Genomic DNA, 144,179 nt, shown 5'->3' with positions numbered 1-144,179 from the left:
TTTTATGTGATTGGATGAAATAGGTCATGTGTATTTGTTGGCGAGGGAAACAAACAGGATTTGTATGTGAATGAGAATGATGTCATTTTCACCTTTTAATTAGAAGGACAATGGGTTGTGAATTACACTGTCAGTTCAACCACAGAAATAACAAGGTCTCTCATTCTTATTGTCCTTAGCAGGTCTCTGTGTCTTGGCTAGCTTTTATGTATTCATTATGTACTGTTTCACTAAAAATACCCATGGAGATGTATCAGCATTTCTTACATATTCATACATTCACATATTCTTGCATAATACATACAAAACATCAGTTGCACTTTTTGTATGGCGAATCAACCTGACTACAGTTTTTAATATTACATTAGATGATGAACAGCTAAGGGGTGGCCTTCTGCAGGTATTTTGTGCTTGTGGACTGTATATAATATAATCAGTCTGCCCAGCTGGCCTGGAAGGCATGGATGATGTCAGTGTTACTTCCCACACCTTGCACTTCACAGGCTCTTACATCCCAGAGGGCCTGATGACCTCATGCACATGGGACTATGTCACATCGACCTCGGCCAACAAGAGCTACACCCTGATGCTCTGCTGCTTTGTGTTCTTCATCCCTCTGGGCATCATCTCTTACTGCTACCTCTTCATGTTCCTGGCAATCCGCAGCACCAGCCGGTAACAGGCACTCCTCCAGATCTATAGGGCCAGCTAGGGAGGGAATGGACAAGTTTTACACATCTGTTTGTTTGTTCATTTGTCCATTTGCAGATTATCAAAGTAACTGTTAGTGTTACTCAAAGATGCAAACCAAAGCCTGCAGTTCTTAATAAATCCAAGGCCTTTGGAGGCAGACACAGGGATGCTGGCTGCCTGGTCATGTGTGAAGCATGATGAAAGGGGAGGATGTTTATCAGCTTCTTACTGTCCTTCTTTTCTTTCTTGTTTTATCCTCACCCTTCATCCTTCCTTTTGTGCGCATAGGGACCTGGAGAAGCTGGGGACACACGTCAGAAAGTCCACCCTGATCCAGCAGCAGTCCATCAGGAATGAGTGGAAGCTGGCAAAGATTGCCTTTGTGGTCATCATTGTGTATGTGCTGTCCTGGGCACCCTATGCTTGTGTCACCCTCATTGCCTTGGCTGGGTAATTATGCACTTTCTGGTGAATGCTGTGTTTTGGATAACAGTGGAAATTTGAGGTAACCTCAAGGTTTCTTGGTAAATGTTGTTTATGACAGGCGATGCTTGGGTTTTTGAATCTGGAGATGATAAGTATTGCTGAGGTCTCTATGAGAGTGTTTTGAAATTGCCTGTTTTTCAGTCCACAACATTCATGAACATTCACAAAAAATAAAAACGTTTATGTGGTCATTCAGTCAGTTCATATTTTAACCAACTATAATACTTATGTTTGTCCATTCAATCACAAACAAGGGACACATAAGGAGATGCAAGGCGTTGATATAGTGTTATATTTTTCTCCTGGGTCTTATTTTTTTTAATCATTCCCATGAACTGACTGTAACTGACATGTAAGACGTTGGGGGCCCGTTTCTATGGAGATGCTGAGAAGAGTGTTACTCACACCCTCTTTCCATTGAGTGACTTGGCATGTAGTCACTCTCACTCTGTTTCCTTGTAAATGCTTGAGGAGGTGTCACTCAGCTTTAATGGAGATTCCTGGTATGACTTTGTTCTCACAGTTTCCATAGAGACATCAGTCAGATTTTACCTCTCAGTCCATGTTTATCACATGGACAGATTCATCATCAGTCTGGCACCAGGCACAAGCTTGCCACCACCTTAACACTCTTGTTTAGGGTACGCATGTCTGCTGTGAGCATTGTGTTGGTATAAGAAATGATTTCAGTTGAACTGAGGAAGTGAGTTATAAGTTACCATTGCTTCATAGTTAATCAGCATATTCATTTTTTCCAGCGGTGTGGAACTAAGCCCAAATCCAGTGAGATGTTTTGATTTTCATGTTTTACTTTAATTACAAGGTTATATAATTATGGTTTGAAGGATTTTATGGCTCATTATTGATGGAAAAAAGTCGGCTTGGTTTAAAATAGACGCTCGGTCCATGTAACACGTGCCTCTTCAATTTTTTGGAAACTTAGCCATTTCTGTATGTATGGCAGTCATCTCCCCAGTGCCTGTCTAGCACTTCTTCTGTAGCGTCCGTCTGCCAGGTCCAGGTCCACCAGCTGCCTTGGCTGTGGCAATGGATGCATTGATGCCTTCCTTTCCTTAACTAGTATGATCTCACTTGTAAATGTTTCTCTTTGCATGAAATTTGCAGATGTTAGAAAGATTTGCAACATCTGATGTTGGATGTTGGAAAGAGTTGTTCCTTGACCTTGAAACAACTACAGTTAAAATGTTTCAACCAGTAAGAAATATTTGATTCATGGGATCCCATAGGAATGATGCCCAGGGCCCAGGAAAGCTTTGTAAATACATAGCTATTGATACAGGGTTGTGAAAATGTCCCAGGTAGACAGCGCTAATTCAACATCAGGATACACCCCCCCAAGACAAAGAATTAACCTGGAAAAGAATCACTGCACAACTTCAACAGTTGCTGTATATTTAATTTGGATAAGGACATCTGAAGGAGAGTAGTTATACTGTATTTGCTGATGATCTTGCTGGGTAGAAGCAAAGCAGGCTGAAATAATACAAACCCATTTTAATCATACTCAGGAACGTGAAGATGAAGATAAATGTAATGTTCTTCCCAGTAAATTTTTATTTGGTGGAGGAGGGTAAATGTTAGAGGTTTCAAAATTCAATAAGACAACTGCTGTTTTAGATTTAACAGTCAAGAATTAGACATTGTGCTGAAGTAGTGAAAAAAGTCAACAGGATGCTGAGGTATATAACAAACAGAATATCAGTTAGAGGAGCTTATACTAAAATTATTCAAACTCCTGGACCACATTTGAATACTGTGTTCAGTTTTGGTTACCATGTCAAAAAAGACATAGAGGCACAAGAAAAGGTACAGTGGAACACAAAAAGTCTAGTTTTGAGTCTTCAAGAAATGATTTACTTCTATGGAGGGAGACATAAAATTCTTGATCATTTCAGTACCATGAAAAGGAGGCTGAGAGGGAATTTAATTATTTGAAATATCTAGAAGTGGCCATGGAGGCTAGTTTTGTCAACAAAGCCAGAGGGCAAAAGTAGAAATGAGTTAAAAGTACATTTTATTCTGATAATAATAATAGATGCATGGACTAACTTGCCATGATTCATATTACAATCAGAAACTCTTGGTGTAATGAAAACAGACTGGTCCAAGTGCAGTCAATAATAGGCAGAAAGGCAGAGAGCAGTCTTGGTAGTGTTGAAGGAAACAGTACCTCACAATGAGGCAGCACAAACTGAGTCCTTAAGTAGCCAGGTATTGATGGAAGAACGAGTCACAGGTGCGCTTGATGAGTGGGTGAGGTTGAGCCAGGCTGAATTGGACGTGGCTGAGCTTGCTGACTGGGAGTGGGTGTGACACTTGGATCCTTTGAGACCAAACTCAATATTCACTCTGTGTCTACACTTTCCACTCTATGAGAAACTAAACCTGATTGAATGTTTTTGTCCCTTAGTTTTTTTATAATGTATTGTTGTCATGTTCTCATACAGTACAAAATTAGATATCCATCATTTTCATCTGATGTTGAATCTGGTGAAATGGGGAATTTGAAACAGAGCAAACATTTACCTTGTAAAAGATGAATGTTACCTTCAAAGTGGAAATTGTGGGGTGAGTAAAAGGACAGTATTTGAGAATTAGTCTGCATTTGCTTAGCAGATTCTCTTTTCAAGATAGACTCACATGGCAAACATATTACATTTATGCAGCTGGATATTTACTGAAGCTTAGGTTTGACTACCACGCTCTGGGGTACAACAAGCCATGGTGCATCAGAGAAGCAAACCAATAACCTTTTGGCTCACGAGGCCTGCCTCTTACCTACTTAGTGTTTTCAGAGGAAACTGTAAATTAAGAAAATAATTTGGACAAGTGGGGTAAATATGTACTATCAGCCTAAGAGCTAAAAGCTGAAACTACATATGTTTGTCCTAGTCATGCAAACTGAGGCTCTGAATTATCCATACCATCATTCCCACGTTTTTCACAGTCAAGTGTCAGGACTCAGGCACGGACTCAGACGCGGACCACAAGAGCTCCAATTACAGGCGTTTATAAGCAGAATCGTCAAACAAGCCGGCAGTCCAAAAACAGGCAGGGTCAAAAATACCAGGTAGACAGTCCAAGGGGAAAAACAAGGATCAAAACCAGAAACAGGCAGGGTCAAACCTTGAAGGCAGGCAGATCAGGCAATCAGGACAGGAGGGCAGGCAAAAACGTAGTCAAGGAACAGGCAAGGCAAAAACCAGCAAAATCCAAACAGGAAAACAGGCGGGAAACGAGACAGGCAGAAAACACTGAAACGATCTGGCAAACAACACAGAGACAAGCAGGGTAGATATAGGGCTGGGCTGATTAGGTGATGGGAAGCAGGTGTGCAGGCAGGCGGGTGGAGACAATCAGGTGGGCGGAGACAGGGCGGAGAGCGGGGCAGGGCTAGAACACAAGGAAAACAAAGGCACATGGACAGGGAAAAACAAAAACACAACAGCTAGGGGGCGGGAGCCCTGACAGTACCCCCCCCCCTACGGACGCCACCGGGCGTCACAGCAGGCAAGCCTGGGTTCCGGCGGTGGAAGTCCTGGATCAAGGCGGGGTCCAGGATGTCCCTGGCTGGGACCCAGCATCTCTCCTCGGGTCCGTAGCCCTCCCAGTCCACCAGGTACTGGAGACCGCGCCCTCGACGCCGAACCCCCAGCAGACGGCGTACAGTGTAGGCTGGGGCTCCATCGATCAGGCGGGGAGGCGGAGGAGTCCGGGGAGCTGGGCAGAGAGGGCTGCGGACGACGGGCTTGATCCTGGAGACGTGGAAGGTCGGGTGGATGCGGCGAAGAGAGAGCGGGAGTTTCAGCCGGACTGCTGCAGGGCTGATCACCTTAGCGATGGGAAAGGGACCAATGAAGCGGGGAGCCAGCTTGCGGGAGTCCACCTTAAGGGGCAGGTCGCGGGTGGAGAGCCACACTCGCTGACCCTGGCGATAGCGAGGGGCCTTGGAGCGGTGGCGGTCGGCAAACCGTTTAGCCTGAGCCACGGAGCGGAGCAGTGTGTGCCGAGCGCGTCTCCAGGTGCGGCGGCAGCGTCGGATAAACGCCGCCGCTGAGGGTACGCCGACTTCCTCCTCCTGGGCCGGGAACAGGGGAGCTTGGTAACCCACACAACACTGGAATGGGCGGTGCGGAGGTAGCGACGTGGCGCGGGACTTGCTGAATACAGGTTTCAGGTCCAGGTACTCAGGAGGCACCGCCGACAGGTCCGGGAAGTCCTCGGGGGCAGGAGAGACCGGCGATAAAGGAACCAAGGCATCCCGAAGGCAGTGGGAGTGGCAGTACGGGCTCCAGTCCAGGATTGTATTGCCCACCCAATCAATGTGGGGGTTGTGCTGGGCTAGCCAGGGGTGGCCCAGGACCACGGAGGCTTGTGGGGTGTTAATAATGTGCAACACGATCTCCTCGCGATGGTTACCAGAGACGAGGAAACTCACCGGAGGAGTGGCGTGGGTGATCCGAACCAGCGGGGCCCCAGTGATGGCGTGGGCTTCCAGTGGCGAGTGCAATGGGACACGGGGCAGTTTCAGCCGAGCTGCCAGGTTGGCATCGATGAAGCTCCCGTCGGCTCCCGAGTCAATCAGGACGGAGACTGCGTGAGACTGACCCCCGACGAGCAGCATGGCCGAGAACAGAGGACGGACCTCACAGGACTGGTGTAAGGGGGTGACGCTCACCTGTAACCCCCTGGCTGTGGGTGAGTGCTGGCCTTTTGCCGGGCAGGTTGCGATGAAGTGACCAGGCTGTCCGCAGTACAGGCAAGATCGGGTGCTGATCCTCCTCTGACGCTCGGCGGAGGACAGACAAGTGCGGACAACCCGCATCGGCTCTGGGGAGGCAGGTGGCGGACGTGCAGGGTTCCGTGCGGCCGGCGCGGGCGGATGTTCCCGGGTGAGACTGAGCGGTCCACTGGCCTCTCTCTCTCGGCGTCGCTGCGATAGGCGCTGATCAACTCGGATGGCCAGGTCCACCAAGGCATCAAGGCTAGCTGGCAATTCCCGGGTGGCCAGCTCATCCTTGATGGGCTCCGAAAGACTGTGGAGGAAAGCGTCATACTGCGCCTCCATATTCCACCCACTAGTGGCGGCCAGGGTGCGGAAATCAATGGCAAGGTCGGAGACCGACTGGTGCCCCTGGCGGATCAGCAGCATCTCCCTGGCGGCCTCGTGACCGTGCCTGGAGCGGTCAAACACCCTCTTCATCTCCTCGGCGAAGGCTCCGAATGAGTGACAGAAAGGAGCGCCAGCATCCCAGACCGCGGTGCCCCACTCCCTGGCACGGCCTGTTAGCAGGGTGATGACATATGCGATCTTCGCCCGGTCTGTGGGAAACATGGAGGACTGGAGCTCAAACACAAGGGAGCACTGGGAGAGGAACGATCTGCAGGTTCCTGGATCCCCTGCATACGATTCAGGGGGTGGCAATTGGGGTTCCCAGCTCAATGGAACCGGTGGGAGAGACGTGGAGGCTGCTGCGGGAGGTGTGGGGCAGTTCTCCTGGCTCAGCTGCAGCTGCTGTAGCTGAGCAGTGACAGTGACCATGTTGGTAGCGAAGCTCTCCAGGGAACTGCTGATGGCTTCCAGTTGGCTCTGATGGCTCCCCAGCAACGCACCTTGCAGCTCCAATGCCACCTTCATCTGGGGAAGGTCCGCTGAGTCCATACTGGCCAGATCGTACTGTCAGGACTCAGGCACGGACTCAGACGCGGACCACAAGAGCTCCAATTACAGGCGTTTATAAGCAGAATCGTCAAACAAGCCGGCAGTCCAAAAACAGGCAGGGTCAAAAATACCAGGTAGACAGTCCAAGGGGAAAAACAAGGATCAAAACCAGAAACAGGCAGGGTCAAACCTTGAAGGCAGGCAGATCAGGCAATCAGGACAGGAGGGCAGGCAAAAACGTAGTCAAGGAACAGGCAAGGCAAAAACCAGCAAAATCCAAACAGGAAAACAGGCGGGAAACGAGACAGGCAGAAAACACTGAAACGATCTGGCAAACAACACAGAGACAAGCAGGGTAGATATAGGGCTGGGCTGATTAGGTGATGGGAAGCAGGTGTGCAGGCAGGCGGGTGGAGACAATCAGGTGGGCGGAGACAGGGCGGAGAGCGGGGCAGGGCTAGAACACAAGGAAAACAAAGACACATGGACAGGGAAAAACAAAAACACAACAGCTAGGGGGCGGGAGCCCTGACAGTCAAGATATTTCTGAATACAGTTTCAGACAGGTATGACAATATTGTGTCATGTTTTTAAATTAATACAATGTCCACAATGATGTATAGCTATTTAAAATATCATGGGTAGTAAGGGGCTGTATTGATACATGTACCCTTGACATTCTTACTTTTTAAAGATAGCATCCATTGCAATCAGACGTTTGAACACTGGACTCAGTATATGGTGATGGGAGTGCAGAGGGCCTCAGTGCTTGGTGTGAATGTTGCGAAAACAGTAGCACTGGGATTAACATTCCTCCTCTAAGACAGGTCCAAGGGTCCACATAGCCAGCCTGCAGTTACATTGAGTTCTTACCTCAGACACTGCACCTCCTCCACCAGAATGATCCCAGCATGTCAGACAAGTGCAGAATGTCTTGTATTGTTATGGAGTTTCTCAGAGACAAACTGCACATATTCTGCTATGATCTGATGTTCAGCATTCCTTCTGACCTCCAGCCTAGAGGTCCCAGTCAGTAACAGGAAGTTCCTGAACTATATGTATTACTGTGTCTATTATGGATGCATTGTTTTAGGCCACATTCCTTCAAGAATGCTCATAAAGACCCAGCAAATCTGAATACTTTTAACCTCAACGGTGGCAAAGACATAATTGTACTCTGATTAATTGTCTGGTGCATATTATGTCAGATAATCTGTGGATGAATCCCGAGCTGAGGTCTGAGCCTTTGAAATTTGCCATGGCACAATGCTCAAACCACATTAACATTATCTAATGCTGTGGAACAGCAGCCACAGCTACAATGATATATTACAACATGCTATGAAGTATAAAAATAAAGGCTGTTTGCTCTCACTCCAAAGTGATATGTTTTAAATGATAAAAGACAGAATCAAAGGAATGTGTTTTAATATGCTGTACATTATGTTATTTAATGCTGCACATTAAAAAGTTACTATCAGGATATTACGTAATATTATATGTATTTTAAGCATTTGTTTTAGAATGTCATGTAAACTCATATATATGGACCATATATGGGTGCAAAATTGTTTATCTAATAGAAAGCAGACTGTAACTGTGGGAGGTATTGTATCAGAGCAGGGTCCTGTATGAAGTGGAGTCCCGCAGGGATCAGTGTTGGGGCCTTTGCTATTCCTTACATACATAAATGATGTGGATGCAGGGGTTAGTAGTAAAATAGTAAAATCTGCAGCTGCTACAAAAGTAGGGGGTCTAGCCAACAGTATAGAATCAACTAAGGTAATACAGAAAGACCTAAACAGCATTCAAAAGTGGACAGATACCTGGCAGATGACATTCAATTTAGCTAAATGTAAAGTCTTGCATGTGGGAAATAAGAACCTCAGACAAGACTACTTCATGGGGGGAAAAAACTAGAATGTGCTCAATTTGAAAAAGACTTGGGAGTAATAGTTGACCCAAGCTTAACAGGATCTAGGCAGTGTGCTGTAGCAGTAAAAAAGGTCAACAGGATGTTGGTATATATAGCCAGAAGTATTGAGTATAAATCTAAAGCAGTTATATTGAAATTATACAATGCCTTAGTCAGACCTCACTTGGAATACTGTGTGCAGTTCTGGGCACCACACTGTAAGAAAGATATTGAGGCTCTTGAAAAAGTTCAAAGAAGGGCAACTAAATTAGTTCATGGCATGAAATATAAAAGCTACAAGGAAAGATTAAAGTTACTTAACCTATTTAGACTTAGCAAGAGGAGACTTAGGGGTGATCTAATAGAGGTTTTTAAATTTATATAAGGACTCAATAAGGTTACCTTTAATAGATTTTTAGGATGAGTTCAGTCTGGAGAGCAAGGGGACATAAATGGAAACTAGTGAAGAGTAAGTTCCACACTGATGTAAGGCAATACTATTTTACACAAAGAGTTCTCAATACATGGAATAGGTTGCCAGGTCATGTAGTTGAAGCAGATACCCTTGCTGTGTTCAAGTCCAGACTTGATGCAGTTTTGGATTCTCTTTAATTTTAATGGCGAGCTTAGTTGGGTGGAATGGCCTGTTCTCGTCATGATATGCTCTTATGTTCTTGTGTTCAAAGTTGTTTAAGTCCTAGAGGGAATAAAAGAGAAACTTCAGGTCATGGGGCACCAGGGATTCCAGTTGCCCTCATTTTTGGCCCTAGCTATTTTGGTAAATGTGTTGGCTTGCGGAGTGCTGCCCCACCTCTCTGAGAAAGGCAATGGGAGGTGATGCAGCAGCGGGGAGAGGGATAATCAGATAATCATGTGATTCGCCCTCCTGGAACGCTGCACCTTTGGGTCACCGGTGCTGCCACAGAAACTGGCACGCGACAGCAACAACGCTGGTGCAAAACAGTAGCGGAAACCAAAGCTGACCTTAAGATAAACTGAAAGTCACAGCTCTATTTTGGAAATTACCATTCAGTTACCTCAATGTCAAACTGCTGTTTGTGTGAAGATCAGAGTACAGCAGTTTTCTGTGCATCAAATTGCATTCAGCAAAGGTGTCCATTGACTTGTTGATGTGCGCAGTGCCGCACCAGGAACAGAATCCGACTTGGTTTGTAATTGGATAACAGTGTTTCGGGAGTTTCTTCACACAAACACCTGTCCCTCTTGTGAAGACGCCCCTCTTTTTTCATTTCAGGCATGCCAACATCCTCTCCCCATATTGCAAATCGGTCCCAGCCGTCATTGCAAAAGCGTCAGCCATCTACAACCCTTTCATCTATGCCATCATACACACCAAATACAGGTGATTCCACATTTATTTATGTCCTTCCGAGACATGACTGAGATGGTGGGTGTGTTTTATGGGGTTTATGTTCCTTCTCACCTGTTTCTTACACCTCTATGTACAGGACCACGCTGGTGGAGAAGGTGCCCTGTCTAAGCTGTCTGTCCCGTTCGTCACGAAAGGACTGCCTGTCTGGGTCCAACAGCGAGTCCTCCTTCCGAGAGTCCATCCTCAGCAGGCAGTCATCTGTGTCCAAGGCCAAGTTCCGCCCTGTGTCCTCGATGTCCACTAGTGACATGGTGTGTGTACATTGGGTGTGTGCATGCATGGGATTAGCTCTTACATGCAGAGCAGAGAACCAGAGAATGAGATTGTATTTGTGTGTATCTCATTTGTGAGGGGTTGCCTGAATTGAATGCTTTGCTCTCTGGAAATAATAGAATTTAAATGCATTTAGTAATCACATACTCAAAATAATCAAATCTGTGATTTACAGAACAAATTACATTTAATGTAAGCTTTGATGAAGCATGTAATGTAAGCTTAGCAGATGCTCTTATCCAGAGCAACTTGCGTAATTTTTACATGCTATTCAGTTAGGATGCTGGATATTTACTGATGCAACGAAGACTAGGTGTCTTTTCCAAGCGAACAGTGACAGCAGCAGCCAATTTAGGAAGCGAACCGTAAACCCTTGGGTTAAAAGCTGCTCCTTACCACTATGTCACATTACAGCGAAGCACCTGTCCCAAGCACCTGTGTTAATTTGTTATTTGTTTTAGGGGTGGATGGTATAAACGGTATAGAAAGTACACCGGCATGAGTTTGCCCTACGGTATGGATTTTGACTACACTGTGCTGACCGGTAGAGCCCTCACAGATGTAGGTGTAACGTCATCGAAAAGACGCGATACACATCTTGATACATTGCCAACGATCTGATACAATAAAGATACATATGAAGCAACTACTAATACAATACGATATGATTCACCCCTATTGCGATGCAGTACAATTCGACACGATTTGATTCAACACAATGCGATTCAACGCGATACAATGCGATGCAAAAGAATATGGTGCTATACCAATTCAATATGGTACAGATAGTTTGATTTTATTTCTTTGGTTGGCCGTGCTGCCTGTGTACTTTATAGTGGCATGGCATATTTTGCAAATTGCATGCGTCTTGTCAAAATTGTCCGTCTCTCTTGAAAAATCTGAAGTGTCGCCAACATTTGATTTGTAGCAATTCGGTGGAACGTGTCGCTCTTCCTCCTCCATGATAATCTGACTGTGACTTGCCCAGACACGCCTCCAACCCGCACGAGACTTGGCCGAGAGATTTGACGAGAATCTACTGATAATTATATATATAAATAAATCGGAAAATTTTACCGATGCAAAGAAAGCAGCAGCCTAACCTCACAAAATGTAGCCTACATACAATGATGTGACAAAACCCTTCAATGTCCCTATGTCCCACTATAATGGCCACCCATTAAAAGTCTATCTGCATGTTATTTTTTTAATAATAATGTGTTATTCTCTTTCAATTACTCTTGAATTATGCTATGCATTGTCTGTGTGCTATCAGTTGATTATATTATATGAAGATGGATATAGTCCTCACAGGCCAAGTGCTAGGGATGAGAGGAAATTAGTGTGCGCATGCAGGTGAACATGGCATTTGGGTCATGCCCATAACCAGCTATGAGGTCATGAGCTATGAGCTAAAAATAAAAATTGAAGCTAAATGCAATTGAATAAAAAAATCAGTGGCTGAGAACTTCTCCTCCGAGACAAGTGCATGCTTAATTCAGTTGTTTTTTTTTCAATGTAAACAATTTTCAGAATTGTTTAGAATTGTTTAGTGTCTGCTGTGTGTGAGAGTTGTGAGAGAGGGCGCGAGCGCAGCCCCTTGCATCATCAGCACTTCCACTGACAGCAGCAATTGGAATTTACGCACGTTGGCAGCAGCAGGTGGCTTGTGTGTGAACTGGCAGCATATCATTCAGTAAGACACAGCAGTGATCGTTATGCCATTATCTGTAAGAAACGTTCAAAACAGTAACCTGGTACAGCGTCTGGAGTCAAGGCAATTGTGTGAAACCTGTTAAATATGCCTACTCTGGTCATGATGAAGGCTAGCCTATTTCTTAGATATTAATAAGCTAGCTAATGTTTCACACAATGCCATTGATTAAAAAACAGCTGATGTAAGCGATGGTATCAATAATAGTAGGCGTAGGAAACATTTCAAAGCCAAATTTGGAAATGAATATAAGTTAGCTTGTAATGGTGTTCCTCTCAAGCATTTTTCTTTTATTTTTATAGCTAGCTAAGGTTACAAATAATCTTATCTTAATTATCATGCTTCATACCTTCATACCTATGTATTTTGATGCTAAGATAGATAGTGTTCTTACTAATGGAATGTTTATTATGTATAATTTTGACAAAACCTAATCCCCCCCACAATTTTTCAAACCCCGGTTACGACCATGGTTCGTGCTCATCTAATTGCAAACTGTCACGATTCTTGGCTGCTGGAATAAACTTTCCTTGTGGATTATTCTCGGTCAGAAGATGTGGGTGGTTGCAAAATATAATACGTATGGCTACCTAGCTACCTATCACCTGGTAGCACGATTCCTAAATCCTGTAACACCCCCCTCCCCTCGCTTTTTTTCCCCTTCGGATCTACATTGATCTCATACATGGCCTCTCTGGAATCCAATTGACGGAAGTCCGTCATAGCGACGGAGAACTTTATCCCTGAGTCACTTTTTATTTTCACTTTGTGTAGCTTGATTGTATTGTATTTCATGAAAAAGTGTTTTTCAGAGATGGAAGTTACTTGAGAAGAGGTTTTGTAGCTTTTTTTCCATTTATTGTTGCAGTTTTACACAATAAATGTTCTTAAAATACCTCTGTACTACGTGAAATATGTCCTAGTAATACAGTTAAGAGTACAGTAATAGCTGCCATACCGTTGCCATACCAGTGCTTTACCCCTTCAGAAGCATTTATATTGAAATTATAAGAAAAACGAATATATAGGGATATATACCGTTACGTTATTTGCTCTATCTGAGAGTTCAAGTTATCATTTATATGTGGTGCTAATCCCTGTCAGGTCACCAGATGTTGAGCTGTTGGGGGAAATAAACATAGCTCAGGAAAGTACACTGCTTAACCAGTAACACTCAGGCATAGCCACTCTGCTTGGGGTGTTGGGTGGGTCAAAGGGAAATCATAGGGAACATAATTGCTGCAAGTGAAAAGTATTTTCATATTTTCTCTGACCTCTGTCCTCCCCTATTAGCCCTGTAAGGCTGGGTGCCAGGGGGCAGAGGGAGTTGGGCTTTCCTTGTCCTGGCACGCTCTTCTGAGCGGATCCTCCAGAGCACTTGGCTTTTGAAGATTACAGTTCATTGCTGCATGATTTGTTTAGCAAATGCATTAGCAAGAGTGACATACAGTTCTTACACATTCTTTAACTTTGACTCCTGACTGAACTGGAATGGGACTGAACTTACTTGGTTGCCAGGCAACAGTACAGTATGTGTTATTGCCAGTGGCCAAATCTCAATCTCAAAAGCAATGTATAGTGGTTTATACTGAACTTTTCTATTTATAATTTTTTATTATTTTTATATTATTTCTATTTATAAGTTAGATACACTGATGCATTCTTTGTGCTATTCAATTGTTCCCATAAATAAAATGAAGTACATGAAGAGACATAAAAGTTTCTCTCTCTAAATTTGCACAACATCCCCTACCTGATATGACCATTAACGTGTTTATTCCTAAAGCAAATAATATCACACCGATGGATTAAACCTGTCAATCAGCAGGGATTTAACCCAGAGACCCTCCAGTGTACATTTCAGCTCATTCAGCTGTTTATCTGTGCCACAGGTGTGGAGTGACGTGGAGCTGAACCTGCTGGACCACCGGTCACACTCCTTCCGAAGCACATCATCCTGCAGCCTGTCCCGGGAGAGGGACAGAGGCCGCTTCTGCCACCAGGGCAAGGCCAAGAGCTGCTCCGCTGTCATTGAGGAGAAGGTAAGGTACGTGCTGCAGGTGTGGGCAGACAGGGCGGTGTGGCATTGGAGGGTTTGTTAGCTCAGGGGCTTGACGGCTCCATGAGAGGCTCCAGGAGAGGCACCGCCCACTATGTATAACCTACGCAGGCTTGAAAAACAGCACATAGAATAAACTTTATGTTCATATCTGCTCAGATCCCATAATGTGTTTTGCTCTCCCCTTTTGCCCTCTGCGTGTTAATCCTACATTTCCTCTGGGCCCCTCAGATTCCAGGCCTAGAGAAGGAGGCTCTGAGCAGCTGCGACCATGACCTGGTGTCCTGTTCAGTCTCCATGGCAGCAATCCCCCTATTGGTTACAGTGAGGGACGGCCAGGGCGAGGGGCGGCAGGACAGGGAGCAAAACGAGGACACGGGGCAGGCTGGGAAGGAGTCTGAGAGCCTGAGGAATGGATGGGGCTCGGCCGGCTCAGGGCTGGACAGCAGCGGGGGCTCCGTCCCACAGATCATTATTCGCCCCATGTCAGAGAGCAGCTTGATCGAGGAGACCGTGACCCAGGGGGAGAAGCCAGGGCTGCTGCCCTGTGAGGCGGCCAATCTGCTGCAAGGCCTGAAGAGCTTGAACTGTTCCACTGAACTGCTGGAGTCTGTGGAGAAGTTCCTCTCCTGAGCCCATGCAGACTGATGAGGCTCTGTCCACACACAATGTGAAGACTCTACCCACACACTCTGAGGAGGCTCCTCCCATATAGACTGAGAACTCTCTGTCCATACACACTGAGAAAACTCCACCCACATCGACTGAGAAGGCTCTGCCCACATAAACTGAGAAGGGTCCACCTAAACATATTGACAAGTTTCCACCCCATATTGAGAAGGCCCCATCCATCTCTATCATTTTCATTTTGGGTATTTTATATAATGTAATGAAAAATGTTAATTGTTTATTCATTCATTACACTTCCAGTTAAAGAGCATGACAGAAACCTCTTAAAAAGGACCTTGGGTTAACCTATGGACCTGCATTTGTCTGCTCCATTGGTTGTGTAATGCTTTTTTCTCCTTTGAAGTTTAATTTACCAGCTCATCTACCATACACTATGGTGTCTATATGCAATCCGGATCTCTTCCTCTTGGATGAGTTCAGACTATATTTGAAAGGATTTCAGTGATTTAAGGTGATTTTAAGGAGATGCCTGTCCAATAACCATCAGAATGATGTTACGCAATAAGAACAACTTCTAGGATGTAAAGGAGACTTTTCTGGCAGGTTTTTTGGTGTGTCACTGACAAGGGGAGATATGCCCTGCATTTTCAAAAGGAGGACTGGTGATGGCTGACAGGTGACAGCTTTGGAGGCCAATCCCTGGAGAACACTTTTTCAAAGCTACCACATCAGAGCAGAGCAGGGGGACCACATCAAAATTACTCTCCTGCTGAACAGGAAAGGCAGAAAGTCACCAGCAGATGGCTGAAAACCAAATCAAAAGCATATTTCATACCAAAATCAACAAGTATTTAATATCTCTGCTAGTGTATGAGACATTAAAGGAGAATAAAAATTATCTCAAAAATAGTTAATTTTGTTGTTAATTTAAACTATACTGCGATACAGCTGTGGGTGAATCCAGAGCTGTTGGCTGCAATTACTTGTGTGTGAACCCGGTGGGACTTTAGTTTCCTCGCTAAGGTGTTATAGTCATCATCTCTCTCCGTATTTCCTGTAAGTGTCACAATCTTATGGGGAGAATGAAATTGTCACAGCAAATGTACTGTATGCATTCAGTAAAAACAACCAACAGACACACACAGCATCTACTGAGTCTTCATAAACTGATATAAATGAACCAGTCTGCAAATTGATTTCTTTGATGGATGCATTATAGTGCACACCTCCACCCACTGGTCTGGAGGACAAACAGGCTGAAGCCATGACTGTTGATGAATGTTTTTTGGCCTCTTTACTCTCTTAGTGTATAACTAAATTGGAAATACATGAAGTGTGTATTTAAGTTGTTCAGTTGGAGGAGCTAATTATATAGAATCAGAATGACTATGCTGTTCTGATTTAAACAGGTTCATAGTCAGCCAGATGGTTATGAAGCATTGTCAGATTGGATTGAGGAGTCATAACATTACTGTGCATACTTTACATGTATGTGCTTTTGGAGGTGAACAGTTGTGTTTGTTTCATGGTGGAGACAAACTCTGGGGAAACTTGGCTCAGGTGATATCATGACTGTCTCTCTGTTAACATTCCTCAGTTTTTGCTCTTTGGTTTGTACAGACATGTAAGTGGCCATGTACTTTAAATGTCTGTCCTGAGATCAAATGTTTGTTGATTTTGAGTAGCATAGCTGCAAGGAAAAGAGTTGAAACCCCAAAAGTTGCCAGTTTTATGTCCAGGTAACTGTGGGCAAAGTATTTTACCTTCATTGCTGCGGTAAATATTCAGGTTTGTAAATGTATTACATGTAAAAAAAATGTAATCTGTGTAAGTCGCTCTAGATAGGATTGTCTGCTAAACAAATATAATCTAATGTAATTTTGAACAGACCAAATTCTCTAAACTGCAAAGGGCAAACAGAAAAACCTCCACACCATATGAGCTAACAAGTTTAAAATGGTACCCTATTATACTGTATATTGCTCCCTGCAAGGGAAGAGGAGTTTTGTTTTAAATGTATGGACACAGTTTTTACTGGTTAACACAAATGTGTAAGAATATCCTCTGGTAATTTGTTAGTTCTTTTTTTAAGTGCAGTGGAGGAATGCCATGTGGACAAGTTGATTAGATAAGACATTAGATAAGTCTTCAAAAATTTGCATACTCCTTTTGAAAGGCAGACCTACCATTTAGATTTAGAAAGAATGGTAGACATGAATATGAACATTAATAAATCTTTGGGGTGAATCAATGGGAAAAAGGTATTTATATATGAAGAGACCTTGTATGCAGACAAAGGTAGTCTAACCTTTGTAATTACCAGTTAGAGACAGACTTACATAATGTTTTGTTGACAAAATACAATAGTTGATACCACTCAGTTCATAAAATAAAGAGACAGAAATTAAAGTTCTTATGACCTGATGTTCTTCCAGTCTGGACCAGGCTTGGGCTGGGGATTGTGGCATTATTATCTTGGTGTGGTTTCCTGTCCATTGGTGGAGAGCCTGTCTGTTCTCATTAATCTGTTATCAGGGGCAACATTTGTACCTCTGGTGTCAAGAGCTAAATGAGTGACACCATGCTCCAGGAGTCACAACAAGAGGGCAAGTGCTAACCTGTCACTTGTAAGGAAGTTGAGGGAAGTTGTAAGTAAGATAGCAAGCCTCGACAAACTGTGCCAAATCACGCCATTCTGTCATGTGTTGCAGTCACTGAAGTTATCCTGAGTTAGCTCAGGGGAAACAAAAGGAGCGATTTGGCGAAGGGGATAGCAGTAGTGTACCATTCCAGCACTAATTCACCATTGGAGGTTTACATCTAGCATTGATTGAGACTTATGTTGTCATCTGCAGGTTACCACTGTTGTGGCTTCACAGTATGAACACCACTAAAATTATTTCACCACTGCAAAATGAATGAAATCCTCACAAAGCGATGACTTCAAAATACAGAAATAAGCACAGAGAAAAATATGACTGATACCAATTAATAACACAAGTTTTATTTCATTCTTTGATCAAAGAATCCTTTTAGCTGAACATCTGAAGTTATGGCAAATGGAAACAGCAGTGTTAAATTTAAGTGGTTTTAATTCATTCTGCAGCATTGAAATAATTTTGTGGTGTTCATGCTATGAAACCACAACAATGGTAGTATGCAAAAGAAACCAGGTCCCATTCAATGCTAGCTGTTGTCCTTAAAAAGCGATGACTTCAATACACAGAAATAAGCACAGAGAGAAAAAAGATGACTGATAGCTAAAGGACACAAATTAATAATAATAATAACAAGCTTCATTTTAACAGTACACACAAAATAAAAATGTTTACAACTACACATTGTGACATACAGAAAGGCTGCCACTTCTGTATGTTCAGTCTGAAAGCCTCATGTAGTGGCTCCGTGTATTGACTTTAGCTGCATAAAGAGGTGGGCTCAGATTGGATGATAGCCCTTCTACCCAGACATAACAGGAAAGTAAAATATAAAAGCACATTGTCTTTTTGTATTAACACAATTTTCTACTTTTTATTTCTCTCTGCAGGGCACATCTGTTCTTTAAACTCATAGCATTCTTCCTTGTGATGAGCGATCAGACAAGAAAGACTGTTCAGTATTATTAGCCTCAAAGATGTTAGGCATTTAACCACTCCTACCAACAGTAAATCTAATGAAATGTTTGGCTAGCTGCAGTAGAAATGTATGTGCAGTGTTTAAACATGTGGCTCCTTGTAATCATGTATGTAGATGTTTTAAACATGAGGTTCCTTATAATCTTTGCCTTGACAAATGAAATGGTATTTCATGTTCAGTGGCTCTTCTGGTGGTTGAGTAAAGCCTTTATTGCTCACTGACCTGAAGCTTGCCTGTTTAACCCTCAAGGAGAATAGACCTCTGCCTCCATGCTATGCCTTGCGCTTCAGTGAGTGCTAAAGCCGGCACCAACCGCACACTTCTCACGTTAACCACGATATTTATCTATGCCATTACCCTCTTCAAAGGCCCGCTCAAATTCTTTAAGCCTTTCCCCTCAATTAACTTTGTTTTTAAAACCAGGAGAGAGATTGTGGAAGCAATTTTTGAAGTAACATATCAGGCACTAATTATCAGGAAAAAATGTATGAAAGCTTGACCTGGCCAGTTTTGTGTATTGAGGTAGGTTGAGTAAAATCTATATGCTTAATTTTTAGTACTGCGCTTCCTTATCCATGAGATTATTCTGAATTTTAATCTTTGATCAAATAATCATTTTAGCTGGAGCTATGGAAAATGGAAAGAGTGGTGCTAAATTTATTCAAGTGGTTTTAATTCATTTTGCAGCATTGAAATAATTTTAGTAGTGTTCAGCCATGCATAACAATAAGTGCTGGCTCCACTGCCAGCTCCACTCCAAGCACTGCTCTCTTGGAGTGATATTTTCTCTCGGATACTGGTATCTGCCATGTAGGCCAACTACATGAATATTCAAGTAAGTCTTTATTGTTTCTTGAGGGAACATTCTTTGGACTGTCTTCCGCAGAGCAGAGATGACCTGCTTTTCAGTACTTAAACCAAGTAGCAGTAAATTGGACTTAAAATAGGTTAGCTTTATCATTACATTACTGGCATTTAGCAGACACTCTTATCCAGAGCAACTTACATCAGTTACAGGTTTTTACAACATTATCCATTTATACAGCTGGATATTTATTGAGGCAATTGTGGGTTTAGCATCTTGCCCAAGGGTACAACAGCAGTGCCCAGTGGGGAATCAAACTGGCAACCTTTCAGTTATAAGTCCTGCTCCTTAACCACTACGCTACACTGCAGCCCCAGAAAGCTTATATCAGATATGTTGTGACACCTGACCCATCTTGCAACATGCAGAAATATTTTTTCTTCAGTTCACTGAGGAAGTCCCTTTTGCTCTTGACCAAATACACATAAGCCTACCATCACATCAGGAAACTGAATGTATTTAAACTGCAATTGGTGATTTATCCACTAGAGGGTACTAGCAACCAATTAACACAGACCTTCTGCAGTTGAAAAGGCACTGATGATACTTCACATGTGCAAGAGTAGGTGCAGCACTCATGTAGGGCAATGATCTGTCTACTGCATGTTTGTCTGTCTATCTGTATGTCATTTTACATCCATCTCTTTGTCCCTACACACACTGGAGACAGATTTAATAGTGACTGCTAATAGGTGTTGTTTTAAAGACTCAACACAAAATTTAATATTTGTAGAGGAAAAATATCAAAGAAAAAAAATGTGTATTGCATGGAAAACAGGGTCAGACGTTGTCTGGCTGGAAGCATTCAATAGCCATCCCTTAGAAAGGATGTGGTTTACTGATTGCGCTGGGAAAAGAGCAATGCCTTTCAGATGCAGGTTTCCAGAGTCATTCTCTCCCACCCGAGGCATCACTTGCCTCAGGAAAAGATGACATCACGAGTCACAACCAAGCACACTTGCTTACACCCGGGTATGTGGTCACTAAATAAAAATACCTGGCCACTGAAGTCAGTGAGGTTGAAACTGCCGTCACCCCTGCATATTTTCAAGGTGTGATCAGCAGGGTTTTTTATTCCAGATGTCCTGGAATGCAGTTGCCACTAGTAATTTACTGCTCCCATAAATACCCATGTTGTTCTGGAGGAGACAGCAGAGTGAGTTACTTAACAGGATTTGTTGAACGTGAACTAGTTACCTTGTGTGAAGAGTGAGCTTGTTTCATTACTGTTGCTGTTGTTGGTGCTATTATTCTTGGTATCCTCATTATCAGACACAAATCATGCAGTTGATAATGATTCATTTTTCAGTGTTCTCACATTCATTCAAATTACCCAATGAGGATGCAGCCAAATTCAACTTTGACTGAGATTCAAGTTTAGGATTGCAGTTATCTTTGGAAAACATGCTACAAAGCCTCTGGGTCAAAATCAGAAGATTACAAGTAGTAATGTTATACAAAAAATTACTACAGTAGCAATCAAATTTCCAAAGTAAACACCCACAGTTCTTACTCTATTTTCTCTTTGCAATCATTCGCTTCCCCACTCTTTATCCCACTTTCTCTATTTCTCCCTTTTCCCCTCTCCCTTATCCTTACAGAGAATAGATCATATTGAATACAAAATTTCTCAGACCACACATACCCTCAACTAGGGGTAGTCTGAATCTGCTTGGACTTCTCTGCGCTTGATGACCATAGTACTTCATGCTTTCCATGAATAAATTAGCATGTTATAAGCACCATTTGCCATATGACTGCTTTCATGAAAAAAAATCTCACTGATCTTGGATCAAACTTTTCAACTCAATTACTAGGCCATCCATTATATGAGAAAAGGCAAAACTGATCTGCGGACCTACCCAAGAGAACCTATGTACAGTATACCTAACATTTTAAAATTAAATAGAACAGGAAACAAGCAGACATACAAATGTGCAAGTTGCACCAGTCACAAAGTATGAGGCCTGGTAGAATGAATGAGCACTCACACCTTTCTGTGCATTCAGGTTAATAATTGATATACTGATATGAACATGATATAGACTTAGACAGCAAGCACTCTTCTCGATGCATGTAGGAAATTGAAATTTCACTTTATTTCCTTCAAAAGCTCAAGTACAGATGCACAACCTGTTGTTTGGCATTAGAAGGCATAAGTATTGTAGAGGTCTGTCAAGAGCCAAGCAGTTGTGATAACAGAAATGATGGTATGTGAAGTCACCCGTAGCAAGCAGTCAGTCCATCAATTAATCAAGTGCACCTTGTACAGCAGCTTTGGAGCTTGCGTTCTGGAGAGATATGCTCACCTGTTTCACATGAAAGAAGGGATGATGTCATCCTCTCTGCCGTGTGTAACTGTAATACTGAACTATGCTCTCTTCCAGCCATTTCTCTAAATGATGCAACTTGTCAGTGACAGCAACAGCAGTGACAGGTAGTAGGGAGGAGCTAAGGTGAGGCCTTTCATCTGGAAGGTTATTGCAAAAAGAACATTCCGTCCAAATGTGTCTCACACAAAGCAACACAAGCTATTTCTGTCACACTGAATGCAGCTCAAACACACAGACACATGCTATGTTATGTGTATAGTTTATATTCTTTTGCTCTTCCTCTTATCAACACAGACAGACAGACAGCCAGACAGATACACACACACACACACACACACACACACACACACACACACACAAACACATGCACACAGTTTTAGTTGCTAACACCAGTCATGTCAGATTTCACATCACTCCGTAATTGAAGATGGCTGGATTTCATAGTTAGAATAGAATGGATCTTATGGCTAGAATGATGAGCACCGAGGAGTGGCATTGATGTCAAGTGTTAGCTATCTCCGTTCCTGTAATAGCATTGGCAAGATACCTGTTACATAATGATATACCCAACATCACCCATAAAGCATGGTGTAAACAGACCACCCTGCGTTACCTGCCCCATGTGCGTCACTGAGCGTTTCACTGAACTTTGCCAACAAACATCCATCACTAAAACCTCGGAATAACAAGCTGCGCTTTGTTTCTCAGAGTGAACCAGTGGAAATTGCTGTAACGTTGACTGGCCCCTCATTTATTCGCGAACTTATTTTCATGCTGAAAACAAATTGGATGCGGATGACACCTCGTTCTGCGGTGGCGCAAAGCAGTCTGAAAATGGTTCTGTGTGTTGAATACAATGCGCCATCACTGTGAACAAGCAGTGTGATAAGATTAGTGGTCGAACCACTTATGGGTGAATTGATTTTATTTTTAAAAATCTAGCGATATATATATATATATATATACACTATATTATCTATCTATCTATCTATCTATATATATATATATATATATATATATATATATATATATATATATATATATATATATGTATATATGGTTTATGACAGGTCGAATTACAGAACTTAACACTTAAACTAAGAAGTCTGTCAAAGCCACCTCCTGCCACCATCCTCTTCTCGCAGTGTTTTACATGTTTGAGAGTTTTGAAAATGATTTTCCTTTGATCGAATATACGTGAAACAAAAAACAACCTATGGGTGTTGATCTAGCCTTTGTCTCGTGGCGATCACATTCATCAAATTATACTATTTCTCGTTTGGTTACTTTTTTGTGGTCCGGCCCCTGCTTTGATGACGTAATCTGATAGAGAGAAATTTACCTCCTCCCCACGGGGAAGCGACAAGAGCGGAAGCCAAACTGGTGTGAGAAACTCGGTGTTCGGCAGCACAGTCAGCCTGGTTACACTCGCAGTGCGGCTGGACGGGACGGAGACACATTTGCGCCACCAACAAAGAGGTAAGTGACACGAGCATACTGAGAACTGTGGACGGAATCGTTGTCAGGACCTTGTGGAAGTATTAGCAGCAGCGTTAGGCGAATGGGAAGTTTATTATCTCCATTGTAACAAGTACTGCAGCAAGTGCATCTTAGAATTAAACATGCCTTCTGTAAATGTGTTCATATGTTAGCGTAGCATTGAACAATATCTGGGGGTTATCATGGGAAAATGCGCGTTCGTTAAACTTTGATTTATTTGATACGCAATAATTACTCTTATCTATTAAAGCTGAATATTGCTTTTCAAGGCCTTTCGAATACTCATGTTTGATAGTTAACTAAAGATACGATAAAATGACACCGCTTGTTCCAAGCCGTATAGCTTTTTGAAGTGGTTTAACGCTGTGTGTTTTAAAGTGAGTTTAAAAGTTCTGAAAAGTTTGTGACTGCTGGTTTTATGTCTTTTTGATGTCCACCAGCAATTGTTTCTTTATACGTGGCTTCTTTTATTATTCAAGAAGACACGTGAAACGCACGAAACGGGAAGTTTCAGCTGCTGAGGTTGAGGTTGGTGTCGGTACAGGCAGGGGCGCGTAGCTGTCATCATTCTACTTAGCTATAACACACCAGTCAGGGACCTTTCGCCCCAGCCATGACAGACGGTCATACGCCGATTTCAGTTGAGCTCTTTGGTCGGGTGATCATGGAAGAGGTGCTTCCGTTTTTCAATCAGAACTGCCCATAAGCGACATTTGCTCGGCTACTTGATGTATGTTTCGTGGGCTCCGTTGCGTGTATTCCAAAGGCAGCCTGGTCTGCAGAATTTTAAAACAAAAAGCTCAACCCGCAGTTTGTGTGCAGCGACTGAACCAATACTCTATATGTCTAGGGTCATTTTGTCACGGCTATACAGCCATTGTCTCGCTGATGCCGAAGGACTTTGGACAAAGGTCGACGTGTAATATAAACTACACCGCGTTATATTTGAATAACATATACTTTAAAAAATAGGGACTTGTCAATGAAATATGCCTGAAACATGACCTGACACGCGTCGTGTTAAAGTTTCCTCTAAGCTTACCCCCGTTACATTGCTGTCGTTCCTGGGGCGACACGGCGACATTGCGAAAACGATGTCGTATCTCGCTAGACAATAGCCGAATAAGGAAATCCGTGTCTTTAGAGGGTTCCTGTCTCCTGTCAGAAAGTCGCATTGTAAGCGTCAGAGTTAAGTATCTCGGTTAAGAGTCGTCTTTGAAACGTTTTTAATGTTTGTTTGGTTGCTAATGTGGAAGCTTTAATTAATAGCGTTTACCGAGAAAAATACAATGTTTCTCATGGAGGCATGGGGCACAAAGCGGAATCAGCTTTTCACTCTGTCCGTACAATGAATGTGTAATATTTGGCGAGGAGGAATTTAAGGAAGTATATAAAATGTCCCATACCTATTAATGCTGAAAGTACTCAGAGGAGGATACAATTGCTGCCCAGAATCGATTCAGTCTGCAGGAGAAAAGTCCACTTGCCTTCAAAACATTATTTTCTGCATTCCATACAGAGCAGGCTTTGAGAGAAACATAAATCTGTTGTATTTTTTACTTTGACCTTTATAAAACATTTAAAGCATAGGCTATAAGTTCAGTGTATATATATAAACCCTTTAAAGTCACTTCCTGTTTGATCTCAGGTAGCCTGAATTTAGAGTCATAGACACAGGCATCCTGTAATAGACCCATTTTATGAGATGGTAAACCCTCCTGGCATATTTTTTCTTTTTTACTACTACTAGCTTTTTAGGTACTGCTGTCTCCTTGAAAATATGTTGGTGTAGACCCTTAGTGAGAACAACAGAATAACGCCATACAAATCCTTAAATGAAAATCCTTAGATGATGCTCCACAGTACCAGACAGACTTCAGCTATACCAGCAGTTGTGGGAATGAGCTGTGCTCCATCCAGGTATAGCCTCAAACCAGTGGCCTGTGATTAACTGACAGCACTGAGTGAGCGATGTATGGGCCGCTGATCGTTCAGGTCATCTGGCAGGTGCAGTTGCGGTGGAGACATGGTTCTGGGCTATGAATGATGTGGAAGGATGTGACCCATGTGGCCTGGAATCTTATGTTATGGAAAGCAAGGAGCACACACAAACATAGGCAGACCAGAACACACACTGAACATAGGCTGCAAATTGTCCATGTGTTTGCCTTTTCCAAAGTACCTGTTTGTTGTGTGGATTTAGCTGGATGGTGAATGCTAGTCTTGGTCCTATTGTGTTTTACAGTATGTTGAAGATTACCGGTCCTATGTAGTTCAATGAGTCTAGTCTCAGGCCTGTTGTGTTTACAGTATGTTGAAAGTTACCGGTCCTGTCTGGTCTAGTGAGTCTAGTTTCGGTCCTGTGGTGTTTTACAGTATGTTAAAGGTTACTGTGTATACAGTGTGTGGATCAGACTTGGTCAGAGCTGGGGGAGTGCCTTTCATTTCAGCTGTCTGCTTAAGAGAGAGAGCTTAGCCTTGGTCCTGGTGGGTCTCTCCTCCACTCTCTCTCTCAGCATGGTGTATTGCTAACTGGAACCTCATGATCTCCTGCAGCGTGTTCAGCATGGTCTGTTTTCTGACTGTGTTCGCCAAGTAAACAGTGAGCCCTTGGTTTGGAGATGGGAGCACACATACAAGTGCACATGCACACATTTCGCACACAGACATATACATTCATGAATAATCACAGATGCCCAAACGGACTCATACAGCATGTGCGCGCACGCACGCACACACACACGCACACACACACACACACACACACACACACACACACACACACACACACACACACACACACACACATTCATCTGGAAAAAGGTATTGTTTAATGTGGGCTGTTGGTGATTTGACATGCTCCTCTGTTGCCTACTGTGAGTTCCATCAGGGAACACGCATGGTTCCATGTGTGTGACTTGAATCTGGGGAACATTACACAGGTGGCAGTCCTGGGGTTTGGAGGGTCAGGGCTAGCGAGAGGCAGGCTCCAGTCCTCCACCGGGGTCAGGAAATGGAGAAGCGCAGCTAATCCGAAGACCAGCCTGGCCTGGCCGCAAAGCTGGCCGGCTGGCTGGATGGCACAGGTTTCCAGGGGAGAGACATTCATGGGCCATCTCCCACTGCCATAAACACTGAGCAGCTGCAGCTGGGAGAAGACCAGGAATAAAACAGAGGAAAGAGCCACGATCCAACAGTGTAACAAAAGAGAAATGCCAGTGAGAGAGCAAGAGCACGAAAAAAAGAAGCATTTTTTTAATCTCTTGGGTTTAATCACCATGCATGTGTATTTATCTCAGGTCTAGACATAAGTACGTTTTAGGCCAACAACGGAAGATGGGAGGGGGTGGGTTTGGTGGGACTTGTGGGAGAAAAAGTCCCTTTTAATCGATTGTAATATAGTAAATTTGGTGCGTTTTTTTTTCTGGAGCTATTTGTGGTCTGTCTTGTGTCTGCTTGCCTGCCGGCCTGTCTGTGTGTCTGTCTGTGTCTGTCAGTCTGCGCTGACTCTCCGTTCATTATCGCTGAATGGGCGCACAGCTGCTCTGAGTTTTGGGGCGGGTCACTGGTTCAGACTTGTGCCCCCGAGTCTTACCCAGAATCTGCCCGGGACTGAAAATCCCTTCTCTGACTGTCATGCTGCTCCAAATGTTTTCCATTGCTGTTCAGTCAGCTCCAACTATTTGTGTCACTTGCTTGCAGATATGACAATTGTCGGTGGAAAGAAAAAAAAAAGATAGTGATTGACAGATAAATTGACACATGGATTTGCTCAAGCGGTTTGGTGTTAAATGGGCTTAAACTTGACACAGGCAGATTAGAGTTTGAAAGGCCTGTAAATTCCCACCGCTTTAAACGGGCACTTCTCAATCACCAGCCTATTAGGGTCCTGGGAGCCACAGTGCAGATGACTTTGATCACCTAAACAGTGATTGGCTGAGGTATTTCAAGCTTGAGGTGGAATGAAGGCTTGGAGCCTCAGGGCCTGCAAGGTTTAGACCAGACCCAAGCCACAAATTACACCCTGTTTCAAAAGGCTAGGTTACATTTCTACTTTTCGAATGCTCCTTAAATTGGAATTAGCAACTGACGTTATCCATAAAGTGAAATGGCTCTGTTTACGGGGGTATTTTTTCAACCTTGTTGATGTTCCTGCCTCCTGATACATAACTGTGTGGCTGTAGAGTCTAATGTCATTACAGAGGAATGCTGGGCGGGACCTGAGTGAATCATTTCTGAAGGTTAGCACCCTCGTTGGTGTCACCCAGCAACCAGGTGGACACAACACAGAGCTGTGTAGAGATTAGTCAGTTTTCTGTTGGTTTTGCTGGTTAAGGGCTATTGCATGTGTTCACATTGGTTGTACCAAAATCACACATTATTGCATTCGAGCAAGCCCTACAGTTTGTCACAATGTTAGACTACACCTAAATTTGTGTAATGTTTGCAATCATGGACTATTTGTTGTGCTGTCTACCTCACAACACTACATCCCAGTTGAAAATGTCCCTATTGTGTTTCATATCCTTATCTTTGGAACAGTTTTAAAATTGTTAGAAATGATTTTTCAGATATGTTAGCATATGGAAGTCAACTATTATTGAATTAAAACTTGATTTATTTGTAGAACAGTCACCACATGTGAACTGGAACCCTCCCTTTAGGAATTAAGGGAGTATGTGTCTGTGTGTGCGTGTGCACACCCTTGTTTGCCTGAGGGCATGCGTGTGCTTGTTTGTGGGTGTTTGTGTGTGTGTGTATGTGTGTGTGTGTGTGTGTGTATGTGTGTGTATGTGTGTGTATATGTGTGTTTGTATGCCTGAGCATGTGCATGTGCTTGTGTGTGTGTGAGCATGTGTTTGCATGTGTGTGTGTCTGTGTGTGCGTGTGCATGCCCTTGTTTGCCTGATGGCATGCGTGATTGCATTTGCTTGTTTGTGGGTGTGTATGTGTGTGTGTGTGTGTTTGTATGCGTGTGTGTATGTGCATGTGAATGTAGCTATGCTCAAACCACAGCACTTGGGCAGCAGTCCTTGCGAGCATACTTGGTTTGGTGTTGTAAACTGAAACGATGACGAGAGCAGAGTGAGTAAACAAATGTTATAAATCGCGCCCAGGATGATTTTTTTTCTGTCTCTGTCCTTTGGTGCATTTACAGGGAGAGGATAATGGCTTTAGTGCTGGAGGGGCCCAATGCACATATAGATATTAATGTAGACAGGATAGATGGGGATTAACAGGGTTTAGGCTGGTGGAAGCAGCATGATCAGATGGCTAGACTGACAATGTGTCATTAAAAGTTATTCAGCGCTGCTGGTGCGTCGCGTAGCCCCTGGGCATCACACTGTTTGTCCTGGGACACAGCCAACTTTCCTTGTGGGGAGCTCTTAAAGAAACAATGAAGCAGAGCGAAAATTCATAATGTTTTTGACTCTTTCCCCCTTTGTGCTGACAAATTTTCCCATAACCTGAATAGAAAGGGTTCGTCTGGAAGCTGAGGCTATCAGTGATTTATGACTCTGAAGCCCGGGTTCGATCTAACCGCAATTCTACTGGTACGTGATTCTCAGCATTTATCGCTGCCATTGACCTATGGATCGGAAGCTTTTTATTACAGTTATATTCTTATATTATTTATTTATTTGAGTATTTGGTGTCTTTGAATCTGAGTCTATCACAGGAGAGTTCAAACAGAGCCTTAATTCTTCTGTTAGAGTGCACTCAAACACACTGAGAATCCCCTTGTAGCCTTGTTAGCACCAGCATTTGCCCTTTGGATTGCGTAAACATCTGTACAAAAGGTCTGGGTGTACAATACATTGCAGGGCCTCAGCTAGTGCACCACTTCAGAGAGCGCCAGCACATAGCCACGGTACTGTTCGCTTAACTTCCATTGTTTTGTGGATCAAGCACGAAGCGCCGTTCACGGGGACAGATTTGCGTGCTATTAATAAGGATGGACAAAGGAAATGCCTGGGGAAGGGGAGAGGGATGAGCACACGGGTCACAAATAGACGCTGGACAGACCAGAGGAAAATATGAACTGCTGGTACTCCCTAGAATCAGTGCATCAGTGCCAAACCTAGTGCTGACATCACAAGTATGATGATACAGATGATACACATGTTTAAAGGTATAGGTTTTGAAGATTGTTACAGTTGTGTAGATACATCTGCTGCCAGACTACCCTTTCCATCTCTTTGTTGTACCATTTCTAAATCTAAAGATTTGTGCTCATGAAGTCCCCAATGGTGCAATGAACTGCTTGCTAACATAAAACTGAATATAGAATAGAACTTAAGAACTGTCGCACAACAATACAGTCCCTCATCACATTTCATCATTTTTTAAAGGCAGGTCTCTTTGAACAATTACTAGTTTGTGCCCTTTTCAGATTTTTCCACTGTGTCTCATTGAATGGGTGCTGTTCATTTGAATTTCTCTTAACACCTTTTATTCTTCTATTCTTCTGTTCTTTTATTAATTTCTGTAATGTTTACTGTGCCCCAGGCTCAAGCTTTATCTCCATTGTTATCTAGTTAGAATCCTGACCCTGTGTTGGATTTCAGGAAAGGCTCATGGATCTTTAGCAGTCACTACCTTCCGTGTAATGACTGGGCCAGGTGCGCCACATTTGAAAAGGAAAAGAGATGTTGCCAGACATAGCGCTGATGTGAGGTCTGTCCCTGCTATAGTGGTCTGCAACAACTGCAGCTCGGACAGCAAATTGGATTGAAGAAAGTTGACTGTTCCTGTTGCTACCTCTACATGGGAGGACATTTTTCCTTTTGGGCAATCTCCATTTTGTCTGGACACATCGTGGTGGCTTGAACAATAAATGAAACATGGGTGAAAAACAAACAAAACTGGAACAGGCAGAACCAGTGCGTTCCCAACACTTCGCTTGGCTGACCTCATAGTATTTGGCTGCACCATCACAGTGACTGACAGATGATAAATGAATTGAGACTGCGACAGTGTTCCACTCCTTGATGCACGCCCTGTCCTTGTCATGAGATGCGAGCATGTGTTCACACCCATTGGTACAGGCCCCAGCCTGTACCTCTGCTCCTTCGAACCCTCATCCCAGGTGTGCTCACCTCACTCAGAAATGGCCCATCATGTGTGTCAGCTTTCACACTGTGAGGGTTCACTCTGAGCAATTTATTTATTCATTCATAATTACTACATTAACTGTGGAGGAGCAAAAATGCAATGCATTATGACGTAAGTGGCCCCGAAAATAATCTGTATGACTGAAGAGGTCTTTGTCAGACTCAGCAGAGGGAGTAAAATAAAGTTCTTTTGATGTTTTTTTATGTATTTGGGCCGACGTGATCCACCTTCGTCTGTCTGCCGGTGGCTGCATTAGCAGTGAAATTTCGCTTTGGTTCAGATGTGGTCTCCCATAAATTTTCGAGAACTATGCGATGAATCAGCTTCCTCATTTAGCCCAATTCATGCTGTGAAGTCATTCTGCCAAAGGTCTGATGTCGTTCCCATGCAGCTAAACCTTCTGCCAGCCACTGGAGTCCTCTATTATGGAGCTCTGAAGCCCAGTAAAGGCTTATTTTTGCTTATGTGGCTCCTCGTCTGTGTGGGACTCTCCCTGATTGGAAACTCACCAGTCTGTTGTGCACAGCTTCGTGCATGAGTGTGCCTCTTTCCCCACTTCCTCCATACCCAGACCTCCCCATGATGCCGCTGGTCACGTGACCTCCATGGCTGCTCCCTGGCTGTAGGTCAGGTGACCTGTGACCTCCCCATGACTCTGCTTGGAGGAACCCTCGGGAACACTGAGGGCTGTGTTGAACCTGGCCACACTCCAGAGGAGCGCAGTATCTTGCACACATTGACTGAGACTCTAATGAGTGGCATCCTGGGCTGAGACTTTGCTCCTATAACATGACTTTACTCTACCCAGGCCTGTTTATTTTGTTTCTGGACAGTGACCATAAAAGGGTGGATTTTTAATTCACATGTGGCAAGCGCTCAGATTTATAACTGCTAAATGGCATATCCTTTGAGTAAAATAGAATTACATTGTGTTTCGCTTAAATAATGCAGCTGATTTGTCATCTGTTTATGATGTGGGCCAAAACTGGTCTTGAATTAGAAAACAATGTTAATTTCATTAGAGGAAACGGAGGAAAAAGGCCTAGCTTTAATTGTCGGCTCTTGATTGAATGTGCCATTATAGGCAGGATGAACACACCAGAGAGTTATGAAGTGGCTGTGGGTATGAAGTCGAGTGTAATTATATCTCTCTCCCGTGAAAACAGAAAGCCAATATCTGGCTTGCCGAGTGCCAGCAGCCAGATACGTGCGGGAGAAGGGAGGAAAGCAGCGCAACTCTTGGTTAAAGCAGCAACCCTGATGCCATTGCCATTGTGGAACATTCTTCCCTGAGCCTTTTAATCTGGGCCTTGGAAATGTTTACATATGGGCTATGTGGGCTTTATGTTGAGTTCCACCTTAAACACACTGCCTTACACTGCCCTGAATCCTAAAATATCTGGATCTAAGATTACCCCCCCTCCCACTACCCTCCCCTGCCTGTCTCAGTATAAATGGGGATCGCATTGCCCTGGGGGTCATTATTTACAGACGGGGGGATTTAGGGGGACCTGGACCGCTTGGGCTGTTAACCTCCAAAGGAATAGCTTATTCGTAAAGAGGAAAGGACTCCTCACGCTACCTGAGGTACATTTTAGAATTCATAATGCTCTAAAATTGTATGTCCAGGATATGAATGGAAGCTTGCCATGTTATGTTATGTTATGTGATGTTATGCTATGTTGTGTGATGTTATGTTATGTTATGTAACATGAAGATTCAGTTCAGGGTCAGCGTTGGCAGTATCATAATGGCGTTTTTTGTGTTTTACTTTACCTGCATTAATTAGTGGGCTGTATCCCCCAGTAGATGTCATATTTTCTTCTTTTCCTTCACTTCCTCTGTGTGTTTTATGCTGGTTATTGACTGGTTAGAGACATCTCATGTCTTTGGCTAGTAAGTTTCTTGTGGCTGTGTTGTTTGATCTTTTATTCTCTATGGAAATAGATTATCAGATGGACTGTTGATAGTGTCAGAAGATACTTTACTGAAAGAACGTCTGTACTTGTCTGGGTGTATTTTGCATGGCAGGGTGGCATTTGAGAAATAGATTTGTAAAGGCGTACAGCTTTAAATGAATGAGCTAAATGAGGTGAAAGTTACAGACAGGCTATACGTTAGAACATAAAAAAAAAATTAGGAAGCAGGAATAAGGGAAATGAAAAAGCTTTAAGCATTGTAAGTTGCTCGAGATAAGGGAATTTTGGCTCAGCTGACAGATAATTTGATACGCGATTACCCTATGCAACTGTTGTAACAGTAAGGGCAAACCCCTCTCTTGTCATTTTGCAGGACGTCTCACAGTTGGAATTAAGGAGCACCTGACTGCGCACATCTGCAAGAACCCATCAAGAGCGGAAATCTAATCCATTGAAATCGGTGAACCATGAGCAGCAATTATAGCGTCTCGCTGGCGGGCCCCGCCCCTTGGGGCTTCAGGCTGCAGGGTGGGAAGGACTTCAACATGCCCCTCACTATCTCCAGGGTGAGTCACACGGCCCCTGCCTTCTGTCCTCTCCTTACCTCCCTCTCCCCTCTCTTCTCCTGTTTCACCTTTCCTCTCCTTTCTTCTCACCCCTAACTCCACTGCGTCTCATCTTACACTTCTCATGATCTTCTCTCTCTTGCCAATCTCCCTTCTTCCCTCCCTTCTCTCTTCATTCCTATCCTGTCCCCCTTCTTCCTTTGGCTTCCCCTCAGTCCTCTCTTCCCCTTTGTTTGTCCTTCGTCTCCCCCCTCCTCCCTCTCTTCTGTCCCCTCCTCTCTCTTTCTCTTACATTGGCTCTCCTACTTTCTCCTTCTCTCCTTTCTTTCCTTTTCTGTCCCCTCCCTCCCCTCCCACCCCTGCTCCTCTATGGCTCCTTCCAGCACACCCCTCATCCTCCTAAAGGCACCCCCCAACACTCGTCTTTGCTCCCTAATCTGTGCTCACCCCACCCCCTCTCAGTACTCGTCCCTGATCTCTTCACCAACCCAAAGCTTCCCCCCGCTCCCCGCCCCTCTCCAACGTCACGGCGACACTCTAAGCCCAGGAATGGCTTCCATCCCCTCACTGCCATCTGGCTGTTGAGTGACTAAAACGATGTAGTGATTGATTTTCCTAACCCCCCTACCCCATACACATACATACAGACACACACACACACACACACCCCATTACCCCCTCCCCACTGCTGAAACATATGCTGCCTTACTTTAAAGAGTAAATGGTCTGCGTATTGCCCAGACCCACTTTAGGTCATGCCTTGGTGGAGTATAGTGATACCCTGTTCCAAGAACAATGTTGTATTTACTCCTAGACCACACGTGATATATTTAGTTTATGAGCCCATTTCCAGAGCTTTGGATGTTATTGCTTGTAGTTGTGATCTGTGCACTCTCGAGACTGGCAGGGTGTCTGAATGAGACTGATCAACTTTCCCTCATATTTTTATTGAACTGAGTTTTAGGTTTGGGTCAATTTTGTCTAGAGTTGGCCATGACCCTCTAGTTCCTTTGGAGACATTTCTGTCTTTCCAAACATTTTAGCATTTTCCCCACGCATGATATGAAAGATACAGATATTATTGTCATGTTAAAATTAGTGAAATAGATGTATGTTTTTGTGTGTAGATTTTGAATTCAGTTTGTGCCAACATTCATTTATTGTTACTGCACTGTGTCTACATTTATTGTCAGCTTACATCAGTGTCTTCTCCTAGCATGCAGACATTTCAACTCTTTCTAACAGCTGATTTTTTGCACCTAATCTCCAACCTTTGTACCTCTGTGTTTCGCCACCCCTCACACCTCACTGTTTAATAATTGCCCTTATTTGACTGCCAATATCTCACTGGTTAAAGTGCACCTCTGTCCCATAGACCCAAGTTTCACAGGAAGTGAGTAATCCAGGAAAAATTCATGTCATCTGGGTGCATGGTACTCTGGCTGGACCTTGGTTGGAGGGGTGTAATTTTGTTACTGTTGTGTCTACTTCAGGTTGATGTATTTACCTCAAGAGCTGATTTGGTAAACTTCTTCCCTGTTTATTCAAATGCAAATTCTGAAGCTTTCAGAGCCATCTGTTCCAGATGACCTCTAGATGGGATATGTTATGGCATATGAGGATTGTGGTTACTCTCCTGCAGTTGGCTTTGTATGTAATGCAAATAAAATAAGAGCTGGCTTCTGAACTCCCTATTTGATAAAAAAAAAATGAATGGCAGCACATCGGCACTTTTTGCAATGTTCACACACCAACGTCTTTGTCTAAAATGCTGTGGATTGTGAATGAATAGCCAGCGTGAGCCTTGAGTTCAGACTCCACCTGTTTTGAGTGGTGATCCTCGTTGCCAGGAGCCAGTCGGCTCAGTTGGAGTCAGATCAATCCATCCTCTGAGGCTCCAGAAGAGCTTTCCAGATCATGCCACTTTTCTCAGAAACCTTACAGAAATCTGGAGTTCCTGTAACATGGATCCAAGCTCTCTGTTCCCGTAAATTCAGGCCTGGATTCTCTTCTGGATTCCTGGCGGGCCCAGGTTCCATGAAGACCCACTGGCAGGTCTCCCACACATTGAAGCGAGCGTGGCGTCTGTACCCTGTCCACTCATGGGTACAGGTCCCCATTGCCGGTATCTCTCCCAGAGCAGCGATGTTTGTCACGACTGGAATGCCTGTCCCTGCATTCGTTTTTTTTGTTGTTCCCTCCCTCGTTTTCTCGGCAGTGACAATGCATGTTTTCACTGACTGCGGTGCCTGAAACTGCTGGCTGGAGTTCAGCGGGAAGCACAAGTGTGTCTTTATTCTGCCTGTGTGAAAATCTTTAAAACAGGCAAATATTACCACTGCCTCCCTCGCTGAGCTGAGCACCAGGGCCGAGGACATCCTGAATGTGCTGGGTGCCTGCCTCTCACCTCCCCCCTCTCTCTTCTCAATGACAGCCTCTGTGCGAGGGGGGATGAGGTTTAGGGACTTTGGCTAGCTTTCTTCTGGGCTGGGCATGTGTACTCTGGCGTTTCACTCTCTTACTGAAATCCAGAACACACCCCTGCTTGTCGTCTGTCTCAGTACTGCGTTTAGGCAGCGAACACATTTAGACCATTTCTCTCTGCAACTGTGCTGCGCAGTGGAGTGTTGAGGAAACTTTGGAAACACGCTCCTTCGGTCCCCTGGAGCTGTGGACTTTTCAAAGTGTTGACACCTTAATCGAGGTCTCAGCAATGCACGGTGCCCAAGGCTGCCTGGGATCTGTGCTGGAGGACCTCAGGGACAGGTTCTGGAACAGGCTCGTGGGGCCTGTCTGCTGGGTGCTGCTGGGGTTTGAGTCATACACGCCATAAGCATGGCTGGTGTATTTTCCAGAGAAGGATGACAAAGTGGTTTTGAAGACGACTGTAGGCAGCAGCATGATTCTCCTGGATCCTCACATCCATAACTGATATGTCCCCTTTGGTCCCACCCATGGCTGTGGGCCCTGACTAAGTGTTCCCCGGAAGGGCTTAAATGTGATACAAGAGTTAATCAAGGCTGAAATTGTTTTGATGCCTTGAACAGGGGATATGATTTCGTTTAATATCATATTTTTGGATTGTGGATATTTTGACTGGGGCTTCTGGGACTCTAGAGATTGTGACTCTTTGGCATAGAGAAGAACACTTTCACAACAACACTTGCTCTCACTCATGTGTCATATTTACTGGAAAGCCAGACTCTGGCCATGGGACTTGTTAGAGAGTTTATCTCGGGGAAAGAAGTTGGGAACATAACCCTTTCACCAGGTACTATGGGCTTTTGGGATACCTGTGGTGTTAGAGTGAGAATTAGATCATGGTGATGGTCAGAAAGTGAAATATGAGCCAGCTAAACTGGATAACATGGAAAAATACTGACATATTTCGTGCTTCGTGCGAACGCATGTTTGTGGTGGGCAGGGGGGTAAAACACATTCCGGGTTACTTAGTGGAAAATGTATATAATGGCATTCCCCCAGAGTCTGTCTGATTTTCAAATGAAATTGCATTTTCTGAAGTAAGATGAAGAGTAGACATGAAAATCCTGTTAGACTGGAGACACCGTTGTGTTTTTCCTTTCAAGTACAGGAGTATTTCTACTATCTGTGTCATACTACCCAAAAGAATAGTTCACAAGATGGTATGTAGCTGGTGAAAGTATATGTTTTATGCATTGCCATGTATTCATCTACCATTAAAACAGTTTTTGAAACTTTTTTTTCACCTTTGATAGCTCTGTTTCTTTAGAGTCGGGTATTTTTAAACATGGCCAGTAACATCACACAGCCAGTACGTGAAAAATATATGTTATAGTTGTAGTTTTGCCTGCCGGCACGTGTGTGTGCAGTTGACTTATACATCTATTCCATTCTAAAGGAGCTGTTGCTGCATGGCTGTCTTTCAACACAAATCCTGTTATCTTGCTGACAGCCTTGAAAATTGATCAGGGCCCAATGTGCTCAGTTCACCAGACTCAAGAGTTACATTGGACTGAAACCGCTGGAGGACTCAGACAGCGGAAACTGGTACACAGAGCCTGGCTGGAATTGGCTGTGTCAGATTTTGGCACCTACCTCTGAATGCTGGGGGTTCTGACAGCCCTGCATAGGGGGGGCTGGCCACAGCTGTAATTATGTCAGGAACACTGGCCCTGGGAGAGGCTTGGATTGAAAGTGTCCCTTTTTGAGCATCAGTGAAACTTTGATGTCTGCTATCTCAAAAACCGGCTGGGATGGGACAGGCCTCCCTGCATCCTGGGACCAGCGCTTGACCCATGTAAGTGTACAGCTGGAGAGCAGGAATCCTTCACGCAGTCCCCCACCACCCAAAGTGTGGAGCAGTGGTTATGGAGCTGGGCCTCAGACTACAGGTTTGCAGGTTCAAATCCTGGCTGACACTGGTGTTGCACACTTTAGCAAGTTACAAGTTAGCCTGAGGTTTTTAAGCAGATGTTTGTTATGTGAAAAAGTAAGCTTCATAGCCTCTCCTGAGTAACAGCATCTCATAAAAATGTGAATGATGTAATGTGAAAATTTGTTTATCGCTGTGTTAATGTGCGGAAGTGCCTATAGTCGGTGAATCAAACTCCCAGCCTTATGTGGTGGGTAAACAGGATGTATAGTGGGGCAGAAGAGAATCCTCAGACACAGAGCATTAGGGCTGCCTAATAGTCGACCAAACGTTAGTCGATGAGAAGAGTCTTAGTCGACCAAGTTTTCATTGGTCGGTTAGTCGCAGAAAAAAAAACCCCTCAACCTCCATTTGGGAGCTGCGCCTTTTCATTGAAAAGTTATCAGACTATGTCGGGCAGGAAATCATCCAAAGTGTGGGATCATTTCGAGCATGTGAAGGATGACCCCAAGAAGGTGACATGCAAACTCTGCATGCAAAGATTCGCCTATCATTCGTCAACCTCAAACATGACTTATCATCTGAAATATGTAGGGCCAGTATGAAAGTAACACAGGATGAAAGTAACACGGCGATTTCACGGCCATACAAGTCTGATATGCCTGACTGTGTCAGCATGTACAGCATGCAATACTTACCAGAATCCCAAAAAATCGCGTGGATACATCGTACTTTCGCGATCGAACTCGGGAGTTATACCCGAGAAGCTGTTTTCGATCATGGAAAGTAAATTCACTCAAGCAGTAATTTTTATGAATGACAAGTTGTGTCTATTGTTTCATGTGTCATAGTCATCATTTGACAGATTAATTAGTACTCTACCACATCCTGAAGTTTGCCATGTCAGAGTTTCTCAATTTAGAAGGAAGTCAGGTTTAACTGTGTGGAGTCATTGTTGACACGATTATAACAGTTTTTTCTTTCGTCCCTCTACAATAACAACTGTACTTATTACATTATTATACCGAAGTCGTTCCACATTTGTACAAAATGGCACCTGGTAATGATAGAACACACACGTGAGTTGTTGATCACAATGAAAATTAGCTTCTGTCTGTAATGTTATCTTATAAAATGACGTTTATCTGAAAAGTGTTACTTTCGTCCCAGCTCTCCCCTAAGTAGCCTAACGTTATTATCCCTTTCGCACGTAACTTATTTTTATGTGGTGTAGCGTGCTGTTACAGTTTGTTATGTTTTCATTAGCGTTATTAAGCTTCTCATAGTTTTCATTTAGCATTTGCTATATTTTTAATGTTAAATCACTGTTTCCTCAAAGCTAAAATTAGCTACAATTTATCCAATCTATTGTTCTAATCGCACCGGTTTTAGAATACGCGCTAAATGGCTAATCACACCAGTCTGGTCAGTGTGACCATATGTGTGAAAGGGTTACTCCATTATGCTAAATAATTAATGGCCTAATTAACATTAACAAATTGCAAAGTTAAGGCTATATGCAGCTAAAGAGAAATATATTGTCATATGCGCTATTAGGCTTATCCAAGTGTTTGTGGGGACTGGGGAAGCTAAATTACCTCGCTTACTGCATGTTTAACTTCATGTTCTGTTTTTCATTTATCATTTGTTTTGTAAGTTATTGTGCTAGTGTTACAAGTTCATAAGTCATATTATGTTATACTGTCTTGAAATAAATTAACAAAATGTTCAGTCTCCTTGCTGGTTGTTCTGACACATTTAGAATCATTACCGCTTTTGCCGTTAGCATTGACATTAACAGGCAGCTCGCTTTGTGCGTGTGCTTGTAAAATTTGTATTTGAAAGGCTTATTATTACGATTTTGTATTTCTCTGTAACATAACACAGTGTTAACAATAGTACTTATAACATTCTTCCTCAGCCCTGGAACTCAAACCATTGTGTGATACCCCAAAAAATATATATTTAAATAATTAAATTAATGTCATAAATGTGCGACGACTAGTCGACTAATGGCTGGAACTAACGACTACTAGTCGACTAGGAAAATCTTTGGTCGGGGGCAGCCCTACAGAGCATGCACTCAGAAACCTGAGATGATGAGCCCTGCACATTGCTACACTAACATGGGATCCGGTGGAGGGCAGCAGGGGCACCTGTAGGATTTCATCTTATGGTATTCGCAGAAACCTGACCACGCATGTGCACATACACGCACGCACGCACGCACGCACACACACCGAGAGCTGAGAGAGAGACTGCCACTGACTGATTAATGAATAATTAAATCTGGCCTACCTACATAAAGTTTACTCTCCTTCTCCCGGTCACATCGAATTGTTTGCACAACATGGGGCAAAGGTTTGACGACACCAACCTCCTCTACGGCTGTTTCTATGGTAGCAGTGACAACAGACCAGACATTGATCACACAGCCTAATTGAAGAGTGTTTAGCTGGAGGAGAAATATGAAGTGGACTTGCACATGATCTGTGAATATCAGTAAACACTCAGAGGTGGTCACCATGTCATCCGTGGTACTTAATAAAGACAGTGTATGACAGTTTGTTGTTTGTTTTACAGCTACTTTCCTCAGTGTGCCGAGAGCTAGCTGCAGGTGACTAGCAAGATAACTTTACCTTGCAAGCTAGCTAGATAAGTGATACACCTAGTTAGCAAGCTAATTTCTGCTTCGATAGAAATTGAAAAAAAGCAGAATAAATTCCAAATGTTAATAAATGCTCATGCTATTACGATCATACAATGCAAAAATGGTATATACTTTAATTCTGTCAGACGCAATTGTGTCATCCTTTACATGTAATATTTGATTGGCCGTTTGGTGGAAAGGCAGGACTTCTCTTAATGCAACCGCCACACTGAGCATTATGGCCAATGCCATTCATATTTCAATGAGTGGTCTGTCTCCTCCTTTTTAATGTCTCTGACACACCTCTCTCTCCTCTCTCCCTCTCTCTCAATTTCAGTTTCAAATTTCAATTCCAAAGAGCTGTATTGGCATGACAAATGTACGCAGACACATCTCTCTCTCTCTCATGGAGTGCTCACAAATCGGGAATCTCATGGTACGCCCTGTGCGTACAGCTGTACAGCTGCAAGTGCCTGTGGAGGGCAGGGGGCCTCTGTATCCCAACGAGGTGGTATAGCCCATAATAAGACTCCTGTGGTGGTCCTGGGAAGAAAATTAACAGGGAAAGCTTCTAGTTGGATGTAATGCGTGTCCTTATATGGGCTATTGATGTGATTTACATCACAACTTAACTTAACTTTTCCTGGTTCATTTTTCAAACAGGCGTTGACATTTTCCAGTCGCAAAGAAATGTAAAGCTACAACTAGACATGTGTAATAGTTGTTTGTAAATTCATAGTATTGGGTTTTTCTTTTGGTGTCTGCATGGTAGCAAAGCTTTGATTGTGGGAAAGTGGGTGGGTGATTAGGGTTTTAGGCCTAAACAGAAACTTTTCAACTGAAACCATCAAAGGTTCACTGCTAGACTGAAAACGATCAGATGACAGTTGACAGTTACATTGCACCTTGTTTGAAAATACCCCCAGGCACAGAGCATAGAGGACTAGGAGACTGTTGTGAAATCTTATAGCACTTCCTTTGCAGGACAGAACAATGAAAGCAATTATAATAAAAATGTAGGTACAGAATGTTATTGTGAATTAGTTTGAATTAGGGTGAAACGTTTGTCCCTACTTAGTTTGAATTTTGTGCAAGGTAGCGGAAAAATACTGTTTGGACTTCTAAAACACATTGGCAGCATAAATGATCTTCTCTTGCTGGAGTTCTTCCAGTGGCCGTTTTGTGCTGCTATTACAGCTACTTAGTACTCTGTGTTTTGTAAGGATTTACCTTCCTTTTGTGTTGTGACAGGATCTACCCATTGGATGTATCTGTTCAGGGCCATCATTTGTCTGATAACATATTTGTGCTTAAAGTGAAGGGAAGTTTTTTCACTGGTGGGTGGAGTTTTTTTAAACTTTATTGTTCTTGTTCTTTCATGCGAGTGACCTGCCTGCCCCAGGCGTCTGTCTCTGGGGAGGTCTGGTTGGTCATTAGGGCCTTGACTTTGAATGACTGGGGCCTTATCTAAACAGAACCAAAACTTGACTGTTAACATGGAATTCTCAATGGAAAACATTGCTGTTCAGCTCTGCAGGCGATTTTGGATGTGTTCTCCAGCCCTGTAGTATAATTGTACTAATTCCTTATTGGAAAGGGTTCTGTGTGGACTTTGTCCCAATTCGTATAATTTCGCCCCATACTTATGATGCCACATGAAATAATGGGTGATTGAAGAACTAGAATTTTTTTACCCATAAAGGCATAATTTCATTTTTGTTGTCCAGTTTTATTCAAACTGCCTAGTTACTAAAGTTGAATTGCTCCATCTTTTAATTAATAATTTATTTGGCAGCTTAAAATACTGTGATGTACTGTTTTTGGCCTAATTAGATCTAAAGATGAATTAATCCTGTGCTTACATACACTGCTCCCTTGAGGTCCACTTTGGAATACCTTTCACCTTGTCCATAATGAATATCCATTTCCTAAGAAAACTTTTTGTTTGAAGCAAACATTCTCAGGGCCAGAATATATATAAAGGAAAAGGATTTATCACTCGTGCTTTCACGGATCCATCTTTTTACACATAATCCTTGTTTTGTTTGGCACGGCCTGCTTGGATTCAACCTCGAGCAGTGGGAGGGGAGGAGGTTTCGCCATTGAAACAATCTGCTGCTTGACCCCTTTCGTTTTTGTCGCAGGTTGTCCAAACATTGTCTGTCAGGTTAACAGGCAATAACTGTTAGCTGTGCATCACTGTCAGGGGCAGCCATTTTGAATTTATGACCTGTTTTTAGGGGGGGGGGGGGCAGGATATTATGATGGTAGATGGTCGGTCTCTTTGAATGTGCACTGACCAAGATCACAGACCTCATTAACTGGAAGACTAGGAATAACCTTGCCCCTTCAGAATTCAGATCCTGTCATACACACAGACCCTTGTTTAGCACCAGATGTCTACTGTTAATGTTTAAGGATAGGATTCAGTTGATCCAGGATCAGTTGTTCAAGGTAGATGGTACAGTACCTGTGGCCCATTTGGCTCCACAGAGAAGTAACAGTAATTATTGGGTGCGGTGAAAGATTAAAGATTAATCCTGGCTGAGGTTTACTTAAATCAGCATTGCTTATCGGCATTTCCTTTTGGTCTGTATTGGAAAGTTATGGAATATCCGGACGCACCAGGGGGGAGGTTGTTGGAGCTTGCCCTGCTTTCATTCCCCTTCAGAAACAAAGGTGTGCCTTGCTGCTACAATAACAATGAAACTGAAGTACAAAGCTTCAGACATCACAGTAAATCACGTAACAACTTGTAGAAACCCATGATGTAACCTAGTTGGCTTCTCTGCTCTGGGATTGCTGAAAGATTGGTATATTTAGCATCACAAAAAAGTATGCGTGAGTTTCGTTTTTTTTGGTTTTGTGGGCGCACCATGTCCGTCAGAATGCTCAGATGAGGGCTCCAAGCGCTTTGCACGGGAAGTGGTCAAAGTGGAGTTTGACTAGTTGTGTCTATGAGTCGTGAGAGCCATATTTGTTTTTCTCATTGCCACCTAGTCCCCAGAACCCACTCCCGGTAGTTTACAACACACAGGAGACGCAATTACTTTTTTGTGGCTTTCTGTTCAAATGACCACCGTAACAAAGCTGAATCAAGCCAGGGAGAAAGCATCCAGGAAAGTCCAGTCAGATTTACCAGTTTGGTTTAGTGCCTCTCTCTGTAATTGAGGGTGAATTATGCAGTCACTTTACTTTTCCTGAAATGGACAGTAAAACTTTTAAATGCCATATGCTCATGTGCTTTTTGCTTTCCCTGTTTCTCTCTCTCATTCACAAATGGGGCTTGTAGAAACAGGAAGTGGGTTGTTAGTAGCAGGAAGTGATAATTGTCAGGAGGATATGAGTGGCAGTGGGAAGTTCTCAGCCCTGCTCTTTAAGCAGAGGGCAGGGGTCAATGACTTCTGGCTCCCGCAAGCTCAGTTGGATGACCGTTTGTCTGGACATGTTGGCCAGCTAAGCCACTGCTCCCTGAGGTGTCATTCCTTTCACTAAGTGAGCTTTGTCCTCAGCAGCCAGGCCATGACTCTTAATACAAAAATTGCCATGAATTAAGCCATTCTGCAGTCACTGGGTTATGGTTATTGCTTCCTTTGAAAGAGTGCAGTGAACCAATACAATTTTTTGATCTAGTTGTCTGTCTGTCTCTCTTCTTCTGTAAGGTTTGTAGAATTGGTCTTGTAACTGGCTCACATTTAGCATAGGTCTTGGGGTTGTCTTGGATATATTGTATGGCAGATTTTGTTCAATGAGTTATTCAACCATTCATTTATAAAGTGTGTGTTTTTAATTATTTTGAAAGTTTTAGTAGTAGCATCCCCAAGTAAACTTGCCAATGAGAGCACCCATATGCACCTAAATTCAAATTCTGCAAGCTCATAGTGTGGCCTAAAACTGTTTATCTCATTCATGTCGAATGTAGAATGTGTGCATTTATGATAGAGCATAAAACTGGTAGATCCTGGCCTGGAGTGTAATAAAATGAGAATTGAACAGGCCCCAGTCAGTGGCCAGTGATGAAGTGCCCCGGCTTCGGGAGCTGCTCATTGAGAGAGGGAGGCAGGATGCTGCCGTTTCTCTGGCTGCTTCTTCCAGTTGAAGCTGAAACACTTGAGAGCCAACAGTCTCCAGCGCTCGCATGAAACACTAATGACAGGTTCCAAGACATGAAGGATTACAAGACAGTAAGAACAGGAAGAACAAAAGAGAGAGCTGAGCCGCACAGGAGGGAAGTGATGATATACTGGAGACGATTGTCTCCAAGACATCGGGGGGGGGGGGGGGATCGGTGTTCTGTTCTGCACAATGGTTCATGTGAGCACCATCGACCTCTGTGCTCTGGCAAACCCTCTTGCCAAGAAAGCCAGTTTGAAATTGAGGAAGAACACCCCCTGGAGACCAGAAAGCAGGAAGATGTGGAGTTTTGTCAGTGCTAAGGAGGTCTGGGAGAGCGTGTTCATATGTGAATGTTTTGCCTTGTTTTTCTTCCTCTCCCTGTTTCCACATGCCTGAAGAGTTCTTATGAATTGGGAAAAGGTTTAATTGGGACAGAGCTCCGTGGCATTGCTAAGAGAGAGCACTAGAGACAGAGTGGAATGTGGAGTGAGGAAGGCTGAGGAGGTTTTGCTAGGGAAGTGGGCGGGGTGAGTGATCCAGATGATCACCAGGCCTCTGGGCCACGTTGCTGGGAGGGTCCAGCATCAGCCACATCCAGGGTATAGCCCCTGACCTCTTGTCTGTAGCTGCCCCCCTTCTCTGTCATGCTGCCCTGCGGGTCCTTGTTTGGTAAAATTTCATAGCTATGCCAGCATCAGTGCTTCAGCCACAGTGTGCGATGGCACTTTGTTCTGTTGGTTAATTATAGCCATCGATAAGAAGGGCTGAAGGACTCTCTGTTCATCTGTGTTAGAGCAGCTGGCATGCAGAACTCTGTAAGCTTAGGTTGGTGCTGTCAAATACTCTCAGTCCAGGATAGGCCTGCACGATATAGGCATCCGGATATATTGAATAGCTATTTTTAGTGCAATAACAGCTATCCCCGGTACATGGCGTTTCTTCCCGTATCTTTTTCCCTTTAGTAATACCTGATGCAGCAGCACACCTCCAGTTTTCCGCGGCCATATGAAATGCTTCTGGGGGAAAAAATGCCACTGGTGCTATGTGTTTTTCAAAGCTAGTAGGAAAGTTAACCAACATATAGATGCAAGTGACATATCGGGGATAGCTGTTATTGCGCTAAAAATAGCTATTCGATATATCATGACGGCTATATCGTGCAGCCCTAGTCCAGGAATTACACTATTTTCTGCATTAATATTTCTATGTGATATTAAACGTCTTTCATTAATAATAATAGTAACACTGTTATTGTTATCTACTATTATCTATTTGACTCATACAAGCAAAACCTTTGGTGCTTACAGTTTACTGTACATATATACAGCTGGGTTTTTACCAAAACAATCCGAAATCACATTTAAGCATAGCAGGCACTGTTGCCTGATGGCCTGAATTCTTTGTGGCTTTCTTTGTCTTTATATACCCCTGCCTATGTCAGGCATCATGGAGAGGAATCCTGTGTCACTTTCATGATGTCACTGCTGTGGGGCAACATCCCTTGCTCTGACCGGGGGGTTTTGTCCCCTCCTCTGTGTGGCATGAAGCAGACCAGTGATATACACAGCAGGCCAGGGACATACTCTGTAGGAATATCTACCATGTCTGAGAGGGGTCCCCAGGCACACGGGTCTGAACCACATGCATTGTCACCAGATTCTTGGCTCTGTTGGAGGGCTCCCTCAGCGTAAATTATAAGCTAAGTGATTGATAATGTGCGTTAAACCACCCGGCTCCCTGTTGTCGTGTGGAGTTAAACTTGCTGAGACAAGGGACCACATGTATCAACGGTACATACGCACTAAAATTGTGCTGAGCCCTTTTCTACACATAAAACGGTATTTATGAAAAGATACTTCCCAGGAAAACATGCGTACCTCTGTGCATGGTCTCGAGGTGACGTACGCATAAAATTTGTAATTTGCAGATTGGCGACACCAAACAGTAATGCAAGTAAATGGGTCTTGTGTCAATCACTGATGAGTGTTATCGCGCCAGGATCATGCCCATAACCAGCTATGAGGTCTCCGAGGTCCGGACCTTGGTAATTTTTTAGAGCTAAAAATAAAATTTGAAGCTAAATACAACTGGATAAAAAAATCAGTGGTTGAGAACTTCTCCTCCGAGACGAGTGCATGCTTAATTCAGTTTAGAATTGTTATTTAGTGTCTGCTGTGTGTGAGAGTTGTGAGAGAGGGCTCAAGCGCAGCCCCTTGCATCATCAGCACTTCCACTGACAGCAGCAATTGGAATTTACGCATTTTCGTACCTTTCCACTTCTTCGTCTTCTTCACCTCCTCCACCATACGCACCTCTGGTGAAACTGCATTTATAGCAGTCACCACTTTGAGCCACTCTGCATTTTTCCGTCGATTTGAAATGCCGCTAGTCTGGCCTCCAAAAAGGACATTTTTTTCTCCTCTCCACCTCATCAACCATCACCTCTATCTCCATGTCCGAATAATTTCTTTTCTGACGTCCTACGATCCTCAACATCAATCTCTGCATTTCACTCAGATTTACCTGGGATTTTTATATGCTAATTCGACTAATTAAAGGCGTGTCTTGGTCTATATAAGAACAATTGTGGGAGTGGATGTTAAGCGCATTCATGTGCACATAATCTCAGGCTGATTTGATTTATGCTCAGATTTATGAAGACAATCAGGTGTACATGGTGTTTGATAACTCTGACAAAAAACCTCCATACACAAATTGTGGGATTCTGCGTATGCATGTTCCTACGGCAAGTTGTACACAAAGATTGATACATATGGCCTTTTCAACATTGAAGCCTCCACAAGAAGTAGACCGTCTGAGACTGTACTGTAGACGGCCCTCATTAATGCCGATTATAGTCAGGAAAAGCATCATATGACTGAACGTAAAATCATTTGACTGAACGTAACATATTTTTTGACTGTCTTTGGCTGTAAATGAGATTCTTTGTGGTCAAGCCACAATTCCCATATCTTATGGTTGAACATGAAGTTATTATTTGAACCCATGTGATTCAGCAGAAGCACTTGTCTCTTGAATCTTTCTTGACTGTATGCTCAGACTGCATAACACATTTTGGAGCCATGGTTGGCCCACCAATCTGTGATTGACTCATCTCTGAATCATTTGTAGGTTTGTAGGTTTGGCCCAACAGTCTTATTGTTGATTTGTTCCATCTGACTAAACCAAATCTTCTCATGAACCTGTCATCCATTCAGACATCTGTAACAAAACCCTCAGTTGACGGCAACCATATTTGACTCGACCAGTCTTCACGTCAAAGCAATGTTGCAATGAGTCAGTGTGATTACATTGCTCTTTGAGTGTATCCACAGCTTTCTTATTATGTCATGCAGTTATGTTACATAATCTGTTATGTTATACAGTCCCCATGGCCCAGAAAGAGAGAATGCAATGTTTTAGCAAGAGAGCATCCTACCTGTTGCGTTAAATGTATCAGTTTACCATAAACACCATGCTCATTTACAGAGGTCAGCCCACTGGTTGTGGTTGGCTGGGAAGCGTGACCGGGAGAAACCATAACCCAGATCACTTAGACAAAAATTTATATCTGGTTTGCAGGGCATAAAAGTCTGTAGAGTGTTTTGTGGGTTTGGCAACTGTACCGTAAGACATCTGAGGAAACATGGTTTTTATTATTATTTTTTTTCCAGAATTTTTTTTTTTTTTTTGGAAATAAATACTTCAACGTTAGTTAATAGAGAATCTCATGCATGGCTTTAGAGGAAGAGAACCGCACAAGCTATTTTCAGACGCGCTGCATTCAGCGTTCCCCAGAACAGCTGTGATTAGAGGACCATTTGGTCACTTAGGGAGATCTTTGGCCTGCATGGCTGCTTATAAAACTCAAAGGATATCATATGGATTCTGACTGCCAGATTAGTCATATTTATATATAGATACAGCATGGTTTTAGGCAAAAGATTATCTCCTTTTCTTGGTTTCTACCCTTCAGTCCAGTATTGAGTTACATGGTGCTTGATTTTTCTTCTCATAAGGCTCTCTTAAGATGCCCTGAACAGGGGCATCTGTCAAATAAATTAGCATTTCAGAACAGCGCATAATAGTGGTTGGCTGGTTATGCCTGTGCTGTTATGGTGCAGTTGTATAACAGCAGTCGTACTGAAAGTGCTGCTGTTCCCTGTTTTACATCAGATTTCCATCATTAGTGTACACCGCCCATTTCCTTGGCTTTATTACCTATTCCCTCTTCTGCTCTTCACGATCTGACTCTGTAAGTGCATACTGTAGAAAATGTAGGTTTTTATGTGGGCAAAGTCACATGTGTCAGCTATCAGCTAGGGGTCATGTCCCTCCACATTCCTTACTGTTTAGCAGTAAACAAGGCGGGACACAGATTCATGCTCCTCTGACTCCTTTGTCACCTGTTCGTGATTGCAAGCCCAGAAACTCAAAAAAATACATACGTGATGATGGTTTGTGTCTAATCGGGCAGCAGCAATATAGTTTGCCTGCGCCGCTAAAACGTCTGCCAGCCTGTTGTGTCATGCCTGAATGGATAAAGCATATGTCTGCACAATAGTTTGTCTTATACAGAGGCGGGAGGGAACAGCGGAAGGCGGATAAGACACTGGGGTCACCCAAGGTTCAGCCAGCACTTAGTTTCTGAAATGATAGCATTATGTGGTTAATAAAAGGATCTGTTTTCTTGGTTTGTTTGACAGTGTGCTGCTGATAAGGATGGTATGAAGGGTTCTCATGGTGCTATTGCTGTGTGGATAGTGACGAGTGACATGATTGGTGTGCAGAACCCTACACATGGAGAGAATGTTCAGTTCTGAAGTCTTTCGTAGCCCATGGCCCTGTTCCTGGCCAGGACCCAGCTGACTTGTGTAAACAGTGGAATCGGACTCCAGCAAAAATAAATATGCCTAAGTAAAAAAGAAAGGGAAAACACTTACATTTCAGTTCAGTATAATAGCAGGCAATTGGGTGGCTGGCTGGCTCATGCAAAAGTTGATACAATGTCAAATGCTATATTCCTAATTAGTCTTCTGCTGTCTGTAGTTTCTGAAAATATGTAATTTATAAGTGCTACTGTGTGTGGGGTTTCTGGAGACTCAGGCCTTGAATGCAGAGGCCTTTGACACAGGACAGATTTAGGAGAAGGGCAGTTTGTTTCATTTTACAGAGGTACAATTCTTTAGTGCTAAGTAAATTTAATAAGTCAGAATGTGTTTTTTCAGCACTTTCAAAAGACATTCAGTACATTCAAACACATGTTTCCATTACCATTGCAATTCTTCACTTCGCTTAGAGTCCTCTCATTGGCCTGTTCCTGTGTCTCTTGTGTCTCTTTTTTATTACTGTAGATGTGTTCAATGGACAAAACACCATTTTTCAACAGTTCCTGGTGGATGAGGTGGTGGGAGCTTACGTTTGTGGAGATCTGTTCACGCACACTTAAAGTTGAGAAATGCTGATAAAATACAGCATGTGTTTTTTGAACCAGTGCTTGCTATGTGGGGATTCTGTTATCAAATGGACCATCAATTCTGTCAGGGACAGCTACTGAAGTATGGTACTCCTATTTCAGAGACCATCAGTATATAAACAAATAGCTCAAACCCAGAAGAGTGGGTTATATTGAAGGCTGACTGATGGTACACTATTAAAAAAAGTTTATCTGTTTTGAATCACGTGTACGTGTGCGTGTGTGTGTGTGTGTGTGTGTGTGTGTGTGTGTGTGCATGTGTCCTGACTGATGCACTTTGTCATAGCATCAGTCAAGTATGCTCACTGTAGTTGTACTTACTCCCACATGGTTTTGCAGTTAGTTAGTACCTAGCCTTGAGGGCTAGGGGAGTTTTCAGAGAAACCAAATACCAGCTACATTTTTCCACCCCGTTGAGGCCCATCTGACCCAGGCTGGCTCCTGTGCCAGGACCGCTCCAGCCCAGGTTTGACACTATTGACTCTGGCAGGTACCCTTTTTCAGGTCTGATTTGTTTTTGAGCCAAAGGTGGGCGTGAACATTTCTCCCTCAATTGGACACATGTGTATGTTTGGGTGCAAATTCATAGCATGAAGGCAGTGTTTGTGTGTTTATTTGTTGTTTACATTTGCACATCCGGGTTTATTTGAAAGAAGCAGAGGCATGGGTGTTTAGGGTTACCAGTTTCCAGGAACATAAGCCTTTGTTCTCTGACCCAGAGTCATGAGAAGCTGTCCCCTGTTTCGAGCATGTCCTTTGAAGCAGTTTTCATGAAGACGTGCTGTTATTAGGACAAGCTTGCTTCAATGAGTTCTAATCAAAGCTGAGGGCAGGAGGTCGCCTTTTATCATGGCAGATGTTCAATATTGTGCCTGTGTAAAAATGCAAATTGAGAAGCATGCAGGCAGGGTTGAATGATCTCATATGGCTGCAACTGACCAAAATCATCATTGATCTTTGTTTTCGTCCTCTACCATAACACAGTTATGAGACTGCAAAACTGTATTACTGAATCCCATGTAAGTTTTCTTTTATGCTCTGAGAAGAGTCAAACCTGTCTATCCTTGACCTCAGAGAACGGAGCTGAAAATGCCTTAAAGCCTTTCTTGTTCCCTTTCTACCTTTAAAAGAATTTAGTCTTGTATTCTGACTTCTCTCTCTAGTATCAGCTGCCTGTGGTTAACCATTACCTGCAGAGAACAGTCAAGTGATCACTGACTGGAGTCAAATGTTCCAGTACCTACACAGAGTGCACAGTATGTTAATCTTTTTCAACATGAGATTTTCTTGAGATGTTTTTGGTGATAATAATGACAATATTAATAGTAATAATAATAATAATATTAATAATGCTCATTTTTTATATAAAATGAGTGTACTATCCGGCCTGGAACTTCTGAAGCCAGGCCCTGGATTGTGATCGGAATGTGGGTCAGAGGTCAGACTCCGAGCCCCAGTTAGGTCCCTAGCAGAGCCCCGCAATAACTTGACGTGGAGCCACCCAGCTACGCAGGCAGCAGCGCAGTGCACTGGCACAGGCTCTGTAACTGCAACCAGATGGTGGACAGTTACAGTTGATGCTGCAGACATGTTCCTGACCGAAGCGCTGTGCTGCGGTGATAAAAGCGATGTGAGAATGAGAGAGGCCCTTCCCAGAGATGCGCCAGGCCCAGCAGCAATGGAGATGGGCGGCCCCTGGCCTGGCAGGCTGTTTTACGGCCCTCCTTGCAGCCCTCAGACTGGTTCAGCTCGTAAAAAGTGTGGTTTCTCCAAACTGCGAGCAGATGGCACTGGATGTCCGACTCCACGGGCCGCTGCTCTCTGGCATGGTACTGCGAAACGGAGAGCGCAGGTGTTTCTCATCCCCACCCCCACCCCCTCCCCCAGTACCCCCTTACCCAGTGGCACAGGACCAGAAAGAAAATATGATTTAGTAGATTATTATTTTACTCTGCACTCCTTTCATCTCCGTCTTCTTCGCCCCTTTGTTCACTGAAGCTCAGCGAGCGTTTTGATTGGCAGGCATCAAAAACAAATGTGCTGAGGTGCCATGCCTGCTCTGAATCTCCTCTCTAGGAATCAGGGAATCGGTGCACCTGAAATGTGTCTGTATTGTAAGCCAAAGACAGGGCTGTAGCCTCTCTTTTGTGGTCACAAGATTGTGGTCACTATAACAAGGCTTAGAAATTCTTCTAGTTTCTTAAATGGGAAATGGGATGGAGTATTGTAGGGATTCTTTTTCTGAGGAGGTTTCTGGCTTTTCTGCTGTGCTTTGCAAGTCTTGCCCCTTGGCAACCAGACCATTTGGTTGTGTAAAATCCAGCCGTACATCCTGTTAACTGTGCTCAATTTAATTAAACTGACATGAACTTTTACGCAGCTGGGATGCCCTTTTCTCATGTCCCCCTCCCACTGACTCAGTTGTTTCCGCCTCTGCGGAAATGGATAAGCCTGGTTGCTTCCGTGGTGGTTCACGTCCACTTGCAACACATCACCCTCCCCCCAGATGGAGATGTGTGAGTGAACTAATAGCCACACTGCTCTGGATTACCTGTGCAGACTGGCCTTCTGTGTGTAAGTGTGGTGTGCTTCTCTAAACAACCTCCAGATGAGGACAATAACACGCTTCTCCCTCAGACACAGCTTTTACTGCTGGAATAGATTTTTTGTTCTGAAAACCATCACACCTGTTTATTCTCTCAATCTCTCTCGCTCTGTCTCCATATATCTCACTCACACATACATAAACCTGTGCAGGGCAGCCTTCTGGGAGAGAAACCTGAAATCAAGTGTCTCTTTATGCAGTGACAGTGATGAGTCTATTCCAAGGCTGAGCAATTGCTCAGTATGCATATTCCAAAGCACTGGGGCATGAAGACCAGGCACTCCAGCCTTAGCCAGGTTCTTCCAAACCAGAACACGGAAAGGTAGAATACATTCCTAGTGACTAATAAGGGCTGGGAGTGAATTGTATGTTGGCGGCAGGCCACGCTGAACCATGCCGAAGAGACATGTGATGTTTGAGAGGCACTCCCGGATATTTACTTCTTTTCTCCTCTGTGCGCTGTAGTGAAATGTCAAACATCTGCGCAACATCTGCCCAGTGCCTCATAACGCCAGGCGCTTACAGTATGTAGGTCCCGCTCAAGTCTAGGCATAAATAAAAAGAATAATTTACGTGTGTTTTGTTGTCCTCTTTTGACAAACAAAAGTGAGTTAAGCTGTGCTCAGATGGCTGAAAGATGAAAGCGTATTCCTAGGGGACTTTGTCAAAATGGCGGCCAAGGTGGTGGAAACATGGTGTTTTAAGCCAAATAAAGTATTGGTTTCCTAGAGGCAGCAATGCACAGTTTGCTGCTGTCCCACCAGATGTTGCGAAAAGTTCCCTACCATGTAAACAGATATTGATGTTCTTTGGAACTCAGCCTGTGTTTATTTGTCTGGTAGTGAAGGTGTGTTGGCTGACTCAAATGTGAATCCAGGTGGTTTGTGCTTGGTGTCTACCCCAGACTGAGGCTGGTGTCCGTCATCACTGTCTGTGAGAGGAATTCCTGGGCCCTGTGTGTGTGTGTGCTTGTGTGCGTGTGTGCGTGTGTGCGTGTGTGTGTGTGTGTGTGTGTGTGTGTGTAGGTGAGGTGCGCTTCTCTAAACAACCTCCAGATCATGGCAATAACACGCTTCTCCCTCAGACACAGCTTTTACTGCTGGAATAGATTTTATGTTCTGAAAACCACCACACCTGTTTATTCTCTCAGTCTCTCTCGCTCTGTCTCCATATATCTCACTCACACATACACAAACACACACACTCTGGTCTCTGAATTCAATCTCGGTTTTCAAGTTTGTTTTACTGGCAGCATGCTTTCATGTTATGCCAGTGCAATTAATAAAAGAATGATTTTCTGTCTCCCTGCTTCTTCTGGGGATGATATACAGGTTTGCGAGCATGCTGAGACAGCAGTTCAGCAGTGCTGAAAGATGTTTCAGTGAAAAAAGCAACACCCCACCTGTTTCCCAGGTCTCTCAGCTAGCCATAAAACAGTTAGGTGCCTCAGGCTCCAATGAACATTTATAACTGCCACATAATGACACTGTGAAATAGATATTGTGAGACATCAATGGGTACAGATTAGGTTTATGTAGCCTTATCTGTGCCTGCTTTAGATGCTAGATGTTTGTGCTGTATTGTGAAGAAAAGTACTCAGGGTGTCCTTCATAACACTGGTATTGTAATAATTCAGTAATGGACTTAATCATTGAAGATTGCAGTCACAGATAAACTTTGGCCCCGATTACACTTGGTTTTAAAATGCGTCTTGGGCGATCAGATCACAAGTGGACAGCACTGAATATGAGTGTAAACGGCCACCAAGACGCATTGTGATCCGATCACCCAGACCACTTGCCGAGGTGGTCTGGGACGCATTTGACCACATATCTTTTGTAATGTAAACGCTAATGCGTCCTGAAGCATCCCCGACAGGAAAATACGTCATCAATGCAGGCTGTGGTGGTTGTTTTGGTGACACCTCACCAACGCTTGAAAAAATACATTTCTAACATGCTTCCTTTTTGATCTTGTCCTACACTCTTTTGCAAGTCGCAAATGACTTTGTCCTGCCAGTCTCAACAGTTGGAATAGCCCGTACATGTATATTAGTTCTTGAAACATTTTTGTTTTCTTAGCTCGTCCGTGCTAAACAAATCTGGCGACAGAGACTGACGTAATAACTGTAGGCGGGGTGACATAGGCAGTAATGAACATCTGAACACAAGCGGTCAGCTGGACACCTTGGAGACACATGTTAGACACAGGTGTAAATGGCGATGTATCTAGGCTATCCACTTGTGATCCGATCGCCCAAGACGCATTTTAAAACCAAGTGTAAACAGGGCCAGTAACCGCCATTGTATTAAGTGCAGGTATTACATAAAACATCACTGAAAATGGAAAGATGAGCAGTTACATTTCTGCCAGGACCAATAGTAGAGAGAATGCTTAGCTAATAGGTTTGCAAGTTTGTGGGTTTGGAAGACTTCTTAATGATGCACTGCTTGAGAACAAGCACATGTTATATGTGGCGATTGCCAAATCGGTCTTCTAAAAGTGAGCCCCCTCAAATGTGGATTCTCATTTTCTTTTCATTTGCTTGAGTGGTGCTACACCGACATCACAGGCAGGTGAAACGGATAATGATGAGGACTGAAGCGAGTGCAGATGTTCTGCTCTGAGAGCCCTGTGCTGGGATGGTGTGCAGGGCCCATCTGGAGGAGTGCGTGGCCGCCAGGCTCTGGGACAGCACCAGGAGGCCCACTTCACCGTCATGTCCGTGGACTGGCGCCAGAGGTCCGGCAGAGCCTGCCTGTCAGGGTTTACACCCAGACGAGTGACCTCACAGCAGTTCCCCAGCCCCAGCTGCCGTCTCCCTCTCACAGTCTGTAGGAGTGATGTCAAAGTGTGATGCACAGGGTGTTCCAGCAGGGACTGTTGTATCCTGAACAGGATTCGGGTTAGAAAGTGTCCGACGCACGCCTGTGTCTTCAACTCTTTAGTGCAGACCCTTGACAATGTTGCATGCCAAACCTGTGTTTTTTTGAGCGTACAGACAGGCAGCCTGATGAAATTGTAGAGATATGGGAATGGAATCAGCTGGAACCAGAAGGAATCATGGGAATGGGAATCAGTTTGCCAGTGCTGCTTCACAGAAAACATGTGGAGAATTAGAGAGAGGCAGAGAGAGATAAAGAGAAGTAGAGAGACAATGAGAAAGATAAGCAGCAGTTCGTCAGTGCCTGAGGGTCAGTGGCTAAACACACACTAAAAGCACAAATTAACTGTTGAAAGTAGGGGATGGGGCAAAGGTTGATGTAACAATGGGTAATGAGTCATGAGTAGTTTTGTGCTATGCACATGTGAAGATTTGACTTTGTATAAGCACATTTGAGGATGGGGTAATGAGAAAACGATTTTCTGTTTCAGCACTTTGTTGCGATTGTTCTGTGCTTCGTAAAGACTTTGGCAATCCTTGCTGTGGACTCTCATGCCAGTAAAACTCATTTTGATTCAATTAGGGGGAAAGAGAGCGAGAGAGGTGCGTGAGAAAGGAGCAGCTGCCTGCAAGCCATTTGTTTCTGAGGAAGCTGTCGGAGGTTAATAACTTTCTTCACCTTTTTTTCCACTTTCTTCACTTTCTTGACCCTGTCAGTCGCGACAATACCATAACCATACTTGACGCTGTGCATTAATAGTTTTCAAAAGTAAAAGGATGACAGTGAAGCAACCTCCTCCAGAAAAAAAGGTGATGTGTTTGGTCAGGTTTCACGAGCGATGTCCATCAAGCCCCGTTCCCGTGTTGTGATTGGGTGAGGCGGTGACACAAGGGTTGGAGTCATCTTCCTTCTCCCTCAGCACTATCTGTTATGCCAGTTTGTGTTGCAGGCTCACCCACTCCTCCTTTTCCGCCCTCCTGTCGGCCGCCGGAACACAAACACGACCAGCCTGGCCTGGGAAAGCTCACGGCGCGCTCTCCGAATTTACCCTCTCAGCAGGCCCGGGTGGGGGCGGCTTCCTTTCCCAGAGCTTCAGCCGGCAGAGCTGCTGCCGGGTCTGCTTCATTGCAGGGCTTCCCGTCCCTGCAAGCGTGCCACATTACGTCCTGTCTGATTTATGAATTATTAACGGCCGGCTCCTCATGCAAGGTGGTCTGCTGTTTCAAGTGGCTGAGAGTATCAGAGGGTCTGCTACACCCATAACAGGAGCCAAGCCCAGGGTGCTCACAAGGTCTGGCTGCTGGGCTGTATGCATGCTCTCTTTCTCTGTCTCCCTCTCTCTCACATGCACACACACATACACACACACACACACACACACACACACACACACGGACGCGCGCACACACACACACACACAGTCTATCAGTTGTCCTCCAGAGTTTATTTGGCAGACCACTTTTTAATTATGGGAAACCTTGAAGACCGCATAATAACACTGTACGATTAAACCTATTTTGGACAGTTTCATACTTTCCCACATCCAGCATTGTGTCCCGTCCACACATATTGACACTAGGTTGGACTGAATCATCACTATTGAAGTATCATACTCAGGTACCCTTTTCCATGGAGTGCTCAACAAGAGCTGGCGTGCTTTTAATGGCCCACAGTCTGCAGGAGCAACACTCCTGTGTTTACATTAAGAGACAAAGGAGGACTGTAGTTTACATACCAGCAGCGACTTGTAGTAAGTGGGTAATGCCCTCCTTAATGATCAATTAGCTTATCAGAACCATCTTAATGTAAATAGTTTGTTGACGCCAATTAGATTTGCTAGTAGTGTGCTTTGTTTCTCTCTGATTGCTTGTGGTTATTTAGGCTAATTGTATCGTAAAAGCCACAGGAAAGACACATGGAAGCAATTGGCTATTGGCAGAAACTGGGATAGTGGCGTGTTCTCTCTCTCTTTTCCTTACCTCCCTCCCTCTCTCCCTCCACGTCAGTGTGGTGGGTGTCGAAGGCACGCACTGGCGGGACTTGTGGTAAGGGGGGGAAAACGGCAGAGGTTCTCGCCACACTTCTCTGCTGGACCAAACAGCAGTGCACGGGGAGAGATTTCCCAGGGCGCTTCGTCGGCTCTATTTTTAGGCGGACTTGCCGACGCTCAGCCGGGCCGATTTGTTCCGGGAGCCGCAGTCACACTGTCTCACCAGGAGATCCATTCGCAACACTTTCGGCTTGGTCACATTATCAGACGATGAACATAGCATGCCACGTAGAGGATCCCTGCCTTCCTTCAGGCTAGTTTTGATCCCTGGCGCTTAGCAAATAAAGCGTGACATGACTAAAACAGAGTGCCCTCTGCACTGATTGTTACCGTTCTCAGGGTCTGACTCAGTGTCAGTGTCTGCGTTCTTAAAACATGGCTCAGAAGTGGAGGACGACGCAAGACGAAACATGAGGGGGGGTGCCAGGCAGCGGCTGCAGTGTCCCATGGACAGTAACTACAGGGTTCAGGCCTCCCGTGCTGATAGAATTAGTGGAACCTGGCCGTTCCGTGCAACGTTACGTGTGATGCCAAAACACATCTTTAAGAAGCGGAACCCACAGAGCCGCGGTGCGAGTTGCAGTGTGGGACATCTATTCATTAACGTTTACTGCTGTCCGTAAACAGAATTCCTCAGAGCATGCCGCAGCGACCGGGGCTGATTAAGAGGCTCTCTGACTCTCGCAGAATACAGAGGGAGGCTCGTCCTGGCCCCTTTTAGACAGCCAGACACCACAGCAGAAACCGCTTTCGCTTCATCTTTATCTGCCAAGCGAAGGCAGTTAAAAGGTAGCATTCCTTTTCTATTGCCTCAGGAGATGGGAAGAATTTTGCGGTAGTTTTGTGGATGCGTTGAAATTTCTTATCGCTTTTGAATACAGAAGAAATGGAATTGTTCAAAAAACACGTTTAGTCTGAGTTTTAGCTGGAGCCTTGGGATTGACCAACACAGGTGTGGAGCAGTGCGAATGTGGTTTATCACTCGTAACTTTGTTAAAAATTTAGCATCTTTGGAGTCTGTGTTGGATGACTGTCTAAGAAAGCTGTTTTAGAAGCCTGTGCTTGTTGTGTATTCCTGTGCTCTTACATTATATACATTGTTCTCAGACAGCCATTCCTACTGTACATAGGGCTGCAATGTTGTGAATAAAGGCCTTTGTCCTTATGTCCATGTGCCACTCCTATACGTGTGTTCACTCTCCCACTGCTGGTGAGGGTGAGGCAATCCAGCAGCCCCCAAGAGGACAAGTTCTTATTGTAGTGGAGGTTATGCGTGTGCCTGTGCATATATGTATGTGTGTCTGTTCATCACAGTTTAAACGGTTATCTTTACTGCCCTGTTTGAGCAGTGGAAGCATTCCCTTCCATGGCCCACCTTACACTACCAAAGGCATCACGGCGCATGTCAGTTTTGCCCAAAGACCCAGCTGAACTTCACTTGCATGCTTGCACTGGGACGACCGTTTAAAGGGTGAAAGAAGTGACTGTTGGCGATCCATGTTGAGGTGGTTTGAACACACCCACTGTTTCAGTTTTCAGTTGTCTGCTGGTTGTCAAGGTGTGGTCACCACTGCTTTGAGCGTTTGATTGGAGGTGGTTTAAAAATCAGCGAGGGTGGTTCAGTAGAAAAGTAAACCACGGTATGATTTTCTTTGTTGCTTTTATAAATCTGCTTTGTATGGGTCATTTACTTGGTATGCGCATGGTACGTCCAACTAAACACTCTCCTAGGAGTTCATTTGCAAATTTTTGTTACGTTTTTCCAGGAAACTTTAAACTAATTTCAGGCTCCAGTTAGATATACAAGTTAAATGATGGTTGTATTGTTAACTTCATGAAAATATTTCTGGTAAAAGCTTAATTGTATGTGGCTTTTAATTCTCCTTTTTTACTATAGTGTTGAAACCAAGCTAAGCTGCTCTGGTACAGCATGGCTGCTTTTCCATTGAATTGAATTGACACCAGAATTGAAGCACGTGTCATGCTGAATTCTAACACCTGGGAAGATTCAGTTGGCATTGATTGGACTGCACTAGACTGCAGTTTTGGTCCAAGACTGCAGTTTTCCCTACACAGTATCAAGACCTTGCATCGTGGTTATCAGTGCCCAGCTGTTTGTTGTAAATGACAATGTGCTGTATTTTCCCTCAGTGTTAATATCCTAGGTCTTCATCGCTATTGCCCATGAAAGCACCAGTTACATTGCCCATCAGCTCCTCCCATATCTCTCTTCTAAGCAGGCCAGCACCAGTTGTGCTGGCAGGCTGGGCTGACACAAGAGAGAATAATAGAAAAACATCTGTGCTCAGAAAGCCAGCCTGTTCCCAGCTGTACAGTATGAAAGGGACATAAAGGACTATGACTGTGAGCACAAGCTCGGCCTGAAGCGTTGACATCAGTTGCCTCGCACCTTTTGTGTTCTCAGCACAGGGTCTGTCTGGGGGGGCAGGCACAGCAGATGGTGACCGCAGTGTTCCTAAAGCCAGCAGACAGTAGCTGGCTTTAGGAGTGCTTGCCTGTCTCTCACTCTCTTTCCCTCTCTTGTGGGAGGAAGGCCTTCAAAGCGCTCAAAGGGCAAAGCGTTTAGGAGGACATTAAAGCCAGCCCATCGCCTGCAGCAGCTCGGTGCCACTGGCTTCCCCGGCCTGTCAGAGCAGGGTGTGGGCGCCCAAGGGGGGTGGAAGGTCCACAGAGGGACTGTAGGAAACAGACGCCCTCGCTCTCTGTCCCTCGCCCTCCGCCATAGAGGGGCGAGCTCTTTGATATGCCCCACGCTTCCTGTCTTTGAAATCTCCTCATGCTCTTCCTGATCATTGCAGCGCACTGCAGCTGCCGCTTTTTCTACTGCCTCTCGTTTCACTTTGCAGCCTCCCTCCCGGCTCTGTCAGTGTCGCATTTGAGCTCGCCCACCCTTCCTGTGTTGCAGCGCTGCTCTCTGGTCCCCTTGGCCGGAAGCTTATTGGTGGATCAGCCTGCTGCGGAACGGCCACCATTAAACGGAGCTACTGGGGAAAAAAGAGCAAAGCTGCTCACTCGCTTATTAAATTACTGGGGATGAGCAAATGTATCAAAGGAAAAGAAAGTTAATTTACACACGTATCATTAAACACCCTGTAATGTAATAAGCAATCTTGTCAAATATCAGATGTTTGAGAGGATACCAGGTATCAGCCTGTTTTCACCAGTCATTTTCAAGGTATACAGGTCATTATGGCTACCAGAGGTCAGAGGTCAATTGCTGCTCACCCAGCCCATAATTACATTTATGCATAGGGTTTTGCTGTTAAACTGCTGAAACATGGAAAACGAGAGAGACGGAATGATTTTATTCATTGTATACAGGACAAAGCTGCATACAGCATCTGTGGCTCTCTGTCTGAATGCCGTTTTGTAATGTGCCCAACAGTAAATTGATACAACCCAACAAAGAGACCGTTTTGCTGCATTGTTTATTAATGGGAGGAATGTGTGAACATACACAAAAAATTTTAAGTAAATTTAAAGTAATTTAAAGTGTACCACTATTGGCCAGATCAAATTTCAGATTGAAAAATAGCAGAGACTGATTTTGATGCATGCTCAGGTGTACCTTGAACTAATACAAGGGAAGTACAACATTGGCCTTACTTATACTGTTCAAGTTGAATACATTCAAATGAAATTAAAGCCATGGGCTCCATTAAAATAGCACAAAATGGTAACATGGCAATAATTAAACCCAAGTCCCTTCAGCATCTGTGTTGAACAGCTGTCTTAATTACAGCTAAATAGGGCCCTACATCTCAAACAAAGCCCCAAACGAAAGTATGGTAAACCGTAACTGCAAAAACAAACGTCCAAAGAAAATAAAATTAAAGGAACACACATACTCCATCAAAGGTTTCTCCATTTCAAAGAATTTCTTATGATGCTTTGAGACATTGGGCTAAGGGTATGCTTTCAAGGTTTGCCAGCTCAGCATTAGTCCTTATTTACCCTGTCAAACCAACAGTCAGCTTTAGTTTTCTCGACAGGCTGACAGTGAATCCTAGGATAAATAAGCTCTCGACTACCTCAGTGATTTTAGGTATTTGGCAGTAATTTCGATTTGTTCCCTGGCCTTGTGGTTTCTGTGATTACCCCAGACTGGGGATTACATTTCACCTTCCGCCAGGGGATGTTAACTTGGAAGAGGTAAGGATGACAGGGGTAGAGGTGGAGGGATGTATTTTTCCATAACTAATTATCTTCATCAGCAAGTTACATCGCTTCCAGGATTTCAGAAGATGCCCCTGTCAGTCTCTATCTCTCTATTCTTTTTCATCATCTTTTTTTTCCACTCTCCTTCATATTTGTAGCAAGCGTTTTTTTTTCTGAATGGAATATCATTCAGATTCGTATGCATTTTGCAGGTTTTGAGAAATATGTGCTCAGCTGGAGCATATTGTATTATCAGGCGTTCCAGTTTCCTTTCCCTAAAGGTCGCCTGTGTGCCGATGCAGACTGTGGTGTCAGAGGACACATCAGGCTCATGCCGGAGAGTCCAGCTAGGACCCCCATGTGTCACTGGGTAGCTGTGACTAAAAGGAGTCACGCTCGTGAAATGCGGCTGAGTGGAATCGATTCATTGCGTTGTCTCGCTCTCTCTCTGGGGAAGCCTTCCTGAGCAGCTGGAGAACGGGGGAGAGTGGATTTCTCCCATCGGCCGATGAAAGCTGGAGCACTAAGATTAATATAGCTGCTTTCTTGACACACTGGAGAAGCTAATGGTACCTGAAGGGCTCCCAAATCTCAGCGTTAGTCCATTCCTGCGTTTCTCTCCAAGCGAAGGGCCTTTTTCCCTGAGATTCTGGAAATTTGGATGATGTGTTGTAATGGTGGTGTTGACTGTGTCAGACCTGACGCCTGGAAGACTTAAGTGTTTTGCTCGAAAGAAAAGCTCTTTGGCACTCCCAAAATTCTTCTCACTAGCATCTCTCTCTCTCTCTCTCTCTCTCTCTCTCTCTCTCCCCCCCCCCCAGAGATTTCAGTGGCTGCACAGATTTTTATATTTGTGTGTTGCGTAGCTCTGTACTGAGGTATTGTTCAGTTTTTAGGCAGGGAAGGCGTACACATCATTTGGCAGGTAGAATTTACAGGTGCAGCTTGGCATTGGTTTACCTGCTCTGCTCAGTTACGTGGCCCCAGCTGCGTGGGGCAAAGCTCTTACCTAAACGCTTTTAGACTGACGCTGGCCCTGCTGCGACATTATTGGGTCACTACCTTTTTTATGGTTTGTTTGTGTAGTGCATACCTTCATCCAGGGCGACCCACATAGCTGGCATTTTTTTATACATCATCTATGCTACTGCTGGGTGTTTATTGCGGCAGCTTACGGCAGCTCCTCACCTGTTTGCGTGCCCAGCTCCTTGACTACCACGCCACGCTTCAGCCCTGAATTCTTGCTTACTTATACGCTGTTGTTTAAAGGGCGGCCAGGGATATCGTACAGTCCCTGGGCTACTCTGAAACAGTGTTAAAAAAGGCAGTGCTGTGTTCAGAGTCAGCTGTGCATTAAGGCTAACAGACTACGTGCAACATGTAAATCACTTGCCAGAGTGTCATGAGGGGTATGATGTGATATTGTAGTCCTGTGAAGGGGTAGACACTGAGTGAGAGGTTGTTAGAAACCTTTGAATTTCATGTGGGGCTGGAAACAGGTGGCTGGTGAGAGAGTCACAGCTGCACAAGCTTCAGAATTCTGATTCAGCATTACAAACACCTACATGCAAAAGGGTATACTACATTTTTATTACTGTAGGCCAGAAACTCTCATGCCACAGTGTCTCTCTGATGTTGCAACACAAGCCTGGAACAAACTCTATTATGATCACTATGTGCCTGAATGGGGTAAATTCTTGCTGGATTGTAGGTCGCGCTTCATTATTGTTACATCAGTGAGCCCAGTTTACAGAAATTCTGTCACCTCAGGCAATGACCTTGGACAATTGTCAGCTACTTCAGCATAATTGGGGTGGCTAGGAAGAGGGGGTGGGGAAAGCTGATCCTGAGTCAGTCTTGTTGCGGCAGAAATAAATCTCTTCAGATGGACCCAAGAACCATACAGCTTGGTTATAAGGACGTTTTGATGTGCCATATGTGCATTGCGGGACAATGCAGTGCGTTTAAATAGAAATGCTCACGCTGATATGTTCCAGTTGTTGTTATTTCAAATTAGGGAACTAAATGATGTGCATATGTTTGCAAATAAGTTAATTGCATGCTGCCACAAGCAAATATGGCTGTGTGCATATACCATTACTCTCCCATTGATTCATGAAAGGCAACGCTGATTTTAAGTTCGGAATTAGCTTTGTGCAAAGCCCGGCCAGTGGCCATCCGATAATTACTCCCACATGGAAAATGATTTTATTTGTGTGTTTATTTTCAAATGGGAACCGCAAGTATGGGGCGAAACAAGGGCCTGTTGAACAACACGGAAATATTACAGCGAGACCATTGTGCAGACGGGTGTGAAACTTCAAAACTCCCCGCGTTTTACGTGACCCTTTGTTTTTTCAACTTCACGCAACATTTTTGTGTTGTCATTAAAAAAAACAAAGAAAACCGTTCTCAGTTAACAAGTTTACCCGGGCAACCAAGCGCTGTAATTAAGCTTTCTTTGTACACTGTTTTCACGAAGCAGACCAGAATGTATTTTGAGAAAACATGGGATGAAATGTCTTTGGTTCTTTACAGTCACTGTCAGACAGATTTCCCAGTTTGTAAATGGTCATATATTCATATAAAGAGTGTGGAGAAAAGCCCACCATATTGAGGAAATGTATGTGATGTTTGGTTTGAAACATGTTTCATTGCCGACTTTGAGTTTGGTTGATTCCTGTAACCACAAAGCTGTTGTCAATTCATAATGTAATATGTCAATATATGGTAAGATATGAAATCCAACATGTAAGGAATATATTAATATGCATCCCAACCAACTGTTAAAATTACATTTGAGTCCATGCCTGTGCTCTGACTGAAAGATTCCTGCAATGGGAACACATCAGATTACAAGATAACCTTATCTGGGATTTCAGCCTCCTGTCTGTTGTCCATCTTTTCTGTGGAGTCATGACTTGGCACTGACATGGTTTATTAGTTCTGATAAGACCCCAAATATCTCCTGAGAACAAAAATGCCTGTTTCCTCTCAAAGTTCATAAAACTACCTGTCATGGAAGCTTTGATAATTATTTGTGATTGCAAAACAGCCTGCTGGTAGATTGATAGCATATGTGCTTTTGTGAAATGTATTGTGAAATAAGTTTAAGGTCTTAACAGTCATATGCATTCTTTTGGCCTTTCAGTATTTCTTTATTGGAGTGAGTGCTTCTGGATCAATTTAACATGAGAAATAAAATGAATGAAATGAATTATCCCCATATCGTTGCGCTAACTTGCGACAAACAAAAAGCATGTTCTGCAGTGAGAATTCCAATTTGTGGAATGTGGGGTCTGCAGTGTTCTCAGTGTTTAATTAGATTAAAAATACATACACGCTACCTTGCTGCTGAAGGTTAAGTCATTAAATCTGCAGACATCTTTGACATAGCACCAGTTACGAGGCGCGGAGACATATGGCACATCCCAACCCGTGATACTGTGCCTCTCTGTCTCTTCATTCATCAGCAGGCCTCCAGCTTTATCTCGGGAGCTTTAAATCGGATTTTTACCGTATGCGGCGGTGAGGAAAAAGCATCTGTCTTGCATGAAAGGTCACAGACATCGGAGAAGGGGGCACAATTTCTCTGTTCATAATCAAAATGGATGAATCTGTTCCACATTTTCTTAACGCTCGGTTTCTCTGCTCGGTTTCCTGTCCTGTCAGCTGCATTTCAGAGCAGTGTGGTTTTAGTGCCCTGTACATTAAGATGAGAGAGTAAGCGTGCAAGACAATCCCATAAGCCATGTCGGGGTGAAATGGCGTATGGGATCGCATTGCACCTTTATTGTTTTGCATCTTATCCCAGAAAAGGCGTATTTTAATCATAAAGAATTAATAAATGTCAGTGTGAAATTTTGGGGTGAAACCACCTCCCATCTCTGTAATCCAATTGAAAATGCTTTTCTTCTTTTCTCACTTCAAGATTTATTATTTAAAATTATAATGTGGGCAGTTAATGTTTTTGTATGAGAACTTCTGACTCATAATTTTTCATCATATTTGTGATTAAATATAATTCAAGAAAAGCAATACTTTTGTCCTCAAATGGCAAAACATTTGATAAATGCGTCATAATTAAAAGTAGGCAATTGGCTTATTAGGAATATATACCGGTAGATAAACAGGTTTAGCAGCACCAGGACTCAATTTATACCACAGCATGTTGTTACAGGTCTGAGATCAACTGTAGAGCGTCTTCCTCCCGGGGTTGTGGTGTCTTTGCAGGCCTGAGATCAGCTGTAGAATGTCTTTCTCATTCTGGTGTCTTTGCAGCTGACGGACGGGGGCAAGGCGGCCAAGGCAAACATCTCCGTGGGAGACGTGGTGCTGTCCATCGATGGCATTGCCACTGAAGGCATGAACCACCTAGAGGCCCAGAACAAGATCAAGGCCTGCGCTGGGAACCTTAACCTCACCCTGCAAAAGTAAGAGCCATGCATATTGCAGGGTGCCTTACACCTGGGACACTGATAGCATAGTAACTCCTCCAGCAGCACGTGCTGATTATCTGTCTGTCATTCTTTTCACCCCCAAACTCACATTTTCTAGCATAAATACATCTGTGCTTAAGCAACGTGTACATTAATGATCGGTGAATATTTGTAATTCACTACAATCGTAATGTGAAAAAAATCGCTTGGTTACTTATGTATAGTTCCACTTATTTACTCAGCCTGATGCGAAAATATTGGGTCTGAGATGATAGGGGTTCATTTAGCCCCAGCAACTAAATAGTACTATAGCAGGTAAGAAATGTGTTAAGAGATGCGTTCTATACTGAGGCTTCTTTTAAATGTGTAAAACACAGAGCACAGATAAGAGGAAGCTCAGATAGCAGTTTAGTGTGGTTCTAAAGCTCCTTACCTGAGAATGCTATACTTTGCTTTCACAAGTCTTTTAAAATGCGAAGAACAGCATAAATAACAAAAGAAAAAAAAACACTGCATTTGGAGCTTAGATGTTTATTATTTTCGCAGACATCTTGGTTTGGTTAAATGAACCTCTGTACTCAGTGATGAATATTTAAATGTTTAAAATTTGAACATTACCACAAAAATTTGCTTGGATTCTCTAAAACATGGCAAGTTGCAGAAATGAAACTCTAGAAACTGGCAAGATGCAAATGCTGAAAAACATTTTGAAACATGCAGACTTGTTTTTTGTTCACCCTCACATTGTGTGACAGTTCCTTGTTTTACTGACTCTATTGTGTTCTTGATTCCAAACCCATAAAATGATTTTGTCCACATTTTCCATATACAGAAATGCTACATAATTGTTTGTAACAGAAAAAACTAATTTATATATGCACTTAGAGTTCTTTTGACTATAAATGTGCTTTTTACCAAGGTTATTACAGTAGACAGGAAACTCTTTAACTTTATACGGAAAACAAGACACTGTTCCAATCACTAGCAAGCCAACTTGTATCAATGGGGAAGGGGCAATGAAACTATACTCACTTGATAAGATTGGTTTAATACCATTGAACAACCACCACTTCACAAAAACTTGTGGTAAATAGGTGGATGCTGGCAAGCAGTAGTTTTCTGTCTGTGAAGATAGGGAGCGTGTTGGTGTGTCTTTTTATGGCACTGTTTCAGATGGCAAGATTCTACACAGTCTTCATTATTAACACACTGGGTTAGGAATAAATGAACAAATGGAAATGAAATGTTATAAGGAAAATGTTTTTTTTTAATTTTATTTTTGGTACATATTATTAAGTACCAAGGCTTGGGCAGTTTGTTTCAGCCAAACACTTAATGGTTACTCTGTAAGAGTCACGTACAGTCGGACAGTACCATCTGAACATTTGCTCCACTTTCTAAATGAGCCTACTACAGGAGATTAGGACCACACAAAAGGCTAGATGGAGCTTACATTTACCCAGGGGTGTGCAACCCTAAGGATGTCTCATCTACAAAAAAAAAACATTCAGGCAAGGTAGATTAATGATAAATCCACCATATAACAACCTCCCCCTACCCCCTAGTATAATTAATGGTGCAGTCCAGGGATGTACATTACTGCTGCAGTGCCTTATGACTCCTACAATGTTTGAATGCTGGTGTTTACATGTCCCCAGTGGTGGATGATCTCTGTGTTTTGGAGACTGCACAAATCTTTTGCTCATCTTTTTTGGGTCCCCACAAAGTTTGCACATATTTCTGTTTACTGAGACCACTGATCTTTTAAGCAGGACAGGGTTTGGCTGAGGCAGTTACATATGTCAACAGATGGCTGACAAAGTACAGCAACACTTAAAGAGGTTCAGAGGACGGTCTACTATCAAGATGTTTCATAAGCCCCAAGAAATTATAATCAGGAAACGTAAAGGATGGACTTCTATAAGGGAATGTTTGCAAATAATGAGTGCTTAGATCCTGTTTATATGTACTAACACATACAAACTTGTGGTAAAGTTAGGGTGTTTATTGCTGTTTCATAACCGCCTCAGGTGTTACTCAGTACATACATAATTGATGCCACATCACCTCCAGCTCTGTTGCTGACTGTCCCATTGCTGGTGGCACTGGCGCCACTACTCGGAAACTGCGGCCTGTCAGTCCAGTCGCTACGCAGCAAAACAGCAACACGTGTACCTAGGGGTCAGCCATTCAGTTTCTATAAACAGTACAGTCTAGAGAAAGAGTCTATACATTACATGAGACAGATGTTCTCTGTTATTGAAGAAATTAATCTTCGGCCTAAATGGCCGTGCATGTTCGGTTCGCCCGTCCCAGAGAAGACAAAAAAGAAAAGATGCAAACGTTGCAAAACTGATCTCCCGGAGGACGTGTCTCTCCATGGGAGTGCAGGGATCCTCCGGAGCAGCCTGAATTTATAGCTGTCCTCCGTCCCGTCATGTGCTTCTAATCGTCAGTTTTTATCATTGTTCTGGGAACATGCTTGCTGTAGCTGTGCGTGCTGCTCACTTTGGAGCAGAGACCGACCACGGTGCCGTGTCCTTTCTGACACGGGCAAGCTGACATAATAAGTGGCTATATGCGTAACACCCTTTAGACTTCAGCAGTCTGTTCCAGGAAAGCCCACTGAGATGAAGGTAGAGATAGAAATACAGATATATGTGCATTAGTAATGGGGGAGTGAGATCGAGGCAGACTCCTCAGTGTTGCTGAGATTAAAGAGCATTAATTATTTAACCCACTACTGTTGAACCTGCATGGTTGTTCCAGAGAATGCCAAAATGTTAGCTTTTGAAATATGACACGGCAGCCAAAGTACCATTAGTTACCATTTGTTACCATTGCCAAGTTTCAGCGATATAATATTAGTGATGGCAGCATGGACGACAGTGTTCACCCTAGAAGAGGCAAAGTGCTGCAGTTCTGATCAATGATCCTGCAAAATTTCTGGGGATTCTGAGGATGTCTTTATGATTGGAACATTATTGAAATAAAGAAGGCCATAAAACTATAATGGATTAGTTGTGATTAGTAAGTCATTGTAGTCAGTAATTGATAGTGTTTGCAAGACAGCAAGCAAACTGTATATCTATTTTTGATCAGGAGGATAGCTAGCTAACTAAAAGCTTTTTTTAAAGTTAGGTAACTTATAGTAGTAATAAGCTACTATGAGCTACTTATAATTGCCTCTTTGAAAATCAATAGCATTGGTATAAATTTAAGTAGCCAAACTTGATTATTGCATGTTAAGTATGACAACATTCACAGATGCTCTAGCTCTCCAGTTTGATATGCAGGTAGCTAGATAGACAACTTTGGCTTGCTTGCTAGCAGATATTCTATATTTTATTAAGTAGCAAATACCTAAACTTGATATCATCTTGAAAAATTGTTTCCTGTTGGGTTCTAATGGGCTAAGGTTTTACTGACAGTATGGTGCATCTACATCCCTGCTGGTATTATCCACAAAGGGAATACCTGGGTAAAAAGTAGGTGGGTTGAGTTCTGTCTCATTCAACACCTCCAGGTATTGAGTGATAAAGCCATGAAACTGAAGGTATTGGAGGAGAGTCAGTAACGGGAGGCACTAGATGAGGATCAGTATGGAAGGATTAAATAACCTGGTCAGCACTGCACACTGGACTCACAGGCTCTTCAGAGGATCCTCAGAGAGACAGTGTAGGGTCAAGGTGAACTGGACAGGTTTGTAGCTCACACCCTATCAGCTCAGAATGGAGATTGGACAGAGGAGCGCTCTGCCAAGAGAGGGGATAAGAAAGAGATCACATTTAATAGCAATGTAGCTACTTCATCGCTGTCAAACTTTTGTAGGTGAATCTGCAGAGATCATCAGAGGGCTGCTGTTTGCCGGGATTTATGGGGCTTGGCCGATGAAGATGTCTGAAACGGGAGCTCCCGCTCTGACCTTTAATGCGGACCAAGCCACAGGCGGTGTGCACTGCACAGGGGGGTCAGGAGTCGGGGGGGGGGGGGGGGGGGGGGGCTGTGTAATCATGAGTGGTCAGTGCAGTGTTAGGGCAGCTGATGGACAGCTCACACAGGCTCTCTGTCAAGTGTAACATCACACAGGTGGAGCTGATCAAACATTGTGTGCAGTTATTTCCACACCATTTAAATATACCATGGATCTATCCTGCTTTCTCTCATGATTAGCAGCTTTATTTCAGGAATTAAACATAGAGGCATTTCATCTATTTTTGGTCATTTCATTTTTTCATGACTCAAAATGGGTAGGTTTTCAGTGGGCTTTGCAGACGGCAACACGCTCATTGTGATGATACGTTGTCTATTCATTGGCTGACTGTACAGTACAGTTTAGTCTACAGAAACATGGATTTCTATATGTATATATTTCTAAGATGATAAATTGGATTGAGTATAAAGAAGCCCTTACATTTTGGGGATCCCCCTGAGCCTCTCTGACCCAAGTTACCGTAAGCGCAGTGGTCTACCCAGAACGTGGCTGCCCGAGCCTGCGTAATGGGCCTGACTGGCTCCATAAACCTATTCATCACCCTGCACTTGGATGCGTTTTAGAGGAAGCGCTTTATTGACATTCATGGTACATTGGAATACTTGCGAGGGAGGTGGAGGTAAATCAGGAGGTCTGTTTGTGCTATTTAGATCCAAGTACCTGCTCTGACAAGCCCTGGAAACCATCCTTTAAGACCTCTGTTAATACGGAGGACATGAAGCAGACAGGAAGTTGCAGACAGATTTAAAGAGGAGAGACTGCGCTCAGGTCTGCCCCCTAGCTGCTGGAGCTCAGCACAGCAGGATAATCGGTCGAACTCCTCATCCCCTCTTTTGCAGCGAGGATTGGGCGTGCCCACATCTGCTCCAGTGATAGCGGTATTTTTTCGCTTTCTTTCGGCACAAACTTGTGTCCGCCGAAAGGCATTCCTCTGTTGTTGACACTCAGTGCATCTGGAGAATATCACTCTGGAGTGGAAAGTTTTTTTCCTGTGTGTGGAGGGAGCTGGGGACAGATTCTTAGTGCCCATCTGCGTGGCCTGGCCTCGCCATATCCGCTGTGGAGACCCCGGGTAAACACCGTGCCCACTCAGGCTGCAGAACTTGTTGACAGAGGCTCGGTGAGCTTTGTGCATGGGTCCTCTAATTTTGAACCAGTGGTGAAAGATTAAAGAAACCTTCTGTGGTCTGATGGAAAAAAATCAGGGCCTTTAAAGAATTAATTGCACCGCAGTATGCAGCATAGGGGAAAGGAGTATGTGTCAAATGAAACATGATAAACCGCAGTCACTGATTTGGACAGTGCTAGAAACAACAGTTACAAAAGGGCCAGAGTGAATCATGCACTCGGCTGATTCTGTGAGAATTCCAGATGTGCAGTATACGAAGCACGGACTGTCATTATTTCTTTATGATGTGTTTGTTGACAGAGAACATGAAGAGCTAATGGACAGATAATGACATTTCAGCAAACAGCAAGTAATAGTGTGTTTATAAAATACATTTTTTCTGAGATTCAAAAAGCAGACAGCATTAGCATTGAATGGTCTGGATTCAGAAGTGCATTTTGTGTTATATTTTGATGTTGTTCTCTGGAGCTGTCTGACAGTACACTGACCTGGCCAAACAGGACTAATGTCAGAGGGACTAAGTAGGAGACCTACCTTAGTTCTTGGGCCGTTATAGCTGGACTAAAAACACTGGACATGGGAGTCGTTGCTAGGATTCAACTTTTGTAAATGAAACGGCATGGAAAGGATATACTTATACTGAAGAACCCCTCCTGACCCAACTGCACATTGGAGAACGCCCTGTTCACCATGAGAGAACTCTAAAAATAAATGCCTTTTCATTAAGACATCAAATCTGAAAACCAAAACACCACATGAATGAAAAGGTGCATCCAGAGGTCCCCATTATTATATTTTCAAGACATGAGCTGCAATATGGAGGACTTCTCTTGATGGACAATTAAATGCAGACATGGACTTGAACATCACAGTGGACTCAGAGTCATGTGCTTCTATGTGTAATGAAGCTGTTAGACTGCTGCATCTCCTCTGTGGGGACCTCAGCCCCAGGTCTCTGGACGGACTGGAACTGGAGGGGGAAGATAACACACTGGAAGGCCAGGAACCAGCTCTTTCTGTCACTCCACACTCAGCACCATATGCCGTCAGCACTGCTTGGCCCTGCTTTATGATTTGTGAGAGTGCTGTTTGGCTGGTGCTGTTGCTGTTTTTTTTTTTTTTTTTACAGTGACTACATTGTTGCGCATCCCAGTATTGATATAGTACAGATGAGGCACAACAATGAATGTCTGAATCTATTACTTTCATCCTAGTGAGAGTGGTGTGTCAATATTCATGGCACTGTGGACACACCAGGGATACATTAATTTTGGAAGACTTACATTTGGCACCAATGTATTTTTTGTGACTTCTGAATGTAAGCTTACATAAAACTTGAATGTGAAATATTAGGTTAAACTGAACTAGGATATACCAACATTTTTGAGCTGACCACAGTAATCTGATGAGGTTTTTTCAGGTGCAAGTAGGAAACGGGGTTAGTTAATGCATGTTTACTGCAGACAGGAAAATCTGGTGACAACAGCCCTGTGCATTTGGCCCCGCCGCCCCCCACACCACGGCCAGGCAACTGTGCCTCTCGAGTTTGTCCTGTGTGTTCTCTGTGGTCAGCCTGGTTAAACTCTGTGGTTTTCATGAATTGAGTGAAAGCTTGGTTTTCCTGTGCAGTTTTGACATGTAAATCTTGTAATTTCCTGGCTTCTGGCTCTGCCGTTCTGTGATTGATCACTAGTGGCTGAAATTCTTAGCGTAGGAATGGCGCAGAAACTAAGTGAAAACGTTTAGGGTTTTCTTTAAGGGATTTTCTACATGTAGAGGTTTTCATGGCTTAATTTTTGGAGTATCAAAACCCTTATTATTCCTTTCTTCTTGAGAAAAAAAATCCAAGAGTCTAATAATATTTGATGGGGAAGAGCAACTGGAATCCTGGCAACAAAAGAAAACATAAAAACAACTGCCTGCCAGAATATACTCTCTTAGACACACACACACAAACACGTGCACACACATACATACACATACACACACATACACACACTCTGGGCAGACAAGTTACAGTCCCATTCAGACCGTTTGCAGTTTTTGGACCCTTGATTAGGTTTAAATGCACAGTATTCTGAGCTGTTGGTAGAGGTTATTTTTCTCCTTCTTCTAGGAAAGTGATTGGAGGTCTTCCCAGGTTTGGAGGGGAATTAGCTGATGTCACCCTCAGTATGAAGGGGGTTATGAAACACACATTTGCTAAAGTAATGAAGTTTCTGTGAAGAGATGACAAGTGACTTGGTTAACATCTGGGTCAGAGGTTGTAGTGCTATGTCTAGACCTGTTTCTGCTCTCAGTTGCATGGTTAAACTCTTAATAAAAAGATCTGACGTTAGAGAGACTTTAAGGAAATAATTGTATAATTGATCATTCAGTTGCTTAAAATGTGTCCATAAAACGTGTGCCAACAAAATATTTTAAAAGCTGGAAAAGTATTGAACGTTCCCAGTAATCAAATAATTAAACTTAATAAAGCTCTCTGCCATTTCTTATCTATGATGCTAGCCATTTGTTTTCCATATGTTGGGCATTTCAAACATGTGACAGCAAGACTCTGAAAGTTACTGATGAAAGAGCATAACATTTTTATCAGAAGCACACTAGTAGCCAAGTCCAAGTATAACAGTGCTTTAAACATTTGTCAATTTAGGATGAGTAATTGCATTGAGACAAGGAATATGGTGAATATTTATGTGTTCATTCAGTAAAAATGTGCCTTGGTGACACAAGAAACCTAGGGAAAGTGTCTGCATGTTCACAGAGTGCAAAACTTTGATGAATCAGTTTCACAAGTGACATGTGCATAGTGTAACTCAATTCTTTCCCCAGGGTTGACTTTCTGCAAAACCTCAAATCAATCTTAAGCTCCTGTTAAGTACAAGTGAAAAATTATGATTGTCAGTTTGAGTGCCAGTATGTTTTTAGAGCCCCAGTGTGGGTGCCCCTTTAAGACAGCCTTTCTGGAGCAGGTTTCCATGCTGGTAGTAACACATGGGAGACACATTTCATTAGACATTACTCTTTCATTAGTGTATCTGCTATGCGCAGGCCTCCTCGGGAAAATCGTGATCCAAATCTCCCTCTTATTGGTCCACTCAGCGGGAGATTTACAGTAATTCCGCTCTTCCTAAACCGCACTCACATGAAATTGCCTTATCAGGGGTGTTCAGTGCACTGTGACATTCCCTGGCTAGTAACAGAGGGGTACATCTGGCTTTTAATGGGAGAACATGTGTAATGGAAAGAAAACGTTGTATTGCCATTCCGGTTACTGTTAGTTTTTATACTGCGCCGTTTGAAACGGCTGTTTGCGTCTTTAATTTGAAGCTGTCAGTGTGTCCTCTCGCAGGCAGCCGGAATTACAATGCACGTGCGGAAAAAATGGGTGAGGCATATGAGCTTGTCTGCATTTGACAATTAGATGCTCGCATTCACTCTCCAAACAGAGGCTTTGCTTTAGTGGCTGTGATGGATACCAGAGATGTGTTGCAGATGTGAGCAGCGTTGTATAAAAGAGGCACTGGACAGGGATGAAGAGCAAGATTTCAAACAAGGCATTTTCACGAGCACTGAAGTACGTCTTCAATGCATTTTTAGGGTTTCTTTTTTCATTGTGTTTTGTCTTTGAACAGAGTCAGGATTTCAGGGTACTAAAGTTTAAACAGGAGAGGTTTCCAGTCCAAGATGGGTCTGACCTCTGGCCTCCTTCTGACTGGAATTCCACACCAACAGGCTATTTTCACTTTGTTAGAAATCACATTCCATTATAGTGAACTGTGTTTTCCACACAGCATCTGCTTTTACCACACAGCTTTCTCCCTGCTATTACCCAATGCAGCTGAATTTTGCTCACACCACTCTGTAACTCCTTTTACCTATGGCACCACACCGTAGATCAATACCTCGACATGTTCATCCCTATACTTTTGAGGTGCCTAAACCTGAATATGGAACATTGCAATCTCAATAGTGGGAGGAGTGGATAAACTGGTTCAATTAATTCTTTAATCGGTTTTCTGAATAGAGTGATTAAATGCACAGGAGTTCTACACTGTGCCCTTTGGCCTCATTCTTAATCTGTGCTCCTCTTTAATATCCAGACTCTGCCAGGCAGCTCTGGGTCTGCAAGAAACCTTTTTACAATCTGTTGCTCATCAGAAAGGCAAGAGATCCCACACCCTCACATGGGCTGTTTATTGTTCATAACCTGTTCGACCCACCAAATGACTATTCTATAGTCCTGTTCTACCTGTCCCAGGGTGAAATGCCTTTTCACAGTTTGGCGTGGGAGTTGGAGTAACCTTAGCCTTAAAAGACTAACATTTGCCTTTGTTATGGCCACTGGTGCATGATAAATGTATGTTGTCTTTTTTCCTTCCATCCTTGTTTTGTTTGTGAATGGTGTATATTAAGCTTGGATGTTATGCTTCCTGCTTGTAATGTATATTAATGTCCTATTGTGCTTCCTGCTCAGGGACTGCAGATGCAAATTAGCTACATAGCTAAATCTGGTGTAACTGTTGTGTTGTGTGTAGTCCCTGATAACTAAACTAAACTAAAATAAACTAGCCACTGCTCATTGGGAATGCTGTAGAGTCTCTTAGAATCTCAGGAAAGGCAGCCTGTGATGCCTCAGCAGCAGGACATGGTGTCCGGTGCATGGGTTTATTTTAAGTGGCCCTCTGCAGATAAGGGTGCAGCCTGCAACCCACTGTGATCAGGGGGCACTGCGCAGATCGTGTCTAAGCATGCGGCTCACGGCCATCACACCAGCCTCAGCCGTGGCCGAGTTTTAAAGAGGCGCACGCCATCCGCGCTGTAATTAAACCACTCTGGGGCCCCCTTTTCCACTGAGCAGATATCTCTCCAGCCACATCCCCAAAGCGGGCCGTAAAGGGGATGCAGAGTGACTGGCTGGTGCACGTGAGCCCAGGGAAGGTGTTTGGCTGGACACACCAAGCAAACATTGAACCTCTTTTTAAAGGCCATCTGCTGAGTGTACACCCAACCAAAGCCTCTTCCTAATTTTCAACTGCCTATTGTTTTCAGAGAGAATGAATAACATATACATTGACATGATAAAAGTGCTGAATTACAAGAGAAGGAAAGTATTGTTAGCTGTATGTGCGGAGTAGAGCCAGTGGAGGTCCTGTGTGGCTGTTTTATTTTGAGCGATTCAGAAGGATCAGGCGCACTGAAGTGATTTTGGGGAGTTGACATGTAGGTTTTTTCCTGCTCTGTCTCTGTGTACTTCAAAGCGGGGGCCCCAGACCCACTCCGTGACCATACAAGAGCGCGGCTCATTTGCTGCATTATGTGTGTTTGTGGCTGTTTTCCTTTTGCGTTTTTTATTTTTCTTCATTTGATTTATCACTTTTAAAATTTCATTCCAGTTCCAGCTGGTTTCAGAGGCTGCAGTGGAAAAAATGAGCCTGTATAGAATGTACAGAATGCAGGCCATTCTCTGTTAGCATATTAATCACTCAGGGTGATTTCCTTTTCATTCGTGGGGTATGGGGTATTCATCAGCATTAATATTTTAATATTAAATTATAAATCAACATTAAGCTTAAGGTTAGTTTGCCAATTCCTGTTCTCTGTTAGTCACACCGAATGATTAATATTCTAACAGAGAGTTATAGAAATTGCCAAACCAACCTTAAAATTAGTCTTAATTTATAATTTAATGTTAAAATATGGATAACCCCTACCCCCCTCCCCACAAACCAAACAGTCACCCTGAATGATTAATTTGGTTTGTTGGGAGTGAGGTATTGGGCATTCATCAGAATTACATTGAGATTAGATTTAAGATCAGTTAAGCAATTTTTCTCAGTGTTCCGGATAAACACACAGATAACGAACGTTCAGATAGCCTGACTTGTGGCCATTACCAGTTGTGAGATAATCCTCTTTTATGCAACATTGATAGAAATTACTCTCCCAATTTTGCTGCACTTCTTTGCAGTTAGAATGACATTTTGTGTTTGTACTCCTTCCAGGCTTCAGGCCAGAGCTGATGATAAATGTCAGAGAACTGTGCTTTCTGGGATTACACTTGTTTATATTTCATGTAGCACTTAAAGAAAACCAGTAAACCATTAGTGACAGGTTTTGGAGATGTACTGTCCATGCTTTCACGGTAGGCTGACCACTGTTGTAACTGTCTAAGTGGTGCTAACCATACTAACTATTTTTGCTATGGTAACATGGTGTATCTTCTCGAGCTTGGGCCAACCCCTGCCGCATGGAACACGAGAAGCTCTTGCGTTCAGATTCACAGCATCTGAGAAGTCAGGGAAAAACTATAGAGGCCCCTTTTCCACCATGGCAGTTTGAGGGCTGGTTCGGAGATGGTGCCTAATCTCGAATCAGTTCTTCGTGTTTCAACAGCCAAAGAACTGGCTCTCGGCCAGGAAAACTGGTTCGAGAGTGGCACCAACACTTTGCTAGTCTAAAACCAAGAACCGCTTATGTCGTAACATTGATGTGAGAAATTAGTAGCTATGCTTGCTTAGGTAATGTTAGCTGACCAACAGCTAGCTAGCCAGCTACCGTAACCTTGGTAACAGTAGCTAACGTTAGCATGCTACTTTATAACGTTGCCATTGACTCACCTACCAATGCCACTTCACAAAAGGCTAACATTGTATAAAGTGTAGTGGACAAGTTTGTTTTTTAAAGCACTGTTCTCTTGTTTTGTTTGTTCCCGAGACGTATACAGTGACGTAATGACGTGGTTCTATGGTGGCTCTCCAGCCCGTGGAAAAGCAAACTGGTTCTTAGAAGGTTCGCAAGTTGAACCAACTCCAAACTGGCACCAGCAGCAGCCCAGAACCAGCACCTAGTTCGTGCTGGTGGAAAAAGGGTAACGGAAAACAACAAACAAGCACTTCAGTTGCTCTGTAATGTTGGTGGTTTCTCTTAAGACATATCAAAGCTCTCTGTGCAGTGCTGGGGGGTTAAACATGCTCCAAGCCCTGATGGGTGCTGAGGCGGTCTTGTGCAGTCCAGGCAAGAGAGTGCAGCTTTACCTGAGAAATGCAGTTTTGGAGAGAATCGTCTCTGAACTCAGTGAGAATTTGATTAATGTCTTTCAGATATTGCTCCTCTGCCTCTCTGTTGTAATGCAAAGCAGTCTTTGTGGCCTGACCACAAAAGAAGTCAAAGCTTTTTCATCAGCGGTAAAATAGCAGATTCCATGTGTAAATACATTTTATAGTGAAAAGCAGCTTTCTCTGTGGCTCTTCCCCAGTTTCATTGTCTTCCCTGTTTGTCTCTTTCTCTTTGTCTCCTGCTGTCTCTCATTTTATTTGAGTTGGGCTTAATTCTTTATATTTGGCATGACTAAAGGGGTATGTTCCCAAAGCACAGAAGAGGGATATTAATCCAAATAAGCAGTAGTACTTTTCCTGTGTTTTTCTATCTTATCCTCTCTAAAGGTTTTTGGAACTTTGAGCGAGGTGGATTTGGATATAGCTAAGATTCTGTATCTGTTTCTGGTTGTCCTTGGCTTCTTGGCCTTCTCGCTGCGTAAACACAGATGGTTTCTGAGATAACGCGGCCTCACAATGATGACACCGAATGGCTCTTAAAAGCCCTGCCAAGGCCACCGTTCTTGGACCTTTCCCTTTCGCACCTAGATTCTGTTGGAAAATGAAATCACCAACAGGTTTTATTGGAAAAGGTCAAGCGCAAACAAATCTTTGTTGAATGTGTTTAGTTTGAGGCATTGTGCCCACTCCAACTCAGTTGCTCTCGCAAAGCTGACTTGTGATCACTCAGACTGTCCAACCGAAGGCTGTCCCCGGGTTTCACTTTCTTACAGCCCTGCCCTCAGATAATGGTTTGAGCCTCTGGGTCCCCAGCTGACAGATGGAGACGGAGAAGCGTGCGTGCGGTGTGTGAAGTGGCTTTCCAGAGCAGGCCTGGAGCTGGTGACAGAACTGGCACGGAGATGTGATGGTGACAGCTCATTTACAGGCAGCACAGCAACACCACCGATCTGCATTAATCTCACTTTATGAGCCACATTGGGCCGCTGGCTACCAGCTCTGCCTGGTAAAAATATTTGTTTATTAGCATATTTAATTGCGAGATGTTTTTCTACTCCATTTTAACTGAGGCACCATGGATTTTTGATTTTTGCCATGGTTTGTGGATTTTTATGAAAACTTTTTATTAAAATATGGTTTCTCTCATCTGGGGCTTGAATTATTTATAACTTGATAAGGCTCTGCAATGGGAGCTCATCAGCCTAATGCGGTTTGGCCCTCAGAACTTAACGGGGATGCATATGGACAGCTGCTGCACTCGGCAGTGATCATCCAATGACTATCATATGGACGTTTGTTTAGACTGTGGCATGCCTCTGCTGAGCCTCGGCCTCAAGAGCAGGAGAGAAGACCGCACTGTTTCAGCCAGGGGATGAACAGGCTGTTTAGGGGAAAGAGATTCAAATATCACACTGGAGCGGGAGAGGGGAGAGGTGAGGGAAAGGACAGAGTGGCTAGGCCGAACCTTGGATCCCAGATCATGTGCCAGAGCCTGCCGTTATGTCTGCAGGGCTGTGTTTATGAGGTACCTTAGTGCGGCCCATCTCCTTCACATTGTTTCTGCGTCAGACAGAGCTTTTATTGAACTGAACTCAACCGAACCAAACAGTTCTTTTTTTTTTCTTTTGGAGTTGTGCACATATAAGGACTCACATTTTTCATCTGATTGGAAGTGTTCCTATTCATTGTGCATTGCCTTTGTCTGCTTTTAATTGGGAGTTTTACAAGGGAAAAGTCTCCGTATCTGACCAAAGTGTTCACTTGCCATTGGAATATGTGGTCCTGATGAATCGTGCAGCCACACACATGCAAAAATGACGCCTTTTTGTGGCTGGGCAGAAAACTGCTTCCACAGTCCCCATTACTCTATCAGACTCCAAGATCAGGGCAATTTAAGACCCAATGTGAGCAATTAGCCTCAGATCCAGCCTTGTCTTGACCTTGACCCTGTAATGAAAGGGCCTGGTGCATGCTGGGAATTAAGATGGAATGTCAGCACTAGTGGATGTCCTCCTTCATCTGTGGTCTTGTTCTGAATGCCCATTCTTGTGAGTGTAGAGTGCAGGTAGATCTATCTGTACTGCAAATCTGCCTCCACACACTGATCTGGGGTCAGTATCCACCTTCACACAGAGAGATTGTTTGACAGAATTATGGGTGAGTAACTGTAGAAGAGGGTCATCTAAGGGGCATACAATATACCCATATCATTTAATACACAATGGATATAATTTAAAACATTATGGTTGTATACGGGCGTGTGTGTGTGTATTTATTGTCAAACATTACACCAGTGCAGCCAGCCTCTAATAGCATATCAATGAATTGAAGGTATACATGTGAAAAGAGGGTCCATTTAAGGGTCAGTGCTAACGTCAGCTGCCATGCCATAGCAGATGTGATGGCAGGTCTGTGATCTGAAGTGGGGCTCAGATGACATCAGAACTTGCAGATTGCAAGCATGTTAGTGGGCTAGTGGACAGTTCTGTGATCCTAGGACCTGGGGGAGGCATTGCTTTATGGCACTAGGAGATGCACCGTGAGAAGAATGTGGACACACTTTCTGCTCTGGTTCTGTATGTCTCCCACCCTTGTGTACCCCCTGTTCCCCCCCACCCCTTCCTCTCCTGACCCCTTCCACCTCACACCCACCGATGCCCCTCTTCCCTGAACCACCCAAAGAAGGACAGCATGTTATCATGCTGATGACTTTGTGGCTGAAGAATGAACACCCTCCAGTCCCTATTGTCCCTCTGGTCTCTCCCCTGGGCCTCCTGGCTCTATTGTAGAGGGTGAGCTCACTGTGGACAGCTGGGGAGTGTTTGTTGGACTATTTTAGGCATTCCTCTCCGTGGGCGGGATGGGGGCAGCCACAGGAGGGAGGGTGTAATTCTGTGGGGCCTGTGAGTTCTCAGAACAAAGTGGCTGTGTGGTCCTAGGCACGGTGCTATCACCATGGCAGCAGACCAGGCTCCTGGACAAGGTCTCTACCTTAATCTGTACTGATACCCTCCAGGGCAGTTGTTGTGAATCATCACAAAACGGACTCTTGCAGACCTATACATACACACATGCACAGACCTACCCATGTAAATCATGTGCTTAAAGGTTTTAACCCAATCATAGTGTTTAAACTGCACAAAAAGTATATAGCTGATATACCTTCTAATCAGTTGTTTTCAAAGGCTGAACATTTCATTTGTACTCAGCTGCATGTCAGTTGAATCAGTCATTTCACTTGTTTTAAAAGTCTTGGAGGGAAGTGAGAAACAAACACAGAGGTCGCATTGATTTAATATGAACTAATTTGTGCGTTTCAAATGTCCTGCTTGGCTGCCATTATGAAACACTGCTGAGTTGGACTGTGTGCCAACAGTGGGTATTTTAATGGCAGTCAGTGTGGCCTCAAGTGTTGGCTTTGCTCACTTTGTCATGTGATGTGAAGTTCCCTTGTATCTGTGTACTGGGAACGAGTTTGGTGTAAATGCAGCCTTTGCTGTCATGTGCTAGTGGATTGAGATGGCCGTTTAATAGCTTGTAAGAGACATTGAGTCCTCTCCTTGAGAGGAGCAGGCCTTGAGCCGTTTGCCCCTTGCTTTCTGTACAAATGAGTCCTTACCAGTTATACTGTGTGCCTTGTTATACTGCACTATCTTTACCCTTTTCAATCATCATACCACTACTCTCGGGCCCCAAGACAGGAAGCATCCAGACAGCCTGCCTCTAGACAAGAAGTCCCATTAGTCACCAGTGCCACTGAAAAGGTCATTATTCTTCATCCTGTTTCTGATGCTTGGCCTCCTGGAATAAGCAGTTCTCACTGCCCTTCTGCACACAGCAATGCAGTGACTCTTTGTGCATACATGTATTTTGTATGTGATAAATACATGACACATGCCATGCTCTGACTGAAAATGGTATGACTCGTATGGCATTTCGTATGTAAACAGCTCATTCAACAATATGTTTAGAAGTTGTAGATAATATCCAGTTGGTATGAAACCAAATCAAAATGGTTTCTGCTAGCTCAGGGAGAGAGTGTCACAGATCACCTGGTCACTAGTGAGTGCAATTGTTCATGTTTGTCTTTATGTCTAAGAACAAATACTACCTTTCAGTCTTTCATTTCTTAGCCCACATTACACCACTCTGCATAAACAGATCAAGACAAAGAAATAATCTACATGCTATAAGGAAATAAACTGGTTCCAAGCATCCTGTTATATAAGCACATTTTTAGAATATTAGTGCCAGCAAGCCTGTGAACCATCTACAGCTTCCATTTATAGGATAACTCTTTTTATAGAGGGAAAAAGAATGTTTGATGCCTTACGTAAAAGTACAGGTATGCTCCCAAAGTGTCCAGGCCGAGCCAGGTCGTCTTTATTGTCATATTAATTGCTGTCCTCGGGGTTTATAGTTCCTTGGCTTGTCATCCAGACAAAGCGGAATCACATACTGTGGGATCGGCTAGAAAGGACAGGTGTGTGTGCGTGAAGGAGAGTGATTGGAGGATCCTAATCAGAATGGTGTGTTTCAAGGTTCAAAATCAACAGTCTTTGTGGTGCCCGAGTCTTCCCCATGCTCTTTAAATCTGACCAAGGCCAGTGCTGGCTTTTCTATTATGTGTCCTTCTGCTGTCTGAAAAAAACCCTTCTGTCCCCCACTGTCAGTGGAGACTGACAGCAGCATCGGCCTGAACAAAGATGCAGGCCTGATGTGGGGCTTGTGCAAAAAGCATCAACCTCTCTCCATTTCTCACAGTCTGGGTCTGTTTCTGCCCTCTTTCACTCCCTGGGGGTCATCCCCCATTTTCTGTCTGTCAACCTCTGCTGACAGAGAGAAAGAACACAATACAAAATCCATTCCCTAACACAAGTAACACAAGTGGTCCATTTAATAAATACTTTTTTACATGATGCCGTTGAATTCTAATACTATTAAGCATGGGTGTGGGGATTTCAGTGGTTGATTTTGTCTAGCATTGTGAATTAAAATGGATAAACCATCAGTTATACAAAATGATGTCTTTTTTTTACCAAAGGAGGGTTTGATAACCATATACCACACTCCCTGTACTTCCCCTCCTCTCTCTTTCTGTCTGTCTCTCTGTCCTGCTCTGTTTCCTTAAACAGCTGTTGTTTCTTATGGAATCCATTTAGAAGCCATCCTTTATTCAGTCCACTCATCAGTGATTTTTCACACTGCTTAAATCGGAGACAGATGAAGCAGTGTGCAGACCTTCCGTATCGGCTGGCACTGAGGGCTGAGGGGTGGATTTTCTGCGGCATTGTGAGGCATTGCAGGGTCTTCCCAGGACAGCGGTCGGCCGTAACTGAACCCCGCGCTGTCTGACATCCACATGACCTCACCAGCCACATGTGGATGGGGGGGGACATGGGGTCAGACAGTAGTTCCGGTTGGGGGGAGGAGTGTGACATGCCAGGCTCTGGGAACAGCTCTGGGCATTCACTTTACAAACAAGTCTACACTAAGTGTAGTGGCTTGCAACCCAAAATTTGCTGGGTCAACTCCCAGGTGGGGTGCTGCACCCTCGGGAAAAGCACTTCACCCTAAATTGACTCAGTAGTGTTCAGCTGTGTAAATGGATGATTTGTACACTATGTGGTTTGCTCTGGATAAGAGGGTCTGTTTAGCAGTGTAATGTGCAACTCAACAGTCCACATCTCAGATCAGTTGTTTCTGAATCAGTCCCAGAAAAACATCTCCAATTGTTGTTTTCCTGCCTCGACATGCTTTGTTAGCTATTGCTGTGTGCTTATACGTTGAATGCATCATTGTACCCCTAATTTAAGTCTCCTCTTTATTGTGTCATTAAAACTATGTGTTGTAGCACTTACATAGCAGTGCCTGTTGACTTTTGGTCTGACCTTTCTTCACAATGGAAATCATGAGATGCTAGGTGATAATGTAAACTCATTGGTATTAGGTTTCTTTGTAGAGCAGATGGTTCTGGATTGAGCAAGTGGTATAGTGTCATTGAAGAAAAACTGGAATGATTTGTGCAAGCCTGTAAACGATCCAGACCTACTTCCCAGCGTGCCTTGCAGAATGCTCCCCAGTGTGCATTGTATGTTTAAGAATGTTTAAAATCCAAACCACATACAGTTGCTTAGCATAAGGATTTCTCCTCAGCAGTAATAAATAATAAAAGGAGTGAGGAAAGTCTTATTAGTGCCCTATAGAAGGGCTGTTGACTCCATGTCTGGGGCCCTGGATTTTGCAACCACTAGATCCGTGACTTATGGCATGTGCCAGACAGTTGTTTTTGGCTCAGTCAGAGTAAAAATACGTCCCTTATTTTCCTGAGTCCCAGTAGACTCAGCCCCTCTCCATTCAGGGGTTTCTGGAGCTTTCTAAAATGGAAGCTCACAATGTCATTTTCTTCGCCTTTGTCCTCTGGCCTGCGTGTGGAAAGCTGGAGGTTTCACACCACAGAACTTGGCAGGCCGGGCACGTCTGTCAGATTTGGGGCCTATCGGGTCAACAAAGAGGCGCACTGATTGCCTCAGCATCTGTTAACATGGAAGCTGCAGGCCTCTCTCAACACTGTAGCAGTGTCAGGACACAAATGCGATGTCCAAGCTCAAGCACAGAAAAGCCAGTGCCTTTTTTAGGCTAGTGTGGTGACCTCTTTAAAAAAATGTGTTTACGCAAAGTGATAGTCCAAAGGTTACACACCCATTGAGTCATTCAGCTCGAATCTTATATTAGTTAGCGTTCCCGTTGTCATGAATCAGTGTATTTTTTCTTAAAGTCTTTGGAATAAAGCTTACTTCCTATAAATGCAGTTAAATTAGCACAAACTGTGAAGCCTTAGCTAAACGTAAGTTTAATACAGGTGAAATGTGATAGCTTCCAGCATGGTTTGCCTTCATAGGTTTTGAAACCCAGCCAGTGACAAGCCACTTTGAGGTCATTATGAGATGAAGTGACACCCAAAGAGGTGAATACCACGCCAGGCTTATCCTCATGTGACTCTGCCTACGACACAGCAAGGACTGAACGAGGGCATTTATCCCAGTGTCTCCCCCGTGGGATTTTAAGTAGATACTGAGCATTTCATGTGTCCGTAATTATTCCATCAAAGAAATTTATGACTGAGGATCTAAGCGAGGACAGTGCATGTCTGTAATGCTTAAATATCATAAATCTCAATGTGTAATTCAGATTCTTGATATTTGCTGTGGTGGATCTGTGGGACCATTTGGCAGCCTTCCCAACGCAAGCCTTCTTTGTATACTCTTGGACAGCCTGGGACTCAGTCCCTCTTGTTTTACGGTGCAATCTCCCAATGCCTTACCATAATTTCACTTTTCTTCAGCAGAAGGCCTTGATTCTGCCCCTTTAATACAGTAAATTCAACTACACAAACACTTTTGGAGATGTTTACATCCTTGAAGATTTGGTCTGGTGTGTGGAGAATAAATACCAAACCACTTCTTCCTCTCCTACCCTTCGATCTCTTTTTTTCTTGGTAATAGTGCCCCATGCTGCAAAGCCCAGTCTAAAAAGCATGATCCAGAGCTGTGGTGTCTGGAGAATCTCAGCTCAGTGTCCTGTATTTGACCGACTGCCCAGAGAATGGAGAGTTTGCCCACGACTCCCTGTGCCTGGAAAGTGTATTACTTCTCATCGCCGAGGATGGTTTTGAAGGCCATGCTCACTGGAGTTTGTCCATCTTGCCAGGCCCAATTAGAGTAAAGGGCGAGTGATGGTAGCCTGCAGCCAGCTGTGAAGGGAGCATTGAAAACAAGGGAAAGACAGTGATGGTGACCTTAGAGCTCAGAGAGCTTGTCTGCATTTGCTTCTCCACTAGTGCCGTACTTTCAGCCAGGGCATGTAGGTTTCCACACGCCAATTCTTCCCAGTATTCCTCCCTGTAAAGGAGACTCCCCAGGTTCCACTCTCTGACGTTGGACTATCCATATATAACCCCAGCAGTTGTCACCACCCCTCCCCACCTCCTCTCACCACTCACCAGGTTGCAGGCATAGAGTGCCAGGGAACACTTGGGGTGAGGAGGCTCGCCTTCTTTCCCCTCATACCCAAGGCAATGAAATGGAGGGTGTGTTGTCTGAATCTCATTATTTTTTGGTTTCCAGAAACCCTACCCTTAAATACATATTACAGTTTCATGGAAATCCAATTTTTTTCATGTGCGTTCCAACACTTCCATAATTTGTCTCCTAATATTCTACCCTGGGTGTGTGCTCCTCTGCTGAAAGGCGACCGCTGTGCACCTCCTCTCTGAACCTTCCCTGCCTGGCCCTCCCTCGGGTGAAGCGCACACTAGATAAAAGCCACCGTGTTTCTCTCAATGTGCTATTTCAAGCACATTCAGATAACTCCTGGCTTTGGTCTTAAAAATAGCTAAGAGAGGACTTGTTATTTCTGACTCAGTCCTTCCCGTTACAAAGCGGTGTGTGGGGAGGGGAGGGGGGTGTAAAAAAGGGGGGGGGGCATGCTCTGTCAGTAACATGTGGGAGCAATCACAAAACTTAGGGCCCTGGGTGGCAGGCCGACATCAATAATCAGAGGTTTGTTTTTTAGGTCTGCTTCTGTTTAGTGAACATTGTGTTCCGCGAGTGGCGAATTGTTGCTCCTCTTCCTAATAAGGCAAGGGGATGGCCGTGGAATGTGTCCCATTTTCTGGAACGTCACCCGTTTGTGGAAAGAATGACACCAATTATGCAAGTTTTGCATAATTAACGGGCATCACGAATGAGGAAAAAAACTCAGGATGTTGGAACGGAAGCAGGCGGACAGTGTCAGTGATTAATGGAAGAAAAACGCCACAGTCTAGACGCCATCAAGTAGGTCAAGGACATGAGTGTGCCAGCCCATTCATTTGAGGGAGGGGGAACAAGAACGGCTGTGATTTGTTGCATAGGGGAAAAAAAAAGGTTTTCTTGGAGCGCCGTGGTACATTTTTGATGCGCATCTGGGTGTCGTGGGAAAAATGAGATTTGTTTTCACAGCATTTTTTGGTCATATATGGCAGAAGGCCTGATTGGGAGGGAGATAGTGTGTTGAAGCTCTGATGGAGAGCCATAGGACACAATGTGGATGGGCTGTGACTGGACTAGCATGGTACATCTCATCATGTCCATACCATCCTCACCAATTCACCACAGTCAGGCTTATTATTATTAACAGTTATGAGTCCATAGCTGTGCCATTACTGAGAGACCTATTAAGATGAACTAAACTTTCAGCCTTGGAAAGTGACTATGTCCTACTGGTAACCCCCAAAGCAACTCGAATATTCCCATTTCACAGGGCGTGAACCTCCCTTGATACTTCCCACATGAAGCAGCTTGACATGCAAGTGCACCGACGTCAGAGAAAAGTGTTTGAGGTCTTGGGCACCAAAAACAACAGGCACTATTTTGAAGGTCTCAGATATAGACCACCAGCATCCGGTATCAGGAAGGACACTCTATTCACACAATGGACTCTGAGAGAAAATCGGAGGATTCGCAGTCACACAGAAACAGGGTTGGCTAACTCTGGCATATCCAACGGCGACTAGCATGTTGATTGGGCTCTGCCTTATATGGTAATGCATGGAAGATGCGGTAGTGTACCACACCCTCTGTTTGAGGGTGTTGTACAGCTCCCCACGCCTGCACAACGTCATGAACCCATACACTCGCACAGATCTGTTTGCCGCTCTTTAATTTTCCACCGCTTGGCGGTCTGTGGGCCAAATGGCAGCGTGCTGAATGAAACGCTTCTTTATCCACGTGGGAGCCTGTGCATATAGGCTTATGTTTGTTTGAGCGCGCGTCCATCTGGGTATGTGTTTTTTGTATGTGTGAAATATGCGTTTATGGGCTTGTCAGGGGAGGGTGTAAAACAAGCTCTTTTTATTGGGTACACATAAAAAGACCACTTGTGTGAAAATGTTGTTCCCCATAAAAGCCAGCCAGAGACTGGGTGGAACTCTAGCATTTCCCAAATGTATACAGTGCATCACAAGCCCCTTTCAGACATGCACTGAAAGCCGGAACTTATCTAGCCATTACCCGGAGGAGCAGTATGTGAGAGTGCAAATGTCCGAATCAGTCGGACTGGACATGAGACGGACTTCACTCTGCCAGCTCCCTAGTACAAAGTCCATCTAATGAGTCCATGTGTGAATAGAGCAGGTCACGTTCTGGAGAATCCACAGCGAGTGAGTGGGCGTGTTGATGGCGTTTCTTTCTATCATGCGACTGGCACGAAACCGGAAGAGTACAGACATCTGTTTCGTACTCTTTTCCGCATGCCTGTATATTGCTTTCCACTCTTTCGTTGACATTGCGGATACATCCAAATACATGCTATTTTGAGTCCAATGATTGTTAAAGAGATAGTTAGCTATAGCTATACTGCCAAAACTTTCTCTTACGATGATTAATAACATTTGTTAGTAGTTTATTATCTGGTTAGTAGCTAGCTAAGCTGTAGCTAAGTAATGGTGATAGGTATAGTGAGATAGGTGACCTAACATTACACAGTGAACAACAAAAACTTACCTTCCTGTTATAATAAATGTATAATTAATAATAAATTATGTGTACTGGTTGCACCATTAGGATGGCTATATGTCATATTTATTTATAGGCTTCTCAAAAGTACAATACTACAAACTATGTTCACCTTCTCCTCCTCCATGCCACATTATGTGCCTGTACCACTGAAAGGTAAGACATTGAAAAGAAAAAACCTGAAAATACTTCAACTCACAAATACTTTTCATGAACTCGTCAATACTTTTCACTCATGAGAATGCAAGTGGTGTCTAACTGTAAAATACCACGAGGAAATCTGGACGTTTCTAAACGTTCCAAATGTAATCATTAATGGTCTCATACTGGGTACTACACTGAAAATAGCATGCCCGTATACAGTATATACTTGTGTAGCACGCAGTACACAGTATGCAGTAGGTGGTTTTGAATACAGCCACTGCGATTTCTGCAGCGTACTTTTTGTGTCATGTCCTGCCTCCTGCACGCTCTACCCAGGTGCCACCCCTCGCCTAAACCAAATGGAATATTACCAGTAGGTGAGAACACGTCTGACACGGACAAGCTCCTGTTGTGTGCTACATGTGTGAAAGGGCAACTCTGGACGATGTGCGGACCTGATTCTCTGGACATTATCCGAAGTTCATATGTGAAAATCCCTACAGTGTCAGTGGAGGCTGATCCTCCAAAACACTTGCACAATCAAACGTTGTCCCTGTGGACGACCTGGAGCCCACAAGACAAGGGAAGTTTGACATTGTATACCTTTATCTTCTTGGAGTTGATCATCCTCTTTCGAACAGCAGACTCATTGCCCTGAGAGCTGAGTTTCTCAGCTCTAATAATGGAGTGGTGTAAGCCTGCAGGTTTCGGAGCCTGTTTTTAAACCACTTACAATCTCAGAACGTTGCAAGGCTGCTACGTCAAGGCAGCGATCAGCACAAACGCATGCCTTGGAGGAAGCTGTCGGGAGAGTACCAGGCATTTTATGGTTCTTTGCCCTGCTCTGGGTTTTTAGGGCTCCCTTCATTACTCAGGACCAGACCAAGGGCATATAAGATAAGTCAACAAATACACACACATAGCAGGCAAGAGGGCGAATGACCTACCACCATAAATACCCCTAAATCAGTGACCTCAGGTCACATAACTTCTTAACATAAGCAGCCATTGCTTTAAGAATTGCAAGAAGTTACCTAGAACCCAATCAGATACTTTAAAATCTCAGTATTACATTTGATTTTGTCAGATAAAAGCAGAAGTAGGGCGTGGTACACCCCCTTTGTGTATTGGTAAGCATTAATCTGCCCCTCAGATGTAGAATCCTTGGCTAAACGGTGGGCGCAGTCATGTTTGGTTTAATCAGAAAGAGGTTCAGGTACCAAATACTTCTAATATAATATTAAAGAACGCTGCGTTTTCAGCCAATCTTAAAGCACAATCAGCGTGTGTGCGTGTGTGTGTGTGTGTGTGTTTGTGTTTCTTTGTGTGTCTCTACATGTTCAGATCGCTTACCCTTTTATACCCCCCAGTTAACTGAGGAAAATGTTGGAAAATCCACTGCCATGTGATAACATGTATTTCTCAATATATCAGCAAAACCATCATTTTACCAGTTCCTCTCAGCCAACTCTCTCCTCTCAACCCATGCCTATTAATGTTTGGTGTCATTGCGATGCTCATAAAGAGCTTAACACAAAAATGATAATCTCAAAAATATATCTGGTATTTCAAGATGTCTGGATCTACAGTTCAAAATGATGTCCTGAAGAAATCTCCAGGCACTCCCCCACCATAAAATTAATTATGCATGGGTCAGGGAGGTGGAGAGAGCTTCTTCTTAAGTCAGGCCTAGAACAGGCCTCGCTGCTCAGTTTTTGCTCATGCCCAGTTTTGCCTAAGCTCAGCCTTGGTGTTCAGCCAGCTCAGATAGGCGCTCAGTCATCCGTTCAGTCATCCAGTCTGTGGCTCAGTTTCTCCTGCAACTTTTGGATTTTTCCGTTTGGAGTTTTGCTGCTATCGTGAGTGGTTCCTGTGTTCTTGCACGGGAGAGCTAAGCAATTGGCTTGGGTAATTTTCTCTTCACGCATTCAATCATCCATTCCGTGATCCATCCACGTTCTTGTTTTTTTAATATCTTTATGTAAGTTAGTGTCTGTTAAGGTAGTGGACCAGGTCTGTAGCCCAGAATCTGAATTTTGTCCTTGTCTTAGTGTAACTGCTCAATAAACCTTTTTAATTTATTCCAGCTGTGATTGTATAATTCTGACAAAGGTTGATCCACCAGACTGCTCATTTCCGATCAACAAATTCAGTGATTTAATCGATAATTAATATCTTTAATAAAAAATATTAAATGTAAATAATTAAAAGAATTGATTTAATGTTGGTATGGTGAGGAGTTTTAGTAATTGGTGTCATTTGTGCCGGACGATAAACAAGGGCATCAATTTCTAAGACCGCTGAGTTCAGACCATTTAATTTTTATTAAATTCTCACTTCCCCAACAGAACGTTAGCAGACGCTGCAGCCCTCTGAGAGCAGGACTGAGGACACTTTCACCATGTACGTTTCAGTCAATGACAGCTTAAACCCCGTCTGTAGAGCGGCTTCTGATTCATCAGTCTGCTCTGTCTCCTGGGTTTCCCCCATTGTTTTTCGCTGCTCACAGGATTGTTCTGAGAATGTGCAAGCGGCATTATGATATCGCCAGTAAATTCTCGGTTCCTACAGCAGAGCAGGAGATTTATTGGGAGGTGCCTGGCGAGGTTGGCTCCTCTCTTGGATCCCTCGGCGGGTTGCCAGGATAGCGTCGGCCGCACAGCTTTGGGAGGGTATCGTTTCCTCTTTATTTATGCGCTGTGTAATGTGGGACAGAGTGAGTTATAACCCCTCCGGGCAGCCGCTTGCAGGTATTTCTGTGTGCAGCGTAATTCAAGGCTTTATTGATCTGTGTGCCTGATCACAGGGTATGCATTTTACTACACGCTTTAAATAAGAATATAATGTTCATGTCTAATCCAATCATAATTGTGCTGTTAACCTTTCACAAGACATTCAGAAGCTCACCAATTCAGTCAACCCACCAGACACCTGAAAACAATACAGTCATGGCGTCATGCTGTTTTTCTGTTTTACTCATTCTGATGTTTCAGACAGGTCTTATGCCTCATGATATTTGACCTTATAGTGCTGAGTTTTTCTCCTCATGGAATTGTTATTGTGTTGGATTCCTTCTGGGAAGGGATACTAAGCAGGTGAGGTTTTGTCTATGCTGGAAAGGCACCTCACTGAAGTGCGACATACTCAAGTGTTCCAGAACGTTCAATCTGAGCGGACTCCAAATGCTGACATTCAAATGTCATACTGACTGGGTATCTCTCCAGCCTCTGGGGAACTGGAACTGAGGGTATGAAATAGAGTAGTTTAATAGGCCTCCAGCTACTGGTAACCCATACTACATGTGTTTCTTAGCTTTGTAATTCAAGTGTCATGGATGTGCAATAGGATGCTTTTCCTAATGGCAAATCACAGGATTTTTTCTATATTAGCTCATGATTCAGATCATGAGGGTTTCTTGATTTCCTTTTCAGAAGAGTTTGTCTAAATACTTCTAATGCATGAGGTTCCCCTGTTAAAGTACACATTTTTAGATCTTTGAATGATCTTTGCACTTATACCATTCTGCTACATTCCTGGCAAATTATTCTTTGTCTTCAATCTTATCCAGGTATATCAAAATTTATCTTAATGAGCATTGATACCTGACATTCTTACCAGATACTCCTAGATACTCCAAAACCCAACAAAGTCATGCTACATGTACATCACATGAGTTTACAAAAATCCAAAGCTGTCAGATGGTTGAATGTAACTGTTTCACAGCAGAAAGCAGCTGTAGATATTTGTGATCCTCTCTGTCTCACATGCAGACAGGACCCAGGGAAACAAGGAGACCAGCAGAATCCAGAAAAAAAGGCTGTGGAACACTGAATGTGAAAGTCAGGATCCATCATATTAACACACCAGCAAACAACACCTTCTTAATTATAAGCTCTCTGGTTTATTGAGAAATTTAGCCTTTAGACAAACTTGAAGGTCAGGATTCAGTTCAGGATTCAAAAGGAACTGAAACATGAACTGAAACTTAATGTATTTTTGTTTGTATTACAGAGCCTCCAGTGTGCCAAAACCCGTGGTCCCTAAGGTATGTGTTTTTTCCACGGGTCTCTGTGCTGTACTTAACATAGAAATAAAGATGGGTTTAAACATATGAACATGCTGAGATTTAGTGAATGATGTCAGAAAGATCCTGTAGTGAAAAATAAATATCAAAGACATGTAAGATAATTATAGATACATGATGGTCCTGTTTTTGTAATTGTAAGCTATCTCTGTAGCTGTGCTCTTACAGTCAAGTGAGACAACCTTGACTGTCAAGAGTAGACTGGCAAATGGTTGCTTACCGTTGCCATGGAATGTCTGAGCATGCTACCTGTGCCCCTCTGAAACAATGCCATGCAGTGCCACTGTGGTTGGCTGCTTTAATGCCTGATAGTGTTGCATGCTGGGACTGTGACCATCTCAGCCTCATCTTAATCCACACCGCCATTGTCCAGTGAGCAAATGAATACCTCTTTTGCTACTGATGCATAAACAAAGAACACTGATGCTTCCTATACATTCCCTAATCCCGTAAATTAATATTAATCTGTGCATTGGATTCCATGGCCATATTGTATTTTTCTACTATTTGTGTTAGTCAGGACGCCTTAGTTAAGGTAAAAGTACATTATCATTCTTCAATATCTGAAATGTCTCTGACATATATTCTAGAATTTGATTGCTGTTGTGCTTGAACATTCATAAGTTTTGTAGGTCTCCCTGAATAATGGCAGCTGTTACATGATGATAATGGATATTGATAATAATAATATCAATGACATTAATGTTAATGCTGTAACTGTTACTGTGAGAGCTCTGTAAGGCTCTGACAGTATTGGGTGCCCCCAGGCTGTGTTGATAATACATATTGCAGTTAGGAAGCCTCGGTCCTGCATGTGTGTGCTGTGGTGCTGTATGTGAGTGTCCTGCATGTTTCTCCCCCACCATTCAGGATGAACCCCAGGAGATCATTAAACCCGTGCCCATCACCCACCCAGCTCCTCCCACCGCACCCACCAGCACTGCCCCCAACCCTGCCTACAACAAAACTGCTCGGCCCTTCGGGGCGGGGTCTAGCGGGGGTGTGGGGAATGTCGCTGCCCCAGTGCCCAAAGTGGCCTCCATCCCCTCCGCCTCCTCTGCTTTCACCCCGGCCGCGCCCACTCACGCCCCTCCCCCCCAGCCTCCCTTCCCTCTGGCCAGCTCCTCCTCCCCCTCGCGCATCTCGCCCAACCCTACCGCTAAGCCCAGCCTGGGCCGCGCCCCCTTCCCTGGCTCCTCCTCCTCTTCTTCCACCTCCTCCTCCCCTGGTAGAGTGACAGCGTCCCCTTCCACTCCTACTCCGCCGCAGCCCTCTGTCTATAACACTCCCATCAACCTGTACTCCAATGAGAATGCGTGCGAGGTGGCCATGGGGCAGAGGCGGGGCCTGTTGGAGAGCCAGGGTGGAGCCGTGCAGCACAATGGGTAGGTGTCACTCACTAACACTGGCCCCTCCCCTTTTTTGCACAGCCTGACAAAGTGATCACGCAAAACAGACAGGTAGGTGTAAGGATCTATACCACTGACAAGTGGGGTCAGACTACAGTGTTTAGCTCTCACAGCAGAGATTGACTGAGACTGCTTTAGCTGTTCAAATAATGCAACATGGCATTGTATCACCTACTCTGTCTCCATTTGTTTATTAAAAACTGGTATCCAGGAAAGCCATGAGTTTACACATTGTTTTTCAGATCTGTTTCTTCTGTATCTCCAGCTGGTATTTTTTCCTACTCATTTCTTTTTCCACTTTTCATTTTTCAAATATGTCAATAAATTGAAGCCAGTAAATGTGTCTCATTAGGCTGAAGGAGAGATGAACCTAAAAGGAGTCCGGGTTTCTTATCAAAAAGAACTCTACTGTCCTCTTTAATGTCTGATCCAAAAGTCTTTTTGGATAGGATACGGAGGGGTTTCTGAGGCTGCTTCTCTGCTGTTGGGCTGCCCAGACAGCGCCTTAGCACGGGTTGTGCGGCGGAAAGGACGTGGTCCCATCCTCTGTGAGCAGAGCTGTTTTTCTAGCGAGCCTGAGAAGGGGCGGACTCGCTGTCTCGCTCACAGACGGAGGGATCCAGCCAGTAAGGAAACCGGCAGAACCCGGCAGATGTTTTGGAAATTTGGATTTGAAAAACAAGTATCAAATGTCCAAATCAAGAAATGTGTGCTGTAGTTGTGCAGTTACTCCACATTTATTTCAGTTTCCATTGCGTGGCTGTATATTTCCATTTAGCTGTGAGTCAGTGACTTCTTTATAATTGCTCTAATATAATATTCAGTACACAAGAAGAGAAACAAGCATTGGGTATAGTATAAATTTCTCATATATACATATTTCTTGTATATATACACTGATGAGCTAAAACATTATGACCACTCACAGGTGACCCGAATAACGTTGATCATCTCCAAACAAGGGCACAAGGTCAAGGTCTGGGTAGATTAGATGGTAAGCGAACAACCAGCTCTCATAGTTAACGTGTTGGATGCAGGAGAAATGGGCAGGAGTAAAGACCTGAGCAACTTTGACAAGGGCCAAATTGTTATGGCCAGACAACTGGGTCAGAGCATCTGTGAGACGGCGAGGCTTGTGGGGTGCTTCTGGTCATCAGTGGTGAGCACCTACCGACGGTGGTCCAGGGAGGGACAAACCACGAACCGGCCACAGGGTGTTGGGCGCCCAAGGCTCACTGATACGCGAGGGCAACACTATCCCGTCTGGTTCGAACCAACAGAAGGTCTGCTGTGGCACAAGTCACAGAAATTTGTAATGATGGTTAAGGGAGGAATGTGTCACAACACACAGTGCATCGCACCCTGCTGAGTATGGGGCTGCGTAGCTGCAGACCGTTCACAGTGCCCACGATGACCCCTTTCTACCGTCGCAAGCACCTACAATGGGCACGCGAGCGTTGGAACTGGACCTTGGAGCAGTGGGACAAGGTCACCTGGTCCGATGAGTCCCATTGTCTTTTAGATCACGTGGATGGCCGTGTATGTGTGCGCCATTTACCTGGGGAACTGATGGTACCAGGATGCACTGTGGGAAGATGACAAGCCGGTGGAGGGAGTGTGATGCTCTGGGCAATGTTCTGCTGGGAAACCCTGGGTCCGGCCATTCATGTGGATGTCAATTTGACACGTGCCACCTACCTAAACATTATTGCAGACCAGGTACACCCCTTCATGGCAGTGGTATTCCCTGATGGCAGTGGCCTCTTTCAGCAGGATAATGCACCCTGCCACACTGCACACATTGTTTGGGAATGGTTTGAGGAACATGATGAAGTGTTCAAGGTATTGCCCTGGCCTCCAAATTCTCCAGTTCTCAATCTGATTGAACATCTGTGGGATCTGCTGGACTGACAAGTCAGCTCCACCTTGCAACTTACAGGACTTGAAGGATGTGCTGCTAATGTTTTGGTGCCAGATACCACAGGACACCTTCAGGGGTCTTGCAGAGTCCATGCCTCGGCGGGGTGGCACTGTCTTGGCGTCACACGGAGGACCAACAGCATATTAGGCATGTGGTCATAATGTTTTGGCTCATCGGTGTGTGTGTGTGTGTGTGTGTGTATATATACAGTGTGTATACACACACACACATATATATATATATATATATATATATACACATATATATATAATTTATATAATTTATATTATTAATATATTTCTATTATTTATATGTATAATTTCTCACAACTTGGCTGGCAGTGGATCTGTGATCTGAATAGCTTGTTTCATCTCATGGCACAGATGTTCGCCTGGGTTGAGTTCTGGTGGCTGGGGAGGCCACTGCAGTAAGCTGAATTCACTCTGGTATTCCTGGAAACATTCCTAGCCTTGTGGCATGGATCATTACCCTGCTGAAAAACCCCATTTTCTGATGGACACTGCTGCCATGATGGGATGCACCTGATTGGGAATGATGTACCTGTCTACCTGCTTTAAATAGCATGGTCTGAACATGTGATGCCGTCACTGATTGAGCAGTCTATTTCACAGGAAGGACAGTGTGTTTCTGCACATGTATTCATGTATAAATGAGTGTTATTCAAAGCATTTAAGTCCACCATTTTAGCCTTAACAAGCACAAATAGAGAAGGCGTGACACAAGCCTGCTGGGTTACCCAGTCAGCCATCTTAGAGACAGGTTGCTGTCCTTGCGACTAGACTGCTGTTCTAAGGTCCCGACGTGGACCTTCCATGTATATCTTCTCAATCTCTTAATTTATATACAGGAATCATTTACAAGCAGAAGGCAAGTGAAGCTTGATAAATGTAATATTTCATGACTCCCAGTGCAATTATAACTCATACCAATGCAGTGAATTTAAATGAATGATATGCAATTAGTTGTTTTTTAGAACTCTGATTTAATATAAATTTGAGGTGAATCAGATGGTATGTGCCACTAGCCAAACATGCCATAGTTTAAGTTGATGAGCCTCTTTCTTTTTGAGATGTTAAGTGGATCAGAGTGTTCAGTGAAAGGTGGTGTTGCTGTTTGAGGTCAGTTCAGTTTGGAGAGCAGTGGTAAGAGCAGTTGAAATGAGTGGTAGTGTAGCTGTAGGATGGGAGTTCAGTGAAGAGCAGAAGATGTCAGCAGAGGCAATATAAATAGCTGGTGTGAGTCAGTTTGGGGAGCAGCGGTATAAGCAAGTTGAACATATGGTGAGCGGTGTAGCTGTTGGAGGGTAATTTGGGTAAGGCTGCATAACATAACGTAACGTGTTTCTTAAATATTTGATCTGTGGTATAGCACTAGACGGTCGCTCAGTGAAGGGTAAAGCGGCAGAGGCAATATGAACTCTTGGTATGCGGTGTAGTTGTTGGACGGCGGTTCAGTGGAGTGGAGAGCAGTTTAAACAGATGTCAGGTGGTGGTGTGATTGTGGGTGCCTCATCCTGTGGGCGTCTTTCGTGTCCAGCCCCTGCATCGTCTCACCCAAGGGCTCCACGAGAACACCCAGTAAAGTCAAATGCTCCATGTCAGCACACACTCTTTCTCTGTCTTTGTCAGAGACGTTGATCCACGCGTGTCTCAGGATCAGTTTTAACCGGCTGAAGCAGCCCCCCCCCCCCGCGTATGTGCCCCAGCACAGCAGCCATGTCGCTGACGCGGGCAGATATATTTAGCCGGTGGTAACCCAATCTGTTTACGGCGTTGGCCCTCCCGGCATGCGGGGGGGGGCGGGTCGGTTTTCCGCGGGCTTTTCCACACACCGGGAGCAGGGCTGTTTTTAGGGTTCGGAAGGGTTTCTCCGCGCGTCAGCGGGCATGAGGTCACCACTCGTACCTCCCCAGACCTCCCTTGCTAACACTGCCTTGTGGGTGAGCCTTTTTGGCTGTCCCAATCTGCGGAATACCCGCGAGGTCAGGGCGTCACATGACATCACTCTCCTCACATCCCCGTGTCCTGGGTTTGAGGCGTCGAGGGGGGACACACGGGGTTGGCAGGCTCGGTATCAGGGGTCCGGTTTCTCTGCACGTCACTGACGTCGTCACCGCCATCACCTTTAACACCCCTGGCCGGGCCTGCCATTCAGTGTCTGTGTCGGTGTAACCTCTGACACGCAACGCGGAAATAATTACCATTCCCATTACGAAAATTTCCACTTTGCACTGGCTGCTCCGCTTTGGTATGCGTCTGGAGCTGTACAAGGATCAGAGCCGAAATGCTTGGTCTGCCAGAACTGAAGCCTTTACCCTGTTACAGGGCCTCGCGTGGATATGAGCTTACAGTGTTTGCCTTGGCTTGTATGTCTTGTTTAGCTGTCCTGGTTGGAATTTCTTTTTACATAACATTATTTATTTGCACTAGGAGATGTTCCAGGAGATCTAGAAATACATAAACGGGATTAATAATAATTGATATTCCAGGGAAGAATGAATCAAAGAGTACATTTTGGATGTTACCTGTTTACATAGCTTGATATTAATTTAAGGTGCTCACTATCTTGCTCAAGGATTCAGCAGCACCACCTTGTCTGGGATTTGAATACACAACTTTCTGGTCACAAGTTCCCCCATCATCAGTGCTCATTGTCCAGCTTTGGCCTCACAGGCTTCATGCTCCGTTCTCAATCCATTGAAGATTCATATCAGTCAGTCATATCTGTTTCTAATGTCATCCTATCGGTGCTTTCTCATGCCCTGCAGCTGACAAAATCACGCCTATCTTGTTTGTTTCCCCCAGAGAGGTTGCTCTCCCCGCACGACTGTGGAATTGCACGGCATTTTCACAACCGCAAACAGTGAAGGACACATCTTGTCCCAAGATGTTGGAGTAAAGTTTGATTCAGAGTGGGGAAAAAAAAGAACAATCAAACCGGACACCCAGAATGCTCCACACCTGCTACTAGAAATCACCCTAATTGACAGTGACATTAATCAATTTCCTAGGCAGTGTGTTTGCTTCCCCGTCCAGTTGTTGTGGGAATGAAGGAAAAGCGAAGACACTTGGTTTGAATTAGCAGAGAATCGTCCGGTTTGCCAGCACTGACTGTAATTGGAAGCAAATGCGTCTCCCTGCAGTTTAAGTCATTCTCAAGCAGCACTCATTTACTGTACGCTGTAAAAATTGTATAAAATAATATTTTCCTTCTGAGAAAATATTGATTATTTTAAGATTATTTGCACACTATTTTGGTAGCCTTTTATTGATGTAAGAAACTTGAAATAATAAACTTTTTATGTTTGTAGTGCTCCTTTTTTCCTTACTTAGTTTTTCCTCTGTTTTTAGTCTTTTATGAATGTTGTGGTTTTATTTTAAGATAATCTAGACATAAAAACATAAGTGTGTATATAAATATGTCAACCATTCTGGATATTTAATTGTCTTTTGGAAAACAAGAGAAACATTCTACTATTAGACGTGCATGGTGTGTGTCTTCTGATAAATCTATTTTGAGAAGCATACAGTATTATAATGTAACCATTAAGCAACTTGCCAGTCATTGCTGTAAGTTGGAGCAGTAAGCTGTGCATCGGTACAGTTAAGCACTCTGTTTCTGATTGCCTTTTTCCATCACTTCGCCCTCAACATTCAGCCCTCTCTCTGCTCCAGCCTGCAGTTTCAGACTGTGTTTTCTATCCCAGGCCTGGAAACATCTTAAAAACGTTTTCCCGCTGCTTTTACTGGAGGGACCCAATTAGCTGGCTGATTGACCCGGGCGCTGTGCGTGACCCGTGTAATGAGCCTGCATAAGCTCATTAAAACGCTGAGAGAGGGGGCAGAGCTGAGGAGGCAGCCTCTCAGGCACCTGCCCATAATGCATAGCATGAGGGGGCTTATCAGAGACCAGCATGGGAGCCGATCCAACCCCCTCTTTTCTGCCCCTAATGAAGAAGTAATGCCAATAAGTGATATAAGTATTAAATCTAAATGTAAAAATATATAGCATATATTACTAAATATATATATATATTTTTATGTTATTACACAAGCAGTTTTTGCTGATGTATTTGAATATTCATGAAAGTATATTGGTGTAATAAATATTTATTCAAGTGCAATTTTACAATTACAGTACATACACATACAATTACATGAATGAAAGTGACCGTAATTGTTATATTTTGCAGTATAGGCTGTGTATTTTGACATATGTTGGAAATGCATTCCCTGTACCTTGGATGCATGTTAGCAAGGGTCCACTCAGGTATGGTACTTGCATGCGCGTCCACCCCGGCATGCTGTGTGTCAGAACGGAGAACGGTTTGCTCGTGCTCTCAGAGGGGTCACACATGTTGCCGCAAAGCAGGGAGGCCTTCAAGAGTAATAAGTGGCTTGTGCCCTTCTCTCCCTCTTTCCACCCTCCCCCCTCCTCTGTCTCCCTTCTTTCTTTCAAATTCTCCAGGAGACCCCTCCGGTAACAAAGTTAGTACTCCCACCACAATTGCCCGGTTGCCATGTGCCTGTGTGGCGTGGCCGGCATGTGGAGTGTTAGCTGTGGCTGTGGTCTGGTGCCCGTTTGTCCATCTGATCCATTTAAAGGGTTAATGCATGTTTGTGTGTGTGTGTGTGCACAGCACGAGTTTGTGCCTTCTTTGTATGCCTGGCACAGCACGCAGTTAAAACATGCACTAAAAATCGTGTGACAATCACAGCAGTAGTGAGACCTGTGTTCACGTAGATGGCCACAAGCAAGTGAACTAACTTATATCTAAAAAGATTGGTATTAAAGTGTGGTATACAAGAGGAAGTGGACTCCTTCATTTCCAAGCTTACGGGTGCAGGAGGTGAATTCCCCTGCCCCAGCTCCCCCCTAGGCCGCGTCGTTAGCACAGCCGTTCTGTAAAGGCATGTCAGGATTGACATGCTACGCAGTGAATCATGTTGTCACTTAGGGGGGACTGGAGCACGCCGCAGCGTCGCGTCTGTTGAGTCGTTGTAGATCACAGCTGTAGATCACAGGGCCAGCCCCTAACACACACAGACTCGCACAGGCACACTCGCACACAGACGCACAGGTACACACGTACACACCCACACTCACACACTCAGCCGTTGGGGAAGATGGGGACGCGCGTGTTGATTTATAAAACATTATTAACATGTTTTCTGTCAACGCCAGCCATTTGGCCCATCTGTCAACACTCCCTCGGCTCGTTCCAACCGGGGCATGAACCAGCTGGGAGGAGGGGCGGTTATGCATAAATATCATTAATGGCCAGGTTAATAACCTGTGCTTAATGTCAGGGTAGCTCACATTAGTCTTACTGATAGTGAGTGCACAAGTGTCAAGTTATTTTTAACCTTTTTTTTTTTAATCAGGACCTGAAAACTGACATGGAGAATGCCATAGCGCCATCTTGTGGTGTAAGATGGAGCATGTCCAGAGTTCACTTTCGTCAGTGGGGAGCATTTCCTCTAACAGTCCAGCCTCTGTCATGATTAGCACTAACATTTTAAACAAGTCTTCTGGCAGTGTGAGTAATAATAAAATAAAATCTTGTAGATTTTCTTAGAAGGTGTGTTTACCTTCACTGGGTTGCCAGCAATGTATGCAACCCTGAAAGTGCTCTTGCTTGTCAGTGTTTGAAGAGTGACGGATTGCAGTGATTTGCAGTGATTCATTTCATTCATTTCATTTCATTTCTTTCTTACTGTTGCCAACATACTTTCTCTTATTTCTTCTCCTGCTAGTGGACCGCATACTATTCAGAAGTAAGTACAGTCCTTTAAGATTAGAGCCACTTAGTTTAATGTGTGAAACATCAAAACAGTTGCATGTTTATGATGCACAGCTTTATTCGTAAGAAAAGTAAAACATTTTACTCTTTCTTTCCTCTTTTGTCCCCTTTTCTTCCATTTCTGTACTGTTGTCATTCATTTTCCTCTGATTTTCTCTTGTGTTCTCTCCATCTTTCCCTTGTTATCCGAAAATCCAGAAAAACTCTGCCTCCGAGGTAAATGGAGAATTGAGGATGAAATATATTCTGTGTATGACAGTGGAGATTGTTTTTTAATCACAATCTGTTTTGATCACATTTTGAAATGAAATGTCTCTCTTTGGATGCTTGTTTCTTTTGGCCTCCCACTGTACGGGCTGGCATTCTTTATTGTTTTGTTGAATCATGTGACATCTATAGTCTACTCATATGCATCTTGTGTCTAGACCAATTAAAGTGTGCTTTGTGTGTGAAAAACAACACAGCATTATGGAGTTGATGATGATGATGATGATGATGATGATGGTTTTGAGGGTTGTGAGGAAGGTGAGTCACTCGCTCTCTCCCTGTCTGCCGCCCCAGGGCACCCCGGAAGCCCATCGTGGAGACGGACATCGAGTTCTACCACGTGCCAAGCCACGGCGACGCCAGCAAGAAGCGGCTGATCGAGGACACTGAGGACTGGCACCCCCGCACCGGCACCTCCCAGTCCCGGTCCTTCCGGATCCTGGCCCAGATCACTGGCACCGAGCATGGTCAGTCAGCTCAGGACCCACATCAACATAACAATAATATTGTTATTACATTTATATAGTGCCTTACATCGTTCTCAAACCGTTTTACAGTGAAGGCGAGAGGGTCTCACCTCAGCCACTACTGTGCAGCACCCACATAGATGATGCATGGCAGCCACTTTGCTTCAGAACACTCATCACACATCAGCTCAAGTTGAGAGGGAGGGAATTATTGAGCAAGTTAAATTCTCAGACAGGGATTATTAGATGCCCAGATTGAAAGAGCCTGTTTGAACTTTTAGCCTATGACACACTGCAGTGCTGTATTGCTGCATAGCACTTTTGGCTGATACTCTAAAGCATACTCTGTAGAAACCTGCTTACAGAAGCTTATTTTCAATACTTGGTTTGCAGAGATATTGTCAAAACTACACCTTTTGCTTTGTGTTATTCCTGGCTCACCCCACACAAATATAGAATGCGGTCAGTTACATTATACGTTAAAGAGCTGAAGTGACCTTCAGCTCTGCAAAATTTCTTTAACGCTGGTTGTTTCAGGCTTGGTGTAGTGCCTTGCATTAAGCAAAGCTACTGCTAGATCCATTCCATGTTCTTTGTAGTTGATCTTGTTGAAGCATCTGAGTACATTTGTTTCTTTGCTTCTCTCCCTTAGAGCTAGAGAGAAAAGACAGCGACACTGAGAAGAAGACGAAGTAAGTAGGCAGTCTTTCTTGGGGCTCTGTCCTGCGGTGGCTCTCTCTCTGCATGGTTCCTGCGTTGTTGTTGTTACTGTTACTGTTTGGATGACGGAGCGCGTGTGGATTTGATACCCCACAACTTTTTGGCGTGCTCCGTTGTGTTTTTGTGCGATTTGCGATTTCGTGTTTACGCCCGGCTTACCCCGCGCGGTGAACTTCAGCATGCTTAGTTTATTGTGAGATCGGAGGAAGCCGCCCCTCAAGGTTCCCCCCAAAAATGGTGTGGAAACGGTTCAAGCCCAGAGGCCTGGCTTTGCATTGAAGGTTTCAGCAATTTGGTTCATCACAGATAATCTCGGCCAGCTTGCAGGCACACAGGGCCTTCGTCGAGGTTAGCACTCTACAAATTAATGCATTGTGGGTAATTGAAAAGGACTGTGGGCCATGCACCAATGAAAATCAGCTCTCTGTGGCGTTCAAACAGACTGCACTGGGATGTGGCGCAGGGCTTTCTGGGAACAAAGACGGGTCAAGCAGTGAGGGGGGTGCTCGTGTGGAGAGCAGACCCTTGGAACTGCTTTGGAAGCCCTCTGGGGGGGATAGGATTTGGTTTGCTGCCAGGTAGGGCTCTCCAGTTCCTGACGGAAACAAAAGGGCCAAACCTGAGATCCCCTGGACCCATACATATGTCCCCCGGTTGTGCTGGAGCCTTTCAGAGCCCACATCTTTGCCCCAGCTGCAGAGCCGCTGCCGGGGTCCGGGAGAGAGGGCGCTGGGAAGCGGGCCAAAACTCAGCTGGAGGGACAGCCCGAAAGCAGACCGGCTTTGCGCAGCAGCGTGGGGGATAGTGGTGAATCTTAACTAGCGAAATGTGGGTTCAACCCCCAGGCACTCAACCTTGTGTCCAATGGAATCAGTTCAATGGCTGTGACTGATTTGGACCTTTAGTGGTGAAACGTTGTCAATGCAGGCAGCGCTCTCTCAATGAGCTGGTGAGGAAGTGAGTTGTGTGTGGGTGAGGGATGCTACACTTTCTGCATCTGCTTTCTCTTGTCACAGCCATGAGGCAGCAGTCATAAATACTGTCCAGAACACTAGCTCACTATGTAGGGGTAACCGCCGTGGTTTAAGCGAGCATCAAACGGCAAACTTGTGCAACCACACAGCACAAATTTTGACAATAAATATGATTCATTTAGCGCTGAAAAGACCTCGAGACCTCTCTGGGGGCTAGTAAAACACATTGGTCTTGACTCAAGCGGGTGATGTCACCTCTGTTTGTATCCGGCTCATTTACACGCTGAGCCATACGGCATGTGAATGCGTTAGCCAGATGGCTGAGTGATGAGATTTTGCTTTTGCTAATTAATGTCTGTGTTGTCGTGAGTGATGTTGTGATTGTGGTGATTCTGCATGCGTGCGTGTGTGAGGGTGAAGACTGTCTGCTTTGGTTTGGTCTGCTGTGGTTTGGTCATGCAGTGGAAATGGTTTGCATTGCTGAAAAGGTGAAGAGTAAGTGATCAGGGAAGGTTCTTACAGAGTGGGTCCCTTGCAGTGGTGAAGAAAGGTCTCATAGTTTGTGGACATTAATATTCATAAGCAACCATAATGAAGAGAAAATGGAAGCTATAGATTATCATGTGACTTTTTTGCATCTGCATGGCGTACAAGTGTTACTTTCTGTTTCAGTATGGGACTGACTAGTTTTCCCACTCTTATTCTCTTCCTTTTCTTTTCCCCCTGCTGCTTTCCCCTTCCCTCCTTCACTCCTTCCCTCTCCCTTCTTCTTTCTCTCTTTCCTCCCTCCCTCCACCCCCCCCCCCCCCATCCTGCACGGCCACCAGGGTGACCAGGATAAACCCCCAGGTCATCGGACCCAGATACCACAAGCTGCGCGACTGGCATCATGGGGTGTCAGCACGCACCCTCAATGTCCAATAGCCGCCCGACTCGCCCCACCCGTCCCTCCCCCCCAATCCGAGTGACTCGCTCACACGCGTGCATGAGTTTGATCGTTTGTGTTAGTCAGCCTCCCGCCAAGACGAGGACACAAAGAACCACTTCCACACGTCTGCCACAGAACCTCATCCTTCCATCTGCTGGCTGAATTTATTCATGCCCTGTTTCTCTCTCTCTCTCTCTCTCTCTCTCTCTCTCTGACTGTTTATAAAGCTTGAGGCCGCGCAGTAGAGCGTTTCGTGTTTTGTGTGTATGAGCATTTTGAATGGACCTGCTCCCTCTCTGAGGACATCCCCCCGAACCCAGGCCCACATGGCCCAAGTGTTTACTGCCCCATGAATCACTGCGAATCTAAAACAAAGGGTGTCTTATGTCACCTCCACCCCTCCCTCCCCCACCACGGCGGCATCTTTGTTAAGCCTTTAACGGCTTACAAAGTACGCCATCGTGGGTGAGTTACGCCGCGAGTGAGTTTCTCACGAGGACTGCAGCGCTCGCACAGTTCGCAGACACAGGGCCGGGGAAAAGCAGATGCAGATGCTCCCGGCAGCAGGAGTAGAGGCCACCATAATGCAGGAGCTCTGCTTTTCAGCTGGGTCACAGTGCAGCGGTCCTGCTCTGTCTTCCCATCGGACTGAACTGTTCTCCACAGTGCCCCGCTGCGTGAGGCAGGGGTGTGAGCCGTGTGGAGCGCATGGGGCATGTTGGGAAGTCAGTTTGGAGGTGGGGGGGGGTGTCACTGTTGGAGGAGCATTCACAGAGAACCGTAGCTGTTTTCTTAGCTCAGTGAGTCCACGCATGAGACAGACAAAAAGAACACAGTTCCCCAAGAGGAGGTGAGCCTCTAGAGTTTGTGTCACAAAGGCACTGCTCCAGACCCAAAGGAACGAACTCTGCCCTCCTTGCTTCCCATTCCCTCGATTCCCCGACTGATCTCTGATCAGCCACTATCACGTCATGCAAGGGGTCGGTGTTTGCTGGTGGCTAATTTGGGATCAGCAGCGAGTGCGGAAGCAAGGAGTGGGAGCCTGTGTGATGCAGAGTCTAGTAAACTGAGCATGGTAGCAAGGCTGGGTTATGTAGGGAGATTAGCTTGTCTACTGAGCTGGAGTTTTTACACTTGTGATTGCATTGATTCGTTTGTATCATTCATTCACTGTCATCCCACTGGCTATGCAGTGCCTGCTGAAAGCCTTAGTTGCTTTGGTTTCATGATAAATGAGCTGATTTGAAGCAGAATCTTATTACAGAGTTTTATATATTTGCAACATGTATCTGTAACATGCTTGGGGATTGTGATGTATCTGTAGAAGAGTTTTAATAAAGTTTCTTCTATCTTAAAACTATTCTCCCTCTCTTCCTCTTACTCTTGTCTCCCTTTTCTTTCTTGACTCCCTCTTTCTTTTTCTTTTCCTTAACTGTTACTTCAGGCAGCTCCAGACAGACCATGGGCAGGTCAGGTAATTCCACATGACTGATGTCACACCTGCTTGCACTCACCGCTACTCTCACCTCTGTCAGTGCTACACAGCCTAGACTGCACTCTCCCAGAACAAAGGTGTTTTCAGGAGGGATCTGAGAGATCTCATTTTAGACCCTGAGCCCTCTGTCACCCCATTGTCACCAGCAACACAAGCAAAGTTCACTTTTGCATGATTCAGGACATGTCTAAAGTGGTTACACTTTCACTAGATACTTTGGCCTGTGTCGTCTGTAGATTGTGTAGGGTATGAGTTTGATTTAAGTTAGCCACTGTGCTCCTGTGGCTGTGACAGTTCCTCATCTCTGGTCCCAGAGGCCTGCAAGCCGCTAGCAGACCTGAGCCAGATGGTTGTTGTGGTGGTTCAGTCAAGGTAATGATTGGCAAACTCTGCTAAGTGACTAAGCGTTCAGGTGGACTGAATACCCACGAGTGTTTTGGCCCTTCAGGGATGAGTAACTGTAGTGTAAAATGTGACTGCACACAACATTGTTGCGTAATGTGCTGTGCGTTTATTTGTGAAGCACACCTTTACAAAGGGAGGAGCCTTTGCAGCTCGGCCCGGCTGTGGTGCCAGGCCGGTTGTCCAATGGTGTTGGAGCGGGGTGTCCAGCAGATGCCTTGGCCCAGCATTTGGTGGGCACGCAGACCCAAGAGGAGCCTGAGGAGATGCAACCCAGCCCACTGCAGTCACTAGGCTCCGCCCCTTCTGTTGCACAGCCTGCAGGCTCTGCCCTTTCTCCAGCACAAATGAACATTTCCACCACTGCTCCAGGACAGACAGCAGGCTCCGCCCCCAATGCCCTTCCTGCTCAGTCACCAGCCCCTCCCCCTGGTGCTTTGACATCTGTTGAGAGGTACAAACAAAAAATGGATAATGTTGTGAGCTTACTCTGCTCACAGCATTGGGTACATTCACAGCCGGTGGCAGTCAGCGTGTAGGTGTGTGATTGAGCAAATGAGCCATGAAATGAGATTTCACTTGCGCTTATGCAATGCTCTTGATGTCATTAAGAAACTGCTGCCACATTTTCACTGGCATAAAACAGAGCATTACACAGTACACATCTGTGTACTGTCAGATGGGTAAACTGCAGATGGGCTCAAGTTGTTTATTTCGGATTACGTATCTCCACAGCGCCCTCTTGTGAATGATACAGGTTAGCTCATTTCTCTGTGCTTCTTCAAGGGCTCAAACACAATCCCAAAATTGTCTCCCTCTATCAGTCTTGCGCCACAACAGGGAGCGAAAGGGGGCGTTTATTTGTTGCGATTTATGAATCATTTATATGTCCTGTTCTTCTGTGATAAGCTATAAAGAAACAAAAAGCAAACAAAACTGAAATGAAGCTTTGTGTTTACTGCCTTTCACTAGTTCAGTCCCCAGGGGAAGAATGATCAATATTGCATCAGCAAAAAGAAAAAAAAATAATATATAAAAGTAGAATAGAGGCAAACATGGGCATAACAAAACAGCACAAAGCATTCTGAAAACACATACATTATTAATCCTCCTCTCGCTCATATCGCCGTTTCTCCACCACTGGCCTCTCCACGTGTTGGGCGGTAACAGTGCCTTTTTTGTAAGACAGGATCTTATGAAGGAGCATTTGGTGATTCATTTATGCCTGCTCTGTCCCTCTGTCTGTCCACCCAGTGTACTTTCAGATACCTTCCTCCGGATACCTGTAGTGCTATCCCCTCTTTCCTCTTCTCCGCAGAGGTAAAACTGCCCCCTACACTTAAACCTTGTCCAGTCAGGACCAAGATGTGCTCACCTTTCTTATGAGTCACCCCTGTAACAGCTTGAACAGACTCACTCTCAGTGTGAAATCGAATGGCGTTGTGCCACACCAGTGTCCCACTGTCTGTCTTAACAAATTCCCCTTGTATCTTGGCAGTTGAGACCTGCAATACGTCTCGTCCTGAGGCACTGGCCCCAGATCAGTTTCACGCTTTTTTCACTGAATGGGGGTTGATCGCGTTTGTGCTGGATTAGCTGATCTGATGTCTGGGTCAGGAGGTGCTTGAAGTGGGGAATCACCCTGTGGAGGCTGTGCAGGTTTGACTGGGTCCTTGTGCAGATGCACAGACAGGTAGACTGTCTTCCCTGTTCATCTCTGCTATGGTCCCATTTACCCATCATCCATACCTTAGCTGGTTTTAATTACAGATCTTTCTAGAAAGCCCCGAGGGTGTCCCTCACCCCCTCCTTTCACTTTAGTGTACTCAGTGTGTGGGCTGTAGACCTCTACCATTTCAAGACTTCTTCTCTAACACAGAAGGTAGCCTTCTTTTGCACAGAGACTCAGCACACATTCTGTAGTCTCTGCTGAGCCCATTGTCCATGCTGCATTTCTATAGCTCCTGTGCTTTTAAAAACTACTGTTGCAATTTTTGAGTGTGGATCAGTTATAACATTATTTGATTCTACAGTCAATGAACCAGAAGGTTGTAAAACTGGAGTTTGTGTGCTACACTGCTCTTTATTTCTAATTCTATACGCTTTTGGGATATGATTAATTTCATTCTCCTCACTACTCACTTCATAAAGAGCCCTTTTAGTAGAAACCCTATTGCCTGTAGGACCCACTGCTGTTTCCCCTTGAGCCACTAGATGTCAGAATTACTCAATTTGCATACATTCAATCACATACATTTACATTTACATTTATTTATTTGAGCCAATTTCGGTACAGCAGGGGTCCGCCCTCAGTCAAGGATCAGCATGATCCAGCCCCTCTACCTGTCTCAAATACACACAGGCATTGCCAGTCTTTATAAACAAATAACAGCTAAAGTTGAAAATTTTGAAGTTTACGCTGAATGAAGCAATTGCATGGCTAACTGCAGTCATCAAAGACTCAGCATCTGCTATAGGAGCTTGTGTTGTCAACATGTATGCGATGACATTGGAATGAATGCATGTGCGATGTCTCTGTGGCACGTTTGTTTGACCTCCTCACCAGGTTCTGGATTAGACACAGTCTTATTGTGACCAATCTGTCTGTCCCTCTCTGTTGCTGTCCCCCCGGGGCCTGTGGCTCTGTCTCCCTTCAGCCCTGCGGCACAGGTGTCCCCCACGGCATCCGTCTCCACACAGCTCTCTCCTGCTCCCACTCTAAAGCCTTTCCGCTCCTCAACACCTCTGAGGTACAGGCGTCACCGTGCCAACAGAGCCTACAAAGCCTAGAAGGGTTCAGCTCGGAATTAAACCACACCAAATGACCTTGATAGAGTAACCGGATGCAGAAATGCTGACTAGACAAGCTGACAGTTACAACAAGCCTTTTATGCTGTAGTTTTTGCGTTATCGCAGGGGTTCTACTCTTACACAAAAGAGAACTGAGTCTCAGCTGCTTTCTCTTATCAGCTGTGCTGTCGCACTTTTCTTTTTCTCTTCACACGTACCAAGTCTTTTCCACCCCTCTTGTGTGACTCTGTGTGGGGGACACAGGAAGGCACTCTTACTGAACCCTCTGGAGTTCCTGCCCCGTGGCGCCCCCCGCCCACCACCGCTCACCCCCAGCTCCCGCCCCCAGAGGGCAGCGGACACCATCTCCGCTGTGGTCAGCACCCAGGCCAGGTAGAGCCTCTGACCACTGGCCACTATGAGGGAGTTGGAGGGTGGGGTGGGGTGTAGGCACGTGTGTGGCTAAGGAGGTAGAAGGCTTTCAACTGCATAAATGGCTGGACCAACTGACAACCCATTGCTGGGGTCTGTTATTATTAGCATTGTGGATGAGCATTCACCTTTAAGGTGTGTCTTAACCGAATGTGACAGGAAATTTCGCTTCGCTTTCCTCGTACAGGTTTGATGGCTTGCGTGGAAAAATGAACAAGCGAATTTCGCACCACGTCACAGCAAGCATTTTTGATTCCACCAATGCTGCAAGCAAGTTTGCTGGACACAATAGAAGACAGCTATGTTATCTTGCGTTGCTAGCTGGCTAGTTAATTAGCATATATAAATACCGCACACAAGCAGTTTGTCATTTCTTGTGAAATCTCTTTTTTAAGAAGTAATGTTTCTCTAAAGTTTCAAAGTTAATGGTCAACACAATGATGGGTCCACGTTTTGAAACATCAGCTAACGGACAACACCAGTCAGCCTCAGATTTCTGGAAAGGGGGCATGGCTTCTAGCCCTACTTGAAGGTGATTAGCTTTCGCCAGGCGAAATTTTCACTCGAGTTGAACATTTTTTAAATCAAGCAAACGCTCCTTTCACCCATTTCGCGTCACTCGCAGTTTCGCCGTGATTAACTCCGCCCATTCACCTCCTGCCATTGACTTTTCGCGCATTTGCGTCGCTCGTAAATTTCGCGTCGCATTTGGTTAAAACGCACCTTTAGCGTTCAGCATGAGTCATTGCATACATACATACATGAAAATTAGCCCTCTGTATGTGTGTGATAGATGTAGAACATAGATCCTTTGTGAAAGGTCCACCTTACACATTTCATTAATGTCACCACATCAGTGAACAGAAGGTTGGTTTATAGAGAAGGGGATTTTTTTAACAAAGCATGCAGTCTTTTCCTCCTTCTCTGTTTATTTCTGTCTTCACTTTCCCTGGTTCCCACCACCCATTTTATGGCGGAGCAGGCTGCTAAAGGGGGCGATCTCACCGTCCCTCTTGGACGCCCTCCTCATTACCCCCATCTCCAAGGCCCCGCCCCTCAGACTCCGGAAGAAAAAGCGCCGATCGACCAGTACCCTCCATCTGCAGAAGAGCAAAAGGTAGAATGTGAGGTAGTGTGGGCGTAGGGTCTTCGCCTGCTGAGCGTCCTTGGGAACCAAAACCCATGTTATTAGAACTTGTACAGCAATCACAGCTACAATACAAACCATAAAAGACCCATGCAAAATGAAAGTGCGGCAGCTGTAACATTGTTTGTGAACACCAGTGTTTCAAAACTGCTAAATTAAGTTGAGAGAGAGGAACATGACAGACAGACAGAGCAGCCAACAACAGAGTGTCTGACAGGAAGGGAGGTGGTGAGAGGTTCCTGCTCTGTAATGAAGACTCAGCATGGCAGTGTTAGGGCACTGTAATGAAGATGTGCTGCAGCTGCCAGCCACATCTACCTGTAATCCACAATTACATTGAAGCAGGTTAATAGAGACAGATGTGTGGTCTGGATAATTTCAGTGCATTGGGAGTTTTATTTGAAATCACTGAGGATCTGGATCAAAGCTCATCGACCCCCTTTCCCAGCCCAGACCTGAGGCTAACACCTCTAAGCGCTGCACCAGTCAAATCTCATCCAATCAGGACTGTTCTTAAGAGGGGAGTGAAAGGCAATGAGCCAATCAGTTTGTAGAGGAGTCATAGCAGTAGTAGTGTTCTGAGTGTTATGAGGAGTATTTGTACGCTCAGATGGCTCCACCTTGCCGTGTGAAGGGGCTCTCTGTTCCCATGGAACAGGCCGTCTCTGCAGACGCCAGCTCTGGGCTCTGGGCCACGCTGGGGCCTTGCCCACCTGTGAAACAGCGGGTAACATGCCACTCAGAGCCCCGCAACCGCTGGCCCCCATCACGCGCCGCCCCGGCAACAGCCGCGCTGCCGTGGCAACAGCTGTGTTGTGTCTCGGGGACGTGGTGGCATGGCAGCTGCGGCGGCCGCGGAATGACTTGGCGGCGAGCTCTGGTCTCTGGCGGAGCTGAGACGCGGCGGCACTCGGGTGCGGCCTTTGAAACACGGGTCCACGGAGGCGGAGAGAGACGGCCCTCTATGCTGGGCAGACCGGGGGGGGGGGGGGATTGTGGGTCCACCTGCTCTCCGAGATGGCTACCCCCCCTCCCCCCAGCTCCATTTCTCCACTGCCCGTTCCTCCCTGAGCTCAGAGCGGGATCAGAGACTTGACTGTGGTAAACGTTGATTGGCCTGGTCCCTTGATAATCAGAGGGAGAACTGGTTTTAACCAGCCATGGCCGGAGAGGGGTGAGGGTGGAGTAGGAATGGCCAAGAGTGTAGTCTGACTCTCCTAGTGGCACTCAGTAAATGGTCGCCCTCACTGTTTTTCCATTTGGCACTGGGTCAAGGAATTTAGGGACATAGATACTACAGGATATCCTATACTGATCCTGGCGTCAGTGCTATTCAGTAACTTTAGCATGATATGAGTATCCATCCCTTACAGCAATATAGATCAGTGGCAGGGTGATCTTACTCAGTGCACATGAATCCACTGAAACCACTGAAGAGCTCTTTATCCTTCATTATGTTATTTGTTGATGAATGAAGGGGCAGCAGTGTGGTGTAGCTGTAAGGAGCAGGGCTTGTAATGGAGAGGTTGCTGGTTCAATTCCACGCAGGGGCACTGCTGCTGTGCCCTTGGGCAAGGTACTTAACCCAAAATTGCCTCAGTAAATATCCAGCTGTATAAATGGATAAAATTGTAACTTACTCTATATAAGAGTATATTGGATCAGCCAAGCCATGGTGTCCCCCGGAGACCACCCCTAATCCAATCCAGTCCCCTCCTAATTGAGCTCACTGGTGGTGTTTATTAATGAGCTGCCTGGTAATTGGCTGTAATGAGTGGAGGGCTGGGCCATGTCTGGTTAGAGTAACTTCTGTCATATGTATTTTTCCCTCTTAGCAGTGCCAATGGCTTATGGAAGCAGCAGTACAGATATCTCACTTCATATCTCTATACATCAAAGAAAGACAATAAACCTAATTGGTAAAAAATAAAGAAGTAAATAAACGAATGAAAAATGACATATGCTGTATTTCATTGGGTGGTACAGACACATTCATTACTGTGAGAGACACCATGATTTCTCTGCTCTCAAATGATGAGGCCTTTATTGTGTGAGTATAGGTGGACAAGGGGTCCTCATTCTGTCTGCTTTGCTCATTTCATCCCTTCTCTTTCTTCCTCTCCTTCTTTCCTTCCCTGTCTCCTTCCGGAAGTGTCTCCTGGCACCAGTCTGTCACTGACCTTAGTGACCTGTCTTTCTCCTCTCCTGTAAGTGCTGTCTATATCCTTAGGTAACTATTCTCTCAACTATTTGATCTTTGTGTGTGGTAGCCTGGTGTGTGGGGGGTTTGCTTGCTGTGTTGGGACTCTGATGATGTAGCGGGGATGGTTGGGGGTAAAGTGATGTAAAGGGGTCGGTTGGGGATAAAGTGATGTGAGGGACAATGATGGGGGAAAGTGATGTAAGCAGTAGAGATGGGGCTGAAGTGATATAGGGGACAGTGAGTGGGGTCAGAGTGATGTAGGGGATAGTAATGAGGGTCAAAGTGATGTAGGGGGTAGCCATGGGGATACAATGATATGAAGTAATGATGGGGCGAAACATCATGTGATGATAAAGTGGGATGAAGTGATGCAGCAGTGATGGGGTTAAAATGATGTAGGGGCCAGGAATGGGAGTTGAGGAGAAGTGACACAGGAACGCCCCTGGGTTTTGCTTGTGGCAGTGACAGGGTAAACCTGTGATCAGGGGATGGGGGGGTCTGATTTTAGGTCAGTGTTGGGAGGCTGAGGATGAGTGCTTTGTGTTGTTTGAGTCTCGCCGATGAGAGCGGTCTTCTTGGTCAGGGGCCAGAAGCACAAGTGCTGAGTCTCGTTTCCCCGTTACCACGACCGCCGTTGCCATAACAGAGTGACCCTAGGGGCTGTCTCCGGGCATGAGGGAGACTGATGCTGAGCAGTTGGCACCATTAGGATTGTGGGTAGGCCTTAATGAGAGGTCTGGCCCACCCAGGAATCACAGATACTAAAGGCCAACTTGGTTTTTGTTTATTTCTTCCCTCATACCTCAGACAGCGGCCTCTGGGCCCAGGATTGTAGAAGCAGTGAATAGGTGAGAGTTTCCCCCTCCAGGCCCTTGCAGCGGCGTGCTGGAATCTGTCTGGAGACGCAGTCCAGCCCCTAGGTGCTCATTTCAAATCAGCACTTGTGCATGGAGGCTTCGCTAAGAGAACATTGTGTCCTAAATTCATGAGCCACCATCTCATTAGTTTTGCTATCTGGATTGGCAGTGCATGGCTGTGTGTGTGTGTGTGTGTGTGTGTGTGTGTGTGTGTGCGCGCGTGTCTGTCTGTCTGTGCAGGAGCATGTTCACAGTGGCTGCTTATCTGTCACTGTGAACATGCTCAACCACAGCTCATGGCTGTGTCACAAATCTCCTTTTTTCCCTATAAGGTGAATGTAAATGTGTCTCACTTCTTCTCCTGTGTGAGCTGACTGTGACTGTGTTACCCTCTGTCCTCTGTGAGGTGACTGTGATCGTGTCTTACCCTCTGTCCTATGTGAGGTGACTGTGACCGTGTCTTACCCTCTGTCCTCTGTGAGGTGAGTGTGTCTTGTCCTCTGTGTTGGGGGTTTGACCATGACTTGCTGTTCTCTGAGAAGTGACTGTGACTCTGTCTGACCCTCTTGTCCTCCCTTGTCTTTGCAGTGATTTCGCTGATGAGGCCAAGCCTACCAGTCATATCACATCGCCTGTGAAGACCATGACCAAAAGCCCAGCCAGTGCCCCGAGAAACGTTAACCCCTCCCCTGGCACTGCCTACAAATCCCCTTCTGCCCAAGGTGAGCCTATGCCCTGGCAGACAGACGATGCAGCAGACACCAGCCTGTCCTCTCTCCCCCATGTCTCTCTGGATGAGTGTGTACATGGAATGGCCACCTTTCCCCACCGGATTTACAAGGCTTTGTGAGATGTGTCACTGTTGGATGTCTTTATACAATACATAATATAATATAATGTAATGTCTTGGGCAGAGACACCAGATGAACATTTCAAAAATCTTACCTTATTGGTTGGTGGTAAGACTGGATTTGATTTGATTGATTTGATTTGATTTGATTTGATTTTGGATGCTTACTACATCCAGGGCTTCCACAGTACTTGAAAATTAATGAAAATATTTCTATCCTGCTATATCCTGCTATCCTATAACAGGACTCCTGTTAAGTCCTGCTGCCTGCTAAGAAAGTGGTCAAATATTGCACTGTCGTGGAAATGTTCAGAATCTAAAACATCTTTTACACAAACCAGCCACGTTCTTTCTTGCCAATTCATTAATTTGCTGCCACTTACTATTAAATGTAACAATGTTAGTGTGGGGACCCTTTGGTTATCTTACTGGCCTTTGAATTACATTTATATTTACATTTATTCATTTGGCAGACGCTTTTATCCAAAGTGGCTTACAAGTGAGGTAGAGTACAACACAAGAAAAAAGCCAGATAAGGAGTCAACAATCTTAGAAGAGCAGCATGACCAAGTGTCACTAGTTGGACAGACGAGGTACAGGCTAGCTGGTAGAAATAGTTATGCATAACACCATAGATTTTTTTTTATTTCATGGAAAACAAAGTTTATACATGAAGTTGCTTTAGGTGGTAGTGTTTCAGGTGTTCAGGTGAGCGCGGAAGAGTTGTGTCAGATGAAGTGTTGAAGTCCATCCACCATTGGGGGACAACAGCGGAGAAGGTTCTGGAAAGTGAATTTGTGACGCCGTTCAGTAGCAAAACGCAGTGGTCTGGAGGGAACATAGACTTGAAGTGAATTAAAACCACGTTCGTTCTTTTAGCGTGATGGAAAAGTTATGGAAGTATTCATACAGAGTGCAAAATGCATGTTACCTTGGATGATTTTCATGTGTGAGGCAAAGCCACATGACGTGTGCTTTCAGAAAATCACATGCAGGGAAAACTAGAATCTTTGATCCCCATAGCTAATTACTAATAATGAAATTGCTGCTCTGTTCCCATGTTGCAATCAATTACCCTGTGCAATTAGGCTTTACTCTATCAGCAAGGTGTCCGTGCAGATGGAACAGTGAAACTTTTTGTTCCAAAGGAACTGTAATTAACAAAATTCCCAGCTGGGGGCAGCAACACACTGTTATCAAAACTGCCAGCTAAAGCTGCAGCATAGACAAGACCGTCTGCGTCCAGTCCTACTCGCAAAACACATGTGTTGGTCCATGTGCCTTTTCCACGTACTCTTAGTCCCTCCAAAGAGAATCAAGCCCTGAATACAGGACCTCAAAGTTCTAGTCTTCAGGATTACCCAAGCCTCATATGTTTGGATGGAATATTTTCCAGATGCACCTTTGGCACTCTGGTAATGCTAGGCTTTCCCTTCTCATACACTTTATTAGTTCATTCATGGCTTGTGCCAGATGTCTTGTTTTGATTTGAATCGTGCACACAGCTCAAAATTAGCCACAAAGCATCAGGTGTTTTCAGTTCCATGGGTGGAAGGTTCATTTTTATCACTTATTCTGGAAATATACACATGGTATATTGAATAAATCGTGTCAGAATGCAGGCCCCACGCTTATAAACCAAGCTTGGAAAAACGCCTCAGACGTCAGCCGCGCGGACTTTTTAACGGCGCGGTTTCCGCGGGCGGGCTGTTTTTGTTTAACCTGCCTGTTTTGTTTGAAATCCAAGAGAGGCGTAAAATTGTGATTTAGTGGACTAAGTGCTGAAGTGAACCTTGTTGCATCGAGCGAGCGAGAATGGAAAGTTATTTTCCGTCCGCCGAGCGTGAAATACATTGTGGAAGAGGTCATTGCAGCGCTGCTGGTTTTTATCCTCCCCCCGCTTCACGCTCAAAGGAACCTTACAGAGAACGGGACTCTGAGCTCACCTTGCTCTCCCGCAGCTGGGGAGGTGTGGGTCCCCCCGCAAGGTAAATATTTACCAAAGGGACCGCAGGTCCTGCGAGTAAGGCTTTTCGTGGGGCAAGGTCCTCGTTCCTGCCCCCCTGCCCCCTGCTCCCTGCCCTGAAGGGGGGGGGGGTGTGAATATGCGGAGGGGTGGTGGTAGGGGTCCTGTTTTCTCAGCCTGGCGAGCAAGGTCCCTTGTTTTCCTAGTGGAGTGAGCGGGCAGTCTCCTGGGGTGGCCTAACGAGTGAGCTGGTCAGAGCGGCGCGGGTGGGGTTTTATTGGGGGCACACGGGTGCCTGGATGGTGCAGACAAAGGGCTGCTTCACCCAGCAGGCACCCTCGAGTCAGGTGTTTGGGCTCAGGATATAGGTTCTTAAAAGACCTGCACCCGAAAGTCTCTCGCAAAGGCATGGCTAAGGATTCTAATGTTTCCGCCTCCTGTCGTTAGCAGTGAACTGACGCTTGATAATCAAAACTATGAGAAGTATGAGGTTTTGAAAAAAGGGGACAAAGCTGCTCAATTTAGCCTATAGGTTTCAAAATAGAGGAGGAGTGGGTCAGTGCAGTGCTGATGTCACGTTGCCCCGCGGGTCACCGGTCTGGGCCAGAATCCTGTCCCGGGGACAGGGGGCTCAGGGATCCTCCAGAGGAACCTCCTAATCTGCCCAATTACGGCTCATCAGTGCCCTGAGTGATCCCAGCTGCCCAGCAATCAGCCAGGAGATTACGGCCTCTCTCTTCAAAGGGCGCGGAATGGCGGGACGGCGGGGATTACCGCCACATCTGGGATTCTCCCTCCAGATGCGCGGGGACATCCAATCCCCTGTCCCGGGTACAGGGGGCCTGAGCCGGCCATGTTCTGCTCACTCACCCAGCACCGGAGCGGCTCATCACTCAAACACTGCCTTTCAAAAGCGACAGTCTGTGCCACCAGGGCCTGGGTCACGTACCACCCAATTACCACCACAAATACAGTGAATCAGAGAGAAAATGAATCAGTGGAATGATGCAATAAAGATTCAAATGAATCATTTTTACTTGGATGTCAAATCCGTTGGTTTATATGGATGTTGCTGTGGCCAGACCTTACTGCATTGAGAAAATCCAGAGAGAACCAGAGAGAGGAGCCTGTTTTTGACAGGGCCCTAAATTATTTTCTGTAGCGTCCAGAGATATGTCTCAGATATCAGATATCAAGATATGTCTCTTTCCTCTTTTTCCTCCTCCCTCTCCCTCCCTTTCACTCTCTCTCTCTCTCTGCCTCTCTCTCCATCTCTCTTTCTCCCTCTCTGTCCCGCTTCTCTCTCTACCTTTCTCACCCCTCTCTGTATTTTGCTCTCTCTCTCCCTTCTTCTGTCTCTCTCTCTTTCTCTCCTTTCCCTCTATCTTTCTCTCTCCCCTAGATACTTATCAGCAGAAGATTAGAGTTACAATTAGAATTGGAAATCGGAATGTTTTGCGCAACTTGAAACCCTCCCCAGTGCCGTCCTGCCCTTCTCTGTGGTGTCGTTCCAAAAATCTGTCACGGGCGTGTCGGGCTGAGTGACAGGTCTGCGGCATTTGTGGCACCTCCGGAGATGATACAGATTATGCCACTGTTTCACTGATTTCCTGCCTCGTGCCACTATCCACCGTTGGTTCCTCTTGGCTCCCTCCTTGGCATGCCTAACGTGTTTGTGCAGCATGTGTCCTCCCCATTTTAAGGAAACAGAGGGTCCCCCACATGCACCCCTGAGCTCCCTCAGCCTCCGGCATCCCACGGCTTTGTCGCCCAAACCCCCCCCCCCCCCCCCCCAAAAAAGCATCTCAACTCAAGCATCTCATCTTTTGGGTGGTGACCTTGCCTCGTGTTCAGTTCGGGGATTGCAGATCAGCAGTGTTTTGTTGTGTTTTGCTGGGTGTCCCCGACTCCCGGGAATGTGAAAATGAATGGCTCGATGTCCTGAGCTCTCGCAATGGGGGCCCTGATGTCACAGGCATCACCTGAAGACCCCTGAAGACTCTCTCTGTTGTTTGAGCTATCCTCTAAATCCAGACCTTTTCCCTCCGATTCTGTTCCCTGCAGGCTCTGGGTACTTCAAGTCAGGCCCCCAGGTGGGACATGTTGCCCCATCCTATGGGATGGTGAGCAACAGCAACCCGAGGGCCCTGCCGCCCGAGCGCCCCATCCCCCAGCCCCACCCAAAAGACGAGGACTCCCTTGTGCAACGGGCGGAGCACATGCCGGCAGGAACGCGCACGCCCATGTGCGCACACTGCAACATGGCGATCAGGTGTGTGACTGAGACCTGGCCTTACACGCAGCACCTGGCCTTATACATGAGACCCAGGCCTTACACGCAACACCTGGCCTTACACATGTGTCCTAGGCCTTACACACAACACCTGGCCTTACACATGAGGCCGAGGCCTTACACGCAACACCTGGCCTTACACATGAGACCCAGGCCTTACACGCAACACCTGGCGTTACACATGAGACCTGGCCTTACACGCAAGACCTGGCCTTACACGCGAGACCCAGGCCTTACACGTGCGAGACCCAGGCCTTACACGTGCGAGACCCAGGCCTTACACGTGCGAGACCCAGGCCTTACACACGCGACCCAGGCCTTACACACGTGAGACCCAGGCCTTACACACATGAGACCCAGGCCTTACACACACAAGACCAGGCCTTACACGTGCCAGACCCAGGCCTTACACATGCAGGACCCGGCCTTACACGCGAGACCAGACTTTACACGCGAGACCCAGCTTTAGACGCGAGACCAGGCCTTACACGCCAGACCCGGCCATACACGCCAGACCTGCCTTGCATAGGTTCTCCCACTCAGTTACTGCTGACTGGATTTAGTAGTGATTCTTTCATTACTTCTTTACCCATGTCATTGTGAAAAGAGAATTAACAAAGACAAACAGATAACTAAAAACTAACAAATAGACTAACAAATAAGAACAATGAAAAAGGCAAAAAGATGGGGGTTAAAAAGACTGCAGTTTAAACATGAGGACAGATGCTCAAACAGAACAATGTTACACAGTGCACATTTTGGTTTCAGGCATGCAAAGTTTTGCAGACAAAAAGGTAATGATACCTGATGATATTCATTACATCCCCAGAGGATATCTGGAGGGTAAAGGTTTGGTTTCTGTTCATCAGGTGTATGTACAGTATACACGTGTGTGTGTGTGTGTGTGTGTGTGTGTGTGTGTGTGTGTGTGTGCGTGTGCGTGTGCGTGTGCGTGCATGTGTGTGTGTGTGTGATATTTTTGAAGTAAATGAAGGAAATAGCACTCTCTTGGAAGTTTTTGTTAAAATGGGTTCTCCCTCTTTTTTCAAAGCACTTTTAATGGGCTTTAACCAAGTGCTGTCATTGATAAAACCTTTATATTAGCAGAGGAACTTATAATTATGTAATGAGCTGAGCCGAGCATCAGTGGTGGAAGACATTTCTACTACTGTCTCTTTTACCTGAGGAACTTGGATTGTTTAGACTTGCCTGATCACAACAAGAAGCCAAGAGGTCCATGGAAATAAGAACCAATCATCAGCCAGACTCTAAAACATGCCTCTGTTGGTGTTGTGTCCATACTGCACGAGCATGGCTCAGGGCAATAATTGCTGTGATAATCTCTGATAGAGGACTTTCACCCCCTTGCTCTGTGGAAACGTTCCCTTCTGTGCCCTCTGTACCAGTTCAACAGCACCTCGTCGACACACATGTCATTAGCATGACATTGCTAATGAACGCAAGCACTTTCATCTCAGAGTGCACGCCACGGTCTGTAGCTACACGCCTTGCATTGTGTGGTACCGATAACAGCTATATTCAGCAGAGCCATACAGAAGGGCCACATCTAAGGAAAGAGAAGTAGGGGGGAAATGGAATCTCTGGTCTGATAAGCGCCCCCGTGCCTGAGGTATGATGGTGTAGGGTTCATAATTTAATTTGCGGAGAGAGTCAGGACTGATCAATTTAACATGACAGCCAAAGGCTGGGCGGGAGGGAGGGCCGGCGGCTCTCCCGTCTCAGCGTAATTACAGTTCACAGCCTTCGCCGGCTCATTATCGGACGGTAGCTAAGACTGGGGTCAGGTGTTGCCGCCACCCCCGCCCCCCATTGTGAGCGGGGAGCTAGCCGGAGTGTGCGTTACGCCGCGCCCTGCAGATAGGGTGGCGGATGCAGGCCCCTGCCAAAAGGTGTCTGTGACGGATCAGTTTAGAGTGACCATTGTCTGCATTAAATATCCCTCTGTTGTCTTGCCACTTAGGCTAATCATCCTATTTGTAACCTGTATCCCAGCGGCCATTGTGGCAGTGGGTGGGCCCTCAGGGGTCACGCTTGCAAAGCCCTGCAAAGACACCACCCCCCCCCACATTACCCCCACCCCCCTGCCATTTGCTTCGCAGCTGCATCCCCACAGTGTGCAGAGGAGAATCCTCCAAAGTCTCCCAAAAGAGACTTTATCCACTCCATTATTGATGCCTGTATCATGTTTAGTGTTAATAGGTATAAGTAGGTGTGATCAATGAGAGTCTTCTTATGGGAGAGGCAGACACTCTTAAATGAGATTGTTCAGAAATGCTCTGCTATTATGAAGCCTGTTAATGTTTGCCATAATTGCTTGCCTAATTAAAAGGGCAGAAACGTTAAGGAACACCCTAGCTTGGTTTATAGTGGTTTATAGTGTTATAGACTGCTTGATGTCAGACATAAGCGTGCATACACAGCCTCAGTACAGTATCTGCTGTGCAGCAGTTGAGTCAGATTTGGAGCATTTAAGAATGCAGAAAATACAATATACAAATTGTAGGCTCTTGCTAAGTCTTCCTTAATGAGCTTTACCTGCTTATAAAAATTGGTTTTGGATAATTGGTCATTTGAGCCTTCCTATATCTCATTGGGACTGTCTGATCAGTGAGGCCCTGCCCGCTGTAACTTTGTCATTCATTGAAATGGTATCTCCGTGCCTCCTTCAGGGGTCCTTTCCTGGTGGCAATGGGGAAGTCGTGGCACCCTGAGGAGTTCAACTGTGCACACTGCCGCACCTCCCTGGCTGACATCGGCTTCGTGGAGGAGAGGGGGTCGGTGTACTGCGAGCACTGCTATGAGGAGTTCTTCGCCCCGACGTGCGGCCGCTGCCAGCAGAAGATCCTGGGGGTGAGTGGCCGTGCGTCCCGTCCGGCCTGAAAGCGCACGCCCTCGTCTGCAGGGAATTGTGGGAAAGCTGGGCGGACCACAGACATGCAGGCCTCGGGGAAGCGCGTGGACCTCCGGTGTCCCGCTGCCCTCATGCTTGCATTCCCTCCCTCTCCCTCTCCCTCTCCACCCTCCTTAATCCTCCCCCCCCCCCACCTCGGGGCCAGAGCTGTGGGAAAGCGGTATGTGGCTGTAATCTCTATCATGTGGCCCTGGAGGGATAGAGAGAGCTGGGCTCCACGGTCAGACGTGTTACAGTGAGCACTGGCCCGCCTGGCTTCCCCCGGCGCTGGCCCACTTCAAATAGCCTTGCGCCCGTCCTCCAGACATGCCGGGGAGGTCACCGACAGGCAAAGAGAGGGAGATGCGCAAAGAACGCTCGGTTTTCGGGACTTGTCCTGTTTCCCTCTGGTGCTCTGCAGCTTTCAATGGGGCTTTGAACTCTTCTTTGGAAATTACAAGCAGTTTACCATGCGGTGATCATTGAATGTTACAGTGCACCTTGCGACTGCATCCGTTGGAAGCTGAAAATGAGCTTTGGTTTTCCAAAGAAGTTGAGGTGTTCTTTTTAAATGAGCCCCTGGGAAAGTGTTTAATTGGATGCACGCAGCACACACCAAGTAAATAGCCCTTGCAGTAAAAAGTTGATTTATGAATGCTTATTATGTCCAACCAAACACTTTTCCTGATTTTTATTTGCTCATAGAGCAACCCAGGGTGCTTTTTAACAAGCTCCTTCTGGCTGTGAAAGAAGCCTGTATCGTGTTACCATGACCGACGTGCAAGCTGTGTGATTGGACTGTTACTTTTGGTGTGGTGCTCAGCTTATTGTTACTGAGTCACGTGGGGCTGATATATCTGGTGCCCTCCCCTCACAGGAAGTGATCAACGCCCTGAAGCAGACCTGGCACGTGTACTGCTTCCTGTGTTCATCCTGCCAGCAGCCAATCCGCAGCAACACCTTCCACCTGGAGGATGGGGTGCCCTACTGCGAAGCAGGTGAGGAGACACGGGCGTTGGCCACTGAACACAGCACGTATGTAAGTCAACACATAGAACACCAAACAAATGACCTCATCTGCTGGGAAGAAGAGAAGCCCAGTTGCTTAAGACTGACATAACTTGGGACATAGAACTGGTAGTGTGGTACACAGAATAGAGTAACAAAGCAATTGGAGAATGAATCTTGTAACAGCAAGGTCGTAACTTTGGGTTGAACATGGGGGGGGTTGAGGTCTCCATGAATATAATTATTTGGGGGGGTTGTATTGGCCGGTTTTGATTATTGCGGGAGTTACAACCCCCCCATCTCCCCCGTAATTTACGCCCATGTGTAACAGAGTGCTAAAGTGTTCGGCACATGATAAAAGTGATTCATTTTCTTATTTCCCAGACTATTACAACCTCTTTGGTACAAGCTGTCATGGCTGCGACTTCCCTATCGAGGCTGGAGATAAGTTCCTGGAGGCCCTGGGGTTCACTTGGCATGACACCTGCTTTGTGTGCTCGGTACGTGTGATGAGTGATTAATTGAGTGAGTCAGTCAGTAAGTTAGTGAGTGATTGAGTTGTTGAGTGAGTGAGTCAGTGAGTCCATGAGTCAGTGAGAGAGATTATAGAAACATAATCTGTCTGTCCAGCTCAGGTTTGACCTTGACCTTGTCCATTGTTTTGGTCTCAGGTGTGCTGCACCAGTCTGGAAGGTCAGTCTTTCTTCTCCAAAAAGGACAAGCCCCTTTGCAAGAAGCATGCCCACACTGTCAAAATCTGACCCCCCACCCCCTTCCAAAGAAGAGGAAAGGAAGAGGATAGAAAGAAACGATGACCTTTTCAGCCAGCTGCTGATATTTTTCAGTTGTTTAAAAGATTGATTCCTTTTATTCTTTGGAGTTTGTTCAGCAGAGATATTTTTGGGTTTTGAGGGGTTCTTACTCTCTCTTTCCTGCTTTGCCATTTCTGATTTTTCATGTTGTGAATAGCCAGTGCATACTGTTCTGAAGGGGAAGGTGCCATTAAGGTTGGATCGAGAACACATCTCTCGATGAGATCAGACTTGATCAGCCTGGTTCAGACAGATATGTATGAAACAACAAAGCAAAATGAACCGAAATCCTAACTTGCTTTAAGTGCACATCTGCCTTTTGTTTTTAAACCTTTTACAGCACATCTTGAAAAAAAAAGAAATGCCTTATGAAGGACCATTGAGGATGTTGATATATGAGGTTAAAATGCCTTTATTTTATCTGTCAAAGTGCATGCAAGGGGGGGGGGGAGGGGGGGGCAAGGATCACAAAAATTTTGGCAGAAACTGTTCCAAAGTCAATTTCTGCATGACGGGACAGCTGGAGTGGCCCGCACGCTGCGCCTTCCCAAGCACCTCGAGAGGAGGGCCCAGGTCTGTCTCTAGGATCGCACCTCTGCATTTTCTTTTGTGCGAAAAGCATACTGCTGTCCGAGAGGAATCCCGCAAGAAGTGCTAAGATAGAGGGGCTTTGCTTAGTGACCCTTTAAAGGGGTCAGTCATCACCTTGGGAACACGGAAGAACAGGGGAAAAGAAGAAGAAATGGGAAAATAGAGAGAAAAAGGAGAGGTCAGAAGTCAAGTTAAGTTAAGTCAAACCAGCACTGCTCTGTGTGCATCTCGAATGTATTTCTGACTTGTACGGAAGCAGGGGATGCCAATGCCAGAAATGACCATAAATAAATATGTCAGCTAATCGATTTGTATGATTAAATTTGTGTGATGTCACTGCTTTATGTTTATCTGGTTTTAGTGCAATTGTCCTGAATAATGCATGTTTAAATCCTTTTTTTTTATACAGCACAATACAAATCAGGGATTTTTAATGAGTCTTTTGACCTCCTCACTTAGAAGTGCAGACAGATTTGAAGAGGCATACTGTTGAATACTGGGATTCCATTTTGTGTTTGAATTGCAAACATGTCCAAGACTACTGCTACTGCTAAACATTAGAGCAAGAGATATTTTAGATATTTAAGAAAGGGAATTCATTTGTTATCTGACTTGATTCGTTAATCGGGAACAAAAAAAAACTGTAAAAATAGATTATGTGTAAAAGTCTTTTAAGAATATTTATGAAAGGGGTCATTTGTCCATTCAGTGTGATACCGTGCCACACACACAGATTGAATTGTTGTTATGTTTTCAGCCATATTTGTGTTTTTTGTGACATAATGACCTATAGCCTTGTAACATGGATCCTGATTGGCCCATCAGTCATAGTCTTGAGGAGATTGTGGAATGTAACAAAAAGTAGATGATAGGGTGATTGAATGGCAGCATAGACATCAGCAGTGGGTTGGAGCAGCTCTATAGCCCTCTGTGAGGTCTACACTCATGTTTCATTCTCACTTTCACTCTCTTTCTCTCCCTCTCTCTCTCTCTCTCTCTATTACACACACACACACACACACACACTCACTCTCTCTCTCTTGGTTTGTGATCTATCACAGGGGTTAGATACCAGTCTGAAGCTAATCTTGTAGGAACTTGAATCTGTCAGTCTGGTTTTCGTTTGCTTTCACACTGGGCTGTCACAACAGGGTGTCGGCTTCAGTTAAGTTAAGGACGGAGCAACGTGTGCAAATCAGTGTTGAGAGGCCTATCAGAGTCAGGAGTTCATCATAGATAGTACCTTATAGCAGGTTTGCTAGCTCGCCACAGTCAGTTCTTTAGGCAGTGATATTATTTCTGTCACAAGCTAGCTAATTGGCAATAATTTGACCAATGACTTTGTGAGACATGCTTTTTTTACTATGTAGCTGACACAGAATAGAGTATATTAGCCAGTTAGCTATGGAACACTTGCATCATGCAACATGGCGGAAGTTAGCTAGCTAATTGTTCATGTCAAGTCAACAATGCATCTTTTTCATGAAGAATTCAGAATGTCAAATATGCTAAGTTTCAGAATAATGAATATGCTAAACTAACCTGGTTGGTGAGCTAGCTCTTGACTAGCTAATGATATGCAAGTTATTTAGTTGGCAAATCTGCAATCCAGTGCGATGCCTGAGATTGCCTAAAACTGCCGGCTTTATATTGTTGAACATGGTATACAAGATCATTCTGGTTTAATACATACTGTAAGTCTGTATGTCATTGCTCATGTACTGAAACCCTTAGATAGTCTGACTACTGCTTTCTGTGTTAAAGCACGCTCTCTCTCTCTCTCTCTCTGTCTGTCTGTCTGTCTGTCTCTCCATCTGTGTTGTCTCCCTGTCTGAGTTGTATTTATCCAGCTTTATTCATTGAAACTTGGGGGACATCTTGTGGTTTCTGTGTGGGCTGCTGCACCGACAGGACAGAAAATGTATTATGTTTGGATTGTCATCTTCTATTATTAGTTATATAATACCATTTTCAATAATACATGTGGATTTAAACACAGTGTTCACTGTTTTGATTCATAGAGTTCACTATTTTGATTCCCAAAGAGGGTAGCAAAAATTCCATTGTTCATTAACACAGTTCACAACTTCAGTTTTTGTCTTCACTGAAGTGGACTCTGCATACCCCTACAGCTGCAAATGTAACAGCTGTTCAGTTGTCAGTTTAGATGACCCACTGACATCTCTTTGGAAAAAAATGTAAGAGAAATGAAATTCACTCTATTCTTAATCCTCTGAGATCTAGCCAGTCAGTTATACAAAATCATGTTACCTGAAAGGGATAGTGATCTTTGTATTCAAATGCTTGGGGTGTAAAGTGATATGCGAGTGACTTTGAGGATCTCTCAGGTGGCCTTTGACACAATAGGCACTTCAATATTTTGGAACAGTGTTGGAAGGGGGTGGTGGTGGTGGTGGTGGTGGTGGTGGTGGTGATGGGGGGGGGGGGGGGGTACATGGTTAAAATTGTAATAAGTCTGAATTCAGTGTCACAAAAAAAACTCAAGTATTATGGGCTTTTAGAGATTTAGCAACTTTAAATCTCTTTTTCCACAAGCAGTATTCATTTCTGATGTGTTCAAAGTGATCAATGAGATCTTTAACTGGTTGCTGACCACTGGATAACTCAAAGGAAAGTCTGTATTGTTGATGTGCAACCAAGCAGGTACTGTACTTAAGAGCAGGACCAACGAAGACTTTGTTCAAGTTCATGTTTCTGCCAAAACATTGAATGTCATGGAAACTAACTTTCTAGCAATGCTTTCTGCCCCAGCTTCAATCTTCAGGACGTGTGTTGTTAAAGTGTCCAAAAATGAATGCAGACTGGTATGTTGGTCATTGGTACACATTTATAATTTTAGTATAGATTGGAACATTTCCTCAATTGGAAAATCTAGGCCATTTAAGAGGAGAGGTCTGTGCATACATCACAGTATTTCTGGTTTTAAAATACCTGCATATTTTGTGGCTTTTTCTCTAGTACCAAATTCAATTTAGACCTTTTTCAACACAGCCAATGTTGTTCTTCACTTCGAAATAGACAAATGTTTCTTTAAAAAAACTATAGTAACAATTAGGAAAATGTATCTGTTGTTGTGGGTAAGTGTAGTGTGCGTGTAGTGCAATGGGTGAAGAAATATTTTTAGAAACATGTGAAAAAATACATTGCCTAGCATTTTTCCTGTCTTTTCCTTGTTTCCCTTAACTGTCAACCCCTTTTTTCTGTGCATATGCAATAACTAATAAACTGGTGTAGGATGTCATGATGAGTGTGTGCGTGTGTGTGTGTGTGTACCTGTCTGTGTGCCTTTGTGTGTGTGTCCATGCGTGACTGTACCTCTGTGTGCCTCCCTCTCGCACAGAACGGGCTTTCTCCCAGCCCACAGGTGAGCAGGGCGGGCTTCGCCCGGCGAGCTGGTAGTAAACCCATACTGGCATGTCGGTGCGACGGGGTCGCGACCCTCGCGGCGCAGCTCAATGGGACATTCAATCCCGCCACAATGGCTACTTTCTCTGGCCTCCCCCCGCAGCAGTGAAAGAGCCGTTCATGCAGAGATCCCTGCAGCTGGGGCGGCAGAGGAGAGCTGTGCGCGGGAGGTCGGGCCTGGCTCTGCCGCACCGCTCTGGTCTGGTCTATCCCCCGCCCCAAGGAAGTGGGGGGAGTGGAGCGTGTCCGCACAACATTCTACTGTTGCCACCAGGAGTGTGTTCGGTACAGGGGTGAGAACTCCAAGGCACAGGAACGCCAGATGGGTGGGTGAGGGGGGTGGGGGATGTGGGGATGCGGGGGCTAGGTACCCTCCCCGCTGAGTCATGCCTGCCTGTGGGTTTCTGTGTTTAGCCAGTGATTGAGCGGGTGAAGGTGAGTCGCATGGCGAACGGGCCAGATGGATTTGTGGGTGTTCGGGGTTCTTGAGATTGCAGGAGATGTAAGCAGAAGGCGCTGCCGCTAACAGTGAGAATCAGCTGGTGAGGTTCCTTTCATACCCCTTCGCTCTGGCACGCCCGGCGCTCGTTCCTCTACGAGAGGCATTCTCATGATGTCAGCACCCTCAAAACAAAGAGCTGCTCTGTTTGCCAGATATAGTAATTAATTATGCGTCCTGTTTAACGAGGATCCTGGAGGGGGGGGGGGGGGGGGGGGTATGAATGAAGGAACCCCCCCCAGGGTGTTAGACTCTGCCCAGGCAGTGTACTCAAGGTGAGAGCAGTACAGGTGACTTCAGGCAAGGTGCTGTGTTGAGTCAGAGCACAGACTGGCCTGGAAGAGAGACACAGAGACATTCTTTCCTGTTTCTGTGGCGATTGGCAGATTTACAGTGTTAATTGGTAAATATATATCAGTCCCAGAGGAATGCACATATAAACGATATTGGAATTAATGTACCTAATATCATTTTCAAACCATTTTCAAAATTGGAAATACATTCATAGTATGTGTATGACTAAATTACAGTGTCAACAGACTCTCAAAAGAAAAAAAACTCAGCACAAGGAATAGATTTCTACACACGTAATGCTTTAATAAAAATTACAAGGGGTAGCAAAGCCTTTAAGAAGGGGGAAAAGAAAAAGACAAGAACCCCTGCGCCAAAGTGTGGAATTGACCGCGCTTCTTCAAGATGTCGCCAGCAGGCGCTGTAGAGAGAAGGAGCTATTGCCGAAGACGAAGCAGTCAGAGTGAACGGAGAGGAGGTAAGGAGGGTTGTTGACTTGGAAAAAGTCAGACGTGGGACTACCCTACACCGCTAGCAGCCCCTCGTTTTTACGCGTTAATGTTGAGCGGACTGCAGGTCAGCATCTGAAGAGGAATTCCGAAGCGCAACTTTAACGTTTCATTAAGACCGAGGAAAAAGGGTGAGTTTACAAACAGTTGATGTAAGTAAATAAGGTGAATGCTGTGTGAGGCTAACGCGCTGTTTGAACCGCTCAAGCTGGAGGTTTTGATTCTGATTACCGGAGCCCTGGCTGCTTCAGACGAACTGCTGCAGTTCCGATTGTCAACATTATGCATTTTACCTTTCTTGCATTTTGCTGCATTAATGAAATATGAGTTGGTTGCCAGATAGAGGTGTCCTTGATGTTAAATTTTATGTACTGATTGTGTTGACTTTGGGCCATTTCGGTCGCTGCCTGTGCGAAACTTCGTTTTCTCGTCGCGTTTGCGTATTGTGGTTCACCTTGATGGAATCCATCTATGACGGCGCTTAAATTGCAGCTACACACTGATGCTAGTTAGAACGTAAAACCAATCAATTTCAAGTCATGTCGCTGAATACCCACAGACAGTCAGGGACGTTTTATAAAGGTCATAAATAAATCGTGTTGAAAATGTATCGGGCTTCATAAAATTGAGCGTGCTTGCTCGTAAGTATTGGGTCAAGTATTCGACCGATACAAATACGAGCTACGCCTGTGCTTCATGAAGTGATTCGTCATTTAGATATGTTGTCAAAATGTTGTGGAGGAAATTTCAAAACCCAGTCATTACACACCAGCGATGTGTATTGGGAGGGCACCGGGCTGTGAAAAGTTTCATCATGCTGTCTGAAGAAATTCCTCCAGTATACATTACCAAACATTCAGAGTATTCTGCCTGATGCAGAGGATGCTAACTTCACATACTTGTTTAACAAAAAGCTCAAACAGCCTCCAAACTCAGGAGTTCCTGTGTCACTAAGAAGCCAAACATACCTGAATACTACCAAGAGGCTTAATGACGCAAGAAATAAACAGAACTGCTGGCTATAAACTATAAACTGCAGAAACTATGATAAAAATGTATCGCGTCCACTGGTAATGATGCAGAGCTTTATTTAGTTAATAAAACGCTAACGGCATTTATACAGTGGATACAAGGTCGATGGTAAAGTATCACCTGTGAGAACAATTTAAGGTTTCTTGGTTTCTTAAATTCTTGCATGGCACTCCATTCTCCAACCCACCACACGATTTCCCTGAGAAGCAGGAGTGTGGGGTGTTTTCGAGCAATTCGAGACCAGCAATTTCTGTTCAATTTATCCGGCGTGCGGTCCTTTACGAAATAGGCATTCACACCTGTCAAAACTCAACTGAGGAGAAAAGGAATCTCTCAAGATATCATTCACTCCTTTGAAAAGACTAAAATTCTTGTCATAAAATCCCTTTGTTCTTAATATGGCTTCATCCAAACTCACCGTACCACACAGACCCAGAGTGGGTTGCTCTTGCTCATAGCGAGTGTGGCAGCCTTGTTAATGTTAATTAAGTTAGGCTTTCTGAATCCTTGTTAACTGGGCACGTTTACAGCGAGTCAGAATGCACTACGCCTGTGGATGTTTGGTAGTCAACAGGCGCAAAGATGTGGCATTGATGAAATACCCCGTGTTGTGTCATGTGACGTAGCAGATACACACAGAAGGAAGAGGGAAGTGTATGTAGAATTAGCTGTAAAGTTTTACAAAAGGTGATTAACAGCAGTCCAACCGTGGTTTGATCTGGGCCGATGATGAAAGGGCATCCCTTATTATTGAGGTTTATGGGGTGAAGGTTTCGTTCACTGTAGGCTTGAGGAGAAACAGTGAAACTGGGCTGGTTTCTCATGGTTGTGGGATTGTGTGAGTCTTATAATCATACAACTCTAGCAATCAGTATTATCTGGGTCAGATATGATATTAAGGCCTGGTCACACCTAGAATAACTATTTTACTGACCAAAAATATAAGGCTTGAATTGGTCATGTTCAAATAAATGGAGTTCATTTTACCGCAGCCATAACTAGAAAAATGATCAGGAGCAATAATGATTTGTATCAATGAAATCTCTCTCAGAGCGAATTTAAACAATTATGTACCAACTATAAAATATTTGTATCACGTTATGGTGTTGTTAAATAACGTAAGGCCAGTTAGATGAAAAGTGAACACTATCAGAGATAACACTGCTAGTGTGATAGCAGTCATTTTGTGGTCAAAATGGCAAAACATTACTTTTCAGTAGTTTTCTCCATTATCATTAAAGTTATTTATGTATAAGCCACAGCATTAACTGTTTTATTTGAGGAAACAGAGAAGGAGTCCAGGTAAATGCCTCAATGGGCAACATCTGGAGGAGTTCTACAATCACTGCTTTTCCACATTAAACTATAATCTCATCAGCTAGTAGGCCACATGCTAAAACTAAATTAAAGTTCCACTGGTATGGCACAACACACACGCATACAGTTTATGTCAAGGAGATATAAACACAGATTTGTTATGGATCAGAGCGGCAATTTTCATCTTTATCAAAATATTTACAGATCCTCGTTTTACTTTAAAGTAAAGCATTACCTGGTATTTATAGTCATAGGTGTTAGGCATATACATGCCTTAGGACTGTTAATCACTGAAACATTAGTATGTCAGCATGACAGGAGAGGGTGATCTCGCAATATGTTAACAATCACTGCCATCACAGCCTGAAAGTAGCGGAGACAAACGGGTACTCTTTCACATGGCATGCTAATGTACCTTATAATACCTCAAGCAGCAGCTGAAGGAGACATAAGAAATCCAGCTCTTCTTATCAGTTGTCCTTTTTTCCTGTTGTATTAATTTGCCTGTAAACTATTTATTCATTGATTTGAAAAATAATTAGTAATTAATTTTCTTATTTTGTTTGTTTTCTCAATTTGTTATAATTTCTGTTGAGTTAACTGGAGACTTACAGAACTGGGTAAGCTGATCAGTCAGCCTACACATAGGTCAACAGAGTGTGTGTGTGTGGATAACAAAGTAGATACGTTCTGTGAGATAATTTCATTTTCATAATTGTTTCACAATTTTGTTACTGCAGACGTTAGCAAAATGCTGTTTGGTGGAGACCATCTCCATTTGCTGCACACAAAAGGGTGTTTGTTCCAGACACAAAACAAGCACATTTTGAGTACAAGTAAAATGTAATAATGATGAATATGTGTGTTCATGTAATAATGCTATAAATATAAAATATTTTGAGGGTCTGCTCTGTAGGGATGCATTTCAGGAATTTAGAAAACTTTAGAAAATACATGTATATTGCACGCACATTAAATTAACACATGCTTCATCCAGCACTACAGTTGCACCACTAGCCACACTGTCTGAACTCCTGCTGCTCTGCTTCTGCTAATTGGCAGCGGAGGGAGAGGTGGCAGTAACTCCTGGAGAGCATGATCCCTCCTTTTAGGTGCTGTATATTTTTATGCTATATGACATACCTTCCATCCATTTGGTTCAAATGTTCTCTATAATGTTTCTTCCTGTGCATCTTAGTACCACTAATGTCAGTTGCACGCAGTACTGAAGCCTTCATCTTTTCCGCTTGATCTGCTGATCTTTTTTACCTTCATATTCTATTATTTTATTGGTTCCCTATTAAGTCATCCCATTGCTGGCATGAGTATACTGTACCTGCGTAAATACAGTGGAAGTGCTGTGCATATACAGAGTTACATAGTACTCAAGATCGTTAAACCTGTTTGTGGCTTGTGTAATTACGTAAGTGTAATGACCAGAATGTGCTAGTACACAGTACTTATTATGAACATAAACAGTAATATTTATGTGGCTACAATGTAAATACACAGTGTAAACACTTCAGACATAATTCAGAAACTGAAACGAGGGTATCTTTAATAAGGGTATCATACATTTTTTAATAATTTTTTCCAAGTATGCTGACATTTTTAGGAGTTGACCATTTTCAGTTTTTTTGGGCTGATGCTCATAATGATTTTTTATTGTACAGACAGGCTAATGAACTGTATACTACCTGGTACGACAGTCCGATAAAATTGTGCCAGCTGCTCACTTTTTACCTGTAAATAAAAATGTACTTGCAACATAAATATGGACTCCCAATGCATAGGACTGTTACTCAGCACCTGAACAGACTGACATGTCAACATCTAGAAATCGAGAAAGCCACTGGAGTTTTGTTGTTTTCACTGCCTTCATTTCTGGCCAATAGCCAACAGTGCAGCAACAGACACAATAACAACAACCGCAAACTGTCTGAAGTTGGAGTAACGACATGGCTTAGTGACGATGCGTAGTTAATGAGGAAACCTGATGTATCTGAGAATGTACAGTGAGGCTCTGGAGGAGCAGCAGGGGGATCGGCTTTCAGGTGCAGCCACTCTGTCAGAGTAATCAGAGCGCACACTCGGTCACCCACTCTCATTCCACAACATACCGTAGACCCTGTCACTGCACAGACCCATGGCTACCTTAAAATTTCACAGCATAGCAGTGTGTAGTAGTTCGCCATCAACATTGGTGGTATTTGCATGAAGTGACGGCTTAATGTGGGGGGGTGGGGGGAGTGGAAGGCTGTTGGGGGTGGGGGTGTAGTTTAGACTTCTTGAGGGTGCAAAGACAGCAGACGAGAAGCAAAACCAGAATGTGGTTGGCCCCCATCCTGTGGAGTCAGCCCCCCCCCCCCGAGGCCGGTAACCAGGTCCAGCTGTCTGTCAGTGTGGGTTATGACAAGCGTATGTCTGAGGCCGCTCCGCCGTGCGGGGTCCACACACATCCAAATGTTACCTCAGAGCCTTGCCGCGCACTCTGTTGCCCTGGGACTGTGCAGGAACACGCTCAGCAAATATGGATGGGCAAAGTGGAGGAGCAGATGTGTGTGAGAGTGTGCCTGTGTGTGTGTGCGTGTGTGCACAAGGGCATTTGGGCATTTTTGGGTTGAGGGTAGTTGAGCGTAGTTTGGATTGGTATTTTTTGCGTAAAGAAGCTGTACATATTTCAGTCAAAATCTCATTAAGTAACCTATAGCTCACTGTTTCTCTAGTGAGTTATCATTAAATGGGATAAATGTATCATTGGGAACTTGTAGTAAACACAAATGAATGAGATTTAAAGCCTACGGTATGTTAGCAGCATTGTTCAGGATGAGAGCTGCTGTGCAGCTGTCCTTAGGACTAGCCCCTCGGCCCCAGTGTGTAACCAATGAACTTGGCACTGCGCTGCAGACTATATCGTGACGTGGTTTTAACATTTATGGTGAGATAGGAGGCCGTCTCTCAGAAGATCAGGCCTGTCCTTGCTGCCTCTCTCCTCAGCCAGGCAGGGGGCCCACATAGATACAGCACAAGCAAGAGCGTTCTGTCTCGGTCTTGGGGCGGCCCCAATTCAGCAGGATGCCCCCAATCAGCCATTCCCTTTCTCTCTCTCTGGGTCCTTGGCTCTCCGCCTTGCCAAGATTGATCTTTTGTGCTGGCCCGAGCATGCGGTTCCCACAAAAGTCACCCCAGATCTTTCGCCTGGCCCCACTTTGGCGCCTGTGTACGCGCCGCAAAGACAGATTCATCCAGCCTGCTGCACACCCCCCTTTCCTCTTTGTGGGGTGCTCCCGGGAATTTCACTGTAACATCACCTGAATTAAACACTCATGCCACAGTGACTGGCAGTCTCTCAGATAACATTAATCAGGGCCCATAATTACTGCTGTAGGCCTTGATCTTGTGATGCCTTGTGATTGTAATTTTAGCCTTATAGCTGGACCCCCCCCCCCCCCCCTTCCCACAGATATTAATGGAATGCAGGAGAGGATGTGGTCGGGGGTCAGGGGTCAGCAGTCAGAGTTGGGGAGTAATTCCTCCGTTGTTGGGGGGGTAGGGTGCACATATTGTAGGGCTGGGTGATATGGACCAAAAATCATATCTCTGTATTTTTAGGCTGAATAGCAATACATGATGTATATCTCGATATTTTCTACGAAGTGGGCTAAATGTTTAGTTGTAAGTCTAAGCCACATGTGAGATTTATTAAAACAGACTGTGATCAAAATAAAATCCAAAGACAGGGTTTCATTCCCTGTTTGAAAATATACAGCTGCAAAACATGTAAATGAAAATTTATATAAAATAAATAGCCTATATTAAATAAAAATAGGCCTATCTCTGATAACACACAGCTGTGCAAATAACAATAAAAATGTAAACAGAACAAAAATAACAACAGGCCTACCCTGTTTGAAAATATACAGCTGCACAATATATCAACATGTAAATGAAAAAATATATAAAATAACTAGCCTATATTAAATAAAAATAGGTTTATGTTAGCACTTTCTGATAAGGTATTTCAGACTCCGATCAGAACACTCTATAGTTATATCCTGGTACTGTTTTCTGATAAGGTTTAGAATATCAAAATATTCTACTTACAGTTTTATGTTGGTATTGATTAGAGTGTGTTGATGGACAGAATAGACTACAAATTTACATGTCAGCATATAAACTAGACTGTCGAAATACATACAGCTTATGTGATAGATAAATTGTAAGTAGGCTATGCCTATTATTAAAATTTGCTTGACAGCATTTTCGAAATTGCTGTTGGATGAATTAATGAAAACAATAATGTAATTAGCTTAGAACCATTTGATAAGGCAAAAAAAAAACCTTTTTTAGCTTCTAAGGTAGCACTACCTACTTGTGGTAGTATTTCCTGATAGGGTAGCAAAGATCAATAGATATGACTATCAATCCACGCTACGATAGGACATTTCGATAACGTAGGACAAATCGACAGGACATCGGGTTTGCGTGCAGACGCAGAGGGAGAGTGGGGGCAGGTTTGCACAGATCGTGTGAGAGAGGAGAGATGCAAACACTGGCATGGCTTTACAGAAGAAACGGGTTATGTAACGTAACATCGAACTCCTCAAACTATATCGATATAAACGGTATTGTCTCATCCTATATCGCTTCTGAAAATATATCAATATACCTTAAAAAGTTGATATACCGCCCAGCCCTACTATGTTGTTGCTGTCTAGGCCCTGCGCTTGTGATTCTTTAAAGCGGATGACACCCCTTTGGAGCCCCCACACCTCCCCCACCCTGCTACAGAATTTGTTATCCCTGCAGAATCCACACAGGGTTAAAAAAAAAAAGGAGGGAAGGAAGGTCCTGGAATGCAGAGGTAGAGAGGACGCTGAGCTGTCTCCTCTCCATCTGGAAAAACAGGGTTCCGGAGATACCGCGCTATCCACACGCCCAGCCCCAGTGGGGAGAAGAGCACAGGACACCAGGAAGGGGGACTCTAATAGATGTGCTTTGTGTGCTGTATCTCTGGGGCCCTGGTAGCACTTAACGGAGTGCTACTCTCGTTTTAGTGCCCTCTATATTCTTGTACAGACTAGGGCAAGGCCACTGCAGCTGTACTGCATTGGAGAGTCCTCTGACACACTTGGAATGAAAACCATCCAGAAGAGTTAAGCTCAGTCTAGTGGAAAGGGTAAATCAATTGGACAGATGCGCTGGTCATATCAAACCCAGGGCATGGCTGATACTGCACAACCTTAAATGTTCCATTTAACATACTCCATGGCAAATTCTAAAGATTGCATCTGAGACAGTATACATTTATACAGTCTTTGCTGAAGCATACAACAGTGGTGCCAAAACTGGAAGTTGAATGGTAACCTCTTGTTTTCAAGGCTAATTCTGAACCCCTACTCCACACTCTTTTTGTGGGGCCAGGCCTTGATCTGTAGGGGGAAGTTTAGCTGCCCATAGAATGGGCCATTTTCAGTGACATTCAGTTTAAAGGCAGTGAGCTCCCACCTCACCCTTTGACAACAAAGTTCTTCTGAAAGCAAACCTCAGTCTACGCAAAAGAGTCAACAGTGGTGACAGGTTATGAGATATGGGTTGTGTCATGTAGCTAATTACTTTGTTTCTAATGGGAAAGTCAGTGTTTCTGGGGGATGAATACCAGTCAGTGAATTATTAACTTTATGAGGTCTCTGCTGGGCTCAATTTACTGTTCTGTAATTTGTCACAGATGACAGATACATTCTGAACTGGTATGTATATTTCACCTCATTGAGACTTTGGGAAGGGCACAACCAAAAATCTTGATTTCACGAGGTTAAGGAATGTACTGTGCTCAAGTACGGTATTTGGAGACACAGGCCTGCAGCACTTTCCGTGAACATAAATTTTCCTCTGTCCCAGTGGGGGACAGAGTTTAAAATGATCTGTCATCGTTAAATTTTTATCTGTCACTGTGTTGTTAGATGGCAAATTGAAATTTCAAACCCCACACAATTGTAAGATATAAAGCTGACTATAACCTGTCTGAGATGTAAAAAGGGACACTTCTTGTCACTCTGGTGATAAGGCATTTATCTAAATAAAAAATAATAATTCATAATAAGACATACTAATTCTCCCCGTACGTGCAAACAATGTTAAAGAATGAACTTTAAGAAATCAGACCTTTTAATATGTAATATAATTGATTGTTTTTATTGCTACTCTTGCACCCCTTGTTTATGTGTACTTGTTGTCAGGTAACTTGTTTCATTTTTCTGTCCCTAAACATTTAATTACTTTGTAGTGTCTGCATTTCTGAAAAGCACTCTATAAATTAAATGCATTCTATTGAAAACATTTTGACTGTATTCCTGTAGATCATTTCCATTCACATAACCAAGATACAGATAAAGCATGACAAATGGAACATTTTGAGATATCTGTACATTAATCTGAGTAACTATCAGGTCACATGCCAAAGCATGATAAATGTGACATTTTCATAACTGAAACTCAATTAGAAACGATCAATCTAAAATAAGTAAGTAAGTATAAAAGAGAAGGGAGACATGATTCAAGGGAATGTTTTCCCCATCTGCTACAGAATGGCAGCAATTAGCTCCATGAATATGAAATGAGAAATGAGAGCCCAAGCATGCATGTTAATAGACAGTGGTTGCTGGGGTAGCTAATGCTGTTGAAGCATCTTTACTTTACTACATTTGTGGTTCTGCACATCATCTGTCCTGATGCACCTTTGCGAGAAACTGAGAGTCACAGCGCAAGGGAAGGGTTGGAGGGACGAGGCAAGGACTGTATGTAGGACAGGCGTGGAATTTTAGGCTTGTTAGATTATATTGGGCCATACCGATCAGCACAGGCATGTCTGTGGTAGTCTGTAACTGCCAGTGGCACATTTTCTTGTACGTTTGAATGATGGTTGGCTTTACATCCAAACTTCAGCAAGGGTCTCTCACCCACTGGTGAACAGAACCCTCTGTTCAGCATTTTTAACTCACCCAGGAGACTTTTTCATTTAGTTTTCTGGTGCCTCTTTGCTCAAATCTTGAAACTGTTGTTATTTTTACTTGTTTTTCACTTAAAGGAAAGAGACCATTACTGACTGGCTCCTCTGGCCTTTTCTTCACCGGGGATATTGCGGTAGAGTGCAGGGCTCAGTGGCCAGGGTAGGGGTTCAGTATGTGCAGGCTCCTGAAGGAGGCCTCTGGTCTGCTCTTATTCCAGCTGGTCTGTTGAGAGTGCAGCGCTTCATGCCCTCTGTCACCCCTGGCCAGCACCACAGGAGCAGGGATCTGAGCTGATCTTCCCTCACAGATCCTTCTCTGGAAAAAATACCTTTGCGTCTATGGTTAAACAGCTGATTGCAGCAAGTGGAAAAAATGGGCCCATCCCTGTACCTTCCCTCTATATATTTTATGTCTTGGAGGACCTGAAACGGAGACGTAGCACCAAACCCAAACAGGCTTAGTAAATGAACTCGACTCGCCCAGGGTCACCAGCAGCAGTACAAGGGCCCATCCACCAGACTTTCTCACACATCGGGCTGGATTTGGGGGTATTAGGTGACCCTTTACCCTGGTTTCCTCTCTCGTAATTACAGGAAGAGAGCCTGGCCAATCAGAGCTCGGATCCCAAATGTGCATTAATGAGCACAGGGGTACCAGTGTTCGAGTGAGGTGCTCGAGGAGGCTGGTTTCCACGGTGTCTGGAATGGAGAGAGAGAGCGCTGCCCTCCATCTGACCTTGAGGAGCAGAGTGGTGCTGAATAGGCTTTGTTACTGTGTCTGCAGACCTGTGTGTTTAAGCAACAAACCGATCAGCCTCAGAGTAAAATGGCTGCGTCTGTTTTATAGTGTAATGCACTGGGTATGTGGTCAGAAAGTTTGATTTTTTACATTTCTTTGGTTCTGAACATTGTAAGCTATGGAGATCTCTGTAGTCTTATACCTGTTGTTCAGCTTTCACTGTATCTAATACAGCTGATCAGAACACCAGTAGATGATCCATTTTTTTACACTATTCAGTGTAAAAGTTATGAGTTGAAGTGTTTTGGCAGTGTACCTAAGTAGTTACATTCTTACTGCTACTTATCTTTAACTACTTGTAAGAAACTGTTACCCAGCCGTTAAATTTAATGCTTAGTTTATGATTTTTTTTTACAAAAAATCTCCATAACTGTCACCCTGCCACAAAACTCAAACTCTAAACCTAGCCTTAAACCATTTTGTAATTACACAAGTCAGGTGTATGTAAAAGGTGAAAGATTCAAGTTTGGCTGCATGGCTGTTTGAGATGGTGTTCAAATTCTGTATTTTCAACTGATTTTAGGTGGCATGAATGTTATTGTTTGAGATGAGTCAGAGTTAGGCTGTTGTGGTTATTATTGTAGGAAACCCTAAAATAGGGCTGGATAAGTATGGGGCATGCCCCCTCCCCTTTCCAATATGTTATTTGATGGCATACACGTGGTATTTTGCCTACTTCATATTAAGTGTAACCAAACTTTGCATGGGAATAGTCCTCAGGTATTATATTTAAGTGATTGTCTGCATGTTTTTTCAAATGGAGTACCAAACAATACACCAAGTTGGATCAGCAGTAAGAAGTAAGCTCTGCATGTTCTCTTGAGCCTGTGGTTCTGACTCTTATATCTGTCTCTGAATCCGACACAGAAGGTCAGGAAACACCAGCCTTATCTCAGTAATGTTTGCCTCCACCTACACAAGTCACCCTCAATATATACTAACACACTACATGTTGGCTTTTAACATCACAAACTTCTATGCTTGCTTGCAGAAATATTAGCTCTTTAGTGTATGTTACGGGGTGTGTGAGAGTGTGTCTGAGATAGGCACAATGGCTTACTTACGTAGCGTCTTGTTAGTGAAGAATACTTATGGATTTGTAGCTGTTATAGGAGTCTGTTTTTTTGCCCTGTTTATATTTACTCAACCAGGCATATTACAAATATTGTTATCTTTCTAGCTTGCCAGCACACAAGCTAGATCTTTGTCCTTCTTGTCTACTCACTGATTAACTTTAAGTCTTGTAATGTAGTTATTTTTATCTGAAAATACAGGAATAAAAACTTGTATATGAACCTTTTAAGACTTTGCTGACCTGTTTTCTGGTCTCTTAATTCAAACTTAATTGACTACTTATTACCTGACTGCTTAAGGGAAATAACAGCATTAAACTATAACCATATCTTTATGCAATTTTTGTATCGATCCTTTAACAGTATTACTGAGACCACACATTCTGACACATTTGGAAAAAACAAAAAACAACAAATGTAATCCTAAGTCCCACATAAACTATTCACAGCTATTCCACAGATACTGTCTCTTTCCCTGAACTCAGCAAATTCGCTCTGTGAGTTGCTGAAATTACTTTGTCAGCATGCTTGAGTTTTTTGCACTGTCAGTATCAGTCTGATCGCTCAAAAGCTGAAGTGGTTCTGAAACCAGTGTCTTGTGAAAGTGCAATGCCTCATATACAACTATCCCTGTAACTATTTTATAAGTATTCATTCAGGTAACCATTCCTGGAACATTAGCTGGATTGCATCTGACAGCTTTGCTTCATCCTGCCTTGTCCCACTTGACTAGCTTTCATGTTTGAATTTCATATGTACAAAACCGTTGCTAAATCAGGTGTTGCCAGAGGCTATGGTATCAGCACCAGTTGCTCTGGTGGCCTCCGGAGTCAGGACCCTCCACCCTGTAGGCAGGTAAATGGCTGCATGTTATCTTTACTGCTCGGAGTCATGGCTGTGAAAGTTGTGATAGGTATTCATAAATATTTACAGCCCGCAGCCTGGGGCTATCTCTCTTCCCCTCACTCAACTACTGACCTGGGAAGGGGGGGGGGGCAGAGATGGAAGAAAAATCAGACAGAGGGAAAGAAAGGAGAGGTGTGCGAGAGAGAAAGAGGGGTGTTTTATGGGAAAGCCCGGGGGCAGATTTCCCTCTCTCTGACATCGGTGCGGTGCGTTGCACACTAAGTGCTTCCACATGCGGTGCGAGATGCGCCTTTGTCAGAAAGCAGTGCTGGGCAGGAGCATCTGCCGAAAACACAGTCTCAAAGAGAGGCCTGGTGGAAGCCTCACTCTGGGATACTGCCACTAGTGCGTGTCTGTGTGAGTCTGTGCGAGAGTGCGTCCTCCTTCAGGCTTACGTGGGACATTATCACTGAGAGAGGCTCGGTCTGGGATGCTCTCGGAGAGACAGATGGGTCAACAGAGTGGGCAGAGGAGTAGAAATGAGAAAGAGGGTCATATTTGGTGAGGTTACATTTGAAAATGGGGGTTAATGAATCCAGGAGGAGATGTTAAACAGACACGCTGAAAGGACAAGACTCAGTGGCAGTCACTTCAACAGAAAATCTTTCAAAACATTCATCAGTCATTTCTGTGAACTAGCAACTTCATTCTATGTCCTTGAATACATTCACCATTGAGTATAATAAACTTAAGTTATGACAGAGAGGAGCACTTAAGACTGTTTTCAACAATTGCTGGAATTTTCAGCCAGCACTGTGAGTCAACCTATATTTTATGTTGTCTACTAATCTGCACAGTGCTGTGGATGAGAGATCGAGGTTTTGTTTTTATACAACAGAGGCTAGAAAGGCTAAGCATGACGTCCTCCATATTTCATAACCTAGCTAGCTAAATCAGCTAGCTACAAACGGAGTTAAATCAGTCAACAAAGAGTGAATGTTTGTATAACTTCATGCTCCTCCATCAGTTTTTGTTAGCTGGCAAGCAAGTTAATGTATTGCTCTGGGTTCAGGCGTAAAAAAACATCCATCATTAAATTTTATTTTCATCACATGCTGTTTTAAAAATACTTCTGCTCCCATGTTTGCCCTCTCTTTGTTGAATGAAAGTGAACCGTTCTATTCAGTTTATTATTGCCGTGAAGTTAGCTCCCAGTGTGACTGTTTTAATATCTGCCACACTTCTTTGTGCAGAAGATCCACGAATGTCATGGCCCCTCCCACCTCTGTGTACAGCTAGTTATGGCTGTGCTGTTCAAGCTCCTATGTGCATACTCTCACAAGCCTAAATGAATGTTCATTACACAAGATTGCTGTGTAAGTTACCTTGGGTAAGGGTAAGTGCCAAATGATGAATGAATCAAGGAATGAAATGAACTTTGTTGAATCTGAAGTAGAGAATAATGCTTTGAAGCTCCTGTCTCAGATACGAAAGAGGACTCTCTTCACTATGTGATACTTTTTGTGGAGTCAAGGACAGTGACATGGCAGAACACTTGAAGCCCAATTGAAAAAAATAACCAATACTTTTTTGTTTCATTTTGTTTGTCCTCTTACTTTTGCTTCAGTCAGCAGTTACGGGATATAGGCTACGAACCATTGTGAAATTCATGTTTTCTGGTTCCTGTTTAGGAAGGGTCATCCCATCTCAAACGGGATAAAATCTTCATGGATATTCTAGTCAGATCAGTATACCCCACCCTTGTCATTCCTTACCCCTAGCTGTGGATGGTTTTACCGTCGCTACCTGTGCTGTGGATTTTTCTGCTTCACATATGCTGAAAAGAGTAAAAAGTTCTGTATTGTAGATGAAATTCTTTGCTGGCCACTGCCCCGATTCTAACTTTTTTGGATTAGTTACAACAAAGTCATGTCCTTATCTGAGTGTGTATCTTTTTTGCATTCCTGTCCATCGCACACTTTTGGAAACTGCTTTTGAAATTGCCAAGGGGCGTCTTTGAAAACAAAGAGTTAAATTAAAAACTGTGCACCAGAAGGAGTGATGGAGGCTTTATGACTCTATCACGTCTGGTGATTCACGCTGCTGCCTGAATGAGTTTGACTCCTGACACCAGGCTCCGCAGACAGAAGGGGGGGAAAGCGATTTATGGCCCCTGCTGCTTTGATATCTCAGGGTTTGACTCCTCAGGGGGAGATGATTGAAAATTGAACTTTTGTGTGAAGTGCCTGCATGCTCGACGGAGCTAAGTGAAACAATACCGCGCCGATGTGCGAGAGACACACCCGTGTGTGTCTCCGCGTGCATGTGTGTGTGTGCACGTGGGGGTATGCGTTTTCATACAGTTACCCTGTTTCCTGTTACTGAGAACCTGTGGAATAACACGTAGCCAGTGGACCGCCACTAATTCGTCACATCTTTCTTTTAAAATTTCAAATTATATTTTCCTTGTAGTGGACTATTTGAATGTCTTTGAATATACATTTGCAGTGCATGAAGTCCTGGGTTTGCTGGTGTTGAGGTTTCCTAGGTGTCCTGTGTCTGTGTGATTTAGCAAAAAAGCAAGGAGGCTAGAGGGAGAGAGGAAGAATCT

General features: G+C 44.4%; 2 protein-coding genes across 4 annotated transcripts in view; both read left to right on the top strand.

Annotated features, from left to right (window-relative positions):
• The window catches only part of LOC118776496 (melanopsin-B-like), a 19,914-nt gene extending 5,065 nt beyond the window's left edge, over nucleotides 1-14,849 (top strand). Inside the window, exons 4-9 of the mRNA XM_036526856.1 lie at nucleotides 504-675; nucleotides 982-1,143; nucleotides 10,033-10,140; nucleotides 10,247-10,421; nucleotides 14,050-14,199; nucleotides 14,448-14,849. Of these exons, the coding sequence (XP_036382749.1) occupies nucleotides 504-675; nucleotides 982-1,143; nucleotides 10,033-10,140; nucleotides 10,247-10,421; nucleotides 14,050-14,199; nucleotides 14,448-14,849 (1,169 nt within the window). The remainder of the gene's footprint in view (nucleotides 1-503; nucleotides 676-981; nucleotides 1,144-10,032; nucleotides 10,141-10,246; nucleotides 10,422-14,049; nucleotides 14,200-14,447) is intronic.
• Nucleotides 14,850-22,764: 7,915 nt separating this feature from the next.
• Nucleotides 22,765-124,520, top strand: LOC118776297 (PDZ and LIM domain protein 5-like). Of its 3 annotated transcripts, XM_036526523.1 has the most exons (15): nucleotides 31,795-31,883; nucleotides 32,589-32,781; nucleotides 65,378-65,529; nucleotides 92,428-92,461; nucleotides 100,319-100,338; nucleotides 101,608-101,628; nucleotides 101,853-101,870; nucleotides 102,216-102,388; nucleotides 103,041-103,080; nucleotides 114,925-115,058; nucleotides 119,217-119,424; nucleotides 122,136-122,316; nucleotides 123,234-123,354; nucleotides 123,749-123,864; nucleotides 124,036-124,520. In XM_036526523.1, the coding sequence occupies exons 2-15, from the start codon at nucleotides 32,683-32,685 to the stop codon at nucleotides 124,123-124,125; spliced, it is 1,407 nt and encodes a 468-aa protein (XP_036382416.1). In that variant the 5' UTR covers nucleotides 31,795-31,883; nucleotides 32,589-32,682; the 3' UTR covers nucleotides 124,126-124,520. The 3 variants fall into 3 exon arrangements, with proteins under 3 accessions (XP_036382415.1, XP_036382416.1, XP_036382414.1); XM_036526522.1 differs by lacking the exons at nucleotides 31,795-31,883; nucleotides 100,319-100,338; nucleotides 101,608-101,628; nucleotides 101,853-101,870 and adding exons at nucleotides 22,765-23,159; nucleotides 93,371-93,885; XM_036526521.1 differs by lacking the exons at nucleotides 100,319-100,338; nucleotides 101,608-101,628; nucleotides 101,853-101,870 and adding an exon at nucleotides 93,371-93,885.
• Nucleotides 124,521-144,179: the final 19,659 nt, after the last annotated feature.

The sequence above is a fragment of the Megalops cyprinoides genome, chromosome 4 (genome assembly GCF_013368585.1).
Source record: "Megalops cyprinoides isolate fMegCyp1 chromosome 4, fMegCyp1.pri, whole genome shotgun sequence".
Taxonomy (NCBI): Eukaryota; Metazoa; Chordata; class Actinopteri; order Elopiformes; family Megalopidae; genus Megalops; species Megalops cyprinoides.
Note: the sequence above shows the minus strand (reverse complement) of the source record. Positions and strands in the feature narration are given on the sequence as shown.

Coding starts and splice junctions, on each gene's coding strand:
- LOC118776297 (XM_036526522.1), top strand. CDS start 32,683: ATGAGCAGCAATTATAGCGTCTCGCTGGCGGGCCCCGCCCCTTGGGGC. Junction 92,462..93,370: donor CAAAACCCGTGGTCCCTAAG/GTATGTGTTTTT, acceptor CCCACCATTCAG/GATGAACCCCAGGAGATCAT. Junction 103,081..114,924: donor GACACTGAGAAGAAGACGAA/GTAAGTAGGCAG, acceptor TTGTCTTTGCAG/TGATTTCGCTGATGAGGCCA.